General features: G+C 37.4%; 3 protein-coding genes across 4 annotated transcripts; 1 reads left to right on the top strand and 2 right to left on the bottom strand.

Moving 5' to 3' along the window:
* Nucleotides 1-7,506: 7,506 nt before the first annotated feature.
* On the bottom strand, nt 7,507-61,873 carry cemip2 (cell migration inducing hyaluronidase 2). Its single transcript, XM_041256324.1, has 24 exons — nt 61,668-61,873; nt 59,918-60,248; nt 57,778-57,918; nt 55,175-55,736; nt 50,335-50,504; nt 49,667-49,855; nt 46,761-46,930; nt 43,736-43,945; nt 42,839-43,044; nt 41,253-41,322; nt 40,571-40,699; nt 37,191-37,279; nt 31,978-32,109; nt 31,499-31,534; nt 30,943-31,098; nt 27,649-27,826; nt 25,571-25,786; nt 24,908-25,119; nt 23,859-24,041; nt 21,874-22,093; nt 17,720-17,821; nt 14,740-14,885; nt 9,780-9,886; nt 7,507-9,678 (listed from the first exon to the last, which is right to left on the bottom strand). The coding sequence occupies exons 2-24, from the start codon at nt 60,234-60,236 to the stop codon at nt 9,482-9,484; spliced, it is 4,140 nt and encodes a 1,379-aa protein (XP_041112258.1). The 5' UTR covers nt 60,237-60,248; nt 61,668-61,873; the 3' UTR covers nt 7,507-9,481.
* A 10,178-nt stretch (nt 61,874-72,051) lies between these two features.
* LOC121319124 (alpha/beta hydrolase domain-containing protein 17B) lies at nt 72,052-108,984 on the bottom strand. 2 transcript variants are annotated; one of them, XM_041256314.1, is made up of 5 exons: nt 108,591-108,984; nt 97,607-97,711; nt 96,833-97,307; nt 73,613-73,792; nt 72,052-72,782 (listed from the first exon to the last, which is right to left on the bottom strand). In XM_041256314.1, exons 3-5 carry the CDS (start codon nt 97,297-97,299, stop codon nt 72,563-72,565), a joined length of 867 nt encoding a protein of 288 aa, XP_041112248.1. In that variant the 5' UTR covers nt 97,300-97,307; nt 97,607-97,711; nt 108,591-108,984; the 3' UTR covers nt 72,052-72,562. The 2 variants fall into 2 exon arrangements, with proteins under 2 accessions (XP_041112248.1, XP_041112244.1); XM_041256310.1 differs by lacking the exon at nt 97,607-97,711 and having other exon boundaries at nt 108,591-108,975.
* A 280-nt stretch (nt 108,985-109,264) lies between these two features.
* On the top strand, nt 109,265-136,240 carry c1h9orf85 (chromosome 1 C9orf85 homolog). Its single transcript, XM_041256301.1, has 4 exons — nt 109,265-109,474; nt 124,872-124,978; nt 126,245-126,358; nt 135,794-136,240. Exons 1-4 carry the CDS (start codon nt 109,373-109,375, stop codon nt 136,017-136,019), a joined length of 549 nt encoding a protein of 182 aa, XP_041112235.1. The 5' UTR covers nt 109,265-109,372; the 3' UTR covers nt 136,020-136,240.
* Nucleotides 136,241-144,179: the final 7,939 nt, after the last annotated feature.

Genomic DNA, 144,179 nt, shown 5'->3' with positions numbered 1-144,179 from the left:
TAACCACATGTGCGCGAGTGCAACCTTTTTCACTACGTAACCTCCACTACAAACCATTGTATAGCTATTCAATGTGAAAAAGAAGACTAATGTTTAACTGCTGTTAAGTATTGTTTTTTTGTTGTTTGGGCCCTATATCCTGAGTAATTAGTTTCTTTTAATTACTGAATAGGTGGGTGCAGATGTAGTAACCCAGACTGAAATACAATTTTCTTTTCTTTTCCTTCTCAGTGCAGGTACAGCCTTACTGTTTAATTATTTTCTACAAATTAAATACACAAGATTCACGAAAACTAATACCGTATCTGAATTTAAAATGCTATGTATCATTAATGTTGCATAAATAGTTTTCGGTTTGTTTTCTTATATACTCTTTATGTATGTGTGACAATGTAAAGGCAGTACAAAACAAATGTAAAACTATATGTTGGTTTTAGTTAAGGTAGTTTTCTTTTGTCTTATTCTTTCCTGTCTTGTGAAGCCTTGGAGGAAGAATAAAAACAAAGGCAATACTGAAAATGCATGTCTTCGTGTCGTCATCTTTAAAAGAAAACAAAACACAACGCAGAGTACAACAATTAACAGGGCGAACAAATTAGCCCTGTTACACACACACACACACACACACACACACACACACACACACATATATATATATATATATATATATATATATATATATATGAGTTCAACACTAGGGGAGGGGTTGGCCTTGCCCAGATGGGCCGATCAGCTGTTTTCACAGCTTGGGGGGGAGGATGTGTGAGATCTCTCACGGGGGGTTAAATCCTTCCCTGCTAAAAACCTTGTGAATGCACTGCTGGGTGTGATGGGGTTTAATTGTGTAATTGTGTTATTGTGCTAGTAATTCCCCTGCACCTGGTGGTAGTTGTAAATTAGAGCCCAGGAATCAGCAGTATTTGAGAGGCAGCCAGTCCCCTGCTTCCAGGCTCCGCTGCTGAGAGAAGAGCCCGACTGTGTGAGTGGGCAGTCGTATTGCCATATCCCCAGGTTAAGACCTCTGTCCTATGCTGCAGCCGCGTGCTCCCCGGTCGGAGCTAGGTGTTTGTTTTGGGTATATATATATATATATATATATGTTTGCAGAAGTATATATATAATTTGGGCAGCTGCCAGACGTCGCTGGTGCTCCCCCAGTTCAGTTTTCACATTTTGTTGGCACCTGAGCATACTCCACAACGCTTTCAAATTAGATTTTACATGCAGAATCTACACAAACTACTCCACATTGATAAAGTTAAAAAATGCATATAGAATATAAATAAGTAAGATTTACAGAGAAAAACATATTCATCTCAGTTGCATAAGTATTCAACCCCTTTGCTTCTGCAGCCCTAAATCAGCTCAGGTGCAAATGATTTGTTTGAAAGGTCACAAAATTAGTGAAATGGTTTCAGCCTGTGTGTACTCAAAGTGGTTTAACTTGTAGATAATTTCCCTCAGGTATATAAAGATGTTCAAGCTGCAACTCACACAGTGATCCAACAAAGCAACCAGGCAGACCAAGGAGCTTTCGAAACAAGTCAGGGATAAAGTGGTAGAGAGGCACAGAGCAGGAGAAGGGTACAAAAACATTTCAAAGGCACTGATTATCCCTCTTAGCGCAGTGAAGTCCATCATTAAGAAGACACTTATGAAGACACTCATACCACCCAGACACTACCCAGATCAGGTCACCCTCCCAAACTGATCAGTGGGGCAAGCAGGAAACTGGGTTGGGATGTCACTCTGAAGCCAACAATGGCCTTGAGAGATTTGTGAAGTCCTGTGTCTGAGATGGGAGTCAGTGTTCACACATCAATAAAAGCTGGTCCCTACACAAAGCTGGCATGTATGGACGGGTGGCAAGAAAGAAGCCATTACTCAGAAAGCCTCATCTTAAAGCACATATGGAGTTTGCGGGGAAAAAAGCATGTAGATCATACTGCAACATGTGGAGAAAGGTTTTGTGGTCAGACCAGACAAAAATTGAACTTTTTGGTCTAAATTCCAAGCGTTACGTCTGGCACAAGCCTGTCAGGATAGAGGGGAGAATGGATGATGCAAAGTGCAGGCAAATCCTTGAGGAAAACCTGTTTGAGTGAGCCAAGACTGAAACTGTGGAGGAAATTCACATTTCAGCAGGACAATGACCCGAAGCACAAAGTCAAAGCCACACTGGAGGTTTGGTCGGCCAGGGTGTCCTCGGCTCACCGTGCACCAGTGACCCCTGTAGTCTGGCTGGGCGCCTGCGGGCTTGCGTGTAAGCTACCTAGAGCTGTGTTGTCCTCCGACGCTGCAGCTCATGGGTGGCTGCATGGTGAATCCGCAATGTGTGAAGAAGTGGTCTGCAGACAGCTCACGCTTCAGAGGACAAAGTGTGTTCATCTTCGCCCTCCCGAGTCAGGGAAATAACAAAATTAATTGACAACGACTAAACGACTAAAAAAAAAAAAAAAAAAAAAAAAAAGTCTACACCCCTTGAACTTTTTTCAGTTGGATAAGGTGGACACTTATCCAACCAAGCTATTTCAGTTTTTATTTATAATTAATTTTCTACAAATCTCTAGAATATTTTTTTCACTTGGACGTTGTTTTTTTTCACTGTAGACTTTCTATAGGCATTGTGTGTGTGTGTGTGTGTGTGTGTGTGTATATATATATATATATATATATATATATATATATATATATATACACACACACACTGAGTGTACAAAATATTAGGAAGACCTTCCTAATATTGAGTTGCACCTCCAATTCATTGTGGCATGGACTCTACAAGGTGTCAAAAGTGTTCCACAGGGATGCTGGCCCATGTTGACTCCAATGTTGTGTCAAGTTGGCTGGTAGTGGATCTCTACTCCGAATAGCTTGTTCCATCTCATCCCACAGATGCTCAATTGGATTGAGATCTGGTGACTGGGCAGGCCACTGCAGTAAGCTGAATTCACTGTCATGTTCGTGGAACCATTCCTGGACAATCCAATCCTTGTGACATGGGACATTATCCTGCTGTAAAAATCCATTAGCAGATGGATACACTGCTGCCATGAAGGGATGCACCTGATTGGCAATGACGTTCAGATATCCTGTGGCATTCAAATGTTGCTCCACTTTTATCAAGGAGCCCAATGTGTGCCATGAAAATACACCCCACATTATCACCACCAGCCTGCAATATTGACACGCGGCATGATGGATGCGTGTACTCATGTGGTTTTCTCCATACCCTAGTCCTCCCATCAGCATGAAACAGCAGGACCCGGGATTCATCAGACCAAGCAATGTTTTTCCAATCCTCCAGTGTCCAGGGTTTTCTTTCCTTATCCCACTGCAACTGCAGTTTCTTGTGTTTTGCTGAAAGAAGTGGAACTCTGTTAGGTCGTTGGCTACCATACCCCATGCGTGTCAAGGTACGATGAGTTGTGCATTCTTTTTTATGGGTCTTTCGGCACCAATGTTGTACTGGACTGTCAGTTGACTAACTGTAGCCCATCTGTTGCTCTGCACAATTCGTGTCAGCCTCCTTTGGCTTCTTGCATCAATGAACCATTTTTGAACACTGGCCTGCCATTGGCTGGATGTCCTTTGGGTGGTGGACCATCCTTGATACACATGGGAAACTGCTGAATGTGAAAAACCCAGCAGCGTTGCAGTTCCTGACACACTCAAACCGACGTGCCTGGCACCTACTACCATACCCCGTTCAAAAACACTTAAGCACTTGTCCATTTACCCTCTGAATGGCACACATACACAATCAATGTCTCAACTGTATCTCCCCTTCATCTACACTGATTAAAATGGATTTAACAGTTTACATCAATAAGGGATCATAGCTTTCACCCAGATTCACCTCGTCAGTCTATTTCATGGAAAGAGCAGGTGTTCCTAATGTTTTTTACGCTCGGTGTGTGTGTGTGTGCGTGTGTGTGTGTGTATATATATATATATATATATTCAATCCAGCGAGCCACTTGTGCATGGTCAGTACTTTCTGGGGATTGGGAAACATCAAGTGCAGGGCCTTCACGAGGGCATCCCGCAGTTCTCCAAAGGTGGCTGCGCAGTCATTGTCCCAGGCAAACCGGCCTCCCTTTTTGGTCAAACCATGCAGGGGCCTGGCGATCTGTGCAAAGTCCCTCAAAAAGCGACAATAATAAGACACCAGACCCAGGAAGCTCCACACATTTGTTACAGTCCCTTACAGGGTCTGTGGCAATGCTGTCTGCCCTGACGATGTGCCCGAGGAAGTGTGCTTCTCTTCCCAGCAGGTTGCACTTCCCTGGGTGGAGTTTCAGGCCCACTCCTTGGATATACTCAAACACAGTACGCAAGTTCTTCAGCGCCTCGGGGAAGGTAGTGGCATGTACCGGTAGGTCGTCCAGATACACAATGCAGTTGGACCACGGTAAGGTGTTTTTTCTTTGTACAATGTCCCTTTTCTAAAACATTTTGAAGAGTTTATTTAAGTTAAATGGGAGTTTTCACCTAAAAAAAAGGGCAGAAGTAAACCACAGTAATGATATTACTTTATGAAAATGTGTCTTTTGCCACTTTGTTTCTTGTGCAGAAACCAGAATACCAGGGATAAAATAAAATAAAAAGTCTACTTTTACATCATTTCTGCCTGAAAAATCTTTTTCTGGACTAGATCATGGCAATTAAGTTTACAGAGAAACACAACAGAGAAGCACACAGAACATAGTATTGTAAGATAAGTAATAAGTACAAAATATATGAATGAAACAGATATATGTCCTTATTCAAGGCTATTATTGTAGCATGGCCAGGTCATGTTGTAGATGAGCTGGAAAGTATGGGGATGATTTCAGAGAATACTATGGAGATTAAAATGGCCAAGTTCATTAGTAGTAGTAGTAGGGTCTGTTGCATGTTATGCCCTATTGTGCCCTGTTTGACTTGGTCCTTTTTGATTCATTTTTTTCCTAGCATTTTTTTTTTTTTTTTTTTTTTTTTTTTAATAACATCTTCCCTCATTTAGGATATCTTGAAACAAAACTCCCTCTCTACAGCAGTTACTGCAAAGTGTAATATTTCTTAATGGTTGTCATTTAAGGTTTAACTTAAGAGTTATATTACAGTACATGACTGAGTGATACATGCAGAGAATACAAGGCTTAGTGTTTTTAGCTTCCTTATTTATGGTGAATTGGTTATAATTGATCAGATATTTGTTAAGGCTTATTTTGTATTCGTATCGTGTACCAATATGTATAGATTTTTTAAGTATTTATTCACTGGCACTCAATTGCCTTAATTTTTTTAATGTTTTTACCCAGCTGTGCATGCATTTTTTTTTTTTGTTGAGAATTTCACCCCTGGTTTTATCTATGCCAATTCCAGTCTACAGGACAACAGGTGCTCTGTAATTTGATAACAAAAAATCTAAAAAAGAGAAAGCATTAGTCTTGCTGATTAAAGAGTAAAAGACATGTAATTTAGGCTACATTTGCCATAGTGTCTATTTTACTAAGAGCCAGCACCATCTGGTGCACAGCAGTGAATTTCCAGCAAAACAAAAAGTATTCTTGATTGCAAAGTGGCAGATCACTGTCAATGCAATTGCCTATGGTTTTAAGTATAAATTTCGATCTGAATATTCCACATTGCCACACATGAAATGAACTACAGTATTAGCAAAATAGTAACTGAGCAGTTATGAAACCAGAATATTTACACTGAGTGAATAGATGAATATGTTCATTTTAGAGCTGGATACAAAAATGTACGGTCTTCTCTGTAATATAAACCTTTCAGATTTTTGGTGCAGGAGAACTTGGAAATACTGAAACAGATTGTGCTTGATTATTCATTTCAGACAACAGATGGTGAAGGTAGCAGAAATACTACCTTATAATAATGACATGGTGAAAAGAGGTACATTGTTTAGACAACTGTTTAACCTGTTGATAAACATGTCCTCTTCCAAAAATGCAGGTAAAACATTTTAAAATGATGAGAAGCAATGTGTGACCCTGTGCTCTTGTTTTGCATGCACACACCAAATCCCAGGGAGGGGTTTCATGTTGTTACCATCACAAATAGTCAACATTTGAGCTGAATGACCTTTCATTTTTATACTTGTATGGCATGCAATACTCCTTACAAGGTTTTGGGTCTGGGAGTAATTTGAACACTGAGAGATTCAAATGTATTTTTCAGGGGGGTTAAATAAGTACTGTACAATGTTTAATGTTAATATGGTAGGCATTAAAAAAGAGCCTTCCATTTTAACTGCAATGTTACTTTGAACTACTGTACAACCATGTGTGTGTTCTAAGTGGTTCTTTATTGGCTGCAAATTATTAACTTTACTTATATTTAAACATTAAATTCTTAAACTCAGTGAACATGTTAAAATAAGGAAATGCATTAATAACTCATTTAATATTATAGGCTCCTTTTTCAGCAGTTGGATCTGTAGCTACACTGAAATGTTTACGCTTCACCCTGTGTAGCTCGCTGGCAGTTTTTTCATATTCTTATTGTGATTGGCTGCAAAGACAACAGGGCTAGCCAGAGATTGGATAACATTTGTTGGGTTGGTTTTTCTTGTGTAGTTTCCAAGTAACTGAAGACATTGTATTCTGGGAGTTTAGTGGAAGTTTTAAGGGAAGCAAACAAGCTGTGCACCAAAATTGTTATGCATATTTTTATATATTAGGAGGCAGTGTGGTCCAATGGTTAAAGTCCAGGGCTTGTAACCAGAAAGTCACCTGTTCAAATCCCACCTCTGCCACTCATTGACTCACTGTGACCCTGAGCAAGCCAGTTAACCTCCTTGTGCTCCATCCTGCGGTTGAGATGTTAAATCAATGTCCTATTGTAAGTGACTCTGCATATAATGCAGTTCACAGCCTACATCAGTAAAGCGCTTTGCAATGGTGGTCCACAATGAAAGGTGTTATATAAAAATAAAGCTATTATTATTAAATTGAGTTCGTATTTCAGATATTTTAATGTACGAAATGGCAGGTACACAGCTTATTTGGACCACTGCTTATATGTAGCACAACTTATTTGCAAGCTAACTCGAAACAATCTGCAGCAGAAGGAAGCTTTAACCACCAGGCATCTTCAAGGACTGGTAAAGTAGTAGGAGCCACCTTTAACAATGGTAAGTTTATTTGTATAATAATAAGCCCGACAGCCCCATCTTGTGGTAAAATGTGATTTTTATAGTCAGATTATCAATTAATACAACATTAAGAAAAATGACATTTGCTGAAGACAGTTAAGAGGTCTCCAGCAAATGTAATAATCTTGCAGTTTATGTTTTGATCCAAGTCGTTACTATAAAAGTATGGGACAGAAAGGACACATACCACCTACATCAAAGAGGCAGGCAAGGTTGTACTTATCCTTTAAATAGTCCTTTTGGCCTTTAGCTCAAAAGGAAAATATAGAACTATGAAAAACTAATTAAAATGCACAGAACCTCAGATTGTTAGCAAAAACAATGCCAGCAGCTGTTTAAAATGTTTTAAAAGGCAAATAGGTTTGCAATACTTTATTACTAAAATGTATATAACAGATAATGCACTAGTACTGGCACCAAATGTTCAACAATGCTCCCCTCAAATGCAAATTACAGTATTATCTTTACTTAGCCAGTTGATTTTATTCTTCAAAACCTTTCCCCACGAAACATGAAAACTGGATTTATTTTACATTGAAGTTAACAGTAAATAGTCAAATAAGTTGCACAAACCAGATGTGGGTGTGTACGTGTACGTCTTATTTGGCTAAAGAATAAGCTACAAATAAAAAACCCTTCTGCACGTAGACGTACTGAACAGTGAAGCACAACAGCTAGTAAGAGACTTTTCAGGCACAAAACAAACAAACAAGACAAATAGTAATTGTGTTCCTTATTTCTTTACAAGTTTGTAAAATCATTCTCTGTGCATTTTAGTCAATGTTTTATTTAGAATATAAAATGCACAGCAGAACTTTCACTGTTCTACGCTGAAATTTGTGGTTGACAATATTTTGTCTCTAAGAAAACAAACCTGGTGACAGAACATTGAAAAACTTACACCCCCACACTATAAAACATACTACCCTTCCTATATGTGCTGCTTTGAAAATCACCAAGCTCAATAAATTCAAATCCTATAGAACTGTACTGCAGAGTCTCCCTCAGTATTACACAGTGGTTAATAAAAAGCACATGGGTGTTCCTAATGGTAGACATGTTATGCTAGCATGTTACTGCAAATAACAGGATTAAAGATCAGAGACCTTTTATACATTCAGGGTATGAAAATATGCCCATTTAAAAACAAGGTGTAAAAGGCAACTACTACTGAAAAATATCTGTAAAAAAAGCCTATAGTTTCAGTCTTTTAAAAAGTGCAGGGAATGAATTTCACTCATGCAGTTTGAAATTAACCAAAGTAAAAGATATTAAAAACAAAACTGGTTTAACGTTTGATACAGTTATTCTTACATTTACTATATAAATCAAAGTCAGGATTTAGACTTACTGGAGTTAATAACAGCAAATGGTGTGTTATAGTTACTGTCATACAATGTTTAGTGTTATGAACTCCAGAGAGCCCTGCTCCCATTTTGAAAAGGCACAGACCACAGATTAACATTTTAACACGCACTTCATTATGTTGTTTCTTGGTTAACAAAAGAGTATAAACATGCTTTAAAAAATTACATTTTGGGTAATAAAATATCATCTAGAATTAACTTGCAATCAAGACTTTGGTAACAATTTCCGAATAGATATAAAAATATATGAACTGTCATTAAGAAACATATCTAGGACATCAATTAAATATGAAAGTTTAAGGTGCAATTTCACCTTTCAGTGGCTAACAAAATAAATAATTGCATTATGTTTTTTTACATTGAATTTTAATAAATGTCTCCCACAACCCTGTGCAGGATATTGCTTTACACCGAGCTGCAGCAAAAGTGAAATCTACCTTTCTTTCTAGAGAACAATGGTGTTTTTAATCTTGTTAAAACAACTTGGCATGAGTTTTTTGTAAAAGAGTACTAGATCAACTCTACTGTATAACTGTATTCTAATTCTAGGTAGACAAACCAAATCATGTTTCTGTCAATTGAAAGCTCATTAAAAAATGTGTTTCAGAATTTGCCTAAAGAGGAAAACACCCCTTAACTGTGTCAGGAGTCAGGATGTGTGGTTAAAATAATTTCTCCTTTAACTTATTTACATTTGATTGTATGAGGTTGTTAATTAGCGCACTGCACCAACCGTTGCCTGAATAGTTCAACTACTGTTTTATCTTTAACACAGACAAATGTTTATCAATTCCCATAGAAAGTGCATGACATGGCATTTGGAAGTTTGAGTTTACAATACAAAATACCCTGTAAAACGGTAAACATTTGGTAAACTTTTTCCTCTTCATAAAATGCCATAAATAAAAATAAGTTAGTTCACATTCATACTGTTGTTCACATTTCAAGGCTAGTGTTTGCTCAAAGCTTTCTTTAGAAGTTCCACATCCTTCCCCCGAGGCGTGTCAGCTTTGATGCAGCCATACTCTTCCAGTTGTAGGGGAATGTATTTCTCAAGCAGCCCCAGTTTTTTTCCTGCTGGAGCTGTAAACAGTTTAGCCCAGGAGGTGTTAACAGCTCCTCGAAATCCGAAGAATGCAAAGCTTTCTGAAGAGAAAAAAAAAAAACATAATGTGAAGCTTACTTGATGGAATTCAAATGCTTTGTATACAAATAAATCAATAAGTTCATACTCTGAAATTACAAACCTTTAATCTGAAGGTCAGCAACTTTGGCTATTCCCATAGACACCAAATACTGTGAAATGCTGCCAAAACCACTTTGTTTATTTCTTGTGCTAAGTAATACAATGGACCTAATGAATACAAAAAAAAACAAGACACTCTGAGTTAAAAGGATACATTAAAAGGCAAGCAAACAAAAACAAGAATGCATTTTTTTTTTTTGTGAAAAAATCTAAGTAGAATGTAAGTGTGAAAGATCAGTAGCATTGACATACCCAGAGGTTAGACAATGTGGCAGTGAAACGGTTAATGATATAAACAATGTGACAATAAAAAGATAATCACGAAATAAATTGTAATGATTATTCTATTGTCAACATTTGTAATTATTGCAGTTATTTATTTATTTATATTTATGATTTTGCCCACTCTGAGAACAACGCATCAACTGGACCGAATACAAAAAAAAACTAATAGGAACACCCGACAGTAGATGACGATAATTAACTAGGGTTGTGTTCAAAGGTTTGTTCACTAGCCAGGAATTCTAAGGTAGTTTTAAACCTTCAAAAGGTTCATCAGGTGGCATTCACACACTGTTTTTTTTTTTTTCCCCACAGCTGCCCATTTATTTGGGCAATTTCCATGTTAAAAATATTATGCAGGGAGGTCCCGAGTGGCACATCCAGTAAAGGCTCTCCGCGTGGAGTGCAGGATGAGTCCTATAGTCTAGATGTTGCTGGTTTGAGTCCAGGCTATTCCTTTGCTGACTGAGGAAGGTAGCTCCCAGGAGGCGGCTCTCAATTGGCCAAGCGCTGACCAGGGGAAGGGAGGGCTAGGTCGGCCAGGGTGTACTCGGCTCCCCGCACACCAGTGATCCGTGCAGTGACCTGAGAGAGACCCATAGGCGCCTGCAGGCTTGTCTTTAAGCTGCCCAGGGCCGATGTAGGCTGCCGTATACACACACACTTTCTTTTTTTAGAAAGTTCTGAACAACATTTTAAAAGAAAGCTTGAGGAGAGGCTCACCACAGCTAGTCTGTATTCAGATTTATTCATTTCCATATGCTCAGTTAATTGTAATGGAGTAAAACTCAAACTCTGATGTGACCAGCTCCATTTAGAAATGTGTTTCACCCAATAATAGTGGAGCTATTGGACTTGGGAATAGGAACTTAACATCCTTAAATCAACAATTATGAGAAACAAATCTGGAATTTTAATTCATGAAACACAAGACAGTAATAAACCTCCTAAATCAAAAGAAATATTTCTTATTATCGATCATTAAATGGAAACAAAAGCTTCAAGCAAATTGTTTTAAATTCACTGGATGTATCACAGCGCTAACATTCAAGCAGGCTATAAATTTGGTTAAAACCTGTGTCACATCACATTGAAGACATTTGATCTGTGTAACAATGAAATTGGAAATATCGACCCCCAGATTATCAGTAAAAACGTCGTTGAGCAATCCTAAGTGAAACAAGTGTTTTTCAGAACATACCAGGTACATCAAATAGCAAAAGGGTTAAACGTTTCACCAAGTTATTTATTGCTGCCCTCACGGTGGCGCTCCGCAGCCTCTGTGTACAGTACATATATTTAACTGGTTATTCACCTTGTACCACTGACTGACATGTTTATTTTTGTTTTTACTGACTACTAAAATTGGATGCTCTACTGCATTTGTGAAATTTCTGTCAAGTTGTTTTAACAAAACAGCACTTACCAAGCCGTTTAATATGTATTCTGGGAGCTGTAGTTCAAACGGAAGCACGTGTCTATGTCATTACATTGTTTACAGGGTCCGCCAGAACTACAGATCTCACAGTGGCCTGATGTCACTTACACACATTTTTGCTGATCTAACCAGCAAATGGCTTGTGTACAAGCACACTCCTTCAGGAGGCGGGGTTCCTTGCTGAGAGGATTTCACAAATTTCTGGATGCTAGCCTGTTATCTTTTTATTATTAATGACTCAGGAACCATTTCATATTTTTTCACCAAACCTTCGAAAGGCCCTACCTCAGCATGTGTAACTTACTCATTTCAGTGCCGAAATTCAGTACCATATAGCCTGTACATGAGAACAAAAAACACAAAGAAACCATGTGAAGTATATTGAATAAAAGGGAACTTTTTAAATAAGGACTTATCTTGATTAAAATGGCATTTTAGTTTGTATCTACAATAATTGATACCTATGTTTAGAAACTGTTCTGAGAGTTCTGTATTTAAAATACTGTTTTGTAAATAGGTAGCATATTAAATTTGCAAGAATTTTATTTTGTAGTTTTTTGCAAAATATCGTGCTGTATCACAATTATCGTGATAACATCCCACGGAATAATCGTCTGAGAAAATGTTCATATCATGACATCTCTACTTGACAGTAATATTAAAAGGACACATAAGGACCTTTTATTTTATTGTGTCACATGTTCCCATGTGTTGCTACAACTGTTTACGCAAGATGTGTGTATATATTTAATTTATTTTATAATATTTTTTTACATTTTGATGACTTTAACACTTAAATTGCATTTCCCGCCTCAAGATGGCTTCCCATGTATCTGCATGGACCTCTCAGAACTACATTTCCCATCATCCTCCTGCCCACATAAGTAATTGAGATGGATTTACCAAACGCATATTATCTGTGTGCTACACCTGTTTTCCTGGTGTATTTTTTAATACATCTTGGTCGGTATGCAGAAATAAATCCACTGGTTTTTGTTTTACTAACAGAACAAAAGATTAAAAAAAGATCCACTTAAAAAAATCACCCCTGTTAGTTAGAACTCAACACAGTAAATCTTTCAGTGTGTAATTTTCCATTTATTCACTGGAGAAAACAGTATATGCACAATATACCATCTGTGCCACCTGATTTAATGCTCAGTGTGATGGACACGATGCAACAAGGTTATAAAGATTTAGTTAAGGTTTTTCTTCTGTTTTGTATTATTTGGCAAAATTCGTTATTAAAAATAAGCACCGCTCAAAATGCATCAATTTTCAGTTTTGCATGTGCGTTTCACTAACACATATACAAACATTAACTTGTTTTGAAGTGAGGATCCCCACATTAGATTGTTTTATTAACTGTAATTATTATGTTTTACTGACATGAATTATTCATTTTGTAAATATAAATGTTAACCCAACTGAAATAACTACCGGTCCTCAATGTATTGGTCCTAAACAATAACAAAAACAATCTTGCAACACTATGTTTTTTTTGTTTTTGTTTTTCAGACCACCCCCATCACCCATCCCTTTTTTCACATTTAAGAGTCTCAGATTCCGAATTTGAAATAGACAGATAGAACAAAGCATTGCGCACCATGTCAAATCAAAAGAAATTCCAAAAGCTTTCAACAATTTACTAAAAATTAAAAATGGAAATTCAGATTTAAAAGGTATTCATACCCTCTGTAATTGCAAGCCTAAATGTGCTCAGGTGCAATAACATAGTACAAAAAAAATAGTACAAAAACCTCAACAAGTCACACAATTTGTTGATGGACTCCACCTGTGTAAGAAATTAGTGGATCACCTGCTTTAAATGAATCTGTGAGGATAAATACTGCTCTCTCTGTATGGTTCCACAGTATGGTAGAGACTTTCAAAAGAAAAAAATCAAAATGAAGACGAAAGAGCATTCTAAGCAAGTCAGGGATGTGACTGTAGAGAAGCACAAATCTGGGGAAGGGTACAAAACCATTTCAAAGGCATTGAACATCCCTTGGAGCTCAGTGCAGTCCATCGTACAGAAGTGGGAAAAATATGAAACCACCCTGCCTAGATCAGGCCGCCCCTCTAAAATTAGTTACCGGATAAGAAGGGCACTTCTTAGGGAAGCTACGAGGCCAACTGTGACTCTGAATGACTTACAGAAGTCAGAGGCTGAGATGGACGATGATGTTTATGTATCAACAATCTCCAAGGCATTCCACAAAAAGGGCATTTATGGGACAGTGGCACAGAAGAAGCCTTGGCTGAAAAAAAACATATCCTTACCCGCAAACAGTTCTCAAAACGTCACCTAGAAGATACTGCAGTTATGTGGCAGAACGTCTTTTTGTCTGATGAGACTAAAGTGGAATTTTTTGGCCTGAACGTTAAGCGGTATGTGTGGCGCAAATCAAAAACTGCACACCAGCCAGGTAACACCATCCCCACCGTAAAGTATAGCGGTGGTAGCATCATGTTATGTGGATGCTTTTCAGCAGCAGGGACTGGCAATATTGTCAGGATTGATGGGGGGATGAATGGCACACAATACAGAGAAATCCTGGATAAAAACCTGAGCCCCTCTGCCAAAAAACTCAAACTGCGAAAGCATTTGTCTTTCAACAGGACAATGATCCAAAGTACATTGCCAGAGCAACACTGGAGTGGCTTAAAATGGAGAAAATAAATGTCCTTGAGTGGCCCAGTCAGAGTCCTGACCTTAATCCCATCGAAAATCTGTGGCAAGATCTCAAAATTGCTGTCCATCACCGTTCCCCATCTAACTTGACACAGCTTGAGCAATTTTGCAAGGAGGAATGGGCAAATATTGCTCCATCACGTTGTGCAAAGTTAACAGAGACTTATCCGAAAAGACTACTGGCTGTAATAGCTGCCAGAGGTGGTTCAACCAAGTATTGACCCAGTTTAATTTTTATTATTTTATTGTTTACTATTTTCTTTCTTTTTGGGGGGGATTCTGAAAAAAAATGTGTGACTCGCGCAAATAAAAATTCCCAATCTAATGCATCAAAATCTCAGGCTGTGAGACACTTAAATGTGAAAAAAGGAATGGGGGCTGAATACTTTTTCAAGGCACTGTAACTATACATTGAATGTTGTTTTTTCAAGACCACCCGCACCTCTATGTATTATACACTTTCTAAACCTTATAGAACAGATCCTTAGTTCCTGCAATATGCTGTAACTTTGTGGCAGGTACAATAGTCCCAAATCTTTCCCTTACCTTTGGGGGATTCCAGTCTGCAAGTACTTTTCCATTTTAGCATCCAGCTGAAAGAACAATGTGTTTTTTGTGACTTTGCCAGTGCACGCATCAACAGTGACTAGGAAAAATCCTGACTCAGCAAAGGAGAACATTTCACCATTTACCTAGAGGAAACAAGAAATAAAAGTAAAAATGAATTGGAATTTTAGAAGAATTAATCTAAAGTGAAGGGACCTCATCCAGGCATGAATGAAATATTGGTTACACGGGCATGTATAAAACTGTAAATACATGATTACTTTGTGTTGGAAAAGTATGACATAACAATTAAAAGAATTGAGACCTAATATTTGAACTGACCATCAGGGTAAAGTGTTCTAGCCGCAGACAAAAGTACTGGCGGGATACACTTAATAAAATATCATTTAAGAAAACACAATGTTAAATACAAGCATTTAATGAACATTAGCCACTAATGAATATGCACAAAATACACAATTTCTGGTAGTTTAGCAAACAACATTTATATAAATAAAAAAGCAATTGAGCAATTTAAAATACAGATAAACCCGTTTTATAACCATCTCTCTTAATATCATACCGTTTATTATCACAATGTTTCAAAAACCACTCGCCATGCACCACAGGTTTAAGGAATTACCTCTCAATATCATCTCACAGACCCGCTTATTGCCACGTTTTGTGCAGCCTGTCAAATGCTGCGTGGGTGGCCCTTATTAAGTAACCACAGGATATAATTAATTTTTCAACGCAACTAACAACTAATAATCATTTAGGCCGATAAAACTGACGTTTTTTGCAGCTTGTCAAATGCTGCGTGGGCAGTCAAAGGGATACAGTGAAGTTAAAAAACTCCAACGTCACCAAAATGTTCTTCTTTAACAGTCTTATACAAATGCACACACAAAAAAAAAATCATCAAGTGCAACACCTAATTGATAGCTCTCATAAGTCGACAATTTTTAGATAGACACAAACTGTTTCGTTCCAGTTAATGATACAAAAGGCATTTGTCCTGTAGTAAATTATATGCATTTGTTTAAATGTAAAGAACGACTAAACGTACATTTTTAATTCACTGTTCATTTTCTTTCTTTTTTCTCGCACTCATAATGTGCTGTCACAAACAGGAAACGTGGTTTATATCATATATCAAATTACACCTGCACGCCAATCATGATATGAAGCAGGATCATCTGTATTTGTTCATGACAAAGTTATTAGCACCTTTATATTAAAATCTGCAAACATTTAATAGAACCAATTAAATATATTCATTGATTGAAAACCATTACACACTAATTAAGATGCATTGTAAATTATATAGCCAAAAAAAAATTATTATTTTCAACATCTGTTGAACAACAACATTTTGGCAACACAGCAGATGATTATCAAGACAAAGGAGTTGGATTCATGTCAGAGAAAAGCACCTGCAGCAATCTACAACAAAGGAAATGGTTACAGAACAGTATCACAAAAATATGAAATACCAAAAACACAGCACAGTACCACAGAACAAATTCATCTAAAATGCTTGAAAATTAGGGGTACAGCAGGGTGAAGAATCATCCGAGCAGCTAAAAAAAAAATCAAAGATTCACAGCCAAGGACTTAAAGAAAGATTTTGAAGCATCAGGCATAACTGTGCACAAAAGAACTGTACAAAGACACCTGAACACTGAAGAGCTGTGTGCATGTGGACCTCGCTGCAAGCCACTTTTAAAGAAAGTTCATACAACTAACTGTCTAAATTTTGCCAATTTCTTTAAACAGGAACCTGAAGCATTCTTTAACAAATCTGGCCCACAGTATGTTTGGAGAAAAAAGGGAAAGCCTTCAATGAAGAAAACCTTGTACCTACAATTAAACATGCATGATATGGGGGTGTTTTAGCAGTTCAGGTACTGGAGACATTTAACGACCCAAAGCATAAGGCTAACTCTTGAAGAAAATGAAGATAAAATAATTAGAATGGCCTTCGTAATCACAAGATCTCAATCCAATAGAAATGCTTTGGACTGATCTGAAAAAAAAAAAAAAAAAAAATGTAGCCAAGCACTGTGTATAAAATCTATCTGAGCTGAAGGAAATATGCAAGACAGAATGGGTCCACATTTAACCAGCAAGATGTAACATACTGGTTAATTATTATCATAGAGGTCTGAAAGCCGTAATAAAAGTAAAAATAAAGCAGGGTACCAATACTTTTGTCATGAATGAATAAATAAGTTTGTTTGATTTTGATAAATAGTAATTAGTAAAACTATAAGAATTTGTGTATTTAGCTTTTTATTTTATTAAAAAGTGGTTAAAGTTTATTAAATGCTTGTCCTTAATCTGTTACCTTAAATTCTGGTATAATAAATGTAGGGGGGGCAATACTTTTGTCTAAGACTGTATAAAGATATTCAGCTGGGGCTATTAAAGGTACTGGGAAAGGCTTTAAACACTAATCTAATACACTCATGAGTCAAATCTTTGGAGTTTCTTGGCTTTACAAAAACATTGGGCCTTATTCATAAAAAATAATTTTAAAAAAGTACTGCATATACCTGTATGGTGGGTTTACAGAATCAAATTATCCCTGGTCTTCAACTACATACCTTAAATAAGGTAACATGTAGCCCAATATTAGTGGGGATTGTGGTCTGTGAAAACAACTGTCAGGTTTTCCTCAGGACTGTGTTGTAATTTTCATTTAAATCAAGTTTGCAGTTCAGTAAACCATATTCAATTCTTATACAGAGTTTATAAGAATCTTCTCATTTTTCAAATAACTATTTAAACCCAAAACTGAGAACGTTTATACACACGCACACAAAAAAAAAAAACAGTATTGTGAAAAGGCCCCTCATAAATCAAACAGTTAAATAATTACCATGATTTAAACTTTGTGAATAAGCACCATAGTACATAGTATTTCACACATGTAATCTTCTATATCCCCAAAACAATGAAATACAATGCAACCTACTGTGATAAAGGATTTGTTATCTCCTTCTTGTAGCTCCTCCTTGCTCAGGGATTTGATCTGTGCTTGGAGGTAGGTTTTATGAGGATCACTTGTAAATACCATCTTTTAAAAAACAAAAACAAAAAATGCTAGTTAAACAAACTATAGTAATTACACAACAATGTACAGTAGAATGTGAATTATCCAATCTTTGATCAACCGTACATTGTAATCTACCCAACGCACATGTAATCACGTGAGGAATTATGCACACAGCTTCTGCTGCTAAAACAACTACAAGATTTAGCTGCCAAAAAAAGGACAAGCAGACTGAGGCAAATGAAAGTTACAGAATTATTCAGACCACCAAAGCCTTAGACGGAGCATTGTGTGCTTTAAATTGTTGCGGTAACTGTATTAATTTAAATTGCACGTTATTATAACATCTTAACAGCAAGTATCAAAGTACAGAAACATTTTACTGAACTTTTTTTGTAATGATTTCTAAAGTTTTGTAATGTGTCTAAATTGCACTGAATTATATTCTTTGATGATTTTCAAAGTTACGAAATGTAAAAGCACTTATTGTACTGATACCATTCTTAAATTGGTAATAAAAAATAACTGAACATTTGTGTGATTTGTAAATTGTATTGGTCCAGAAAAAACGAGTGGGTGGGGTTTGGGGGCGGACGACACATGATATACTATACAGGGCATTGTGGTGACTGAAGTTCTGCACTGGTGATGAGCTCATAAGAGATCAAAAGGAATAGAAAAAAACATGCATGATAAAAATAGTCAAAAAATAACCAAACCACCAAAGACAACATTTTTTAGATACTTTCAAAACAAGCCAAACTTGGATGGAAAAAAAGCAAATCTGGCAGCACTGATCAAGGGGGTAGCCTAAAAGTTGCATGCATTACCTAGTAAATGTTACTTTGAGTTCAATGTACAAATAAAATGTGAATTTGTATAATTTAAGAAAAATCGTTATTTTCGTGGACCGAAAATGTCATGGGTTTATATATTTTTTAAAAATTTTAAATGACTTATCTGAGCATTTTTCACCTACAAATGTGGCTGTTCATGGTGTGGTTTTGCACGGGACACTGCAGCTTTGGTTTAATGTTTGTTTTGTGAAAATATTTGAAATGACAAAACTGGACATACTGCAGCAGCTTTGAATTGTATTTTAGCATTCATTAAAGGTATGTTAACTGCACTTCTTGATTCCTTATCGCGACTGTGTGCTGTGCTCTACCTTTGAATTTTAAGCATGCCTAATAGAAAATGTAATCTACCTACCTAATGTTACAAATACCCCCTCTGCAATAATGCCTGTAATTTCGCCGTCTGAGTCAATGCCCCACCACTCACCTTTTTTATTTATTTATTTATTTTTTTACCATAGGCATGACAGCTAGGGCTGTGAGTTTTTACACATTTATTTGGGTTTTACAAATAAATTCCTTGATCTATTTGCTACACACCACGGTGCGTATTAGGCAGTTAATAGAAAGGAGTCCCAGAAACATCGACATGAAAAAAATGAAGAGCACACGAATCTGTGTTTCATCTTGTAAAAAATATTACATAGCACTACATAACTAGGGATGGGAATTTTAAACGTTTAAAACCTATAAACTCTAAAGAAGTGATTAAACATTTAAGAACATGCTAGACATTTAATCGGTCACTTGACAAATGTCACCAAACGCATTTTTTTTTTTTTTTATGCATTCATTTTAGTAATTTATCACCAGTAGTCCCTCGCGTATGAGACTGCTCTAGTGCCACAACAAGGGTGGATATTATAAAAAGGAAGGTTTTCTAATTGGTGCAACAGAAAGATTGACACTGCGGCGGGTTTTATTCTCGGTCGATCTGGCGCTTCATTGGTGCACTCTGTGTTCATGCCTGCAGTAGGCGTGGTATAGTATCAATTCCACGGAGGGGTAATAATGTTAATGACAAGCGTTTTTTTTTTACTTTGTTCTATATTTAAAATGGCATCTCTAAACAAAGGAAGCCACGTTTGGGAGTATTTTGAGGAATGCGAAAACCGTGGTATGTAAATAATTATACCAAACAAAACTGCCGTACCACAAAAACACAAGTTCAATGCTTCACAATTTGAAATGAAAACATTCTGAATTACTGTGGATGGAGCTACTGATGGCAATGAAAATCAAACACCCATAACGACATTTGTAATATATTTATCTGAACAGGGCGTGAAAAAGGGAGAAAGAATTGCAATTAACACAGACTCATGGACCCCATTCTCCTATCTTCCCATAGGCAGAAGGCTTTTTTTCACTTTGGCATTTAAAATGACTTGTGGCAATGTTAGGAGGTTTATGTACACTAGGGCAGTATGTAGAGGAGAGTGGCGTTGAAACTGTAATGCTCAAGTACTCGTCTCGAGCAACAACAGATCTCAAAAATCCCACCGCTACTATCAAAGACTGCAAACTTTTAAATCTCTGAGGCAGACTTTTCAATATCGGTCACAGTGCTCTTTAAAATTCCAAAATATTGTGCTATTTTATCCCTGGTAATTACCTTTTCCAGAAATGAAAGTATTTCCTACCCCCCCCCCCAATTGTTAGCACAACTCGCTTTCGTGTAGCTATTTTGTATTAGCGATGTAGTGGGTGATGTTCGTCTCTTTTTTAAACCATATAATTTTGGGCAAAGTTACTATAAAAAAGAGAAAAAAAAAACTACAAAAAAAAAAAAAAAAAACACTAAACAGGTTCTTGTTTTTTTGTTGTTAAATGAACCTTTTAAGAAACACACTATTCTAAAAACATTATACTATCAAAAATGCGTTCAATAATATGTTGGTATATAGTTATATATCCACTAGCCAACTTTAATTACAACCATAAACATTTCAATATATACTTTGACGTGTACGTTTTGTTTTTTGTTTTTTGTAGTTAAGCCTTTGCGATGTTAAACCGTCATTTGCTTATTCAGGATTTACTTGCTTAAAAAATACTGACCAGGGCTGTTAGTATCAGAATGTAATATAAAGAGTGTGTGTGTAGATATGGTTTAAACGCTGACAATGCAAAGCGTTTAAACGTTTATCAAAATTTACCAAAAGCACGTTCCTATACATAACCCATCTCAGCCTCCCCTCTGGGGTCTGGATTTTACATTACTGGAGCTACTGTGCCAAAAATACATTGAACAGACTATGCACACCTGTATGTAGTTTCATTCACACAGCAAATTCAAGTAGCTATGTTTCATGTATTTAAAAAAAAAAAAAAAAAATATTTAAAAGCCAACATTTCTTTGCTTTAAAAATATCCAAATAGTGACTATTTAATTCAATATAATACTGAGCATAGGGGTCCCTTTTTCCAGTAATGCACTCTGTACCTATATGTGTATCTGCAGTATAACTGTGCTTGACTGCCTGCTTGCTTTTAAAATTAAACACCATTCACTGAATTGAAAGTGTATTTAGGGTTTTAGTCTGTGCACTGTCTGGATATGTATGTACTACTGTACTACTTTTGAAAGTGTACCTATATTCTATACTATTACTGTTGACATTAATGCTGTACAAGTGTTCTTTAATTTAAAATGATCTAAAAAGAACAAAATACGAGTTCTAGATTCAGATTATTTACCGTGATAATATTAGGATATTGTCATTTTCTGTTCAGCTTGTATCGTGATGTGAAACATATTTTATCGCTGCAACCCAATTAAGCGTCCCATGATGACTGTATGAAGACGAACAATTAAGAACATAAGAAAGTTTAGAAAACGAGGAGGCCATTTGGCCCATCTTGCTCGTTTGGTTGTTAGTAGCTTATTGATCCCAGAATCTCATCAAGCAGCTTCTTGAAATTGCACAATGTTCCGTCAAAGAATGTCTAAACCAAGTTTCAACCACTATATCCCCATTAGGTTATATAGTGGTTAAAAACCTAAAACTAGTCCATTGTAGTGGATGCGTTAATTTAACAAGATTATGATCTCAAAAAAGCAGCTAACTGCCAGCATACATACAGGCAGAAACATGCTATAACATTTGTAGGATAGGACAGTGAAATGAGATAAAATCCCTGTCAAATGTGTGAAACAGACCTAGAGTTCAAACACAAGAACAGGGAATACTTGATTTGACTTTCGCTTGGGTTTACCTTAGCTGCTCCACAGTTACTGCACTGTGTGGTGATCCGTGGCGGCATTGCTATGATGGCCTTTGGTGGTTTTGAGTACTTTGGATAAGCTTTTGTCATGCAGTTGCTGATGTCTTTGGACTTAATTGTGGCAGTGATTTTCACCCGCTCACAACCCTGAGTAGAGCAGTAACTATGTCCATCTCTGCTGTGTTTTGCTTGAAGGAATATCAGCAACAGCCTAAAGAAGCAAACACACAATTCTTATTATAGCTTATTGAGTTTATTAATATTAATCTTCTCTGGCCCTCTAATAATTAAAATTGATGTTGGAATTTTCACTTTATACAGTAAATCATACATAGTCCTTTTTTGGTGCTGGGACAGAAAGGGTAATGGAGAATTGTAGTTAGCCCAAGTGTTTAATCATATTCTAACTGGATACAATTGTTTCTGCTTCACACTTATCCATGGCTGTGCTCTTATTGACTGTAACTGACAATGCTCCCTTATAAAAGTCTACCATACTAAAAGTACGGGTGCACCGATAATCAGTAGCCTATCAACACGGTACCAACATAAGGAAAAAATTTCTTCCTGCACAGAATTTGATAATTTAATGTTTGGTCAAGCTCGCAAGAACACAGGGACACTCATTTTCCCAGTGCTGCTTAACATGCAATCTACCTGAAGTAAACATGTCTCAAAAAAAAAGCAGTGTTTGGATTTTGTTTTTTTTGTTATTTTTTAAATATCTGAAGACAACCATAGGATAGCGAGTTGTGCGCAGCAGGGCAGTCATTAAATCCAACGATGAACTGTGAGGTAACATATTATTCTGACACTTAAAAATAAATATTGGCTGAATCTTAAATAATACTGATGGTTTAAGATATTATTATTATTATTATTATTATTATTATTATTATTATTATTATTATACAATGTACTTCAAAATTAACTTTTGTAATGTGTGCGAGTCTGCACTGGTTGTGGGTTTATGCGGTGGCATTTTGAAGCTGGACTTCATTACTATGACGTCTTGTTTAGTAACAAATTCAAGTTTGACTGAATTTTGTAACCGGATATTTTAATGACATCTTTTTGTTTTTGATTAAGTGAACAGTTTAAGTTGCTTTTTTACACTGTGTATGCTTCAAGAAAGAATTTAACTAACACTGTTGTAGTTGACATTGCATAGGCTACATTTCTTTTCTACTGTACAGTATAGGTAGAAGTTATAATATGCAATGTTTGACAGTAAGTGGCTACAAAAGTTAATGTCACCTTATGCATTTTCTACAGAAGTGTTTTTATTAGTACGAATGCAAAATGTTAATTTTTGTGCAACAATGTTGTAAAACAAATGTAGTATTATACTGTGTGCTTGACAATTTCTACGTTATTCTTTGTATTAATTTTCTGAAGTAAATGCAACAAGTAAAAAATACCTGTTCATTTTTGTCATAAACACATCAAGAAAGCAATATCTGTTCATTTTTAACATGTATAATTGTAACAGTTTAAATATAAGCCCTATGTCTTGTTCTAGTAGTTTACAATAGCTTACCTGCACTGTCTATTATTATCAGTATTGGCAGATATGGGTAGATAACCATCGGCTATCTGTATCACCCAACAAAATCTTTATCGGTGCACCCCTAACTAAAAGCATAGCAAAGTGCAATAAAGAAAAGTGAAAGCATGGTAAAGCACAGGTAAGCATTGTGAAGCCCAGAGCGAGGTACAGCCTGGAAAGCCTTAGAAAGCATGGAAAGCTATGGTAAACAATAGTAAATGCATAGTATAACTATAGGAAAACTGTAAAATGACCATGGTAAACATTTATAAGGGTTTTCATTCACAAACTCACCAAACTTCAGTATATCACCATAAACAGTAAATAAAACACATTCAACATGTCTGTATATTTCAATGCACTGCCTGGTAGTATAGTCCTCCAGAGATTCGGAAACACAGAAACTCTAACTTCACACTGAGCTCACCCTGTGCTGTTGTCAAAAAAGAACTTTCTCTCAGACGGCCTCTTCTGCAGTTCCTCCAGGGAGCTGGCAGGCCCATAGTCCTCCATGCTGTCAAAGTTAGCACTCTGTCTCTGGTAGATATCAGACATCACTTGAAAAGTGGTGTCAGGGGGATAGCAAAGCCCAACCTGAATCCAGTCACCCCTGCCAATAACAAAAGGGATTCAGAGCTAGACACAGTTTTTTTCTTAAATGTTTATATCAATACACTAAGGACTTGAACTTAAGTGCTTATTTTTTATGATGGCATATTTGTTACTCGTCATTAAACCTGTTAATGGTGCTATAAACTTCAGGCTTTACCATTTCATAATGTGCTATCAATGTAGTTAGTTTTGCATCAGCAGCATTAAATGCTGCCTGACTGAGCAGGCCAATGAGAACAATGTTGACTGCACGCAAGTTGGATGTCAATCATATGTTACCCACCTTTTCAGTACAGTAGGGGGGAAATACAGTTCCAAATTAGAAAGTGATCTAGTCCTTTAAGTCTTTCTGATTTACTAGTGACACTCTCAAATGCAGCAGAGTAGAAGTGACAAAAAGTCTGAAACTTGTAGCACAATTAACAGGTTTTAAGAATACGCTGCTCAAAAGGCAGGCAATATTATTTATTGTGCTATTTTGGGCAATAACCAAAAGTAAACAATGAATAGATCAAGCTCTAAATATAATGTAGATACCAGATATATACACAAACTTATTCCACTTCGTTTGGTGATCCATTACGCTGAATTCACTGTACTTGCTTAAACGTCAGGGCTGGAGGGGCGCAGCTAGTGTTAGTTTCAAGCCATGAAAATACAATTTAAAAAAGAAACACATATTTCAAGACCTTTGCTTCATCCATGGAGATTTTAGGCAGATTGCAGGACTCAGACTGTTTGAGGGAACTGTTTTATTGAAAATAAAATATCTGAATGTCTTGTAGGCTGCCTGTGAGTGCACAGAAAGAGAGAACCTCTACATATACTGACCACTAAATCTCTGTTATTGGAGTATGAACCTACTTATCAAAGTTAATCAGGTACAGAACAGTTTCTTTTGGCGCACTGCCATTCCAGTGAACTGTATAGCTCTTGCCAATCATCACCACTGGCTGGTACTGCTGGAAGGCGGCCCGCTGGTTGTTGATGCCCCTCAGAGTCATGGGACTGGATGGGTACTCATCTCTGACTATAGACATACTCAGATTCTGTGAACCCCAGGTCTGAATAAACACCTAAAATAATACAAATAATCATAGGCATATGAGAGATTGTACATCCAAATGGCTGAAATAATTTACCAATAATTTCATTAATATTCACTTGTCCAGCATTTTCAAAAAGTCTGTAATGTTTTAAAAACAACAACAATACAAGTTATTATGTTGTAGTTACACTGCACTGTATAAAGCTACTGCACAACTGAGGGTAAAGTGGCGTGTTTCCAGTGGATTGAGATTCCTCCTTCAATACACATGCTGGGGAAAAAACGTTCTGAAAGTAATGAAATTTGACAAGTAGCAACAGTAGTCCATGTGCAAATGGAAGGTTTGGTGCTCACTGTGACCACAACACCACCATCTTTGACAGATTGTCATACAATTCTAACCTTTCCCAGGCCTTGATGTGTTTATTACCTGTGCGAAAGCTGCCAGACCAAAAGCTGCAGTTTAAGGTCTATATTACCTGAGAATATCTCCCACTGCATATGGCCCCATTCCACTGAGTGACATTGATACAGTCTGGATGGCGAATCAAGAAATTATCCATTCGGCCCACATATGCATCCTTATACCCTGTCACAGAGCCATCGACGTCGTGGAATATCGAGTTTTTGTCGCCGTCCAGTTCATTTTCTTCAAACCAAGGGCCAGATATTCCAAAGAAAACTTTAAGAGTAACCTGTCAGGTGAAACAAAATCCTATTTATTTAAGCACAGCCTTAATGTTTATTTTGTGCCTGATCTTTATGATCTGTAATTGTTTGCTGACATTAGACCAGACCAAGACCAGTTGGTTGGTTACACTTCTAATAAAAGTAAAGCAAATTAGTAGAATAATTTTCTGGTATTTGAAATATACACAAAACCATATTTGACATCATAAACTAAATCCTGCATTACTTAGTTTAACCATATTTTTTGTACAGTAAAATAAGTTAATTATCCAAATGGACTGGGACCAATACTAGTTTGCATAATTAATTTGTATGGATAATTAAACAGGTATGAATAACTTACTGTACCTTTAATGATATACAGAATAGAATATAGTTATACAGAATAAAGTTACATACACAAGCACTAGCTACACAAGTACCCACTGATATATATAGCTAGTAACCTATTCTATCACATTATGAATAAAAATTACAAAGCTTTACATATCATTAAAATTAGTACAAGTCAATAAAACTTTAACGCCTACAGAGGAAATAGAAGATAAATCAAGAACGATATGTCAATTTAAAAGCATACAATGCTCAATATAAAGTTTGGGTGGTCTGAATAATTCTGTAACTTTGATTTGACTCAGCCTGCTGGTAATTTTTTTGGCAGCTAAAAATCTTTTAGCAGAAGAAGCTGTGTGCGTAATAACCACACGTACTTCATCACGTGATTACAGGTGTGTTCGGTTATTAGACAGTACGGCTGATCAAAGATCGGATAACTGACTCTCTACGAAATTCTAAACAGTTGCGCTTGTGTGTCCCTAAGTGGCATAAATTTTAAAAAGTAAAACAGCCAGCAGAGGGCAGTATAATGTAAATATATTTTCTAACCACAAAGTATTTCAGACTTTCAGCCCCTGGAGTTTTCAGAACATCCCATTCTAGCAAGCTTTACACTTAACCTATTTAGTCAATGGGAGAAGTACAACACCAGATGTGAAAAAAATGAAAGGAGTGGGCTGGAAAGCTTGGTCCCCCTTTCAGAGGGGCAGGAAAACACATTTGTTTTACCAATAAAATCTAAAAGCACTTCTCAGATGGTAGCCAAAAGTGCTGTGCTACTTGAACTTTTACTAATGGGTATGCAGTCATTTCTCAAAGTTCAAGATTTCTTCTTGAAATTAGAAAAAAAGGAGATGCAATGTTCCCAGTGAATGATTAGGTATGCTGCCTGTAAATACTGTATCTCAATGAAGAACAAAGGCCTCAGCTCTTAACTGGAAATTCAGATTTGATCCTTTCCCTCTTGGAAACTGCTGCAACAAGAGACAAGTCTCACAAGCTTTATTTCTTTAGAAACAAAGAGCAAAGACTGGTGCATATCATTAAGAAATCCATCAGTTAAAACTGACCTTGTTGGGTGCAACAGCATGATGTACTGTATGTTACAAAACTATTTCAATGCAATTTGTGTATTTGTTTTAACTGATTTTGTTGGATAAATGTGGATAAAGGCAGCCACCTGATCAGGATGCTCTTGAAAGATGATATACTGTACAGTTATGGAAACTTCTCACAGAAGTAAAGTCCTGGTCTGGAGAATGATGTGCTAGTTCAAAACTGAACTGGTTAAAACAGGTCTTTATAAAAAACTTTATACCCCAAGCAGATTTATATTTTTTAAAACAGTTACTAAAACTTGTGAAGTGTTTCTGTGGTTAAATGCTGTGCAGTCATTTGAATAATAATGACAAATCTAACAATACAACTAACCACTTCATATACAGTTATCTGTGTGGTAATAATAAGTGCCAGTGAAATGACACCCTTTCAGTTCTAAATCTAACCCACAAATAAAGGAGGTGCAACTTACACTTGTTTCAAACTTAACAGATGAAATGTTGTTCCTGGGTGTGAGTTGCCACGGGTTTTTCAGGAAGAAGCCTACAGCACTTGTGTAGCGGTCAGGCGTAGGCATAAAATGTTTAAAGGTGCTTTTAGTGAGGTGCACAGGCCCATCATAGATCTGAAATCCTCTGATAGGGAAGGTCCTGTCGAGGGGAACATAACAAAAATGGTTATACACACAAAAACAAACATATGCACACAACACAACAAACACACACACCACAACATAAACAGACTACAACATAAAAACCAGAGTTTGGACCTCGAGTCGAGTCATTGGGAAGTAAATACTTGAGTCACTAAACTGTTCTAGTCAAGTCGAGTCAACAAACAGCTCTAGTTGAGTCACCTATCTGACTCGAGTCACTTCGAGTCATTAGTTCTGACACTTCAAGATATCTTGATTTAATCAGATTAGTTTTACACGAGATTAGCAATCTATACATTTAAAGTTAAATACAAAATTAGAATACACAATAATGCCCCATAATACTTGCCCCACTTATGTTCACCATTAAAAGTCCACGGTTTCTGCTGTTTTTGTATTTCCATTTTAGTGAATTTGATTCCTTGATCTACTTATAAGCACACTTTGCCACTGTATAAAAACCTATTTCTCTGTGCTCAATTAGGTTGGATGTTTAGTAATACCACAATGATACCACAAAACACATATCTAAATATTGTCTCACTTCTCAGCACTGACACTCCCTTATAGTTTTGTTTCAGATACATAAACCAAATGAAAGGAAATTTGGTGGCATTTAATTTCATGCTGAGATAGTACTTCAAGGTTTTAACATATGAGACAAATAGAAAAATAAAGAAACTGAGGCAAAACTGTATATAATTCAGTTTTATATAATTCACAGGTAACAATATGTACTAAATATCTCTCCTCTTAATGTAAGCTGAGCTATGGAGTGTCTTTTTCCATTAAATGTCAAGTAGACATTTAAGTAACAGATGCTGTTTCACAAAAGCAGAAAACATAATAAAAAGGTGTTTGTTGGAGTCCTAATGGCACAACAAAACATAATACTGTACTGAAAAAAGTATAAAAACAAATGAATCTTTTAAACTTTCTCTCCGGTCATGTCTTATACTTTAATATACATAAAACTTGAAGTTAAAGATTTATGTATATGTATGTTAAAGTATAACTTTAACATTTCAAGTTAAAGTCTTTAACTAAGACTTTAAAATATGAACCTCTTGTTTCACAGACCCCGATTAGCACAGTGACCTTGGATTAACTAATACTAGTTTAGGTAAACTTGCATTAGCTTAACAAAAGTGTACTGTAAATAACTTTTTAGTCCAAATTGGATTTAAAGGGACATTTAAAAATAGCTACAAAGCACCAACTCCCTTAAGAGATATAGTGTCCATAAATAAATAGATAAAATACACACAACCATACATACATTAAATAAGAGAATAGTGAGCACCCAATACTTCCCAAATTACTTACTTTTCAAGCTTTCACTAGGCAAAATGTTACATGTTAGAAATGTTTTCCATACATTCATTACCTTTATTTGTGTGCTAACAAAACCAGAAAAATAACTCCTAAAATCAGTGCTTTTTCGGCTATGTTGTTTAATTTGCTCTGGCATTTTTTTTTTTTTTTTTTTTTTTTTTTAAATGTCCAATATCGACTACCCACTCATTTTGGAAAAATACCACTGTTGCATTGTGCAAGTTGTTAATTAATTCAGATTCTCATTTTAGCCGTTGAAAAAAAACTAAAAACCTACCAGTATAAATTAGTGATAGTTAGGGGTGCTATGTTTTGAATGCAGTTTAGTCATATTGTTGCTTTACAATGCTGGCAGGATGCATGCTTGTTTCTGTCCTGGTTGACTGTATAATTATTAAAAGTGAACTCCACCACCACAGGTACTTTTAGTGTACTCTCTATGTGCTGTTGTTTTGTTTTTTTCGTGTGTGCGACAAAACTCAAAAATCACTATTTTCCTCAGGATGTTTTGTGATCAGAAATCTGTCTTTGCCTCCCGCCTACAGATTTTGATTCCGAGGCTCCCTGCTGCTTATGACGTTATGATCACAGAATGTTGCTTTAAGCTAAAAAGGTGTTTTCTGCTTTCTTAGCAACGGTCTTAACAACAACGGCAGGAACCTGTATGTGCAAAATGGAAAAATGATGACGTGTGTTAGAGAGAGGCTGCGTATTGAAAATGAAATAAGTTTGTTATTGATTTTATCATAAAGACAATGACTCGAGTCATGGAGAATTTTTTGCATGACGAGTCAAGTCATGTCTTTTGAGAAGGGAGTCGAGTCACTTGATGGCAATGACTCGAGTCGGGTCACGAAATATTGCGAATTGATTCAGTCGAGTTATTGCCTTGAGTAATTACAACGCACACCACAACATAAAAACACTCACAGGACACACAACAACATAAACATACACACCACATAAACACACATAAGCCCAAAAGCCTCCAAAGAGTGTCAGCACTTCAACCCCCAATGCAGCAAAAAATTAAAAAAAATAACTCGTCCTATTGGTTTCAGTAGAACATGCTTTCCCCCAGGGCAATGCCACCCTCTTCTGAGTAACAGCAATGGCAGATCAAAGTTAATTGGAAACAGTGGATTGAATCCAGAAAATGTTGGCTGTTAGTTATTCAATTCATGTTTTAGTCTTTCTCCTATATGCATGTGTTGTTTGCTTAAGTGCAGCTTAAAAGCTTTCTGCTATAATCCTATTAGTTCTTCCCTTTATTGAATTTGGTTTTAACAATTGTCACAGTAGCTATCTTGTCCTGTAACAGTAACACAATATGTTCATCTCAAGAAAAGAAAAGCTATTAAACAATGGGAAATAGGAGCCTTGACTAAAACATTTTCTGGCACCTTACTGTGACAGGCAAAACATAAATGGTGCAATTAGCCCCACACCACTCAGGCCATTCCATAAAAATGTAACATTTGTTACACTGGATAACCCCATCATCACAATCAGTCTATCAGTGCCTCAAAGAGCCATTTTAATTACCAACCACGAGGAACCTAATAATTCCATTATAATAATATATATAGAAGTAATCTATACCATTTGCCTAATGCCTAACATAAGTTCAGCAGTTTGCTGCGTCTATGCTATGTAGCGGTTGAAAGAATAAGCAACAAAATTTAGACAAAACAGAATGACTGTTTTCCAGAGAAATAGTGTAAAAGATGCGACTGCATTAGGTTCTCCCTGTGCTGTGAAACACCTGCTGCTTACTTGTTCCTGGGAAGAGTCCTGGTTTTGTTCTCCCCGCCTCCTGCTCCCCAGTACTTGTTCTGCCCACCATTAGTTCCATAGTTCTTGCTTTCCCCAACGAACAGTGATTCAGACACTTCCTGGCTTGAGCCTACGTCTTTTGGGAAGCTTCCATCACTGCATTTAAAGCAAATAGGATAACTGTTAGTGAAATATTAAAAAAAACAAAAAAACACAATTTAACACTGACTTTTACTCTTCCAACAACAATGCAGACACCTGTGCAACAAAGGTGAACTAAGCAAAATGATTAACACTGCAACTTTAACAAATATTTTCTGCATTTTTTGACACCGACTTATTTCTAGATCTACAGGGTAGTGTTTCAGTTATAGTCTAAAACCCCAGTTTACATGTTTCTAACAGACTGTGGAGTCTAGTGCCTTTATACTATAAACCAGCTACTTCTAGAGGTGTGTACTCAGAAGCTTCAGTTCATTATTTGCACTTAAATGCAATTATTGTGTTAGATTATAGGCATTCCATAGTCCATTAAACACAGAACAGACAAATGTACCTTGCAAATGACAATCCAATTCCATTATCAGCAAACCTAAACAAAGAAAAGCCAGTTTTTTAAATGTATTATTATTATTATTATTATTATATATTATTATTATTATTATTATTATATTGCAGTACACAAATATTTGCATGCTTAAGATACACATCACAAAACAGAAATTACCATGTTAATAGAGGAATACTCCTTGAACATTCATGGAGTACTGCAGTCGTGAATGAAGACGGCCAATAGGAAAGAAAAATAAATGCAGCACTCCATGCAAGTTCATGGAACATTCTGTTTATAACAGGTATCATTTATAGAAGACATATTCTGGATAAATCTAAACAGCTGGATTCAGGGAATTACTTTCTTTATATCAGAACAGTGCAATTTGTCCAAACCTTTTGTCAAAACGTTACAAATGCACATACTGCTAGCTATAAACCTAGCGTTACAACACTGAACAGAAATAAAGGAAAGGGTCTTACCCAGAGTTCTTAATAAGAATGTCTCCTCCTCTAACCCAAGCACCCAGGTCATTGTTCTTGAAGGATATCAAGCTGTCAATGAGAGCAACAGCACGAGGTTTCTTTGGGTCAGCATCTACATGAGGACGGAACCTGGAATGAAAGAGTTCAGCCATAATTTATCAGTTTCTTAAAACGATCACTTTGACCCACATAGGTATCTATGTACATTTAAAAATGTAAAATGGACAGGTCTTCTATATATCCTGATTCTGAATATCCTAACCAATTTTCATCACAATTGGATGAGCAATTCACTAGTATGTAAAAAAAGTATAACGACTGTAGTCTGTGTAGGTTATGCAGTCACAATGGTGTATAATAAAGAGTATTAGGAGTTCTAAGAGTTGTACATTTTATTACATAAATTGGGCAATACCCTTTAACATTTTTGTTTTGCTTTCTAATCTATAAAACAGTGTTCTTCTGTTGTAGTTAACAGCCGGGACATGCCTGTTGGGCTGATACTCGGACACAGTATAAACAGGCAGGCAAATATATATTTTTTTTTACATAGCGCCTTTAAAGCTACTCAAAGCCTTTTAGAAACAAACAAAACAGAAAATAAAAAAAGTCATAAAAATGTCTTTCTATAAAAGTAGGTCTAGATTTAAAAGCATTAAGAGTAGCAGAATCCGGATCTCTCTAGGAATGGTTCTGGAGCAGAACAACAAAAAGCCCTGTCACCCATAGAATGTAGGTGACCACAGGGAACACATAACAATCCAAGATCAGTTGAGGAAAGCTGCAGCAAAGCTATGTAGATAATAATAATAATTTAAAAAAAAAGCTTTGAGTTAAGTCAGAATGCAGAGAACTATAGAAGAAAGTCACTGAAGAAAGGAATCATATCAGTAGAAAAAATATATATTTTACTGCAAAACACTAAGCCTTTAACCCTGGGTTTGTATTGGACTGGCTAAAGGCTAGATAAACAATAGAATGTCAACACTAATCCACCCTTTTCTTCTGCTACTGGAGCAGTTCAGCACTGGTATCAGATGGCTCTTGTCAGTCGCTTTCTTTATACACTGTAGCCTCTTGGTTCCCTGACACAGCATAGTCAACATTTTCTTAAGGGGTGCTCTTCCTGTTATACTGTGGCGGAAACTGAGGGGTCATTAACTGAAACCCCATGCTTTCCGTAATAGCCATCAAACCTGTATGATTTAATGTCCCTGAGGAAATGACATAGTACATTAAGGCAGACAGTAGACTACTGTACTAAAGATTTTATCTACAGTTTACAGGGTGAAGAAAACTTGTCAAATACAACAGATAAGAGTTCCAGTTGACACATACAAAATAAAATACATAGGAGAGACAGGAACAGCAATACTGTATATAAAATAAAACAGAATCACCAAAAGTAAAAGAAATAACGTAAATGAACCAATAATTCAACACTTTACAAAATGAACATAACATGAGTGACCTACAATTTATGGTTTTAAAAGAAATAAAATGAGATAATGTACATACAAAAGAATAAAGAAAAAAACATTTAATGGATAAAAAGACTCAATACCATGATGCCTGAAGGTTTATATAGAAATGAATAGATCATTACATCAATAACTACTGTATATAGTAAATCACTGTTAGTTAATCCTGTTTTTGCATTGTTTATGCCATTTTTTATAATCCATTACTGGATTCACTTGAAAGGGGGGAGTGCAATGATGTTTCATTTTTTTCAGAATTCACTTGTATAGTACTGTTGGTAGGTCAATAAAAGCATCTGTGTAGTTTTAACGTACAGGTTTTAACGCTAAGTGTATAATAAACAGCTCTGAAGTTGACACTTCTATGAAAAGTCTGGCTAATTTATGCGTGACATCACACCAGGATAAACTCGCCATCCTGCCCACTGCTTTCCTGCATTACCGCTCACCAAAACACAACGCACCCAGGGGAGAGATACCATGGAAACAAGGTGTGTAATATATGTTGCATATTATACTTCCAATGAGATTGATATATTATTATTTTTTTAATTAAAATTCTATTATGTGGTTAATTAATTATTCATATGTCCTCATTTGAGGACACTGCACAGCTAAGGTTATATAAATACTTACATTCTATGCATAAAACACGTACACGATCAGTATTTTAGTAACATGTATTTAATTACATAAACTATTTACATAAATGTCAGTGTGGCTGAGTAATTAAGAAACTGAACTACAGACCACAGGGTCAGGTTCTCTTTGTCTTTTCTGGCCAGTGAGTGCCAACTTCACAGTATCGCACTTCTCTCGCAACTGTCATGGCTGGTGCTCTTCTTTCTTGGGGGTGGTGTTATGTTTGCAGAGGGGCGACCTCTTGTTCGCGTCTCTGCATTGCCCATGTTGATCAGAGAATGCATTATTGAAGCCTTGAAGTGAAGCAGGTCAAGTGGTTTGGTTGAAGCTTTACACTTGTGGAAAGGCGCGCTCCAATAGGGCATAAAACACGACTTGGATTTCACTAAACACAGTATTTCCTAATAAAGAGGTCAGCCAGTGTACAGCATCTCAAGGTGATTTACAAAACGAGAAATATATGTTGTTGCCACATTTCCCTGACATTGTAACAATAATAACAATTAATAGCTTCCAGGCTTCATATATTTATACCCACTATCATGCAATGTTCGTAATTAAAACTGAAGACAAATAAAACTTAACACTCTCTATAACACTTACTAAGGTTGATCGAAAATACTCAACGTTTCTGTGTTGTATGGAAAGCTGTTTGATTTATGACACAATACCAGCATCTCAAGCTTGCATACAAAACAATGACAACTGAATAGCTAATACACGTCCTGGAAAGCAATGTGGCATGTTAAACACAAGGGGGCAGAAAACAGCTTTCTGAGATTGTTGAGTAAGCACTAAGAACAAGAACAACAGAAATGACGAAGAAAAACACGATTTTGTATCTGTCCTCAAATGAGGACATTGTGCACGAAAAGGGTTAAATAAGGATGCAGTAGCGTCTATTTATCCAGATGGTACCTGCAGGACAGCAGCATCTTCTACTTCTAGTAAAAAAAATAGCAAAATCACTGGGAGTCGAGCGGCTGCCAGGAAAAGAGATGCAGAGGGTAAAGGCATGTTGACAGGTATTCCTGTACTTGTTTTGCATGTTAAATTGTGGCTGATCTGTTGCCACGGAGATCCGTCGCACTCTGTGTCTATTGCTCGGCTTTTAAAAGCCTACAGTGAAGAAAGGAGAGACTGGCTATTTTGTACGGAGTTCCTGATCTGGAAGAACACACCTTTTTTTGGTTCTTTGTGTCTCGAAACAAAGACGGTAGCGTCTGTATTCTTTTTTGTTTGTGTTTATGTTTAAAGGGCGTCAGCCGACCGAGCGACTAAGCAGCAGCAAGGCATAGCCTACACAGACAGTGAAAGTTATCGGGTTGTGTGTGTGTGTGACACTGTGCAATTGACTGTACTATCATGTAAAGTCTGGTATTACCTTAAGTCAATCCTACCACTATTGAACATCTTATTATATAAAAAAATGTAACAATAACTAAAACTTTCAGAATACTTCACTTTGTAAAAACAAGTCTATGTCTTGTTTTTACTGCCTCCTTGTTGTTTTGTATACTTCTTGAGTCACTGATGTTCTGCTCAGTTGAATACCTGTGAGGGAGATAATTAGAGGTCCCTCACCTTTTTTGAGAGTGGCGTAGTCAAAACATACAATTTATAATTTAACCTCTTGTTTGATTAATAACTAAAATCCAGTAATGCCCTACAGCAGGGATGCATAGCTCAGCAATCAAGTGATATTTTTCAAAATAAATCAGGCACGAAAATACTGCCAAGAAACAAATTCCAATTAAAAAACCTGAAACTGACAAAAAACCTGTCATGTGCTACTCTACCATCAACTACAACAAACCACGGAAGAGAGTAAACAAGTGTAAAGCAAATGTAAACAAGCTTTTTTTTTTTTTTTTTTTTTTAAACATTGTGAAGCCGATATAAATGAAGCACAAGATCAACATTTCTGATCTGTTTAAGACGCTAAAACATCCGAACCAGTAATATTGCCTTCACTTCTGTCCTCCATCTACTGCATTTGTTTTCATCAGTGAATGTCCTGGTGTGACATCACGCACGCGCACTCTCCCGGGTCGAGGTCTCGAAGGCTTTTGAAGACGGTCTAACCACACATTTGCCTTTTTTTTCATAACGAAGTTGAATGAAACTTTCAGGACATTTATAGAAAGTTTAGCAGCACTCTATTTTTTTATGTCATTGCATCCCACCTTTAAGAATCTAAGTTGATTCATCTTGTAGCTAATCAAGATCAATTTTAAATAAATGCTTTTTTAACACAAAGTATTTCCCTGCTTCAAGAGGAATTTTGGAAATCTACAAGCTTTGTCATGAATTAGAAAACTCAAAACATAAGGTAAAATCCCACATTGAAAATCACATTGAAAAGGCACCACTAAGGAAGCAACAGAGGACTTGAGTTTCCAGTTAATTGAATTTCAAGATCTTTGCCTATTGGGTCATTCTTCAAGGAAATGGGAAGGATAGCAAATACATTTTAGATACCCTGTACTGCAAAATCCAGTGAACACAGCTGACCTGGGGACTGACACTAAACAGATGTGCAGCTCCACCAGGCCTGCTTACTCCAGCAGGTGCCACTACAAGGCAGTGGGGTTAAAAGGGCTATGTGATAGGGATGAGGATATAGACACAGAATATTGACTGAACAGTACCTTCATTCTCATTTTTCTTATGTGGACCTCATAAACAGCCATTGTAGAGCTGTCAACGTAAGTAAATTTAAGCTTTCTGAATAATATGAAAACACTAAATATACTTAACCATGCATTTTTTAAATAATGAATTATTTGGCAATATATAAACTCTGTCCCATTAGTGTCCTGATATCTGGTGAAGAGTACATCAGTCTTTCATTTGGACTTCATATGTTCTTATTCAATACATTTTGAAATTTTTCAAAGCTGTCACATTTCTGTGATTTTTATGATCAATTGTGTTTTAATTCAATAATCCAAAACAGTAAATACTGTATCTCTGGTTTCCAAAAAAAAAGTTCTGCCCATAGTGTGAATAAAAGTATTTCTTTTTTCACTTTGAGATGACTGTGTCAGGGTGTTGAGGCTTCTCAAAATTGCTCTGAGACCTTACCTGGCATTGTTATCCAAGCAGAGGTACTCCCTTGGGTCAGCAGCGCTTGCATTTGTGGTTTTAACTCCCTTGTCAATGAACAGACCAGCCTGAAATAAATAATGCACCTTATTAAAAAAAAAAAAAAAGAAATGACTTTTTAAACAAACAGTACACAAAGAGAGATGATGGGACCACTGGAATGGTAGGCTGTCTCTTTAAATTCTTCTTCCAATGCACTGCTGTGTTTTAGTCTCAGATTACACTTGAGCTCTGGCCATTAAAGAGAAAGTAATTTAGTCAATGACACAGCTGGTAGCAGATAATTAGTGGGTGAGGCTGTATCTTGCGATCCTCTTTGGTCTGCTTTTAACACACAGACCCAGGCTTAAACGCAATTTCACAATGCCTCTTCTGGAGGGGTTACTAGTGATATAGCTCATACAAAATCATGTATATTAAAATCTACAGTGTATTGTTCAGGGAAGATCCCTTCTGTGTAGCACTGGAGTGCAATAACGCTTTCCCTGACCTTAGGAACAGGTGCAACAGAATAAGGCATACAAACTTTTCACAGCAGCATTATAACAAACAGCCATCGGGAGCTACTTAGACATTATGAGTGTAGGCAGCTTTCTGGAGCCAACATTAGTGTTTATTGTAGGCTGACTTATTTGGCACATTATGATTTTGTCAGCTGCCTACAGACTTATAACATCAATGCAACAAAGTGTTGTGTCCAAATACAGCAGGGGTATCAGGACCATATCTTAATTTAACGTTTGATTCGTGGGCCACAAAATGCACATCTTTTACATACACATGCATTTTAATAAGTGATATGGAAAAGATATGTTTATATTCACAGTTAATACATCTGTTTTATATATGACCTATTCATTTAAAACACATGTTATCTATCTTACCTATTTGCTGCACTGTGCAGTCACATTTACTGAAGAAACCTGGCACCTTTTTCGTGAAAGTTTGTCAATATCGGGATTCATGTTTCGTGCTGAAACGATCTTTAGCACAGAGTGTAGATACTTGTAATTTAGGCAAGATCTTTGAGCAGATTTATTAATCTTCATCAGTGAAAATAGCTGTTCGCAGAAGGACGTACTGCCAAACATTGACATGACGCGTGCAGGCTGAATGCGGAGCTGTGGGAATGTGGCTGGAAGGAAAGGGTAAAACTGCTCAGCAGAGACAGAATCAAACTTAGCCTTCAGTGCACTATCGCACTGCAACTCAATTCCATCTGGATGTCTTCTGGTGCAGTTTCCACATCTACACCTAATTGGTTTGAAAAAGCTGGAACTGGAACTGCTGCTTGTGAAAATCTGAAAAGTGGCGCTCAAATTCCAAACACAACATGTTTAGTTTTGCAGAAAAAAACTGAAAAAGTAAAATCCACCATAGAATCACATACAGCTTGGCATTTTAGGAAATGGGAAAGGTTTCCTTGCTGCATGTGTTTTTCCAACAAAAGTAACTTTAGCTGAAACGTCTTAACACCATCATACATTTCAGTTATGACTTGTATACAACCTTGTAGTTTCACATTTCAATTGTTGAGCTGTTTGGTTACATCACAGAGAAATCCCAAATCACAAAACCACTTTGCATCTGAAAGCGGTCTTTCAAAGAACCTTGTAAGTACTGCACCACGGCTAAGCCAGTGAACTTCGGTGTGGTGCGGCAAATCACCATATTGAGCATTAAGCTCGTCAAGCAACTTTTGGAATTGCCAGCGATTCAAACCTTTCGCCCTGATGAAATTTATCATTTTCCCAACCGTAACCATTATGTGATCGATTTTCAGCACCTTCACACACAGCACTTGCTGGTGTAGAATACAGTGGCACTTTTTAAGTGTCGCCAGACAATTCAACTCCTGTAGTTTTTTTGCGCACCAAAATAACAAGCACATTTTTTTCACCATAAATGGTAGGCACTCTGTCTGTTGTCAATCCAGCTGATTTCTCCCACTGTAATTTCATGCTGTGCACACACATCAAGTTGCTGAAAGATATTGTTTGCTGCAGTAGTGCTGTGCACAGCTGCAACATCCAAAAGCTCTTCAGAAACAGCATCAACACCCCAGATAAAGAGAGATAACTGAGCAGCACCAGTAATATCTGTGCTCTCGTCAACAGCAAGATAAAAGGCTACCAAATCGCTTGCTTTTTCAGTGGGTTGATCTTGAAGATTGGTAGCCAGGTCATCACCGGCATTTCTTGAAAAGACTGACATTGGAAAACATACACTCTCTCACGACAGACAATTTCTGTGACTTCAAGCATGCAGTCTTTTACAAAAGACTAATATGTTCCTGTTTTGTTGTTAAACTAACCTTTAAGAAACACACTAGTCTAAAAAAAACATTATATTATCTGAAAATGTGTTCAATACTGTATTTATATAGTATAAAGTTATATCTTCACTAGCAACTTTACTTACAACAATACAGACATTTCAATATATACTTTGATGTGTAGGTGTGTTTTTTTTTTTTGTTTGTTTGTTTTTTTACTTTGTAGTTAAGTCTTTGCGATGTTAAAACGTTATTTGCTTATTTAGGGTTTATTTGCTTAGAAAATACTAACCAGGGCTGTCAATATCAGAATGTTATATGAAGAGTGTGTGTTTGTGTGTGTGTGTGTATGAAGATTGGTTTAAACACTGACATTACAAACAGTTTAAACGTTCATAAAAATTACCAAAAGCACATCCCTACTATACTAAGTCCATGCTTAGGACAGACAAAACAATAGAAAGAGGGGGAAAAAAAAAGTTTAAAAAACGTAACCAGAGCAAAAACAAACAAAAAGCACAACAACACTAAAGACTACATTAAGGCCTTACCCAAGCGAACACAGGAGACTGTGTTAGATACCAAAATGACTACATTACAATAGTCCCTGGGTAAGAGATTGAGTTTGTTTCTTCTGACCAAAGCAACAGGAAGACCGGGAGTTCGCTTTGTGTGTGGAGTTCATCATACGAGGCAAGAAATAACACTGGGGTAGGAGCTACAACAAACGGCACCTTAGCCAACAATGCAATCCAGATGGCTGATATTTTGATGTATAACAGGAGGTACCAAGCAGCCTCAGTATAGACAGCTGAAAAGTGTTGATTTTAAGTGGATCAGCCATTCCTCTTTGTTGAATCCAAAACCATAACCATCACTCTGTCACAGACAGCAGATTAAACAATAAGTTTAAATATTTTCATTTTTTATCCTTGTATTCAAACGTCACTACATTTTTGTGCAGTAGAGCTGGATTACAAGAGATGATGTTATAAAAGAAACTATTTCCTCATTAATTAAAAAAAAAAAACCTTAATGTCACTTCGGAAAACTGCATTCATTATAATTCAGAGAATGGGTTTACCTTGAAGTTGGAATGCACTCTGTTATTGTAGAATATCCCTAGGGGGGTGAGTTCTGCCTTTGTTTCAGGGGCCAGTCCATGAGTGTCCCCTGTAGACATGCTGTGAAAAAGGTACCATATTCCAGTATCCTGGTGGTTTAAACAGACGTCATTGTAAGCATTTATCGCATTACATTTCCATGTATGATCACACTGGCTTACATAAACCACAACATGCTCTAAAGTAACACTAACATACTTTACAATTGTAACAAATTATAATTAACTAATTAAAAAAATAACCAAAGAAATCTCAGTTGGGTGCCTGAATTCTGTGATTAAAATAAACCACACGCTACACCAGCATCTCTGAATATACTTAAAAACCTTACAACATTATCCTGTACATTTGAAAATGAGGTCTTATCCTGGACACAATAATGTTTGTACAGTGTAATGCAGTGAAACTTTATAATTATTCTGCTTTTACAGAACTAAAACAAACCGCTCACAAACCTGCATACTTGGTACACAAGGGCACAACATGACCACTGTTTAAAAATCCTATTGAAACCCAAAAGATAGTCACCGAAACAAAAAGTCCTACTGTGCTCTCTAAATATTTGAAAGGCATGAACAAGTAACTTAATTCTATATAATCTAGGATTACAAAATTAAGGAAAATCTTTTCAGTATTTTTCACCTGTGAGCCTGCAGCAGCATTGCTGATTAAGTTATTGTTGGGATGGGAAATCCAGAACGTAGAGACTGCTCTGAAACAAACAGCAAAGAGTGAATGAGTGTGTAACAAACACAGGGCAATACCCTTATCCTCCTGTGTAAACCACACAATGCTTATTGTACATTTTTCCACAGTACATTTTTTAATCATAAAACTATATAGAACCAAAAATAACATTTCCTACATTTCCCAGGAGTAGCATACAAGTAGCATTTTAGATATTAAATGAGACTATTTAAAATGGCTTCTAAAAATGTTAGCGTACATACGAGTCCCTCCATGTATCCAAATTGTAGGGAATATGCAGGGCTGAATTATTTTCTTCAGAACTGTACTGTATGTTTCTATTACAATATATTATTCATTCATGCTTGGTAAAATGCATGACATTTTGATCACTAGTGCCATTTTGGACACATGAAAATACAGTAAGGCTAACCTCTAAAATTCCAATTAACCTAAGCCCTTTTCACACCGACGCTTCTACCAGGGTTGATCCAGGTCAGCAGGCGTGGGTCGACACGCTTTGACCTCGATCGAGTGAGACAAACTGCATGATGGGAGTTCATAAGCGGATGAAGCAACAAGCAGACACACCTGCATGAAGGATTCACTTCCATGAGGAACATTTCTGTTTAACCATATTTCTGTTGATTGAGATACATTGTGAATCAGACTGCAGTGGGGATGAACAATCATTTGCTCTAACTAACATTTGGGCCGACAATTCAACCCACAGGAACATGGGTGGACGTGTCTGTAACAGACTGTTTCCGGGGCACCGATACTCGTGTACTTGCTTCTGTCACCCGGGTCGACCCTGCTTCTACAGCAGTGTGAAATCGTGTAGCCGACCCGCATGACACCAGATCGCGACCCAGGCAGAGTATGCCAGTGTGAAAGGGACTCTAAATGTGTTATTTATTAAACTTAAAAAAAAAAAAAAAAAAAAAAAACAACACTTGGGTCACCACAATGTGAAGCCACACAACTTTATTATACAGAAATCCAGCAGAAGCCTTTTAATTAGTCAATTAAAAATCTGTTAGATACTAAGAAAAATAAATAAATAAATAAACAATTATCACCAGAGCCATGTCACATTATAAGCAATATTGGATCCAACAAGCATGTGTTTTGAACAGTCTGCAAAGAGCCTTATCTAAGCTATATATGGAACTCTAAGGTGGGGCCTTTTGTATGTTGCTCATGTTGATTTGGCTGATGGAACTGAACAATGTTTATGAATAACAATAATTAACAGATTTGTGTTAATACCTTATGTCCTGTGTCTGCAACAGCTAACAGGTTATTAGACGATGGGGATATAGGATGTTTAGAGTAGAGATAATACACTGTACATGTTTTCAAGAGCACACACGTACGTTTCTATTTTGAACTGCAAAAAGTGCTTATGAAAGAAATCTCTTTCATTTTCATACGTTTATCATCATCATTCAAAAAACAACCAAATTAACTTTTAACAGGTGGTTAATGCTGCATGACCCCACCCAGCCCCCAACATGTAAAATGTTTTTCACACTTACTTGCAGTCAGTTGCCGGCACTGGGATGTAGTTTCCATGAACTTTGTTCCTGATGGAAGTGCACATAGTGTCATTCCTGTCTGTGGGCAAGAGTGTGCCGGGTTTGGTGACAAGTCCAAGGTTATGGTACAGAGTGTTCCTTTGTTCAGTCCCATCCTCCAGGAAAAAACAATGTCCCAGTGTGTCATAGCCAACAGAGTCCTTTATCTGTGACAGCACAATGAAGTCATTTAATGACCAGTAGTGGCAGGGAAACCATCTACATTTGCATTACTGCATTCCAAGACATCAGTTATGTGCCATATTTACTTACTAAAGGCCACACAGTATTTGTTTTACACTGCAACTGCACTTTTCTTGCTAGTGCAATACCTACATTTTAAATGAATACCTTCAAGTTAAACCAAAAGAAAGGGTTAACTGAAGTTTTTTGATGGCATTTCAAGAGAGATTCAAAACAACAACCAAAGAAAGTATGGCTTAGAAAGACATATCTTAACATTTGAAAGAAAGCGGGATCACATTAGGCCTATTCATTCACATGGAAAGTCAACATCTGTCCTAAAAGGTATGAGTAATAAAATGTGTAACTAAGGAGCTGAATCTGCCTATTTTATTGATGTGGTAGAGAATCTCAGCAAATATACATGTGATTAGGATTTTACAACTGTGTGGTTAACACATTTCAATACCATAAAAAATATCTTAAACAGTTGGGCCACAGATGTTATTTAAGGTTACAAAATGTAATGTTTATCTAACGGTGCTGAGACGACAAAGACAGTGGGACAACTTCCTGTGTGGACTTTCTCTAAAATATACCCCAAGTTAAATATTAATTGTATCACTGGCCATTCCCCCTTATATTAGCTTTCTTTAGTTGAACACAATAGCTCACCAGAAGGCCATTAGTCGCGTGGACAGCGACACAGCGGGAGAACGAGTGATGGATTGCCAGTCCCTCCAGGTATGTTGGGGACTTGTAACCGCCCCTCTCATCCACATCTCCACAGAGGTGAAAGTGAACAGGGTAACTCCCCTTCACCTGCTGACCCATGTTCTTCAACTCAATATGGGACAGGTGTACTGATGTGAAGTTCCCCAAAATCTGTAAGACACAGTCAGTGGTGGTGTTCATTAGTTTTTACTCTCAATTTTTTTTAAGACAGCAGGATATTGATTTGGGTACCGGTATCTTAGTCATTCCTGGAGCCGCCATTAATTTGTTTAGTAAAACATATTTTAAAAAGCACAAGCACAAGCACAAAGCCACACATTACAGACACGTATAGCTATCACATTCAAAACTGCCTCTTCAGTGCCATACTTTAATTAATTTGATTACTTGTGATCAAAACAAACTTACCCGACAGAAAACAATTCAGGCTAAATCAATATGATATACCACAAACCTTATTCACTGATGTACTATAATACCCTAATGGTATACAACGGACACATAAAATTGCATAATTGGTTACTAAATCAGTAAAAATTTGAGTAAAAATGAGAGGAAATTTTTGTGAATTTTCCTTTAACTGTGATACATTGCACTGTTCTCATAGTAAAAATAGCTTTCTGGATGTCTCTGAATGTTTGTCACTGAATTTATTGTTTCTTTCAGTATTTCTAAATACCAGCAAGATCTCTGAAACTGTTGTTAAATTTAATTATAGAGTCCACCGAATGTTAAAAAACCTGCCAGTGACCTGGCCCTTTAAATCTTTTTACTCAGACACTGCGAGAGTACCGTGCTGGAGATAAACCACTGGAAAGAGGAGAATCAGACCTTTAAAATGAGGTCCTACTCGTGTATTTCCGGTATTGGACCGGAGTCAGTAGACCTCCGTGAATGCAAGTGCTTTGCAATGTTGCTGCTGGGCTGTAAGACAGACCTCACTCGGTGCAGTAAACAAACATTTTCACACAAAATCTTTACATCGAAGGCACAAGGACCTATTTGCCGATACATATAGATTTGCTTTTGGCGTTAGTGGATCAGATGCACGAGACAAGAGCTGTTAGATTTAGGTTGCCATGGTTGCCACCTTGCTGGCCATTCAAGCCACAGTGAATAGCGTAATCTTGCGTCACATGATCAGGGTCCGTGGGACGATTAATTTGAATGAGTTTTTTTTTTTCCTTTGCACATTTTTCAATTTATTTATTTTTTTTTTGTTTGTTTGCTTTTGGTCCCTTTTGTATATATGACCATAATTCCTTTATTTATTATCCAATGTTTTAAAGTTTCATTGTACACCGTCAGATTTTAGCTGGCCATGCTAAAATACATTTTACAAACAGTAAATAATGTTTTTTCCTAAAAAGCACCTGTCTTTTTCTGTGGTATTTGTTATCTGTATTGAAGAGGGTGAGTCTCAGATATATATATATATATATATATATATTTAAAATGAAAGCCTAGTGTGTGCACATTCGTTTCACGTATGACAAGCACCTGTAACCTTTATAGTTAAAGAGTTATAGCCACAAATCTGACAACAGTATAAAATAGGCAAAAATAGCTCAGACCCTAAAACTGTCCATCTCAAATCTGGTACGTATTTGTGCAAACAGACTTTTTGAACCACTATGTATGGCACTGGCCACTTCCTGTTATTTTCGTCAACACTACAGAATTTTTCCAGTTAATGAGTTTTTGCAGGCATGTGTAAATGTTTAAAAGCATTTCACAGAGTTTGCTATCCCTGGCATGAGACACCAAACAGTATTTACATCAAAGGTAATGTTACAGTTACACCAGCATCTGCCATTCTTTTAAATGAAGCTGGAAAACTTATTTCTCCCTTACATCTGGGGTTAATCACTTTAAAAACAACTGGCAACTTACAAAAAGTATTTTATAAATGTAACACCAATATACTCAATCATTAGGTCCTATTCATAAAACTTTAAGGTATGTTAAGGATTTTTTTTTTTTTGCTCACGTTTCAAATTTTTCAAAAATCAGCAACTTGACTGTATGACCATGCGGCTGTGTCTTTACCAGATGAGTCCCTCAGGGGCATTTTGGATGGATTCTATCGAGCTTGAATTTCACAAAGCCTTTTCAACTGTGTTAGTGAAGGCTAGGAGTTTATTCTCTTTTTTTAGAGAGCAATTTAACCTAAGATAATTGTTATAAACTCCCTTTAAAAAACAGTCCATACACTTGACCAAGGTTCATATCCTCAATCTCAGCATGAGAAGCAAAGACAGTTCATTATTACTTAACTAACAACACATAATAAAAGTTAAATCGATTCCAGCTTTCAAGACATTTACAAGTCACTTGTAATGGAACAACCAATGAACTGTGCATCTCCTTTGTGAAAATGCTCTTGTAAGAGCTATTGAAATATAATGATAAATAAATGAATCATGTGAGCATGGTTTTGTTTATAAGAAATATCCCCAGTGTAGGTTGACCACTTCCTGACAACAAACTGCAAAAGTGAATTTCTATATACAGTTGTAAGCTTCAAAAATATACCAATGGTAGGAAATCAATACTAGTCCCTGAGACCACAGCAATGTAAAACAGATCCTTATTAAAATGTTAACTAACAGCTGACATTACCATCAAAGAGGGGTATGTTTATTATTGGCTACACTGGTGAAGGACCTAAATGTCAATACATAAGAGATATATTTGATCTTTGCGTTAAATAATGAAATACTATGAAAAAGAAAGCCCAATTTTATGCAAATATCCTCAATGACTCATTGGTTGAGTAACCCATCTTCTCTCGAAAACCGATTTAGCAAAAATACTTTCCCCTTTACAAATAAAAACTGTAATAGAGATACAGCAGTAATAAGGTCAGTCATTATCAGTTGTTTTACTGGAAAAAACAAAATGTGTCAAATTACAAAAATTGTAAAAAATAAATAAATAAAAATTAAAAAAAAAACACACAAACCTTCATGTGACCCCCAAATGTATCGTAATTGAAGAACTGGCACCAGTTGTTTCCATAGCACGAATTTTCCATCTCCCCATGGATGAGAATGTTCCTTGTCAGAACGCCAACTTCCGCTCTCATATCAATCCCATCAATGATCTCACCTACATGAGTGAACTGTGGCTTCCCTGATTAACACAAATCAAAACAGTCGATTACTTATCAGACACTGAACTCTGGTATCTTATTTAAGCTGTTCGTGTGTGTGTGTGTCAGTGCATTAGACCTGGCACGGCAATGCAACCAAATTACTGAAAAGGTTGTTTAGAAAAAGCGCACACAAGACTTCAAAACTCAGGTATTCTGCACACAAAATTACCACTGATGTTTTGACAACTGTGCTTGCCCTGCCTTACAATAAAATAATTACCTCACTGTATAACAGCACTGGTAGCTGCACTGTGTTTTTCTGCATACAAAATTCATTTTTTTTTTTAGCAATCTAAGGTCATGCAGGTTATAGACTGGTTAATGGTTACAACTACTACTAGGCATTGCCAACAGTGTGTTCAAGAACTCTTAAAATAATTTCAGTATCTAGAGGATGAATCCAACTCCCAGTCCTATTTAATGCTGTGTTTGAAATATAACACCACCCAGATGTACAGTTCTGTGCAAAAGTTTTAGGCAGGTGTGAAGAAATGCTGTAAAGTAAGAATGTTTTCAAAGATAGACATGTTAATAGATTATACTTATCAATTAACAAAATGCAAAGTGAGTGAACAGAAGAAAAATCTACATCAAATCAATATTTAGTGTGACCACCCTTTGCCTTCAAAACAGCATCAGTTTTTCTAGGTACACTTGCACACAGTTTTTGATGGAACTCAGCGGGTAGGCTGGCCCAAACATCTTGGAGAACTAACCACAGTTCTTCTGTGGATTTAGGCAGCCTCAGTTGCTTCTCTCTCTTCATGTAATCCCAGACTCCTTGTTCTTCTTTACACTGAAGATAGTTCTTAATGACTTTTGCTGTATGATTGGGGTCGTTGTCATGCTCTAGAATAAATTTGGTGCCAATCAGATGCCTCCATGATGGATAAGCATCTGCCTGTACTTCTCAGCATTGAGGAGACCATTAATTCTGACAAAATCCCCAACTCCATTTGCAGAAATGCAGCCCCAAACTTGCAAGGAACCTCCACCATGCTTCACTGTTGCCTGCAGACACTCATTCGTGTACCGCTCTCCAGCCCTTCGGCCAACAAACTGCCTTCTGCTACAGCCAAATATTACAAATTTTGACTCATCAGTCCAGAGGACCTGCTGCCATTTTTCTGCACCCCACTTCCTGTGTTTTCATGCATAGTTTTTTTTCACTTGGCCTTGTTTTCCTTTTTGCCCGCAAGTCTTCCATGAAGGCCACTTCTGACCAGACTTCTCCGGACAGTAGATGGGTGTACCAGGGTCACACTGGTTTCTGTCAATTCTGAGCTTATGGCATTACTAGACATCTTCCGATTGCAAAGTGAAGTAAGCATGATGTGTCTTTCACCTGCTGCAGTAAGTTTCCTTGGCCAACCACTGCGTCTACGGTCCTCAACGTTGCCCATTTCTTTGTGCTTCTTCAAAAGAGCTTGGACAGCATATCTGGAAACCCCTGTCTGCCTTGAAATTTCTGCCTGCGAGAAACCTTGCTGATGCAGTATAAATACCTTGTGTCTTGTTGCTGTGCTCAGTCTTGCCATGGAGTATGACTTTTGACAGTAAACTGTCTTCAGCAACCTCACCTTGTTAGCTGAGTTTGGCTGTTCCTCACCCAGTTATATTCCTTCTACACAGCTGTTTCTGTTTCAGTTAATTATTGTGTTTCAACCTACATATTGAATTGATGATCATTACAACCTGTTTGGTATAATTGTTTAATCATACACCTGACTATATGCCTACAAAATCCCTGATTTTGTGCAAGTGTACCTAGAAGATATGATGCTGTATTAAAGGCAAAGGGTGGTCACACCAAATATTGATTTGATGTAGATTTTTCTTCTGTTCACTCACTTTGCATTTAGTTAATTGATAAATATAAACTATTAACATGTCTATTTTTGAAAGCATTCTTACTTTACAGCATTTTTTCATACCTGCCTAAAACTTTTGCACAGTACCGTACATCATTAAATAACTCAGCCTCTGTGCTCTTATCCTAAGTAAAGCCTTGTTTTTGCAAATGGCAGTGATTTTGTGTCAAGGAGAATGGGCTGTGGCTGGCCTGATAAAGTTTCTGTATAAAGTGTTGGTGACTGACAACAGATAAGCTGCTGTGTTTAGACTAGCAAGCGTGAAAAAAAAGATAAACTTGGCGGCACATCAAATTAGCGTGGCCTTTTGTTTTGACAACCTAATGTGAAAAAAATACTGCACACATTGTATGTTCTTGACTATTTCCTATTCAACAAAGTTGTGATGTAAATGGAGCTAATTGAGTAAGATCCAGCTTCCTTCCTGCTACTAGTCTTAGTTTTTTTTTTTTTTTTATGTGGCAGAATGTTTTTTATCTATGAATTCTGGGTGTTTAAGAGATAATGACCAAACATTGTTTCCATTCACTTATTTTGATGACAATGTAAAAGTTCACTTCCTGTGTCACTGGCTATAGGTCCTGTAATGCAGGAAGTGAATGAGAACAGTATCAAACACGTAGCCCTGTTGCAAGATAAGAGGGCTTGAAAGTATGGAAAACAGGATTATTCAAGGTAGTCCAAGATTAGTGCTATTCGGGGTCTGTGAAACCAGCCGTTAGTTTGTGAGCTTCTAAAACACATTGATTTAGTATAGTATGGTCTCGATGCATATCTAAAGGACAACTATTCTGTGAGCAACTACAGTACTACATTATAAAACTTAGTAGGCTGCCTGTGTACCTTGTATTTTGACCTGGTACTTGTTGCACTCTGGACAAGGTAGAAGAGAGAACTCTTCGGCTTGGTACATTGAGAAGTCTGTGCTGGCAATGACAACCCGGTCACCGGGACTCCAGCTCCGAACATCATCTTTCATGTGCAACATCACTCCGTCCACAACCTCCACCTGGAAACCTGAGATCGGGAAACCTGTGGGAGGAGGGTATGTCATTACTGATAAACTGAATGAATTTGAGGTCACACTTTAGCCATTTTCAATGCATGGTTTGCATCTTCTAAAAGTTATTAACTGAACATGTCATATTGATACCATCTTTAACTTAATTCCACTGACACCTCTTACTAACATCAGTACAATAAATATACGGCGCAAAGAGACCCATGACAAAGCACGACTTTAAGGGTTGTTTAGTTGATTAAAATATACAGTTCACCCCCAGCAGGAGACATTCTTAATCTCTTAATTCGAGCTGGAATGAAAGTTATTCTCAGGAATGCAGACAGAGTTCTGATAGCCTGTTAATTAGTTAAAAAAGCAGAGGCACACACTAATGCAATAACTGATCCACCCTCACTTTTCTCAGCAATTGTCCCTGTGGAGCAACAAAGAGTGCAGAAGGGAATAAAAAAAACCTGTACATAATGAAGAATTTGAATTAGTTTCAAACCTTCTCTCCACTCGCTGTAAGCGCTCACAGAGAATCTCACTCCGTCGACAGTGATGAATTCCCTACGAGCAACAGCCTGTCCTCCGGTGTCGTGGTTCTCATGCTCTCGAACATCTTCACTACAGGAGGCGTTGCCACCGCCAATAACACCAACCAGGGCCCATGCCTGTCTGCAGAGAGGACAGTATAAGTGGATTAGGTATCCGAAATCTCCAATCAAGACCAGTCAAAGGAGAAGCAGCATCACACACAAAGTAATTTTTAAGGCACTTGATCTATTATCATCACAAATATCTGGTTATAATCTATTAAAACATACATGTTAATGGGTGTTCTGTTTTTTAACCATACATCCCTAGCGTGCTTTCTTATAAATATCACAGAGCTAACCACAGAAAACTCTTCCATGTTTTTAAAATGCATTTAAGACATGAGATTCAAAGGCTGTTGCTTGGTAAAATAAAACCAAAACCAGGAATAAAGTTTAAGACTCAAGATGACAATACCTCTGGCAAACAAGAATGTGGTGAATCAACAATTTTTCCCAAAAGTAAAATATCCTTCCAACTATGTTTTTACTTTAAAAGGAAACTGTATCATCACAGGAGGAAAGAACAGTAAGTAATATTATTAAATGTATCATCATTTTGTAATGCTTTTAGAAGCATACAGAGGCTGCTTAAACCATCCAACCAAGACAGCCAAACCAAGTACATGAACAATGAACTTAGAATCAAATGGGAAAAGTGAGTACAGGCATAAATTTATCATCCTGTTGTGCCTGTGACCATTACTCATCTATACAGGTCAATTATTATGGAACATCCTATATTAACTTGAGATGCAACAATGAATTGCTTAATCAATTAATCATCATCCACTGATCGACTAGTTGTCCTTATGCCCTATTTGGAACCAACTATTTGGTTTACCATAATAAATGCATTGCCAAGTGTAATAATGCATAGTGAAAGCATGGTAAAGTATAGGTAAGCATTGTAAGGAACAGGAAGGTACGGTACAGCATCTTGATATACATGGCAAAACAGAGTAAACTATGGTAAATGCATAATATAACCATAAGAAAAGCATGGTAAAACTGTAGAAATACCATGCAAACATACTGCAGTAAACTTGTATAAGGGGCATTACCTTTCTAGCTGTGAATCTGCATGTTTCAACTACAGTAACTGATCTCCACACCTCTCACTTGCTAACAGTTCCAATGTTCATTAACTTGCAGATAGTAAAAAGGGAACAAGATATATGACCGAGCTTTTACAGCTGGGGAGACCAGTATGAATTATTTGAGGTAAACCACTAGCCCACATGCAATTCGAAATTACTATACATTCATTCAAGTCATTTATGATTATGGCAGGCTAAAAAAATTAGACCTACGAATACAATAAAGACACAGAGAGAAAGCGAAGGCCGATGATAAATCTACCTTAACAAGACAGTTCTCTAGCCATTTAACTTTTTGTTTAACCCAAGAGCTTTCATTGTTTCCTCCAGTGCTTTGACTAATTGCTTTTGACCAAACTCACAGGTCAAGTACCTCCCTCTATCTTTTTTTGCTTGCTCCACTGAGGCCTTCCTGTTCACCCTGCTCTGAAGTAGACAACATGTTTATTTGTTACGAGACCAAACCCTGTCTTTCTTTACAAGTAGTCCTGGAACAGACTTCCTCCCATCAGTCATCAGCTAAGAATTACTACAGAAAAAATAGCTTCAAAGTGCTTTTCAAACCTATTTGTTCAGTGTTGACCTGTTGTTGCCAGTGACCAAAAAATATTTAGGCTTGTAAAACACATGTTATGATTTTAAAAAGAAAATTCCCCCAGTGTTATTGACTTAAGTTCCAACTTTCAATCTGTCGGACAAGCTGGTGTTGTAGTTGGCTGAAAAAAATATTATTTCCTAAAAGGCCTTTCCAGTATTCTTTTGGTACTGCAATTCATGATGATTCACAATTTAAAAAAAAAAAAAAAAAAAAAAAAGTGTATAATGTATAGCAAGATTTGATAAGCGGTCTATTAAACATTGTGTGCAACTATTCAGCAACAGGAAAAGCAGGAGGATACTGACAAGGGGTCTAATAGTGGATGCTTGTGCAGCTGGCCGGCCCCTTAACACAGCTGCTGAACTGACAATCAAGACAGTCTTGAAGGTGTTCCTGGAAGTGAGAAAACCACCACTGAAAAGCACAAGTCTGCATCCACGCAGGTCATGGTCAGTCTGGGTCCTATATGTAATGACTGCAGTATATTGCAGTAAGTCGTTTGTAGAAAGCAGACATTTTTTTAAACTGTCAGATTAAGAATTGTTTATTACTCATAAAACTATTACCACACTTTTAAGATACATGTGGTTAAAATGCTAGCGATAAAGATACATATTTAGCCTTGTTTAACTCTTGGTTAAAAATCTTGTGAAAGTTTACTTCCTGTGCAGAACATTGGGACCACACCTAACCACATTCTTATGAGCAGCACAGAAAGAATTTTTGAAGTTCTCGATACTATACTATTACTTTTCTTAAGAAATAAATCATTCACTTATGCTAGGAACAGGTGAATGGCGGTCAATGGAAGGTAGTACTTATCGGGAGAAGGTGAATAAAAAGTGGGGCTGGCCTATTTGGAATTCAGACATTTTAGCTTTACTCACAATTCAAGCTCATGGCCCTTTCCACACTGATAAGCAATGGCTTATTTTCAATACATATGCAGAGTAATGAGAACACTGGCTTAGTTAATCATTCCCTGAGCAACCCAGCATTACCTCACTTTACATTAAGCAATCTACCATTGCAGCAATAGGAAGCACTACAGTAGATTACTGTATTGTATTCCTGTTCTCTTTCACTGTATTCATAACAAAATAAATATACTTTCTTAGCTATAAAAGCAAAGGACACAAGTTTTGGGTATCCAAATTAGGGGTGGGAATTTTAAACATTTAAATTCTAAAGAAGTGGCAAAACTTTTAATAAAATGCTAGACATATAACCAGTCACGTGACAAATGTCAACACACATTTTTTATGCATTGATTGTAGTAATTTATCATCATCAGTTCGTAAAAAGGAAGGGTTTTGGCAATTGCCTCCAAGTAGCTTTTCTAATTGGTGCAACAGAAAAATTGACACTGGGGCGGGTTTTATTCTCAGTCGATCTGGCGCTTCATTGGTGCACTGTGTGGGTTTATGCCTGTAGTAGGCGTGGTATGGTATCAATTCCACGGAGGGGTAATAGCATTAATGACAAGCGTTTTTTTCAGAATTTGTTCTATATTTAAAATGGCATCTCTAAACAAAGGAAGCCACGTTTGGATGTATTTTGAGGAACTGGACGAGAAAACCTTGGCAAGTAAATAATTATGCCAAACAAAATTGCCGTACCACAAAAACACAAGTTCAATGCTTCACCATTTGAAATAAAAACATTCAGAATTACTGTGGCAGGAGCTACTGATGCCAATAAAAAGCAAACATCCATAACAACATTTGCTATATATTTATCTGAACAGGGCATGATCATGTTATCCTCTATGAGGACAGTGTGTGTGAATCATGAATGCAGCAGTTTTGAAATCGATGTAAGATTATCCCAATACTGTGCCGACCCATAAAACAATAAGAGTGAGGCTGGGCAAACAAAAGAAAATCGTGCTGCAGCTGTTCATACAAAACTTTCAAAAGGGAGAAAAAGTTGCAATTACCACAGACTCACTGACCCTATTCTCCAATCTTCCCACAGGTGGAAAGATTTTTTCACTTGAAATTGTTCTGTAAGCTTTTCGACCGAATGGCTGTTTATGTTTAGTACAGTTTTTTTGTATGTTGGAACTACTGCATTAAAGTAAAGGACCCCTGAGACACACTTCAAACAGGCCAGGCACCTCTTTTTACAATTTAATGTAAAGTTGCGTGGATAGGTGAATTTGAATACTTTACATTACTTAGTAATACTTACTTGACCATATACAATTAACTGCACAATAAGGCAAACATTAATTATTCAATATATTACTTGACTGTGTGTTAATTTGGGATTTAAAATAGGAGGTTTATGTACACTAGGGCAGTATGTAGAGGAGAGTGGCGTTGTAACTGTAATGCTCAAGTACTCGTCCCAAGCAACAACAGATCTCAAAAATCCCACCGCTACTATCAAAGACCGCAAACTTTTAAATCTCTGAGGCAGACTTTTTAATATCAGTACAGTGCTCTTTAAAATTCCAAAATATTGTGCTATTTTATCCCTGGTAATTACCTTTTCCAGAAGTGAAAGTATTTCCTACTTTTTTTTTTTTAATTGTAAGCACAACTTGCTTTTGCTTTTGCTTTCACGCGGTAAAGTGGGTGATGCTTGTCTCTTTTACAACCATATAATTTTGGGAAAAGTTACTTATAACAAAAACATTCAGAACATATCATTCAAAATGCTTTGGGAATCTTGAAAGCACAGTGCTAGAATGACAAAGTAACAGATTAAATAATAAACAAAGTAATAGAATATCAAATTAAAATGAACTAATTGTTTTTAAATTATTTATGGAGATAATAACCAAAGCTTTAAAAAAATCATTTTCTGACCACCCCTATAAAAATTACATTTTTACAAGCGAATTGCAGGTCTGTTTGTTTTCTAGAGATTTATTTTCTTTTCATTCAATGAAATGAGTTTCTGTTCTACCAGTCGTGTTTTCCTCCGAGTGCTGACTGTATAGGAGGTTGAGTAAATAGCTCAGACTTTGCATTTTGGCGTATCTAGGTTGCTGTATAACAATCACTACTGAAACGCCAGGGGGGAAAAAAAAAAAAAAACTATTACCTGTACTTTAAATTGTAGACAAAGGTGCTTCCCAGAAGATCTGCAATGATTCTCTTGGTTTCATCTAGTAGACTTTTCACCGCTGAATCGCCAACAGCTAACGAAACTATGCGACCTGGGTGCAGAGATTTCAAAAACTCATGAAGCCTTCGACTGTCGTTTTTAGACTCATGAGTATCAAACCTGTCCACAACTAAAACCTCTGCCGTGTCCTGGTCTAGGACTCGGAGATTGATACCACGGCTAAAATTCCTTTCAAAGGAATATCCTCCGGTGGCCAAACCCGAGGACGACAGAGTTCTAGAAAGAAACGTCCATGACAACTTCTCCGTTCCGTGCAGCTCCAGGGAGCCCCCTGCTTTGACACCAATGAACTTCCTTCCAAATCCCGGAACTTCTTCACCTTCATCCTCTCTACCGAACAAGGTGATTGTGGCTTTGGATCTGTAGCGGCATTTTGCTGCTCCAATGTGAAGCACACCACCATCCTCTATCAGGACATAACGAGTTCTTAAGGTGATATTTTTGAAGCCCTCTGTATCATCAGCAAAGACCAGTACACCTAAAAATATAATAAAAAAAATGTACAAAATACTGATAGTATGTTAAGTTTGTCACACAATTAGATTAAAAAGTGATGATTCTTTTAAAGATTGTTTATTATTTTATTTGAGTAAATATGAATACAAATCACTAAGCATGGCTGTATGTTTTACAAACAGAGAAATAAAATGGATAATTATATAAATTATGATCATTTTAACAGGTAAAAACAAAGTAATTCTAGCTCAAATTCTGAGGAGGTGTTTCCTCAGTTTGTGGTTGATGGTACCATCAAAAGAAGAGCAGAGTAACTCAGGGGTTCCCAAACTGTTGGTGACACAGTCCCAAGTGGGCTGCTGGAGCAAGGATGGATGGATGGATGGATGGATGGATGGATGGATGGATAAAATAAAGAAAAGCAACAATAAAATACTAATGATGAAAAAACTAAGATTACAATGAAAAAAGAAAATTAGATTGTTTATTACAGTGTTACTGGTTTAAAAAAAAAAAAAAACTTTAAGTGTCAATAGTGGCCATTGCACCTAATGCAGCTGAACAGTGGGGCCTCAGATTAAAAGGTTTGCGAGCCCCTGGAGTAACTCGTATCCCACATGGTGCGGAAGTGTCTGAAGATGATAAATATATCAATCTGATGATCTTTTACCTTATTTGTGACTTAGACCAGTGGTTCTCAAACGTTTTTTTTTTTTTTTTTTTTTTTCGCTGACTACCTGGATTTATAGGACCACACAATAAACAGCAAATAGCTGACTGAAAAACAAGCACGTAAATTTTTTTTAAAAAAAATCACTAGAATACTAAGAATAACCATAGACTTACCTTTTTTGTTTCAATGCGATGGGTGGGCCTGTTTCTGTGAGCAAAGTTATTTTAAAATTTGAGTTTTAAACAACGGTCCTAGTTTACTTTTCATTAACAAACTTACCAAGGGGGGGGGGGGGGGGGGGGGGTATTTTTAAAAACTGACAACTACAGCAGAAATGTAATTATGTGAATTTAGTTACAATACACCCACCAGCACAGTCAGAGTTACAAATCTCTAGCTGTAATCTTTATTTATAAAACAAAATGTTTGGATGCTGCATGCTGATTGGCTGTTGAGGATTTTTTACCCTGCAGTTAAATAGTACAATGCACAGCAAAACTTAGTTTTGCTGAAGCACAGTTTGGTTTATATAATTATCAACACACAACATATTAAACTTGCAGTAAGTTTGTTGTGAAATATATTTTAAAGTTTAAAAAAAAATAAGTGCTTCCTTTTCTGTATCTTTTCATTATCAACAAAAATACATGACTTGTATTTTTAAATGTTTGGTCACTAGCATTGCGGGTTATGTCAGATGTGTTTACGGAGAGACTGAGACCAACATGGAGGTTTCATTTATTTAAATTAATTACAATAAATGGAAACATTGACAACCTCCAGTTTAATGTTTACAACAAACAGAACCTTGTTTGAGTGACTATTTTTCTCCAAAGCAGAAGTATATATAATACAATTATTTGTTTTTTGAAAAATAAAAAAACTTTATTGTATCTGTTTAATAAGCGGGATAACACTCAAAGGCTTGTGCGTTGTGTTGCATTAACGTACAGCTTTGTTGGGTGAAGTTATGAAGATTAGCTTCGTGCCTCCAACCCAACTACAGCGGCATGTTAATACAACACATCACACGTCCTGTCGTGTGTTATCCCTTACTTTACAAGCACCTGTGTTGAGTTCACATGAGCACAATACACGAAAACTCCTTAGTAAGGAATACATTTTAGACACTCCGAAACTATATATGACGGAGAGTTCAGACCTTTTTTTAAGGTCTAATATTTTGGGTTTGCAATGGGATCTATAACTTATGCTGCCGCTTCCCTTACTTAATTATGTAACCTTTCCATGGACCATCTGAAGGGAGCCGGCAGATCACCAGTGGTCTACGAACCACAGATTAAGAACCATTGACTTAGACAAATAGTTATTATTTTAAAGCATATTCCAAAGGCTATCCAAAAAAAAATTGAATTGATGCAAGTCATACCTCCTTTCTGAATGATTATAGAGTGCACAGTGGCAGAAGAGTCCAGACGAAACAAGTCCCCTTTCCTGATAATTACTGTCTTCTGTGGATCATGTCCCGGATTCCAGCTGCTTAGAGCAGGGTTGTGGTCTGGGCAGTTTTCTGAAATTATTAAGATGATCAACATTTAAATATTTCTTAAACCACAAACCCCAGTGGCAATGGAGCTCCTCATCTGCAGGAAACTATGATAAGTATTTTAAAATTGGAGGAACAAATAAGCCAGAGACCACTCTTTCCAAATTGAAGCCAGCTCTTGGAATTATTAAGAACAGCTGAAGACACTGACCTACAACTTCAAGGCAAATTAAAATAAAATAAAAAAATAAAATAAAAAAACAACAGTAACTGGTGTTTTTGAGAAGGCATGTTAATGGTACTATTTACTTTGTTTAATTTTCATTATACACCTGCTTGGAAAAATCCTACTCTCCGATTGGTTAGCTGCGTTCCATCAGCCATACATTAATCCCACAAAACTTTCATCACCTTAGATTCAAATTTCTCCACCACTTACCATGTCAGACCCAGAATATCATGCCCAGAATCAAATTATAAATGTCAGAGCCAGTCAAATTATAATCTTTTTAATGGACATATACTAAAGAATGATATAAAGATGAATTTCCTGTACCGGACAAGAAAAACGGCACAGTGAAATAACGTCAACAGAACCGAATCAACTCAACTGAAACTGAAACTAAATTAAAAACACAATAAAGGCTTCTAAATGGACATTGAATACTTTCTAAGGACAAGTTGACAGTCTCCTCAGGGAATTTTATGTTGGTGCAGCGATGAATAAAAATGGAGTGTAATACAGCATTATATACGGTATGAATTACTTTTTGAATGGCTCCATCATACAGCAGAAAATTTGGTGAAAGATGCAAAATTTAACATGGTGTTAGCGGTAATTAAAAAACGATGGCAAGTAACACAAATAAATACATAAATAAATAAATAAATAATCCTGCAAGGCACAAAGCGCATTCTCACACAGACGCTGTTGCGTTCACCTTCTGGCAGGACAGCAGTCAATAGAGTTAATTCAGAGCATGAGACTGCACAACATCTGGCAATTTTGAAGTGAACTTATATTTAAAAAATCATTGATCTATAATTAAGTTTTATCAGGCTTATTTATGTAATTTACTAAGTTTAAATATGTATGTCCATTAATGAAATAGTAAATAATGTTAATATAATTGATACACAGAAATAATTTACTTAATACATATTTTAATCAATATTTTATTTATGAATAAACTGTTGTTCATTTGTTAAAATAAAACACTTAAACAAATGTTTACTGTTCACTAGAACTATTTCCTTGTACCTAGTGATATTTACTGTTATTGGAAAGACTGATTTTAATTTGCTGTGTTTATTTAAACAGTAAATAAATCTAATTATTTTATAAACATTTTATAATAGCATTAAGGCTTTGTGTCGGGCCTTAATGCTTCATTGTAATACTGCATTAGGTAAGATTTTTCCCATGTAAGGGTCAAAGCAGTAAAAGTAACTTCACTGTCAACAGTTAGGATAAGTGATGGCCTTTTTAATTTCAGTCATTTCTAAGGCTTTAAATCAATTTATACCAAATAAAACGTAACAACCAAGTATTTTGTTTTCTCTCAAAAATGTTCTTGGAAGTCCTGTGTTGTAATTGCTACAATTGGGCCAACGGTTCAGTCCAGAGATGCTTGGATGGAAGCATTCACAACAAGTTGCTTCCGGGGCATTTATACCAGCACTGTGTTTTTGCTTCTGTCAACCAGGTCGACGCTGCTTCTTCAAACTGAAGCATTTGAGCAGATTATGGTTGAGAACAACTGATTTAGGATAGAATTACTTGCTGTAGCCACTAGACCACATAAGACCACATAAAAAAATGCTGTCAAGTCTGTGAAAAAACAAAACAAAAGGAACAGTATATTTTTTGAAAGCTACCCCTAAAAAATAAAATAAGAATTAAAACTTAATATCGTAAAGGGTCCCATGATTAAACATCGTCAGTAACAGTGTTTGATCCATACACTCAACTTAAAAGTAAACAAAATGTGCATAGCAAACTCTGCACTGAATATATACCTACCATCTATAACTTCTCTTGTTGTCAGGCTAAGCATAAGAATGAGTACTATGAAGAAAGCAAGAAGAGAAACTGCGAAGCATACTAAAGTGTTTTTTCTTCTCCTTCTTTGAGTGGCTGCCTGTTCTCCCACTGCAAATGAATAACTGGTGTGGCCTTGTTGAGGGTCCGAGGAAGGCTTCTGAGAAGGCTTGGTCTTTGGCGGGGGTGGTGATCGGACTGGAGCGATTCTTCCCGGCACATAACCAGGTGACCTGTGGCTGTTCCCACTGGGGGGTGGGAGAAACACAGGGGATCGTCTGGAGACATCAGTTACTTGCATGTTATCAGCTGCCTACAAACAAAATAACACTGCTTTTAGTCAACAGACCAGAGAATCTGTAGCCTTTATTAGAAGCAAACAGAGTAAAATCACAATGCAACAAACTGCTGTGGTGTTCATGCAACAGGTTTTAGAAGCTAAACGAAATACTGAACTTCAGGGATGGAAATCAGTCTCCTACTGCACAGCAGTTTGACCCATTTAAAGTTTGAATATGTGCTCAATTAGCCCCAGTGTACAGGTAACAAGCTCAGATGAGTTTTATTAAACATAGTAAAACCAGGAATGGATCGAACTGCTATGCCATGGGAGCCTTATTTCCATCCCTGAACTTGTCTCTTCAGTGCAGTTTGCTCCTTATTTAGTTTTCAATTTCTAAACTAAGATCTGTTTTTAAGCTACACGTTTAGATTTTTTTTTTTTTTTTTTTTTTTTTTTTTGTATGGCTGGCTCAACAAGTCAGAGGTAGAAACCCAAAACATACTTTGTTTCATTCATACTTTACTTAAATTAAAAAAAAGATATTTGCACACCAGTACTTCCTGCTCTGTTCAGTACATCTTTTAGAATCCCACGAAGCACAACTTATTTACTGTGACTGACAGCAGCTGCACATGCAGACAAAGCAAAACAAGCGCAGCGCAAATAACCCAATGGCTGGCTTGCTTGCTTGCTAGAGCCTCAGAGCCGCTTGTATGGATCTGACTGTCTTTAGGCGTTTTTCAACTTTTACCACGAACCACAGTTATTCAACACTAGATCTTTTAACACTACTCAACTATTTTAGCAAGTATCTTTAGTTAAACTTATACGTACAGTACAGTGAGGTACAGTAATTAGAACACACTTATCTCTTTGCTTTACCGTAAAAAGTGTCGCGCAAGTTTTGCAATTTAAAGAGTTTATGCATGCTACAAATGTTAAAACAGCTTATTTTACTTAACCTTCAGAAACGACGACTGTTGTTGTTGGTAGAACTAACAACAGCTAAAGTGTTAATTTTACGAGGCTGGGTGGAAACTGAGAGCCCGCACTCTGTTGTTTTCATTTACAGATTTGCTTGTGGAGAGAAGTACAGCTAGATTACATTTACACCAAGCCAGCGTAAAAACTCTAATGGCGTGGTCTGATGCTTTTTCTTATCTCAGAAATTAGTTTAATTAGCCACCCCAACCCCTCTTTTTTAAATATATAGTATGCATACATATAATATATTAGTATTGTGTATTAATTAATGTTGTATTCCTGTTAATGTTTTACTTTGTTTTAGAGCTCCCACTATTCGTTTGTTTTGTATTGTTTTATTTTCTGGAAAACAAATACAAAACAATTGTTTAAAAAAAAACCCAGCTTATTATACTATAATCCGTAAATAAAGTTAATTTATGTTGAAGTTGTTAAGTAATTATCTAGAGAATTGCGTTGTCTTACCGTTTTTTGTTACTTTTGTGCTTCACTTGCCATCAGCTCTCGGTTTTATCGAGTCGATTTTTTAAGATCTTTAGTACTTACGTCCACCTCTTCACGCTAAAATATCTTTCTCACTTTTTGGCGTTTTACAGTTTTTACATGATGTGTTTCCTTTAAAAGTAAACTCCGGCAGACCCCTTCCTATAAACAGATGGAAAAGGAAGTGAGACACAAGATTAAGGAGTGGTCTCAAACAGCATAGTCAGAACACAAGGTGTGCTGCGTTGTCTTTTCACACCACCTGCTGACAGAAAAGTGTATTGACCAGTTATTGGAAATGTGTGGTCCAGCGCAATTGTTATTGCACTGGTATGCAATATTTATTTGAATGCGGCATTCTTTAAGTAGAACCCCCTTAACGTTACTTTTAATATCCTAAGTGTAGTTTCTCTTCAGATGGTAGCTCCATCATCGTCTATAAGGCCCTGTCCATAGAGCAAAAAATTGAGTTCAAAACCGATTTACCTGAACCCTTGCCCAACAGTGTTGAGAGTCCAGATTGCCCAGCTGTTCTTTAATATATATATATATATATATATATATATATATATATATATATATATATATATATATATATATATATAAATAAAAAACTCTGGATGACTGTATCCCAGAACCCCCTGTAATGTATACACGATCTTCTTTCTTTCCCCCATCCCCCCGTAAATGTTGCTATTTTCATTGAACAAGGGAGCAGAACTCAGGAGCTAAGAGAAAGTGCCAAAGTAATCAAAAGGCAATAATTTGGGGGGGAGGGAAAATGCCCACGCCATAGTATAAATTAGATGGACATTTGCACAAAGGGACAATCTGGGGCGGATGGTGTTAATTTAATTAAAAGTCGAAATAAAGACCTTAAATTGCTAATAATATGATGTGATGAAAGGTAATTTTAAAAATGTTTGGACACATTTTAAATGTTGTGTTTTCAAGCTACGGCGTCTCATGTAACCAGGGGAATTATGATACTACTGCAAATCACAAAGCGATGTCGCAAGATACTGTGTAACCCACCTCGAACAGGGTTCAAATCCAGATTACAGGAAAACCAGGTTGTCTAGCCGACAACCGAGTTCGAGATTACGTCCTCAGTAGGTTTCAAACTCGATTAGAACCGTGTTTATTGTGGATGCAAATCGAGTTAAGCACTTTGAAACAGTTTTTGAACCCTTAACTCGTTTATAAAACGGTAATGTGGACGGGGCCTGGAGGTTTAACATGGGGAATGGCATAAAACGTAGAGTGAACAGTACAGTGCAAAATAATGATATATATATATATATAGATATAGATATAGATAGATAGATAGATAGATAAATAAATAAACAGAAAATAACAGCCCTATCATATTTATATATAGATATGATATAGGGCCCTGATATAGATATAGATAGAGAGATATAGATATAGATATAGTAGCATACACAGGGGAAGGCAGCAGCAGGGTGGTAGGTGACGTAATCACATACGAAGACATAAACCCCATACACGCTCCTTGCAGAGGAGCCTGCTTTTTCGTACAGCGGTATCGGTGCTATGCTTTAGTGCGAGAGGTCCCGGGTTCGCGCCCACCCTCCGCCTGTGTGTGGATTGCCTCGCCCTGTGTGTATATTAACGCCTATAGTAGCAATGTCCAGAAACACTAGTTTTATACAGTATATAATAGCATACTACAGTTTCTTTCAACAATAGGCTCCTTGAGTATGTTTAATGGGTTTCCATTCCTCCACACTCTTCCAAAACAATGTTTGTTCTGATAGCTAGAACTAGCCAGGTACCATCAGGTCATTAAATTAATCAATTTGATTGGTCCAGAGGCTATCTCAGTAAAGTGAATTCAGAAAAGGGAAAAATAAGGAATCTTCAGTTAAAAAAAAGCTCAACAGCATAAAGGTAAGGCACAACTAAATCAGTAACAATTACTCAGCTGTATACAACTGTATTTACAGTACCAATCAGTGTGGTTACAGTATAATTTTATTTTACTGCTGTATTCTGCATACTGAAATATTTTCTTTTCTGTGGTACACATGTAGTGAGAGCAGCTGTTGTGCTCAGCAGTGCTGCGCAGGACCAAGAGGCTGCTTCGAGAATTCCCCCCACAGCAACCTGATGCTGTTTTGGTGACAGCTTTTGTATCACCATTAAGAGGGCTGTTTATGAACAAGCAGACTTCACTCAGTCTCATGTGAGTACTGACTGAGTGGTTTTGCCAGTAGCTTGCACAGATGTGAATCTCTTACATTGCTACCCACGGTAATTGCAAACTGAGTGGACCCATACCGTACTAATACTGAGGTCGCCAGACTGCTGCGTTCCCAGCCCATACCGTCCGTACCAAACCGGGACCGAGGTTACCGCAACAGTGTAGTGCCAAATAAACCACCCCGGTACCATACCCTAATGTTGGTACCGTACTGTAACAACCCAGTGCTACAGTCATCGAACAGGTACCGAACCTATAAGCTGTTAGATCATTCTAACAAGTAGGCTTCCCTCAGTCTTGTGTGGTCATTGTCTGAGTGGCTTAGCCAGTAGCGTGCACAGATGGGCATCCTTGTACAGTGCTACCTGTGGTAACTGTGGACTGGTAGACCGGTACCGAGGTCACCGAGCTGCTCCATTCCTGGTACAGTGCTGAACCGGGGCCGTACCGGTACCGTACTGTACAGATTTTATGCTAAAGTCACTGAAACGGTACTGAACCGACACGGTACCATCCCGGTTCCGACCTGCTACTGACCAGGGCATACATTCCCGGTCCTGTACCAAGCCGGTCTTATTCAAGTCTTGAACTTCCTTTCCCAAAGCTTTTCTGACAGAGAAAAAAAGACCTGGATGATGCAGAGTGGCTCTATGATCGCGCTTTTCTTACTGACCTTACTGCCCATCTGAACAATCTGAATGTCCGTCTTCAGGGAAAGGAAGAACTTGGTTTCTGACCTCGCCAAACAAATCACAACATTTGAAACTAAACTGAAGCTATTCCATATGCAAATACAGTGAGGTGAACTCTCTCACTTTCCTACCTGCAAGCAGATGTTTTCTGATCATAACTGTGTCTCAGTGCCCTATTCTGAAGTCGTGGAGAAGCTTCAGCATTCATTTCAGCAGTGATTCTCACACTTTGGGAGGGATAAAGACAAACTGAAATTGTTTGCTGACCCATTTTCAGCTGATCCACAATCTGTGGAATCAAGTATTCAACTTGAACTTATCGCCCTGCAATGCTGTGACTCACTTCGCAGCAAATACCGTGAAGGGAATCTCCTCAATTTCTACATTTGCCTGGATTTTGAAAATTTCTCAAAATGCGACAGAGGACCATGAAGTTTGCTAGTCAGTTTGGAAGCACGTTCTTTTGTGAGCGTGTCTTTTCAATACTCCATAAATGGAAACAGCGCAATCGGAATTCTGGCAATAATCTAGATGTTATGTGTCTGGGAACATCAAAAATAAAGCCTGACATTCCTAAACTGGTATCCCAGAAGCAGTGCAACATTTCCCATTAACAGAGCATCCAACTGGTAAGTATGCCTTGTTTTGTTTAGTCAAGCTATTTATACATGCTGCCAAACACCTAGAAACACCCACATATTCTCTGAAATTAAACAGTCATTCCAGAATGTTGTGTTACATAAAAATACCATGTTTTTGTAGAAAGCTTAAAATAAATTAACACATTAACAAACATTTATATTTTGGTCTCCTGTGTTATACAACAAAACTATATTTCACTGGTTATGAATACAGAAAAAATTATTACTGTATTAGTGGCCCTCAGAATAAGGCACACCCACCCCTATGTTTATTTTGTATTTTATATTATTATTTTTATGACTTGTTATCATTTGTTTATTATGATTTAAATTCCCCATCCAACTAAACGCATGCATAATGTGGCCATCTCCCCAATTTAGTAATTACCAATTTGGAGATGGCCTTGTATATAAAAGCACATGAGCTGCTCATGGGGAGGTGTGACAGAGAGCGAAGGTATTTGATCTGTAAATCTCCCTCCCCACCAGAGAAGGCCCTGGGTAAGGTTGGTAGTATGTTTCTTCCTCGACGGTCAGACTCGCCAGTAGCTGGAAACCGAAAATCGCCCATCTTGGGGGAAGCACGTACTGTAACTTCAGGTGCCCAAAACAACTACATTGCGTTCGGCTACGGGTCAGCTAATGATGGGATAAACCCTGGCTTCGGGCTGATTGCAGGGAGGAGTTTGGTGGTACAAAGGGGACGCAGTTAGGAGAGTACGATCCGTTATGCTGAAATGTAATCTGAAGCTGGAGCTTGTTTGTTATTGTTTTGTTGTTGTGTACTGTAGTTTCAGAAAATTGAGGAGCAAGGGAGCTGCAGCCAATGAGCCAACATCATCACCCAGAGCACTACTCAGCACTGCACAGCCACGAATAACGGAGCACAGCACCAGCCGGGTTAAGGGACACTGGGCACTTTTCCGTGCACGTCGGGATTACAAGTGTGTGTGTGTTTGTCTTTTATTTTCAGGACTGTAACCTGCCGTATACCCCCCAATACCATAGTTGGTAGCGGGGTGGATTTATTGTTTAAATTGAATAAATGCAGATTGTTTTGGGGATATATTTCAGGACGTTAATTTGATTTCACTGCACCACTCTTGATTTCTCTGAGCACACGAGAACCTCCTCTCACTGCAGGCAGTACATCTGCCTGGGGTGATAAACTGGGCGGCGGACTTCTCAAGGAGGGTTCCAAAGCCACAGAGTGGAGGCTCACCCTGAGGTTCGGGAGAGCAGAGATAGATCTTTTTGCCTCCCAGGAATCAACCTACTGCCCCCTCTGTCTCGCCATAATAGGAGATGGGGATCCGCTGGCAGTAGATGCCTTGGCACACCAGTGGCCAAGGCAACAGCTATATGCCTTCCCACCGCTCGCCTTGATCCCGCTGTGTCTGGACAAAATCAGACTGGACCGGGCCAAGGTGCTCCTAGTAGCCCCTTATTGGTCCAGGAGACTGGTTTTAAACCCTGATGCAGCTCCTGAGCGGCCAGCTGTAGAGACTGTCGACGTGCTGTGACCTACTCAGTCAAGCATGGGGGACCTTATGGCATACCGACCTATCAAGCCTGTAGCTCTAGGTCTGGCCCCTGAATGACTGCATTTGAGCCATCTGGGTCAGTCCAATAGGGTTAGTGGACACCTTACAAAATGCTAGAAGAGCATCCACACATTCCCAGTACTGGTACAAGTGGAGTGAGCGTCCTGAGACGTGGTGTCTGTCTTGTGGGTTTGACCCCACAACTTGTCCCATGGCTGCAATAATGCAATTTTTGCAGGGAAATCCCCCTCTACATTAAAGGTCCATCTGGCAGCCATTCGGTTTGCCATGTCATAAACCGTGAGCTCAGTGCTCTGGAGGTTAGACGTGGTGCTCAATGCACTCTTGAAGCCTCCATTTGAGCCCATGCAGTCAGCTGTGCTGAAATATTTATCGCCCCAAGCGACTGTTTGTTTGCTGTCACCTTGGCAAAGCAGGTGAGATGCAGGCATTCTCCATAGCGAAAGTCTGCTTAAGTACCAATCTAAAGACAATCTTGGTATTCCATGTCAACCAGTCTGGAATTTGAGGCTTCCTTCCACCTTTCCCAGTGCAGGCCCTGGCATACTATGTTGACATGGCAAAAAGTTGGAGGCAGTCTGAATAACGTCTGTCAAGGACATTTGCAATGCAGCGGTGTGGGTTAATCCCCATAACTCTATTAGGTTCTACAAACTTAGGTCTTGGATCCTCAAAACCCTGGTTTTGAAATTAAGGTGTTAAGGGCAGCTTCTCAGTCAACCCTTACAACACAGGCATAAAAGCAAGTTTCTCCTTCGGTTTTTTAGCCCTAGCTACTTGTTACTGGGGTTCTGAATGGTAAAGCACATGGCAACCTCGGTTTAGCCTTGCAGCATTCCGGTCATTCTGTAACATTGCCCTTGTGACGGCTTGGGAATACTGACCCATTTGGTAATACTTACATTTCATACTTGAAAGGGAATATTAGGTTATTATCATAACCTGATTCCCTGAAATAGAAATGTAACTTTCAAGGTCGCTGCGTCCATGGTTGCAGCAGGCTTGAAGGAAAAATACCAAGATCTGTGCATGCAGTCCTTTATACCCTCTGGGGAGGGCGTGACTCCGTCACAGGCTTGGCTGAGCAGCTTTGTTATATCTTATTCAGGATTTGGGTCTTATAGAGGTTAATACCTATTCAGTAATGGTTACATTCCTATTTGAGGGAACCAGGGTTATAATAATAACCTACTGTTTTTCCCTATTTGGATTAGACAAAATGTTTTTTCCCCTATCAATGCAAATTGAATTCCCTCTGCAACCCATGTAGTCTATAGGAATTCATACACTAACATTCAAAAAAACTGTTTAAAACATGAAATAGCTCACTATTGGATGCCAGCCAGCTTCAGTCTGTACAATGTTTACCTTTTGGCTTTTGGAATACTTTTTCCATGAAGCAGTAATGAAAAATGTTATGAACAAAAACAAACAAACAAACAAAATAAACTGTATACTGATCTATTGGTATTTTATTTGACTGAGCCAAAAAACAAACTGGCAGTTGTCTTCTCATACTGTGGATTTCCGATAAACAGGAAAACAGTCCTGGCTGAACATTGTCATTGCCTACAGGATGTCATCCTCTTTCCTGCAATATAAATCACTAACTTCCAACTTGTAAAAAAACATTCTCCAGAGCTGACAGTGCATATGGAATTAATGACCTGTTTTTTACTGAAAAATCTGACCTTTAGTGATGATGTGAGCTGGGAACTGTAATTGTAGCTTGTTGTATGGAAAAAAAGAAAAAAAAAATCAGTGAAAAGTATGAAATGTATTTTAAACATGGATCATTATCTAATAATTCTAATATTTACCTATTCTCCATCTAAACATTTTGTTAAATTTATAAACTGCTATTATAATACTATATATCATATTGAAAAGTTGCTGAAAGTTGTATTTAATTTTTAATTCATTATTACTACATACATGGTATATGCTGAGACAGTGAACAAGATCATTTTAAATTGCTACATACTGTACTATCATTTTTTTTTTTTTTTTAAGTAACTTCTATCTGACCTCAATTAATGTACTCCATGTGTACTACAAACACCTGTAGAAGGTAATATATTATCAAACTTTAAAGCATTCTCATTTGTCTTTCTTAATCATAAAAAGCTAGTGAAGTGTTGTAGAGTTGTTAATACACTATATGGGGAAGTAAAACTTTTATCTTATAACCAATTAGGTGTTTTTGATGTGATGGGTCTAATTAATAGTGGGAAGCAGCTTGGTGAAGCATTGACAAGTATGTTTGAACATGGCAAATGACTCATGACCTGAATGACCAAACAGGCAGTTTTGTCCCTTGTACCTTGTCACGATTTTAAATGATGGAATAAATACTTATGAGTTAAGTGTGTCTATTTCCCTGCCTTTTGATTATTCAGCCCTTAATCCTTCCACCAATGAAATCAACTCTTTTTTTTCTGGGTCCCCCCCCAGTGGCCATAGTGACTGTAAGATTTAGGTGACAACTCTGTTGCTTGTTTTGACTGCTTCTTTTAGCAAAGATGAATCAGGCAAACTAAGACTAGAATGACAAAAACAGACACTGTTTCTTAACAAAGGAGTTGTAAGACCAACTACCCATGCAGGTGTGGCAGATTTAAAAGTTAAGGAAATCTGATCTGCCTTATACTTGGGTCACGCACCATTTATATTGTATTACAAATGCATATTTTAAGACTAGTAAGCTGCAAAAATACTTTTACCATGGTAACCCTAATGTATGGACATGGAGGACAAATGTTAAGCAAGGGATGCGCAACCTGACACATTCAGCCTCCTTAGGGTCATCCTGCAGCCCCCTTGTTTTAATTTAAAAGAAAAAGTACACAAATAATATCGAGAGATAAGTGAGATGCTAAAATTATTGAAAAACAACTGACAAGTATTGTCTAAAATAATAAAGCCCTGCATTTACCCTATTAGAGGTTTAACAGCAGAAGTGGTTGGGGAGCAGTGCAATGGGAGAAATATTTAAAGGTTTCCTTTGTGTGTTTTGTACTACAATATTCTGGAGTTTTAAACTTTCTACTAAAGCAGTCCCAGTTTGTTTACATTCACATCTAAATGTAGTTTTTACTTGCTCAAGCACCCCCCACCATTGAAACCAGCTTATGTACAGCTCAAAAGCAACATTAAAAATACTTAAATTCAATGATAAATGACACATTTCTTGAGACATTTAATAAAAAAAGATAGTCGAAACACTTGCAATTGAAGTGTCTTTTAGTATTTCTAAATTAAGCACTATTGCATTTAATATATATGAATCACATTTCTTTAACAAATTGTGTTTTTGTATTTTAATGACATTGTACTTCTAATATTGTACCTTCTTAGCATGGGCTTATATGGTAATAACATTTCCTAAATATGTCAAATCATTTTTGTAAAGAACTGTATTTTTTTTTTAATGAATGTGGTTATATTGCAGGATAGCCACCAGGGGGCCACAGAAAGCATGCATGTTTTACATTTTGTGTGGTTCTGTAGTTGTGCCAGAGGAAAGGCATCACACACTTATTCATAAAAAGTGAAGGAAAGAGGGCAGTCATGCTCCCTGATGGCCAGGAGCTGCAGTACCTTAAGAAAGATGAAACACAAAGTCCCCAGGCCTCAAACCACCAAGTACTGCTCTTATTAAAGATTAAATTTAAACAAAATCTTTGAAAACTACAATATCCCCAGGAATAATAAAAAAGTGATGGATTTGTATATACATTTGTTTGGAGGGGTGCATACCATTGCACTTTGGGACTTCTTTTTGTTATATGAAGAGAGGAGAAAATTATTGTGTGTGTGTGTGTGTGTGTGTGTGTGTGTGTGTGTTTATATATATATATATAAATATATTATATATATATATATAATATATATAGATCTATCTATCATATAGCTGTATATACGATAATATCTCTGCTTCTATATCTAGCTCTCTCTCCTCTCTCTCCTCTCAGCTGTATGGCAATACCGGACATCAGTCCTGTAGTCCTTCATAGTATCGTGTTCACAATGACTGTCGTACCTGACACATTTCTTCAGTTGTATACATTTCAAATATATATATATATATATCTATATATATATAAAATATAATATATATATATATAATATAATATATATATATCATAGTAATTCGATATTCATCTCCCACCCACCCTCCCACACCTCATTGGCGGGGTGTTTGTTGAATGTTGATTTCGTGTAAAAAAAAAAAAAAAAGTTTAACATATTTATTAGTGTTTTATAAGCAAAGCTCCTTTTGTAATGAAAGGTAGCTTACACAAAAAATAAAACTAACTACATTGGGCAAAATAAATATTAACATTTTGTTACCCACCCTGTTTTAAAGAAACTTGATTTAGAAATATGTGAGCAAAACATACAAGGAAGAAATAAAAATGTAAAGTAGAAATACTACATTATTTACAAGTTGAAAAAGCTGAGAGAATGCATTTTCTCCATTACGCTCTACAAAGTAAACAGCATATTATAGCAGTTCATTTACAGATACAGGACTGCATGGGTTCATCCACACCTAGTACAAACAGTACAAACGATTACAACTGTTTTAAAGCATCATCTTCACTTATATTTCCTAACTAAAAATACATTTAAAAAAAGTCTAATATAGGAGTGGCAAACAAGCTAGGTTACTAACCAAGCTGTATGTTGTTATGCCTTCAGATTCATTCAACATTTAAGAGTAATCTGAGAAAGAAAAGTAAACTTTAAGCTGACTGAATTATTATTATTATTATTACACCGTGTAACCATTTTTTTTGTTGTTGTTCCTGGGTAGTAAGTGTTATTTCCTAATTGCTTATGCCCCAAAAAGTATAGAAAATGGCTATTATTCCCCAAAAACTTTGCTTTTGTGACCAGGACAGTGATATTTTGAAATATCACTATTTCCAATGAGAAAACGGACGCTTTTGTGTCTTTTCGTTCACATAAAGTCAGAAAAAAAACATATGAATCCAAATTAACATGTATTTATACTAAAGTAATACAAAAATGACTACAAAAGATTTAGAAAAGATTTTTTGAAATTTATGATTATACTGTATTTACAATATTTTGAAACATCACTGTCCTGGTCACAAAAGCAAAGTCTGTGGGGAATAATAGCCATTTTCTATACTTTTGAGGCATAAGCAATTAGGAAATAACACTTACTACCCAGGAACAAAAATTGTGTTACATAGTGTTATTATTATTATTACATAGTAAAACAATATCTTTGAAAAAACAGACAAACATACATTTCAGCTTACTTGTGATTTTTAAAAAATGTTTCCGTACAAATATGCTTCTGACATGCTGAACATTTGGCAACACTTCCTCAGCAATTTTCTAAATTTATATTATTATATTTGTGTACAGTACTTTTTAAATATTACATATATTTTCAGTTAAGAATTAAAAAAATGAAATAAAAATCCTTACCTTTCTTTGAACCAAGTACAGAAATTAGTTAACTAGTTAGACTGACTGCATTATAGTATTCCAGCATTTTTTTTTTTTTTTTTTTTTTTTTTAAATAAACCTTCATTATTAATATCTACAAATCATAACCTGCACATTTCTTAAAAGGCAGCAAACTTGTTTTGCAAACAAAACCCTCAGGTTTACATCTTATTTACCACATTGATATGACAAGAAACAACAATGAAACAAAACAAATTCACAGTTACATTTTAAAGTTTTTTTTTTTTTTTTTTTTTTTTTTTTTTTACAAATTCACCAGCTCATGTGCAACAAACTGTTTTAATCTTTCAAGGTACTGTCCATAAAGCTCCACGTCATTATGGCCAGCTCCTTCCACCCATAATGGCTCCACTGGTCTTTGACAGCGGTCATATAGTGCTAGTCCGTGTGAAAAATCTATGACTTCATCTTCTGTTCCGTGGATAATCAACACTGGAGAGGTAATCTTAGAAATTTTGTCAATGCTGCAAAAAACAAAAGACAAAAAGACATTACATCATTGTGAGACTTCAGGATACTGCCCATGCATTTTAGAATAATGATCAATAAATAAATTAGGGCTAGTATTTTTTTTTTTTTACGATACTATTTGCAGAAGCAGTCATTATTAATGCACTTGTACTTTGTATAGCCATTTAACACTGCTGTAATAAGCTCCTTTTTGAGTGGATACACTCACTGTTTAAAATGCAAATACGTGTTGCTGCTTGTGAAGGACAAGGCTTTTATTAAACCCACGGCAATGAACAAAATGGCAGCAGCAGAAAAAATGGATCTGTCCAAATCTCGAGCAATGTCTGATAGCAATTCCAACAACTGCACATTACAGTATGCCTCTATATATAGTTATTAAGTGCCTTGTATTGATTGCCTTACAACAGCCAATTAGTTCAGATTTAGAAGAAAAGTGCAACTTAAAAAGCAATTTCTTTATTATCATTAGTATTATTAGGCACGGTCAACTACAATCAAAGAGGGAAAGTCTACAACAGGTATAAATGAAGTAGTCAACAACTTGGATGGAGGTTTAACTGGTTTAATTAAAAAATAAGAACATGGTTGGAACAAAGACCTTCTCAGGAAGAGACAATTACTTGGTATTTCCTCACATTATCAAAAGAAAAACCTGGGGTAAGCATGCTTTCTGTAACAGCAAGCATGACTCAACTGGCACAATATCCTGTGGTAGCTACCAGCAACCGAACCAGAAAACAGTTTTTGTCCATGTACAGTACAGGCAATTCAGCTGAAGGCAGAGACTGCCTAAAAATAATTACAATAGGAACATACTTACTTTGGAAACGCATCAAAACAATACGTCTTCCTTGTATCTGGAAAAGCTACCCGCATTCCAGAGGTCAGGGGAGAATGCAGAATGACAGCTGCACTCTCATACTGTGCAGCGAGGTCCACAGATGGTACTGTTCCTATACTCTGGCCATATATGATCACATTTTCAGGGCGGATACCGTACCTATACAATGAAGAAAAAAAAAAATAATGGGTCTCTTCAATTGATCTAAACATTCATTGGCAGATATACAGCAAACTCCACCAGTGTTTGGTTGTTTAAATTAGGACCATTTCTTATGAAGATAAAGGAAAATCATTTTTTTTTTTTTTTGTCCTCATTTTACAGTGCATCAGTTGAGATGCCAAGACTCACACACACACACACACACTATATATATATATATATATATATATATATATATATATATATATATATATATATATATATATATATATATATAAAAAAAAATCAATCATCTACTAGACCAGTAATGATTTTCTCTTCCCAGAACAGCTTACGGGTAGAAAAGCACACATACACCTAATAGGATGTAACCTACCGGTATGAGAATTTTATTCCATAGATGTTAAATAGTTATCTTTAATATATCTATGTCAGTTTACAACAGGAAAAAAATCCAAACATACATTATTTTTCCCTAGCACACTAACCAATACTACACCAGCTGTTTTCTACAGATCACAAAACCTGACTGATACACTTCCATTGGCTCTATGTATGTTCCTACCCTAAAATAATTCATTTAATGTCTAGTTGAGACATATTAATGACCAACAAGCAAACAGTAAGCAAAACGAGATTGATTTTTTTTTTATGATCTGCTGAATTTCATAACAAATACTAATTCACATTAAATAAATAAGTAAATAAATAAATAAAATCCCACTGTAACTGGATTACACACCAGCATAGATCAAGGTCAAATCAGTGTTTATACAATGATGTCCACTAATAGTTTTGTTTTTCATGGGTAAGTATTCTGTGAGGCATTTACACAGGGAAACGTGTTAAAACACCAAACAATGAAGAAGGGTCCACTTCATCGAATGCTGCAAATGTTAAAAAAAAACAAAAGAAAACAAACTTTAAATACATAAAAGCTGTTTCTCCACCAACCAAGGAAGGAATTCACAATTGATTTGTACAGAATATTGCTTTTTGCAGAACACCAAGCCCATTTGTGCCAACACATCAGAAATTTATTTTACTGCGGCATCAAATTGAGTTATTTGCATATCAATCAGTATTGTTAATTTCTATAGGCAAAACCTAATAATTAGGTTTTGGGTCTTTTAAGAGGTAAATACCCATACATTTTTTTTGTTGTGCTACAGAGCATGTTAAACATTTGACCACCTTATTCATCCCTACTGCTTTCCATTCTGTTTTTTGAATCCTTACAGATCATAAATGTACTGTTTTAATGTTTTGCAAAGCTCTGCATATTCTTTCAATGTTAACTGAAGGTAAAGTAAATTATTTTTAAAACGTAACCAGAGAAAGGTTAATGTCCACAAAGTAAATGCAGATTGATAATAAAATATATTGCAGAATGCATGATAGAAAGTATTTTTTTTTTATTATGGACGGTATTGCAAGTTAAACACACTTTAAACCTTTCTGTTACTTATTATGAAATATTTCAGAGGATTCGGTGCATACTGATGTGCATACTTTTACTTTACCTTAAAAGACTGAGCTGATGTTGCATTGCTTGTATTGAAAAGAATCATTGTCAATTAAAAATGTTTTTGAAATTTAGTTTTTCTTTCTACCCTTTGCTGGTGTAATGGGTAATATTGTGACTTCTGCTGTAGTGTACGTAGCTACAGTATATGCCAAAGGATTCCTCTTGGCTGCAGCATTGTTCGACTCTGCAGCTTTTCCAGCCACCATCCCTTTGGGCCTCACAAAGAGGAGGTAGAGGGAAATTAAGAAAGAAGCAGTAGCTTTGAGTTCTTTGTTAGCACTGGCTGTTGTGCTGCTTCACTTTGAGCCACAGCCCCGGTGATCAACAGCAATTGAAGACTGCACTTGAAGCTGCACAGGAACCCACAAAATGCTAGATACTGATACAAATTCTGGAAAGAAGGGTCTTTGAAAAGTGATAAGTTTATGATGTTGATTTAATCAAATTCTGTGTAATCACAGTAAGAAAGATGTATATTTAATTTTCAGATTTATATTTTATATGCAAAAAATCACATTGCCTAAATCTTTCATGCCAGTAATAAAATGTGAATTATCTACAGTAACCCTGCTTTTCAGTGTTCTGAGAACTTGCATGTAACATTTACTTTTTCTGGTGCTGTACTAAAATGCACAGAAAAGACTGTTTCCAGGCTATAGGGTGCATCCTGCACTCCACGCTGCTCAAATGGAGGCTTCATGAGTTCATTAAGCACCACGTTTAGCCTCCAGCAAGGAACAATGTCCTTCGTAAGCGGCCGAAGCTGCCGAGCCCCTTTCAAAAATTGCCCCGCTAGGAAGTGGTCGAACCCACGAGGCAGACACCACATCTGAAAAACATACCACTTGCAGCCATACTGGGAATGCATGGACAGTGCTCTGGCATTCTGCAGGGTGTCTAGCCCTATTAGAAAGCCCCAGATGGCTCAAACGAAGCCGTTCAGGGGCCAGCCCCAGAGCTGCAGGCTCAATAGGCTGGGGTGCCAAAAGGTCCCCTGTGCCTGACAGAGCAGGTCATGGTGTCTGGACAATCTCCACGGCTAGCTGCTCAGGAGTTGCATCAAGGTTGAAAACCAGAGCCTCCTGGGCCAATACTAACACCTTGGCCCAGTCCTGCCTGATTTTCTCCAGACACAGCGGGAGCATAGAAAGGTGTATAACTATCACCAGCAGGTCCCCGCTTCCTATTATGGAGAACCAGAGGGGTTGATTCCTGGGAGGCAAAGAGATCTATCTCTGCTCTCCCGAACCTCTCCCAAATGAGGCTCACCACCTCGGAAGTCCGCCGCTTAGTATGTCAGCCCAGGCAGATGACTTCCTGCAGGGAGAAGAGATTCTCATGTGCCCAGAGCAAAAGCTTGTGGGCCAAGTGATGTAGACTGGGCCGCCTTGGTGGTTGACGTAAGCAACCACTGTTGTGTTGTTCGTATGGACAAGCACGTGTCTCCCTCGGCCCACCTGCAAATAAAAGCTGCAAGGCCAGGTAAACTGCCTGCAGCTCTAAAACACTGATGTGGAGTGGGGGTTCTGCCAAGGGGGGTTCCACACACCTTGCGCACCCCTGCCAATCCACACAGTGTCCCAGCTCAAGCTGGATGTGTCGTTGGTATCGACTTCCCTTCTGGTGACATTGCTCAGCACTACGCCGAGGCGTAGATGGGCCAGCTGTTAACATCAAGAGAGTGCCTTCAGACAGTGATGAGACACTATCAGCAGGCAGTCCATGGTTCAATGTGGGTTGATAAACCATGCTGCTGAAACAGGCCTGCAGACAGCGCATGTGCAGGAGATCCATAGGAAGGGTCTGGGAAGCTGCTGCCATCAAGCCCAAAAGTTTCTGGAACGCCATTACCATGAGCACTCTGTTGAGCTGAAAGAGCTCCAAAACAGGTGGCTATTCTCTTCACACTCCAAGATAGGAGGCTGTCAGAGAAGGCGTGAGGCTGTAAGGCCTAACTGTTGAAGGTGGCCAGTGATCAGTTCCTTGTAGGCTTCTGCCAGTGCTGGAGACTTAGCACAAACAAGCTAGTCGTCCAGATAATTGAGAACTCTAATGACTCTAAGTCTCAATGGGGCCAGGATAGCTTCCTTCACTTCGAAAAGGCATGGGGAGCGAGGCCAAATAGCAGTACATGGAACTCATACGCGGTTACTTGAAAAGCAAACCGCAGGTACCTCCTGTGCCCTGGTCTGATGGGGATATGGAAATATGCGTCCTTGAGGTCCACCGTGGTGAACCAGTCACCTGGCCTGATTGACTGCAACAGCTGTTTTTGAACCGCTGTCGACTCAGATACAGGTTGACCTGTCTGTTTTTGCTGTGCCCCCTTCAGAGATTTTTCTTTTTTGCTGAGTCCCCCCCCCCCCAGTAAACAGTACAATATATTTAGAAAAATATGATTTTCATCTTCAATTTTCAAAATAACATCTTGTAATGTCACATGTAAAATGAAAGCAGGCTCCACACAGGCAGTAGCTTTGTGCTTGAATTCTGCGGTTTATTAACACAGGACAAATAAACAATTATGGACCACGCCAAAGCAAAACAAAATAATTAAAATCTCTCTCGTGCTAAATTCCAGTCTACTACTCACTGAGACAACCTCTGTCACTCGCACAACTGAACTCAGAAACGCACTCCTATTTATCTCTTTGCATTAAACTGCGCCCTTCACCCACCTTCACCAATCCTGGGCATGCCATTCAGACCTCAATCTCCTGCCAGTATTCTGGGGGTAAAAAAGCATGTCCAGGATTGGTGAACCCGGACAGACTGGCAACCAACATTTTCATGGCATCAGAGATGTTGGCTTTTTTTTCTGAGCTGGCATGGCCCAGAGATGTTAAATTACTTCGTACAGCACAGACATACAGCTAGCTTATGTAATTTCCTTCACCAAATTTGGTCTTATTTCCCTAGCATGATGCACGGTGTGAGACAAAGCACATTTAAAGTTAACATTTGTGTTTCTTCTTCACGTTACCAATGTCAGCAGAAACCCAGATAACTTACATTTAAGAACAATGCTATGAGTTTTGCTCCATTCTCATAGGCAGCATAGCACTATACCCATGCATCACAAGGTTGAATGATAAGGCTGGTGATTGCAAACTGGTGATGTGCACAAACTATTTACAGCTTAATTTTAAGAGTTTATTAACCCTGTGTGGATGCAAAGCTAACATTATGCACAGGAAAATCACACAATGTTTACAGTTTCAATGCTTTCTCACTTCCTTCATCATTTAAATGGGAAGCATAAGTAACGGGTTGTATAACTGAAAGGAACAAAGGCTGATGAAACAATAAGAGCTTGTACCATTTAACTGGAACAATATGTACACTGCCCCACGCAAGGTGCGTGTGAAAGAAAAAGCCTACGTGTTCCAATAGTGTGTTATTATGCATTGTGTGACACTTAAAGTTCTAGCATGTCACTTTTAACAAAAGACAGTGGTTTTAGAACCAGTTTTAATTAGTTTGATTATCGTTTGCAGGGATCTCCCCAGGAATTCTGTACAACCGTGCGGTAGAACATTTTAGTTGGGAGCACTTTTAATAGAAAAATAAACTTGCCTTACCTTAAACATATAATACGCTAAAGAATATGAACAATGTGTTGTTTGTCTTTGACTGCATCAGGTCGTGCTTGTTTATGTTCTACATTTTCTTTTTATTGCTGTTTTTTATTATGGTAAGTTACCGTGCATACTTAGGCACTCTGCGATTTGACTGGGGAAAGATAACGTAGGGTTAGTGGAGTTCACAAAAAAACCTTTTCACTTCCTTTTCAGCTTAACTACTGAGCTTATTGCTTCATTTAAACGGCTTTCTTTGTAAGTCTTTTTGTTTATTGCTGTTCTACATTTTTTGAATGCAACTGTTCAGTTTAACCATTTTTTTTTTTTTTTTTTTTTTTTTTTTTTTTTTTAACACATCAGTAATTGCATACTTTTGGTCACCATCATAACTGTTGCAAGAAACCGCAGTGTAATAACCCAGCAACGCTGCACTTAAGCAATATTTCTCATAAGCACCTGGGAACATATTGTTACAATATCACAACAAAATAAATACACTTTTTTTTTTGGTGCATATGTATAGCTATTATGTACTATATATTACCTTACAGTACAATAATACAACAAAAAATGGACTGAATGAGAATACCCGAAAATAATCTTAATATTTTTTTTAATAAAGTAGCCAGCGCAAATATAGTATTAGGAAGGTAGATTGTGACGATCGACCGGCTTATTTTGAGCCTCTGCATTCATTGTCACTATTTTTGCTTTGAAAATAATTGGTTTGTCATTTAATGTTTTAGCCTCTCAAAGTGCTTAAGACAGTAAACCCGCCCCTTCAATTCTCTGATTGGTTAAATGTTGTGTCAAGACGTAACACAGCTGTCATGTGGTTCCAAGATTTTTTTTTTTTTTTTTTTTTTTTTTTTACCCAGAAATGTGCAACTGATCTAGTCTACTAGAAGCAAAATCAATAGCACTGTAGCATCTGCAAGACAGGCGGATCGGGTTTTTTCAGCCAGGCGGTGACAGCCACTTTGCCTGGTTTGTACATGGGCTTAAAACAGCTTATTAAGCGGTCACTCCAACATGGGTGTATTCGGGCCACGTGCCAAAGCTAAAGCGTTAAAGGGTCAGGCAACCAAGAGTTTTAAAATCCTTACAATATTGTAGCATTGCGCGTGCTGCAAGTTCTACCAGGATACAGTGCAGCTGGGACAGCGGCAATGGTGCAACATTTAAATAAGCGACTAATCTTTAATAAAATGTTATTAGAGATATGTTTAAGATGGATACACTATTACAGTCACTAGTCAGAACTGTATTAACATCAATACAAGTCACTTATTCTCTTTCTTCATTTCTTCATTGTTCATCTAAATGCTGTGGGACGAATAAATGCTAAATAAACCTTTTGTTTTTGTGAATCAATCTTTTTTATTTATGCCCAAAACTTTTATACTTTTCCTGCACAGGATAACATGAAAGGGTACAGTAAGACAGTCACAATGCTGAAGTTTAGACACCACGCACAGTAGGATAATGATTACTCTATAAAAGACCTTTATTGGCTGCGTTGTTTTTTTTTTTATTATTATAATATATATAAAAAAAATTTTTTTTTTTTCGTAAGGAGTTTTAAAATCCTACTTGTTCACAATAATAATAATAATAATAAATAATAATAATAATAATAATAATAAAGCTTAATGAATAATCCATATTTGTATTCATTATAATTTTTTGTACTACTGTATATTTTTGGTAGAGTGCTAAAAAAACTGTAGACCAAGCTGACAATATTGTCTTTGTTACTGTAGTCTCTTGGTTGACTTTGCCTCCGTATCCTGGCAACAAATCAATATTTGAGTATTATTTTTTTGGAACCGTTCCAAGTCAAATTAAAATGATGGTAGTGAAGGCGGCTTTCACTCACAAAGACTGGTATTTTCTGACAAGACAAACAACAAATTGTTTGTCTTGTATATCACATTTTTATTTTTGAACACTTTCCATAGAACAACATGGCATCTTTATAGTTTGCTTTTGCATTTACTTATTTTTAACATGACAGCCCACAGTCAGCATTCAATTACACCGATCCTCATAAAACAGTAATTTATCAGTTAACTAAGTTAAAAAAACAAAATGTTGGTAAGGAGTTCAGTTAAAACTAAACCAGATGAGAAAGACAAGCACTGATCTAGAAAGACACGTGGAAAATTTGTTTTTTGCAGATCTGCATTTTTTTAGACTATTCTTTAAAGGGATTTTTCAAGTGATACGTGCTGTCCAAAAAGCTAACCAAAAAAATACTTAAACTTAAAATGCTCCATCCACCTGGGGATATTTAGACCAGTATTTGAGGTGTTGACTTTCCCCACTTGCTGCATTACTGATACTGTAAACCTGTTAAACTTATTTGAAATTGGCAGGTAAAAAAACAAAAAAACAAACAACTGTGAAACATAATCCTATTCAGTAGTATTACCAAAACTCTTCTGTTTACTGTACTACTCAAATGGTAAATGTACAACCAGATATGTAAAATCACCCCTAAATGTACAATCTTGCTTCCTCCTAAATGTAAAAATTATACATTTGTCCCTAAATGTAAAATATCTCCCCCCTAAATGTAAAACCATTCAAAACTATGAACAACTTTCAACTTAAACACTAGTTGCCATTAGGGGGAGGTTATTACATATAGGGATAGATGTTTTACACATAGCAGCACTTTTTATACAACCTAAATATGTAAAATCACCCTTAGTGTAAAAAACCTACTAAAATGCAGTTATACTTGGTCAGTCACACTTGATAAGCCCATTAAATCCTCCAAAACACACAACTGATGCTGTACCAACCAGGACTGAGATTCTGCTTCCTCCTCCACTGCAGCCATGTCCTGCACCACACTGGGTGTTTTAATACACGCCCTGCACCACACTGGGTGTTTTAATACACGCCCTGCACCACACTGGGGGTTTTAATGCACGCACATGCTGCATTTACACTGCCACCTCAGACCTAAGCCGACAGGTCCAACTGATGGCGGAGATTCATATCATTTTTCACGTAGTGTTTACACTGCGGTTGTGCCCTGAGCCGGCTTAGGTCCGAATGCGCGTGCATACCATCTAAATTACAACGTGTTCGGCGACGTCATAACAACCACTGAATGGATGACTAATTTGATGACCAGGGCTTCTCAAACTCGGTCCTGGGAACCCCCTGTTTTCAGTCCAACCCAGCTCTCAATTACTTAACTATATCCTTAATTGAACTGATAATTTGCTTAATTAGACCTTTTTACTTGGTTTTCAGCTCTTGAAGTATTTTTGCAGTTTATTACTCTAACAATAAAGGCCCTTTTGTCTTCAAAAGAACTCTATTCTGTTTCTTCACCAATATTATCTCACCTTGTATATACAGTACCAGTCAAAAGTTTGAGTACACTTGCTGGAAATTAGGTTTTTTTCATAACTGCCAATGTTTTACTTTGTATACGTTTCTGTAAATACTTGAAAAAGAAAACACATATTACAATATACAAAACATAAGGAGTATCAAAGCAATGTTCAAGAAAATTGAAAATGGTCTCTAAATCTTGGATTCCTCAAAATAGCCACCCCCTTGACTTAATAACAGCCTCTCAAACACAACGCATTTGGTTAACAAGTTTCAGCAGGAAATCACCAGACATGTAGGGCACTTGTGGGCCAGGTCATTAGATTGAGTTGTCCTTCACTTTCCTTCTTAGCCAGATAGTTCTTGCACAACTTTGAGGGGTGTTTCGGGTCATTGTCTTTCTGAATAATGAAGGAGTGCCCAACTAGCTGTAATCCTGATGGAATGGCATGCCTCTGAAGTATGCTATGATAGCCATGCTGGTTGAGCTTGCCATGGACTTGGTAAAGATCACCAACTCTCTCACCAGCAAAGCAACCCCAGATCATGACACTGCCTCCTCCATGCATGAAAGTGGGAACCACACATGCAGAACTCATGCGCTCACCCTCTCTGCGTCTTACAAATACTTGACGGTTGGAAACATATTTCAAATTTTGACTCATAGTTCCATAAGACCGACTTCCACTCCTCAAACGTCCAGTTTCTGTGTTTTTTGGCCCAGGCAAGTCTCTTCCTCTTATTCTGCACTCTTAACAATGGTTTCTTTGCAGTAATTCTTCCAGTTAGGCCAGCTTCACGCAATCTCCTCTGAACAGCTGATGCTGAAACACCTGTACTTCTAGTAGCATTTAGCTGAGCTTGTATTTCAGGGGCAGTTAATCGCCGGTTCCGCAGACTTGTGACTCGAATGAACTTGTTCTCTGATTCCGAGGTCACCCTTGGCCTGCCTGACCTTGTTCGGTCCTCATGTGCCAGTTTCTTCAAATCGTTTGATTGTCTTGGCCACAGCAGTTACAGACACTCGCAAAGTTCTTGTGATTTGTCTTAAAGATTGACCTTCATTTCTTAAAGTAATTACAGACTGTCTTTTCTCTTTCCTTAACTGAGCGTATTTTGCCATTTTCTGCTCCCTTACATTCAGGAATGACAAACTTGTGCCTATGCTACCTGTATTTATAGTAATCATGGACCCTCATCTGTTAACCATAATTGGTGACAAAAGGTTAATTAGGTAACATGCTAGTTAACTCAGAGAACATCTAACAAAGACACTTTTATACTTAGGCCAGTGTTCTAACACAGTGTTATACACATTTTGGACTTTTAACTGACTTGGGCTTCAGACTGAAATCCCCTTGCTTTGGGTGACCATTTCACTGAAATTGACAAGATTTACATTTTCATTTAAAAAATTACATTTTTGAATGCAATTCACTTATGATTATCATATAAGTACACGTATCATATAATGAAATATTAAGTGTTTATAGACAAGTTTATACAGTTAAAAGCATAGATAATCATGAAAAACCTGGTTTCAAGCAGGTGTACTTTTGACTGGTACTATATACATAATTGTATGATGCATAAGTCCTTTATTTTTAGTTAAAATAGGTTAAGCAGCTACAGGAATACCGAAGAAAACAACATTTACTGTATACAATTGCAGTTAACAAATGTAATTTTTCCCAAATTAGCCTTGTTATAAATACTACTACTGCAAATGAAAAAATAACAAGAAGAAGAAGTACACTCTCTAAACTGTTTGTAATTATTCCAAACATTTTGTTCCTTTTTTAAAAAACGAAATGACAGGGACCACAAATTATTAAAACAATCTTTATTTAAAAAGCAATTGTGTTAACAGATCAACTATAATCAAAAAGTGCAGAGGTTTTTGCACAGATCTTTCTCCAGACCTGCTGCTATTTCTCGGAATATGTATTTATTTTGTGTTTCCTCTTAGAGTGCACTCTGGGTTTGAGTCTCGACCCACAGCGCTATGACAGATCTTTTTCTTGCTCTCCCCAGTTCATGCCGCGGTTGTGAGAAAAAAAAAAAAAAAAAAAAAAAAAAAAAACACATTTTTGTAATTTTTTTTTTTTTTTTTTTTTAAATTAACACGATTCCATGTTTAAGATAATCATTTATACAATCCAAATATTTACTTAAATAACATTAAAAACAAACAAAAAAAAAGACAGTGTGTTAAAGCGTATTTGAAACTAAACCAGTAACTAAGTTGTTTACAATAAAATAACTGGACAGTTTTTGTATAAAATTATTTGATAGCAATTTTTAAAAAGAATTCTCTCTGATTTACTCAAATATTACACTTTTGTTTCTTTGATGTCCACAGGCGTCTGCACCTGTTTAACAAAGCAAAAAAACATTATCGTCAAAAGTTTACATAGCCCTATGTGTGGATATTTGGGGTATGTGCACTTTTGACGACAACTTAACAATAAAACAAAGATATTTACAAATATTCCTCAATATAAACAGTTAATAAATTCAAATATTCAAGACGCTTGTGTATCAAGTTGTTCTCTTTTTGTGACGCTGCAACGGCATTGCAGCTTCTTCCTGTTTAGATTCCATGGGGGAGGAGCCAAGCAGCACTCACATTGTGTGCGAGCCGTCCTAAAGGTCAGGTGAGTTTACACTGCCTTTCGGACTGACCTAAGCTGGCGCTGAGCCACGTCTTTAGTTGGCCATTTCAGGACAGCTGAGAGTTGGTTGTGAGAAACACCTGAGACGACCCAAAGCCATCCTAAAAATGGCCAGTGTAAACACACCATTAAACTCAAAAGAACCCCACTGTTCCTTTTTGCTACCAAGTAATCTATTTACTGATACCAAGAGATCCACTATTCTGTTTTCTATTACTGGCTTCTACATTCTGTTTAATTAATAAAACACACTACTAATTTATCATTAACAATAATTACATCAACATTGAACTCTAATCTACATCATAGCATTGCAGCTTCTTCCTGTTTAGATTCCATGGGGGAGGAGCCAAGCAGCACTCACATTGTGTGCGAGCCGTCCTAAAGGTCAGGTGAGTTTACACTGCCTTTCGGACTGACCTAAGCTGGCGCTGAGCCACGTCTTTAGTTGGCCATTTCAGGACAGCTGAGAGTTGGTTGTGAGAAACACCTGAGACGACCCAAAGCCATCCTAAAAATGGCCAGTGTAAACACACCATTAAACTCAAAAGAACCCCACTGTTCCTTTTTGCTACCAAGTAATCTATTTACTGATACCAAGAGATCCACTATTCTGTTTTCTATTACTGGCTTCTACATTCTGTTTAATTAATAAAACACACTACTAATTTATCATTAACAATAATTACATCAACATTGAACTCTAATCTACATCATAACTGCATACATTAAAAGAAAAAAATGCATATTTTCACATGATAAATGTTTTTATTATAATACTGGCACACCAAATAAAATAAATAAATATTTTTTGGGAAAAAAAAAAAAAAAAAAAAAAAAAATCAAGTAAAAAAGCAAGTTTTAATGTTAGCCTAACAAAGTTTATATACCTTCAAGGTAAAACTTCAACTGCTACATCTAAAACACCTCTGCCATATATAACATATTACCCCTATATGTAAAAAAACCCTCACCATATATGTAAAACGTTACTCCTATATGTAAAAAAATAAAAAAAATAAAAAATAAAAAAAAAAGAATTACTCCTACATGTAAAAAGTGTTTTTTTTTTTTTGGTACAGCAGTTAGTGTTTAAGTTGAGAGATGTTTATAGTTTTTAATGGTTTCACTTTTAGGGGCAGATGATTTTTCATTTAGGGGTGTTTTACATTTAATGGGAGTTTTACATTTAGGGGTCTTTTTTTACATTTTGGGGTCATTTTTTTTTTTATATTAAGGGTTTTTTAAATTTAGGGGGAGTTTCACATTTAGGGGTGTTTTACACATTGGGGTTTGTGATCTGGATAGCTCCAAGGGCGACATCAGACCAGGGAAATAAAACCAAAACAAGGAATGGCAGGGCTAACTGAGACACTACGGGGCTCAGTGCTTTTATTAAATGAAACAAAAGATTTAAACAAAACACCACAAAAAGGCAAGTTCGCCAAAACAACCAACCAAACAATAAACAGTAACAAGTAATATGCCGATTGCGAAACCAGCCTACATAGCAATTGTTGTCTTTAAATTACCTCCTAACTCCACACCCGTTCTCCACTCTCGAACACCCTTCCCCATGCTGCCAAACTGCAGATCTTTTATATTTGTGACTGAGGGACTAACTAGCTATCAATTATTATATTATCCCTCGGTCACATTCTGCACAGATTTATTGAGTCTGTGTGACTGTCAGCAGTTAAATAATCAGTAGCTGACAGCCACGCAGTCTCACGAGGTAATTAAAATACAAAACAATAATAAATAATGGTGGCAACTTTTTATCTGTGCCACAAATAATAATAATATAGGCTTTTCACCCTCATATATTTTACATAAATCATAATAACAGCACACAAATATACACAGGGGCTGGAGACTCCACCACAGGGTTGTACAAGGGCGTTACCATTGAGCTGCTCTAAACAAACATTCAGCGAGAGCTTTTGCATGAACAGACATTTTTGAGGTTGTTGGTTAGAACATGCCATTAATTGGAAACCCATTAAATTTGTTCCAATTTAAAATATCATTTAAATGACATTATTTATGTTAACTAGAAAGTGAACCCAGTGAAATCTACGTATCATTTCAAATCAGAGTCCCTCAATAATGTAAAAAGGGTCAATTGTCGACTGTCACCTAGCTGAATGATTTGGCTGAACACAAATAACTGACTTTATTACAATTCAGGATCTTAAGAAAAAGACTGCAATACTCGTACTACTGTATACTATACATACAAGCACACAGAGTGTACTTGGAGACTTAACGACTGTACAGACCACATCAGATGTAAGAGGAGATACTATTTAAATGTACACAAAATAAACAAAAAGTTCATTATATTGGAATAGAACTGTTAATTAAGAACATGAAAGATGTATTTAAATGGTACACCTTTTATAATTCTATTAAACTTACTTCTGTTTCATGTTGCTATTTTGCTCCTGAATTCAAAATAATGCGTGTTGCTACAGTAAAACAAAAGCATGAAGGCCACAATACCTATGACTCACTCACTATAGAATGGCACTCCCTATTTTCAACAAAGGTTACATCCTGTAGAAATACCACCCCATTGGCAAACACGCACACTACTCATCCGCCCCCAAGAAAATTCCAAACTAACTGCACATATCTACCATAGCTAAAGTAGAACACCTTCTTTATTTAAGCAATATAGCATTTATGAGAGGGCACTACCACCTGGGAGACCACGTTGGGACTCTGCAGTACTCGATTCTATTTAGAACTGGGATAGGGAACATAATTAATGTTAATACTTTGAGGAATAATCATAAACAAACAGAAAATAGAAATATCCTTTTCTATTACAATGACCCACACAATACAGTTTTTGTGGTGTTGTTGCAGTTCTTTATTCAAAACACAGCCTTTTACTAACCTATATCCTAATGCAAGAAAACTGCTCACAAACAAGGTGAGTATTAAAAGTGTTATAAAGCAGTGTCTCATGGTATACTAATGCCCACAATATATGGTGATACCAAAATCCTATGATACTTAATATCAGGGTAAAAGAAAAATATCCAAGTACTGTGTTTTTTTTTTTTTTTTTTTTTTTTTTTTTGCTTTTAAAACAAAACTCTGTAATTGTGTACTTTAAAATATGAACTTACTCATTTCTGCCTAGTAGAAGTGATCAACTAGCCTGTGCGTTCTGGGAAAATGCAATGAGGAAACACCACCAATTTACTGAAACATCTTTCAGATTGCTACCCCGATCTTTACCAAAGTTTACTTTTCTCTTTTACTGTATGGTCTTTAAAGGCACTGTCCACACTGTGTCTTTAATCCGTATTAGTTGCCTTTAAACCGGCCTAAAAGTGCTAAATATGGTTAGCATCTACACTACACAGAGTTTAATACCGTACTCCAGACCACCTCAGGGGTAGTCTCTAGTTCAGTTCTAAATAAGATCGCATCTGGTAGTGCGGTTTGGCAGAAGTGTGGACGCTGTAATACCAAACTACATTTTTTGTGTATCCTCCAGTATCCAAAAATGCTTTTTGGCAAGTGGACATTACAAATACAATAAATTAGAACAGGTGACTGAAGGAGTTGAGAACAATGCTGCTGTACAGTATACAATTTCATAGACTTGTTGTAAAGTGGTGGATCGTGGAGCGACGGGATCAGATACCGAAATCAAGGCAAATTGACATCTGGAGCGATGAAATAGGTCAAGGAGAACTTCAGGAGTTAAATGAAACATGATAAAATGTATCTTGTGTTTTTAAGAAACAAAGCCACAACGTTCATGCTAAGAAGCGCTGTGTATTCTGTGGGCTCGGGCTCCATATTTGCCAGGGTATAAACATAAAATACAGTGCATGGTGGGATAATGTCATATTAAATCCCACAGTCCATTGCGCTATTAGGAACTGTAACCAAACTATTTTAATTGAGAGGAACAGTAGTTCCTTGTGCCAAGTTACTGGACAGTGGACAAAAAGGAATGTTCATTTCTGAGAATTAGCTATGCTGAAGAATAGCCTATATATTTGGCTAAAGTAAACCATAAATAATACATTAATAAATATTGAAAGAAATAAAAATACATAAATCATACTTGTTTTTTTTTTTTTTTTTTTTTTTTGATCTATCCTGATATTCATTTTTCACAATCAGATACAAATAAATGCTGCCATTTAATACTGTATGAACCCGGTCTTATAATGTCACAGAAACCCTGATTTTCCTGTAACTCACTGAAACCCATATATATATATATATATATATATATATATATATATATATATATATATATATATATATATATATATATATATATATATATATATATATATACACACACACACACACACACACACACACACACACACACACACACACACACACACACACATACAGCGGTTTGCAGAAGTATTCACCCCCCTACAAAGTTTTCACATGCCACCTGAGCCTAATCCACAACACTTTACATGTAGAATCTACACAAACTACTCCACAATGATAAAGTTAAAATCTCAGTTGCATAAGTATTCAACCCCATTAGCTACTACAGCCCTAAATCAGTTCAGGTGCAAATGATTTGTAATGATTTGTTAGTGAAATGGTTTCAGCCTGTGTGTACTCAAAGTGGTTTAACTTGTAGATAATTTCTCTCAGGTATATAAAGACTTTCAAGCTGCAACTCACACAGTGAGCCAACAAAGCAACCAGGCAGACCAAGGAGCTTTCGAAACAAGTCAGGGATAAAGTGGTAGAGAAGCACAGAGCAGAAGAAAGGTACAAGAACATTTCAAAGGCACCAATTATCCCTTTCAGCACAGTCAAGTCTATCATTAAGAAGTGGAAGACGCATCATACCACCCAGACACTACCTAGATCAGGTCTCCCTCCCAAACTGAGCAGCCGGACAAGCAGGAAACTGGGTTGGGATGTCACTCTGAAGCTAACAATGACCTTGAGAGATATGCAAAGTTCTGTGTCTAAGATGGGAGTAAAGAAGCCATTACTCAAAAAGTTTTCTTAAACCACATATGGAGTTTGCGAAAAAGCATGAGGATGATACTGCAGACATGTGGAAAAAGGTTTTGTTGACAGACTAGACAAAAACTGAACTTTTCGGTCTAAATTCCAAGCGTTACGTCTGGCGCAAGTTCAACACTGCATATCACCCAGTCAACACCGTCCCAAGCTTATCAAGATAGAGGGGAGAATGCATGGTGCAAAGTACAGGCGAATTCTTGAGGAAAACCTGTTTGAGTCAGCCAAGACTCTGAAACTGGGGAGGAAATTCATATAAAAAATAAAAATAGAAATAACCACAGGCGGCACTTGTAATCCAGTTTAGGAAGGGTTTTATTTATAATCCTGTTTCGGTGACCAAACGATAAACCTCCGGCAATACACACCTGTGTGTAAAGCAAGGAGGGAAAACACAACTGGTTCTGCACAACCAAATAATACATTCTTTTATCCGCCCTGCAATAATACAAAACACGGTCACCAGTCCGGGTGTGTGCTGTAGTGCTCGTGGTGGGTGATAATATTTACAAACAGTGAGTGCAAGTGTAGTGATGATCCGGTTTGGTACTGGCCCCAAGCAACAGCTCCGGATTCGTGTTAGCTGTCTGGTGGTTTAACAAACAGTTAACACTCATGAATACTTTCAGTTTCACGAAGGGACAATCTCCTGGTCCTTCCAGTTCCCTGTATCTCAACCAAACGAAGGAAAAGATTAGCGTTTCTCTGGACCCTTTTATGCTATACTGCTTGACCCCTTGGTAAACGATTTCAGCTTCTGCTACTTCTTTACCTTCCAGTTCAATACCTCCAAATAAGTACTAATAAATATAGCATATCTGTAATCAAATCAGCAGTATTCCAACTATGAGTATTCCGAAAAAAAGATTTTTGGATTATTACGCCACAGGATTACATACATTATACAATTTACAAAGTATAATTGTATAATTTACTGTACGTACATTATATATTTGGATTTATTTATTACCCATTTATAAATAAATGTGTTCTACTACATAGTTCCTTGTGACAGAAATACAATGAGTTCTGGTGATAAATCTCCCTCCGTATATGGAGATCCTTACCCACACCCACCTCTAGCATCCCCTCATATGTTCAAAATACAGATCTCAGGAGAAGATGACCTGCTCAGAAGCAAAAGACGAATATTAAGCAACTCCCTATTGGTGTTCACATCAGCAATAAACACTTTTCTCCATCGACAGTAAAAAGTCCACAGGGTTAGAGTCACAAGTTTTGGCCCTTGATGTGGTCAGATAAAGGGAACATGGTTGCTGATTACTCATTCAATTAGATCAGTTTTAAAACTAGCTTCTGAACCCTCTGTGGCTGCTGACAAGGCAGCAGAGCAGATATTATATTTCACTCACAAGGACAGCTTGTAAATAAATAAAAATCAATTGATTGCCACTACAGTGCATAGAATTCCCAAGCCCCCTGCCAACAGGACGGATCGCTGACTTTAGATAGCAACAGTCAATTCTGTTTAAAATGCACAGCTGCCAACCTTGTGGAATATAAAAGCAGGAAGGCGCCTAAAATCTTTACTGGAACGGCACACAGCAACTGTGCAGTACTTCATGACGGATGTGCACAATACCACTTTGTGTGTATATGGTGTCTGGGTCTAGTCCAACAATTTTAAGTGCTTTTACATAAATTGCAGTGAATATTGCATCCTGCACACATTTTACTTGAGAATATGTTATGCACATATTGCTTACACAGTGCTTATAGAAAGTCTACACCCCCTTTCACATTTTGTTGCCTTACAGCCTGGAATTAAAATGCATTAAAATAGTTTTTTTTTTTTTTTTTTTTTTTTTTTTTTTTTCATTTATCTACACATCCTACCCCACAACTTCCAAGTGAAAAAAATATTCTAGAAATTTACAGAAAATTAATTAGAAATAAAAATTGAAATGGCTTGGTTGGATAAGTGTCCACCCCCTTTGTAATAATCCTAAATTAGCTCAGGTGTAACCAAATCGCCTTCAAAAATCACACACCAAGTTAAGTGGCCTCCACCTGTGTTACATTGCACTGATTCACATGATTTCAGGATAAATTCAGCAGTTCCTGTAGGGTCCCTCTGCTGGATAGTGCATTTCAAAGCAAAGTCTCAACCATGAGCACCAAGGCGCTTTCAAAAGAAAAAGTTGTCAAAAGGCACAGATCAGGGGATGGGTATAAAAATAAAAAAAAATATGCAAGGCCCTGAATATCCCTTGGAGCACGGTCAAGATGGTTATTAAGAAGTGAAAGGTGTATGGCACCACCAAGACCCTGCTTAGATCCTCCAAACTGGATGACAAAACAAGGCGGCCAATGCCAACTTTGCAAGACAACAATATCCCAAACACTCTACAAATCTGGCCTATATGGTATGGTGGCAAGAAGGAAGCCATTACTCAAGAAAGCACATCTTGAATCATGTTTTAAGTAAGCAAAAACACAGGTGATTCTGTAGCCATGTGGGTGGCCTGAAAAAACTAAAATGGAACTTTTTGGCCTAAATCCATAGCGTTATGTTTGGTGCAAACCCAACACCCAAAGAACATCATCCCTACTGCGAAGCATGGTGGTGGCAGCATCATGTTATGGGGATGTTTCTCATCGGCAGGGACTGGGGCACTTGTCAGGATAGAAGGGAAAATGAATGGGAGGAAAGTACACAGAAGTCCTTGAGGAAAACCTGCTGCCCATGGCCAATATGATATCAAAAGCCCCAGCAGTGCAGGCGTATCTTTTGGTCAGTAGCTTATTGTGAAAGGTGGGGGTGGCTTACATTGACAAAAAAATGAGTCATAAACAAACACAGCAGGTAGAGGCAACTGGAAACTGCACTACTTACTTTTTAATTTTAACATGTATTCCTTGTTTTTATGTAAAAAAAAAAGCCTTTCCCCTTAATGCCCATTAGTGTAGTAAAATTGCATTGATGTACTGTACTGTGGTGGGGTGCCCCGGCCCTGTGTGTATTTTGTGTTTTATGTTCTATGTGGCGTGTATATATTGGTGCATGGGGTATAAATTGGGCTGTGTATCAGACTGATTTAAAATTTTATATATATATATATATATATATATATATATATATATATATATATATATATATATATATATATATAATATATATATTGCACAATCACGTCACATGCAGATAAAATGTGTATCAGTGTGTGGGCACAGGGACTGTACAAATTAGTTCACATGCTGGGATTCAAGTGAATGATTAATTAATGATTGAATCCTGGCACAGCTGTATATATAGATGTACAAATCACTCACTCAGGGTTGGTGTGTTCGGTGAGGTCAGAACAAGCGTCAGGAGGATAATTAAATAAGAGAAAAACAACTGCTACGCCTGCTAGTTTTAGACTAGCACAATACTTGTTTTGTTCTATGTCTGTTTGTTTTGGCCCCTGTGCCGTTTTGTTCTGTTCAAGTGTTTTGCATTTGTCTAAACCTTTTATTTTGCAATAAACCGGTGCAACAGCACATTCATTCACTCACCTTTCTGTGTCCTTTCCTGGCCACAGAAACCACCAGGCAGCCTGTTCACATGTACATTTTGGAATTCCTGCCTCTAATATAACACGTATATTCAACAAGTGCAGTCTTCATTGCATGACTGACATTCCCATTAAGCCAATTACAGCTCACAGAGGTAGTAAAACAGCCAATCAAATAGCACACAGAATCGGTTTCCTCAAACACACAGCACACATAATTTTGATCAGGATAGTGAAGCGAAGGCTTGTTTAAACTGTTTATTTTACTTTGTGGCCAAAAAGTTGTTGGAGATGTCACAGAAGCGAAAGGTGGAGGCGGAACACTTAAGATTCCAAAATCGTTAGGAGACGAATAATTATGGCAGCAAGGCAATATGTCTGATTTGCAGTGCAATGGCTGCAGTTATGAAAGATTATATCACACAAAGTCACTACGACATGCTGCACAAAGCAACGTACTTTGAGTTTACTGGAAATTAAAGAAGCTAAGGAATCAACTAAATGTTTTTCTGAAAAGTGCTCTGGATGCCATGAACAACACAACCGCAGGAAAGGATGTGTTTTGTTGTTTTTTTGTTTTGTTTTGTTTTTTACTTCAAGAAGCCATGGAAAAAGTGCAGAATTACTTTGGAAGAAACTAACTGGAATTACAACAGATGGGGCACCATATATGACTGGGCAAAAGAGTGGACTGGCTAACAGAGTGCTGGAAAAAATTAAAAGAAAGAAATGCAGAAGTTCAAGTTTTCTTACACTGCATTCTGCATCAACAGGTATTGTTTGGAAAAGTTGCAGAATTAGAACATGTAATGAGCATTGTTATCAAGTGTGCAGAAAAGAAGTGCCGGGACAGAAGTCATAAAAAGGTGCATTTCATAGTGGTACTGTTTACTATTTAGCATTTTCACATCTTATCAAGATCTCTTTTCTCATTGCTGTCAAAAATGTTATATTTTGGAATATAAGTGAAATATTGAGACTTCACATTATATATGCAACATCTTTTTTTTTTCATTTTTTGTTGTTTAAGATTACCAATGAAATAAAATACTCTATTTCCCATTATATTACATTTCTGATATTGAGTTTTTTGTCAGTGTTCTAGAAAAGTTGCTTCTAGTTATATCTACCTGTACTATAAAATACATTAAGCAGTATGTTGATTAAGTGATTGAAACCGTGGCTGCATACTTATTGATGACTAGGAATCGTGCAGTGGGAGTAATGTGTTTTGAGTATATTGGCCTACATGCAATTTATATAGACACACACACATATACATATATATGTATTTTTTACAGTGCGGCCCACCAAGTGAACAGTCTTACATTAAATGGCCCTTGCTGTCAGATTTTGCAGTTCAAACTTATTTTCATAACCACGTAAATCAGCAACATGTATTTATTTCACGTTAGTGAACCAAACAAACAAATCTGATGAATTGATTCACTAAACTGAATGAATCAAACAAACTGAGTCAGTAAAAAGAATCAAACTGCACATCACTAGTTTTCAGGCCTGAAAAATAGCATGCCTATTGGTGGTTAAAGCCTGGTTTCCATACGCACTAATACATGATCACTTTAATGTGTGCACTAAAGTTAATATCCTTCAGTAAATGCCATGTGAATACAGATCACCTCATTATTCTGAGCTGGATGCTCATTTAAATACATTATCATGCACTACCATACAAATCACATATTCATTCTGATTACCATAGTATGACACAATAACATTAGCGTGCACCATAATTTGCCCACTATTTCATGCGATAATTAATAAAATTGCAATAGATACGGAAATCATTAACGTGCACAGTAATTGCAATTATCGTGCACCATAAACTTCAGCGCCCTTTCGTAAATGAGGCCCAAACCGATCCATTTACGTGCAGCACAAAGGGTTAAACTATTCTATTGTATTAAGTACTTTGCAGCACTGTGCATTTACAGGAAGTGAAGGGTGTTGTAATTGTGGCCATGATCAGTTAAAATTAGGGATTACCCAGCTCACAATGCTTTCACTCAGTTGCTCAGTTATAAACTGGACTGAACTCTACATAAATTTAGTTTACTTATTATTTTGTGAAAAAAATTTAATATTGGTCTTATAAATTGTTGAATGAAGTACGTCTGTACTGTAAATAATATCTTCCATGGCTTTTAATACATCAACCTAAAAACTAACTTGAAAAAAAAAAAAATGTAAATAAAAAAAATAAAAATAAAAAAAACTGTGAAAGTCTCGTGCAAAGTAAAAACAGGCCTGTCATCGTCTGGTAAGGCCTGCCTTGTGTTGTTGAATGTCCTGAGCCGGAGGCCAGGGTATTAAATATAACAAAAAATGTTAAAGCCCTCTATGGAGGGTTCTATTGCCATTAGCAAACGGGTACGTTAAAAAACAAACAAACAATTATAGTTCTTCTGTTAGTTTTTTTCCTGGTTTTATGCAACAGTAGTTTTTGTTAGTTACTGTACATGAAGGTGTTCTTCAATTCAGGAACCTTGTACAGAAAAGCGAACATGACTTGTGTGAACTGTTTGTAAAACACATTAAAGAATAAAAGTACACCTGACTTTTACATTTTTTTTATTACTATTTCAGTGCATATTCTTGTATTTGTTTAATAGATCAAAATGTGTCAAAGTTTTAGTAATTAAGTATATCGATTATTATTATTATTATTATGTAAAATTATTATTCTATATTATTATTTCCCAGCAGATGTCTTTATCCAAGGCGACTTACAGAGACTACAGTGAACTATCATGAGATGCAGTCACTTACAACGTTTTTTTTTTTTTTTTTTTTTAATATCTCTCATATATTCATCATATATTCATATATATATATATATATATATATATATATATATATATATATATATATATATATATATATATATAGATATAGAGAGAGAGAGAGAGAGAGAGAGAGAGAGAGAGAGAGAGAGAGAGAGAGAGAGAGAGAGAGAGAGAGAGTACAATAGAAAATTATATTTTGAAGTCACAGAAGACTGGGGTACTTCTGCTTTTCAGCAGTTAAGTGTGTAAGTTATTGTGTATAAACTACTGAAAATGTGTTTGGTTATACCACACAGTAATTTCCCATGAAAAAGTAAAAGATTACTAAAAATATATACTGGATATATACCAATGAAGCACATGACCAAATGGCACTGCCAGGAAACAATTGCAGTAATAGGAAATGCAACTCTATAGGACTGAAATGGGGGGGGGGGGGGGGGGGGGGATGTGGGGACTGGAAAAGTCAATTACTAAATTCCTTCTGAGCAATGAACATAGGGTCAGGTTACTATCAGACAGACTGAAACGTCTCCTTACCGTGTCCGGAGTGCCTGCCAGGCAGCATCAACGTCTGCATAGAGGTTTTTCTCTGATGGCTTCCCAGAACTTGCTCCATACCCAGAATAATCGTAGGAGAAGATATTGCAGTTTATTCGAGAGCCCAATCCAATGTAAAAGCTGCTCATCTGGCCCAAGTCCACAGCATTCCCGTGAGAGAAGAGCAGGGTAAACTTGGCATTTGGGGAACAGCGAACAAACATACAGGCTACTCTGTTTCCTCGACTGGTCCTGGTCATGAAGCACTCAATGGCATCCTTTTCCCTGGCCGAGTACTGCCAGTCTGCTCGTTCCGAGAGGTGCAGAGTCCACCGGCTGCCGCTCTCATCACATATCAGGGTGTATGTGGGGTTGGGGGGTAGGAAAGCAAGTTTTGAGGCAATCTTGCTAGGACACGGAGGGCAGCAAAACAGGCAACACAGCTCACTAAAGGAAAGGTTATTCATTTTGTGTTCTGCAATACAAAAAATAAGAAAAAGTCAATCTTCTATAAAAACCTCTAGTAATATTAAATGACATTATCAGACAGCCCCATAAGCTGTGTTGCTGAAGCTTATAAAAGCCCCAATTAATGTACACAATACAGCAAAGGCAGTAACTACGTGTGCATGTGTCATTCAGCATTATCAAACAGCTGTACATTACAGAAATTAAGCACTCTCTCTCACCCTTTTTAAATGTCCCACAGAACTACATGCACAAGTGAGTTTAGCAAAGTCCCACATCATGACCATAGAAAAGTACAATACTGGCCTGAATGTTTGTTGGTAGAATAAGGCTGTGTCCGTTTTGAGCAGGAGTGTTCAATCCTGGTCCTGGAGGGTCGGTGTCCCTCCTGGTTTTTGATCCAACTGTACCCTAAATTAATTAATTGGATCAACTAAGCTTCTGGGCTGGGTATCGGCAGTGTCTTAACGACACGATATGTATTACGATATGAGGGTCACGATACGCATCACAAAACATAAAAATCACACAATTGTCTGATTTGCTTGTGCAAGTTTTTGTAATAACACTGGTAAAGCACTTTTGGTCAAATGAGCTTCATGACATGTTTTGCTTTTGTTTCCTGTTGATTCTTTAAAATACATTTCTTTAAAAGAAAGAAAAAAATACAAAATCAGGACTCTAGACACAGTTGTTGCCTTAGGAGCCAATGGAGCAAGTTGGTTGCTATCATATTCAACCCCTTAAACTACAACAACCTGTTAAGGCACTAAAGTCATACTAACAGCAACTTATTGTCTGTACTCACTCGTTTGTTGCCTCTCTGCTGAATGGTTAATCTATGCAGCTAATGACTGCAATGAACTCTGCATGTTCATATTTTTCCAAGTGCTGTGTTGTAAATTTGTGACAGCCCCTCTAACTGTGTCCAGTTATAATAAGATGGGAAACAGCATGGTGCAGTGCAGCTGCAGCTCCAGTGCTCAGTGTTAGTGAAGTCCTGACTTGACAGCATGTAACACAGAGAGCTGTTATGATTACAGCTCTTATGATTACATGTTGACTGTTTAATTTTCAGTACAAACATGTTTAAATTGCAGCGAGTTGGTTCTGCTATTTACGATATTAAATACAAAATGTTAACACAACGCGCGAACATATTTGGTCACCGTCACAACTGCTGCATGAAACTTGGGTTAGTGCATTCTGCTGGTGTTGAAACAGCACCTATCTGTGCTTACAAGCAACTGTATTTGATTAAATTGTTATTATTATTAGTGTATTTGTTACCATCCTTCTCGCATTTCAGTTTATTAAAATGTGCGTTTCCCCTTACAGACCGACGTCATTGTGCATTCATAAATATTGACACATGGCTTCAAAGGGAAAGGCAGTTCTTTGTAAGTAAGCTAAATTAATTGAATATTTCATTATTTGTTTAGTTTATTTCTTTCCACGCTATCTACCTTTAATGGAGCTATAATTAGCAAGTTTAAACCATGGCCATGTTTCGTAATTGAATTATATTTACTGACGACTGAGAAATTAGCTCAAAACTACTTTTCTAGCTATACAATCCTTAAAGGAAATCGATCACTTTACTGTGTAAAGGATGTAGTCACTACACTACACACTGTTAGTTTCAAAAACACATTCTGTCTGGAGATACGCCTCTTTAAATCTTGCAAATAACACTGCAGAATTAGGAAAGAAACAATTGACAGGATTAAATTATGCCTTTACATTAAAAGGGGTGTTATTTAAATAACAATCAGGTAATACATAGTTGTGAACCTGTTTTAGAGCAATGAGTCAGTCAACACACCTTTATCAGTGTTACATATTTTATCCTGGTTATTATTATAATGCCAGTAAAATGCTAAACGTAATATGTGGAGTACTGTATGATTACTCTCACATGACATTGTGGACTGAGAGGTGGTTTGCTTGCTAAACCTCAGTATGAACAGCAGCTGGACTCTGTTCTTTTGCACACAGGAAACAAACTATACAAACTGACCCACATTTCACGGTTTAGTTCATATTCTGTGGAAACAAGTACAGCAAAAAACAAACCAAAAAATGTTTCCGGGGGGAACTATACTGGGGTTACCACACATCTTGGGAAAATTGTTCTGAGGGTGATTTTTTCAGCCTTTTTTTTTTGTTTTGTTTTTTATCCCAGTTGGAAACAGTAAAAATTGTTAGGCTAACCATCCCAGTTTTGCAATTGTATTTTATTTATTTATTTTTAAATAGCTGAGTAATGTATTAGGTTGTGTGAAATAAAATTTTTTTGTTTAAATCATTCTGATTATGTGTATACCATGTTTAAATGGTAATAGCTAATCTATTTTTGTACATTTAACATGTTTTAACTAGATGACAATATAAAGAAAATACTGCGTTATGATCTGCAATAAAATGTACCTGATGTTTAATTTTTAAATTATTATTGTGTTATTTTATATACTGTTATTTTTATTAACAGCTTAAGAGTTGCTACGGCGTCAGGGAATTGAGGAAAAAAAAAAAAAAAAGCCCCAGTTTTTCACTGTGGAAGTCTGGTAATCATAAACTACATGAAAGTGAAACGCTGACAGAAAATTTGATTAGGCACCAAAATCTAAGCCGAACTGTACAAAACTCACATAAATCATAAAATAGTCTTTTCTCAATTTAACCGCATACTCGTGTAAACTGCATTCTCCAAAATATAGGCATTCAAGAAATGTGTTCATTAAATTAGCTCCCCCAGTGCTTTTTTTTTCTACAGTAATATGTAAGAATCTACAACATGACGCATCAACAGCAGCCATCTTTCAATATACGTTGCAGGATATTGTAAACATCTGGTTCACACAGAGGGAACTTGCAAACCGCATTGTGAACACAAGCGAACTCAGTCTTGGGAAAAAAAATAAAATAAATGAAAACAAAAACACCCAAAAAACGAACTTTAGCTGGCATCCAAACAAACTCCCCCTTTGCTTGCAGACAAGTGTGAACAGCAAGCACATTGACACAATGTTTAAAACAAAACAAACCACATCGAGACCGTCTGAAACTAGTGCTGGGAGGAACACAGGATTTTCATTTTTGGATAGTCACTCAACTTAAATATTCGTTCAGATATTCATTCATTTTTCAAACAGTAATAAAAGTCATTATATTACTCTGAACACAGCCAGAGACAGCACAACAGCAGGGGCAGGGAGCTGTTATTTTAAAGCAGGGCCTTACAATATGTAACATGTTAAAATAGAAAAAACACCCCAGGAGTAAAGAATAAATTGTTCAGGACTTACTTTACCCCAGTGAATTACCTACAAAACAGTACATTGCTGTTTCTTCACAGTAAACAGTGGCCATAGACATGTTTTCATAAACTAATAACAGCACAGGGTTCACTTGTGCCTTTCTGTAGTTGAACAAGCAAACAAAAACGGAAACTTAAAACTTTAAAACACTTCAAACAAACGTAAAAATGGTGTTGTAAAATGAAGGTGAAAAAAACTCACAGTTTTGCTTCTCGTTTATTACATTCCGCATAACAAAGTCGCAACAATATATATAGGGCAGCTGGCTCTTTGAGCTATATATATATATTGTTTAACAAAATTTAATCTAAATTTTTGACTCAAAGTAGTCACCTTTTGCAGATATAACAGCCGAACACACTCGTGGCATTCTTTCTACAATGGAAATCAAATATTGTTTGGAAAGTTCTTCTCAACACTGTTGCAGAAGTTCCCACAAATGTGTTGTACTTGTAGGTTGCTTTGCTTTCACCCTTCTGTCCAGTTCATCCTAAACCAGCTCGATGGGTTTAAGTCTGGAGACTGTGCTGGCCATTCCATGATTTGAAGCTTACCGTCTTGTTCTTTTCTTCTAAGGTAGTTCAGACATAGCCTGGAGATATGTTTTGGGTCATTATCTTGCTGTAGGATGAACCCCTGACCAACTAGGTGTATACCAGAGGGTATTGCACAGCGCTGCAAAATGCTGTGGTAGCTGTTTTGGTTCAGGGTACCACTCACTCTGTGCAAGTCACCAACTCTGGATCCAGCAAAAGAGCCCCAGACCATCACGCTTCCTCCTCCATGTTTGACAATTGGTTCACACACCAAGGAACCATCCTTTCGCCTACTCAACGGCGTACAAAAACCTGCGTGATGAACCGAAGATTTCAAATTTTGATTCATTGGTCCATAAGACCTTCTTCCAGTCTTCAGTAGTCCACTGACAGTGCTTCATGGCCCAGGCAAGCCTCTTTTTCTTATTTTGTCATCTTAGCAATTGCTTTCTTACTGCCACTCAACCTGTCAAAGCTGCAGCTCGAATTCTCCTCTTCACAGTTGAAATTGAGACTTGCTTACTTCGACCAGTGTAATGCTGTGCTTGAAGCTGTTGTCCTGTGAGCCGCCTATCATGCAATCTGTTGACTCTTAGAAACTTGTCTTCTGATTCTGTTGTGGCTTTGGGTCTGCCAGACTTCTTCCTGTCAGAGTTTCCTCCAGTTTCCAAGTGCCTTTTGATGGTGTAGGAAACTGTACTCACTGACACCTTGGCTTTCTTTGCAATTTCTCTAAAGGAAAGACCTACACTTTTAAGGGTTATAATGGTCTGTCTGTCTTCCTTTGTTAATTACCTTTTTCTCGCCATTACGATAGCAATATACTACTTCCTGCAGTACAATACTGTCCAAATAATGCTTAAGAGGGTGTAGTAACAGTCAGTAACAATGATTTTATACAGACAGAGGGTTTGTAAGTAAATCAACAAAAGTTGGGACACCTGTAGGAATTGTTAGCATCAATTTTCAAGGCTTAATTTACTTCCATTGCTACAGAACAGCTGTAAGTTTTAAACCCATTACTTGTTCCCTGAAAAAGGCCTTTTTGTATAACTCTGAAATGTACATTATTTTTCAGTTTTTGGTAACCTAAACTTTTTTTTTTAACCTCTGGCAGTTTACCGCTTACCTTTGTACCATTTCAGGTTATTCAAGTGAACCATGGATTGCCCCGCTGACCTAAGCCCTTCCTACACAGGCGGTGCTCGACCAATTGTGGTCCGCCCCCTAGGAACCCCCGGTCACGAACGGCAATGACATAGGCTAGATTCGAACCTTCGATCTCCATCCTGCACCCCACACGGAGCGCCTTTACTGTCGTTCAAATATAGTCCAATGCGCCTCCAGTTGCCTACGTTCACCTAAAGCCCAGAGGGAACCAGAGGTGCCCGGCTAGACCAGACACGCACGGGGTGTTTCAGCTGTGTTTTTTGTTGTCGTCGTTGTTATTATTCGCTGTTGTATCGGGGAAACAGAGACAAAGAAAGTATGTAGTACATTCAATAGCAAACCAGCAACCAAACAAACAAACAACTTCAACTTCCTCTGCCCTGCTGCTTAGTCAGTAGGATTTTTTGTGTATTATTATTATATTATTAATAATAATAATAATAATATAATAATAATAATAATAATAATAATAATAATAAACAACGACTCATTTATGTGGTAGTTGCCTTGTCTACTATACAAGGAAAGTCTACAAAAATGATCCTCTGAAAAAAAATTATGGTTTAATGTTTTGTTTACTCAACACAGGCAGTTACTGTAGATCTAAGTAACGATGTGACACTATATGGCAAAGTGACACAATTTAGTATCTACTGTGCCCAGTTCTTTCACAGCCAAATAGTGACTCCATTCGTTACTCTATCTGTAGGTAGAAAACACCTTAAGTATTAAGTTTAAGCATAACACATAAGGATATATTTCCCCTTAACTAGGGTATTGACTTCAGTGTGGAGCTCCTGAGCGAGTGAGGTAGGTAGGTATGTATATGTAAGTGAGACAACATTTTCTGGAATCCACACATTTATTTAATCAAAACCTTGTCACAAACAAAGTGGGCTGTAACGTTGTGGCAATGCAATGTAACAACGTAAAATTGTTAGCTAAGTTTTACATTTTAGTGACATACTATATTCTAAATTGTAAATTGTAAAACTATTTTTGCAGTGGAACAGAAATAGGCCACTCATTTAAAAAATGGACCTATCTGTAATGGAAAAAGTATCCTAATGTTAAGTGTTGTTAGTGTTGTATTGTTATTTCATTTATAATTCACACTGTGCATGGCGCGGTTGATTTTTTGACTATAATGTAAGAGCAGGAAGGAGGAACATAGCGTGTCAATATAGATATTGTTTGGACGTAACACCAAAGTGTTTAGAGAGAAGGAGCTATCTTGAAGCAAGAAATGCAAAAAGTTGATTTCAAACTTCAGGACAGATTTTGTGATGTTAATAAACCTTGTCAGTCGTGGGAGGTCTGCTGTGCACCTGATATTTTTTTCATCTTTGTTCAACATCAGCAAGTCACGTATGTTGCAAGTCGAAATGTTGCAGCTTGGAAATGAACATGACAACCTGTGTGACTTGAATGACAAAACCAGCTCTGAAACGAACGGTGGTGTTAAACGTCAGGCAATGCAGCTTTATTGTCTTCTCCAAATTATGTTCTATGAACTTCATAATGGCTCAAAGAAAACTCCACTACAGAGGAGGACCGCTCACAGCATTTACGACAAGTGCAAAAGCAGAGTTGATTACATCTATGAACCGAATCGGCGTATCCACCAGCTATGCAGATTTGCGGAGATGCTGAAATTTGCTGTCTGCTGTACAGACATGTGAAACCAATAGTACACCAATTCCAAGTCACTTCAACAGCACAGGATTCACCATTGGTGCTCTTGATAACTTTGAGGATGGCTCGTCATTGTTTGGCATGGCTGGCACACGACAGTGATGGTGCTATTTCAAGATTGTTCGGGTGACGCTCCACCCAGGAAACCAAATGTTTCAGTCACAAAATTGAAAAAGCGGAGATGCAAGCAAACATCTGAGCTGCCTTGCCAATGTGTGGGCCATCATCGTAAGACAGTCAATGAGCCAAGCCTGCCTGAAAAATTCAAAGCAGCCGAAGATGTCGGGCTGCAACCATTTGATGGTTGCAGCTGACACAGAATTTTTCATCACTCTAATGAGATGCAGACTGCCATGAGGAGATAAAGGTCAACAGCTTCCGTGGGGAGGGTTCCACGCCTTGCTCTATCACAGCCCCGTCCCACTCAAGCAAGTAGGATTCCTCCCAGTGATTCCACCCCCAGTCACTAATTATGATACACTAATTAGGCTCAAACAAAAGTTTGTGGGGTTGTGCGAGTACTGGAGTGTCTGCTTGCATCTCGTGGGTTTCGTGAAAAATCCGATGTCATCTGACAGTGAAGGAAATTGGGAGTTGCACATGCAAACAGTCGAGTCACTGATCAGTGTTCCTCCATCAGCTACCTGCAGTACGGCTCCTGGTACCTGGAAAGAATCAAAAAGCTTGAAGTGGACAACCCATTCCTCTACCTGACGTTCATCCAGAACCACTTGTCATACGAGAGAAGGACAGCAAGTTCAACCCTGTTGCTCCAGACGTGGAGCAGACAATCCAAAGGTCCCAGAAAAGCTCAAAAGGCATCACTGGCCAAACAAGGAGGAGTGACTATATTGCCGAATGGCAGCTTGTCCACCATGAAGTCCTCGTACTTAGTACTGTCTTCCGTGAGCTGACAAACGCAAAGGTAATGGATCACAGGGAGACACCAGTGTCACAAGAAGTCTCCGGTTCATGAAGAAGGAAAATCCCTCTGAGGTTACCGAGCACATCCGTCTTCACAACACAGTGTGTTGATGAAAGCGTCAAAGTACGTCTACTCAATGTCTTTAACCACGGATCAGAAGCCTACAAACAACTTCACAAAGAAAGATTCATTTTGAAAGCAAAAAAACTCTCAGATACGATATCCAAGGTAAACCTCCCAGGCCTCACTGACTCAAAAAGACCTGCGACTGAGTCTTTAAGACTAATAAAGTCTTGGAACATAATGCAAATGATGCAGTCAAACATAATTCCCTACATTTTATATAAGGAAACTATTATTAGCTTGTTATTGTGTGGCAGACATAGCAACAGAAACTACAGGCAGTGGACAAAAAAAATGGAAACACCAATGTAAAATCACTTAATAGGGCGTTGGGCCACCACATGCGGCCAGTATGGCCAGTATGTGCCGTGGCATTCTACCAGCCTCTGGAATTCTGCAGGAGGGATGCAGCACCATTCTTCCACGAGAAAGTCAATCAACTCACGCCTGGTGGTGGAAAACGCTGTCTCAGACATCGTTTCAGAATATCCCACAAATGCTCGATTGGGTTCAGAGCTGGTGACTGAGAAGGCCATGACATATGGATAACATCAGTGGCATGCTCCTCAAACCATTGGACGACCACATGTGCTCTGCGGATGGGGGGCATTGTCATCCTGGAAGACACCCCCCTCCGGCAGAAAAGAAATGCTGCAACATGGGGTGAAAATGATCACTCCATTAAGTAGAGATTAGCATTGACCTTGCCTTCTAAGGGAATGAGTACACCCAAACCATGCCAGGAAAATGCACCCCACAACATTACAGAACCATCAGAACCCTTCACTGTTGGAACCAAGCACTCAGGGCTGTAGAGTTCTTTAGGTTGGCACCACATATGCATGCGTCCATTTGTCGAGAACATGGTGAAGGATGATTCATCTGACAATATCACATGTCTCCACGGCCTGGTAGTCCATTGCCTGTGCTCTTTGCACCACTGGACTCGCAAATGTGCACTGCCAGGTGTGATGAGCGGTTTGTGCACTGCAACCCGACTATGGTATCCCGCTCTGTGTTTTTGATGAAACTGGCTGGTTGTGCTCTAGGTTGAAATTTGCAGTCAAATTATCTGCAGTTGCTCACCTGTTTTGCGTTGCACTTGAATTAATGTACGGATATCACAATCCTGAAGTATGCGCTTCCGCCCATTGTTGCCCTTTGCTAATGATGTCTTTCACTTGCCGTTCCACGCCGACATCACCTTAGACACTATTCCTCGTGAAACATCAGCAAGTTGAGCTGTCTTGGTCACTGAAGCTCCTGCCAAACGCACCCCAACAATCACCCCTCTTTCAAAGTCACTGAGGTCTCCTCTTGCAGCCATGCTAGCCAAAATTATAGGCAACCAGGCCTGTCCAGCATTTTTACACATGACCCTAAGTATGCTGGGATGTTATCTGCTTAATTAAAGCATGAGACACCTGTATGGAAGCCCTTGCTTTCAATATATTTGGTGTCCCTCATTTACCCATGTGTTTCCATTTTTTTGTCCACTACCTGTAGGTTGTTAGCAAACTTTGGCAGTATCTGGTTATATATGGTAAAAAAAAAAAAAACATGTTGTTAGTGGCCCCTCAGAAGTGATGTCGGATTTCTTTTCTGAACCTTACTACATTACAATTGTATCTGTCTACATTTTTTTTAAATGGTGTGTAGTGTTAAAAATGAAATGTTTATCTACTCAAATGTGGGCTGCCAAAATTTGTAGTGGGCTAGCATAGTTTACCTTTTGGTAGCCCATCAGTCTACCACACACTGTAGTGATTTGTCCACCCCTGACATTTACGGTTACTTGTCTCAGCACTATTTTAAACCGACCAAGTGTGAATGCTGCCTAAATGTTTCACATTTCAAATTTTAATCAATTTTGTGAAAAAAAAAAAAAAATATGTTATATATATATATATAGTTGTAGTACTGTAACACTCAACACTTCTAGACCTAAACCACAATCAATAAATAAAAAAATAAATGACAATGCAATAAAAGGAAGAATGGCAGTGAATGTATAAAAACTAGTTGTTTGATTACCAAATGTGTTCATTTATTCAAATAAAAGCACACAGTCGCAACACCCCCTACTTACAAAAATGTAATACGCAGCACTTTATCGCTTAGTGAATGGCAATAATGCAAATGCTATAAATCTGATACATTTTCTTCTTAATGAATAAGTCAACTTTTTGTGATGAATGAGTATGTATTTAATGCCTTTAAATTCTAGTGCACTGTAAAGTTCATGTGCAATGACAGAGGGCCAAAATGCTTCAGCTTTGTATTGTAACCAGGCCTAATATAAGGGGGCCCTGGGCACCATTACTCAGGTCCATGCGGTGATGAGTAATGATTGATCACACATTTATATTTTGTTACTACCAAGGGCTATAATGTAAGGTAGCACTACTTATTTGTTTAAATACAAAACCCATACACTGCATTCTTTCAAAATCAGTGCAATTTCCAAATACGCTGATGTATGTGTGGTAATTTATCTTGGTCGCATGGCCACAAAAGGCCCAGTGTGTGCGTGTGTGTAATTATATATAACACACATACACACACAAAAATATGCTGGCGTTTTCTCATGGAAACTTAAACAAATGCAGCAAATGCAAAAGTGTTGACAGAAACGCTGCTTTTGAGCAACACTGCCACTGCAATGATTTATCTCCATTAAAACAATTTACCTCTGACTGTAAAATACAAATCGAGTGTTCGGGTCACACGTCTCCACGACAGTAATCTAATATGCAGTGCTAAAGAATGGTATATTTAAGTGACGACATTTCAATTTTTGTGTCCACAATGCGTCAATAATTTATGGTAACCTAGTCATACAAAATTTTTAAAGCTTGTATTTCATTTTCAAAAGGTACCGGTATTGCACTCTATATATACCTCCATAGGACTCAGAAATCGTCCAAGACCATCAGCTATAAAGAGACACTAGGTAAGACTGAAACCCCAAAACCGCAATCTAGTCATATGTGACTGTGTGATTGCACAACAACAATAATATAAATAATGCGCGTGTATATTTTTTCTCTTTCTTTCCTTTTTCTGCTCACATTCAGCTCTTCCTAGTCTATCATGTTTTTCTTTATCGCCCGCTTACTGCATGGGGTAATTCATATTGTACAGTTGCTCCCCCATTTAAAAAAAAAAAAAAAAATTTAAAATATTGTCTCATGATGGGAGAATGAAAGGTGAAGAAAAGTTATTGTATGGGTGAATCAGCAGGGTAGATGAGAATCTGCTGTTTCTTGTCATACTTACACACATTAGGTTATTTACTCTACTTGATTTATTTTTTGTTTGTATGTGTGTATTGTATCTTTTCTGCTGTGTTTTTTTGTTCAAATAATACAAAAAAAGAAAAAAAGAAAATGAGGGTAGCCAATTGTCTTAATTATTTTCAGTTACTGTACTGAGAATAATGTGAATACCATATATCGTATTCCCCTTGCTTTGCTAATAGAGCAATAAAGTAATATAAGAGTAAAGAAAGTTGTACGAACCTGGAAGTCCAGCAGCAGTTGAAGTGGTGCAAATAACAATAATCACAATAACACACGATGTCTGGAGCCACCCCCGGCGTTCTCAAACCACACTGTTCTTTCGCTCGATCTGAGAAAAACCTTAACTCGGCTCTGTCCCGCTATATTAAATAATCGCGTGAACATGTGCGGCAGTTGTGCTGAGTCTTGGCTAAAAAAAAAAATCGAAAAGTGACAAACAGCCTTTAATCCTGGTAACCTAAACCCCGACCCCTTCAGTCAAACCCGTTCTATCCCTTGAACCTGCAGCAGACAATAACCTTTTGTACCGTATTCTTATTATACTACCTTATGTATGCAGTGGGCGACAGGAGGCGAGGGTATGGAGCAGATTGAAAGTGATTTCAACCAATAGAAAGGAAAAGGGAAAAAAGCTCCAATGAAAATGAATACCAACAGAAAGGAAGCAGGGTTGACAACTGCAGAAAGATGTCGTCTTTGAGACATTTCTAGAGTGACACAGAAAGTATCAAATAGGAAATTACTATGTAGGAGTATAGACCAATCGCTTTCAAGTAAGGCGAATCTTTTTAATGCAGTGACGTAATGCTCAAAACTCGGATCAATTTAACCGTTGACAAACAATTATACTGAGGGAACCAATGAAAAACTATGGTGTTACTAGGTGAAATAATTAGCACGACAGGGTTTTCTTCCGGGTTGCCTGGCAAACTTGCATGTGGTTGTAGCGTCTACGCTGATTTAAGCGCATTTCATAAAGTAGTTATTTTTCTTCAGTAAATATGAGTTCTCAGAGAGGTAACGTGTCTCGCTCACGACCTCAAAAGCATCAAAACGCTACGGTGTTTAGAAATAACAAATACGGTGCAACTGTACAATTAAAGGTGAGTGCTGATTCTACTCCGTTAACTTGCTGTAAAGTGATAGTAGTCGTAGTACAGCAATATTAAATTAGAATAACGGATATGATACAGACTACGAGATACTACTGTAGAAATGTGCTGTGTAGTTGTCTGTTAATAGTAAGATGTTTGGTAACTTGTTTAGTTATTCTATAGATAAACAAATGAACGTTGACATATGTTACACTTTCAGTGCATGTTGAATTTCACTTGTCATAATTTTAGCCATTTTCGGGATTTATGTAAATCGTTGGGATTTTTTTGCGCGTTTGTTTTTGATATACTGTATGAAATTAGTGTTTTCAGTTACTTTCCAAAATGCTTGAGCTTTCTTTGTGTGTGTCAGAAAATATGTATGGTAGTAACTCGACAGTATGTGCACATTTAAGTTGTGCGTTGTTTCTGTACTTACAACGAAATCCCTATGATCTCGGGCACATTATTCTGTTTTTTTTTTTGTATGTAGGCATTTCTGTACATTTCGTCACATATGTTTTAAATCCTCTGTATTGTAAGTGTAATATGTCTTTAAATCCCAACAACAAGCATCCACTCCTCATTTGTAGTCTCGTTTTAAATCTCCCAAGCGGAGTCTCCAATAGAAATGTAGGAATGTGCTGTCTCTCAGTGGTTGGGGCGGGTTCAAAGTATTCACAACGAATCAGTGACAGATACAAGTCAGAAAGGCGGGATATTGCCCAGCAGCACAGGGAAATATGCGCTGCTTTAGGGTGACGTCACATCTATGTCGCTGGTATGTGGCGCTAAACAAGCAGGCGAGTCAATGGCAAAAGGCATCCTGTAAATTAAAAGGTCATTTTTATATAGAGTAAACGGCACGATATAATGTTGTGTTGCAGACTGCAACCATCATTCAGAAACTTTCAAGACACCAAGTGTACCATCATACACGAATGATTGTTAATCCTGATTTGAAAGCTTTCTCCATTTATAATTCGTTTTTTTAGTCTATGCAGAAAACAGTGAGCACCATATTGTTTAGAACTGCGTAGCAACAATATCCAAGAAAGTGTTTGTGACGAAAGCACAAGAGCCATATCATTATTTTTTTTAATGGGAAAAGTCAACGTGAATTGATTAACCATTTCCAGTTTTGCTGGTGTTTATTGGTAATCCACCGATTTATTTTTTTTTTTGGGGGGGGGGGGGGGGGAATTTTGTTTTAAAAAAAAAAAAAAAAAAATAGCTACTACTTTGCGATGTTATAATTGTTTCCAGGTAACCTGACAAAGTTCTGTGTTGCTGCTCTGGCAGCCCAAACACTGCATTTAACTTTAAATGATTAAACCAGCATTTCATTTCAAAAGCAAGGAGTGTTAACAGTACTTCAGAGTCGTTTTAAATCAACACCACAGACAGAACACAATAGGGCAATGATGTGCCAATGATGGCAAACAGTCCAGGACCTGAGGCAGCAGCAGCCCCAAACCATCACACTCCCATCACCATGCTTGATGGTTGGGATGAGGTTCTTCTGTTCGAACGCAGTGTTTGGTTTTCATTGAGGCCAAAAAGTTCTACCTTTGACTCGTCTGTCCAGAGAACATTGCCCCAGAAGTCTCGTGGATCATCTATTTGCTCTTTTTGGTAAAAAAGAAGGACAGCAATATTCATTTTAGAGAGTTGTGGTTTCCTCCTGGCTATCCTTCCATGAACACCATTCTTATTCAGTCTTTTTCTGATAGTTGAGTCATGAACTCACATTAGCCAAGGCAAGAGTGGCCTGCAGATCCTTGGATGTTACTCTGGGGTTCTTTTTGACTTCCTTGTTGATTTTCCGGTTTGTTCTTGGAGAGATTTTGGTAGGGCGACCGCTCCTGGGTAGAGTGACTGGTCTTGAACTTTCTCCATTTGTATACTATCTGTCAGACAGTGGATTGGTGGAGCCCCAAATCCTTAGAAATGGTTTTGTAACCCTTTCTAGACTGATGCGTATCAATAACTTTTTCTAAGGTCCTCAGAGATTTCTTTTGATCGTGGCATGACGTGTTTCCACACACCTGCATGGTGAAGGCCAAACTTAAATTTCTGATCTTTATATAGGGTGGGGACTCCCAAACTCACCCCTGAAGATCTACCTAATTATTTAAATACCTGATTTTAATTATCCCCTTAATTGAGCTGATAAAACTTGGGGTTCACTTACTTTCTCACATACCCTGAATCTTAATTACTTATTGTTTGTCTAATTCATTCATCATTTTGTTTCAAAAGACATAGAATTGGTTAATATAAACCCTACTAGATATTTAAGAAATGTCTGGTTTTGATTCAAGAAGGCTATCATGGTAAAACTATGGAATTTCCATAATTATCATTGGGGTTAACAAACTTTGTCTTGGCACTGTATATATATATTGAAGTGTGTCCTGAATTGTTATAATAATGCAATGCAAAATTAAAACTTAAATCCAAGTGCATTGAATGAAGTGGCTGAACTAACACCCTGATGTCACTTCAGTTTAAAGGTGTGTTTGGGTGAGCTTTAAATCAGTGAAAATCATGGGCATTTTAACAGAGGTTGCGTTAACATAAAATTTTGCAAAATAAATCCATTGGACGGAAAAATATTTTGTCTTGCATTCACGGGACACACAGAATGGGAAAGGGACGCAAACATGAATAGTCGCTGTATTCTATTACACCGCAGCAAAATTATTGTAAAATACTTGCTAGTTATAAATAAATAAATAAATAAATAATAAATAACAGCATTGATTAAGGTACACACTAATCCTGTAGGTGGCAGCAATGAGCCTTCTAATTGGCTTGCACAGCAATATTAACAGGGTTGTCTCCAGTGCTGTTGAGTGTAACGGGTCATTACGTTGTTACCTGGAAAAACGGCGCTGTATTCAGGCCGTTACGCTGTGCTTTCAGTTTGCGTAACAGCCAAAAAATAATAATAATCCTGTGAAACGTTGTTGATATTTTCTTTGTGTCAGAAATTGGTTTACTTTAAAATACTTGTTTCAGCTGTCAATACTCTTAATGGGTTGGTTGTGCCAGCATGTTCACTGGTGCGTGTAATGTGTGCGACACGGAGACAAGATTGAACTTTATTAGCACATTCCCCCCTGTTGACGGGTGAGACGCTGATATACAGCTCTATAACAACCAACATTTACCATAACTACGTTCTCTCTAAGACTTCCATTTAGTTACCTAATGTGGCTAAAGTAACAGCACTTTTTAGCCGCACTGGAAAAACTTTAGCCTCTACCAGTACTATAAGTAAGTTATAAACATATTGTTTCAGCAAGGCAAAAAGACGTGTATTTTATTTGACAACACGTAGATACAAATGCCAGACACTACCATTTACAATACACATAAATATTATATTTAAATTGCACTATAACCCATTTAATAAATGCCAAACTTAGTCCCACGTGAAAAAACGTCATTACAAATTCCCTAAATTGATTAGGTTTGCAGAGATATTCATGTAGATAGCAGATGGTGCTATTAAGCGCATGTTAATATTAATGTCTCCCTGACCAACCGCAGCTCTGTTACACAGATTGTACTAATGAGATTAATACTGTTAGTAGGATTGTACAGCCACTACTCTTTAAAACAAACAAGCAAAAAAAGTTTTTTAACCGTGTTTTCACCTGTGACTACTGACAGAAATATTGCACCTATTCTGACATTAAAACTCAATAAATCATAGTGACGAATCCTTCTATTTTATTAAATTATTCCTCTTTCGAATCCACTTTGTTAGTATTTCCAAAATATATTTCAACACATATTAAAGAGATAGCAAACAATGGGACGGGGGCAGGAGGGGGGGCTTATCTGTGATCCTGAAGTTGCGTGTTTCTGGCTTGCCATATGTGAATATGTGCTTTTGGGACCAGAGGGTATGTTTGCAACCGTGACTGCTTCACCTCCCTGTGACTAGTATCATGGTCATGTTTTAGTTCTCTGATATTCCCTGGGCTACATCTTTTGGAACATGATTCTGGTATTTGCTTTCCGTTTGGATGCCATGTGTTTGTTTTTTTTTTTTTTTTTTTTTTTTTTTAACATGCAGCGCCGTCCGCTGAATGTTTCCAATTCAAGGCTCTGTCCTCCCGCCAAACAACGTTTGTGGAGTAGTAGTGATTAAAAAAAAAATGTTTAGAAAACCTAGTATTTATGCTGTTTTTGAGAGAATAAAAACAGCACTAATCATAGACATAATCATAGGCCATTCTTAATGTTTTGAAAGGTAAAAACAGGTTTCTCAGTCGGACAGAAACGGTAACACTGGCAAAAGTCTCGTTTGCCCTCCGTGGAATGGCATCTATGTGTTGCTAGGGAGTACGTCACCCTATGACGGAGACTCTACATCTTCCTCCTGACAGCTGTAGATATAGAATATTATATATTATGACAACTACTTCCACAAAGCGTAAGCATGTGATAGCTTGTCCTGCCTCGTCTGCAGGGGGTTGCGAGCCCCTAGCCCCTAGCCCCCCACTCCTCCCACCACCACGCTGTGAGAACCCTGATTTAAGGATATTTACTTTTAAGCCCTGTCCACACTACGTAACCGATCTCGAGAACCTTACTCAAAATGTTTTAATTAGTCCAGCTCAAAGTGTCCACACTGAAGTACCATTTCATGTTTAGTTAGGCTTAAAGCGCACGCACACTATTACTATTAAAATAGCTTGGTTAATTAAAGGTAAATGCGAACATACACAAGTAGGGCTCGAAGTTTGAGTTTTATTTTTAATTAGAGAACGTCTCTTTAAACAAAAGTAGCTGATTTTGTTTCATAATTAAACTAACTCGCATTTCATTTTTGCAGTCGCCTAATTTAACGTTGTGCTTTTATTTTCCCCACTAGTTTATCAGGGATGTCCTGACAGAGTGTTTTTAAACATAATACTGAGCACTGTCTGCCCCTCCCCACTCCAGCTCGTGTTATCCAGCGGCAGACCTTTTTCTTCCTTCATTAGCCATCTTGACAGCAAAGCATTGTATAGCGTAAACTGTGTTGAAAGAAATGTCTCAGGACCCTTCTGCTCTTCGGGTTTTTTTTTTTTTGTTAAATGCCCGGAGACCAAAAAAAAAAGTTGAATGCAAACTTTGCATGCGACTGCTGATGTATCATGGAGGCACAACTAATCTCCTAAATTGATGTTATTTATTATTATTTGAGGTATGACACAGGCCCCGTTTTTGGGATGGAGCTGCATAAGTCTCGCATTTTGATTGGTCCGGGTCTGTCACATAAATTTGTCGTCACATGAGTGGTAAAGGTTACAGGCATTTTTAACATTGCAATCAGAGAAAGAGAGCGAGAAATCTGCTTTCCACAACCTTTCAATTAAAATAGAATGTGGTATTTTGCTGTACTAATATAACAAACTATGGGTTATTACTTTATATGAGTTATCATGTTATGGATGAATGTAAGAATCGTTTTTTTCTGTAGTAGTGTACTTTTTTCTTTATATAGCATATATCTATAATCGTTTGTGCGATGTATTTTAATATCAAATATATACACTATTCCAGTTTTGTTACAGGATACATTAGTTTCTCTAATGTAATCACAGTTTTAAATATAGACTGCCCCGTTTTCATTTACGTCACAAATTCTGAAAAATATTTTCGGGGTGTTCAGCCTCATTCATGTCTATGGCAGGGTTAAAAAACACATTTTCATGCATATCTCTTGAACCCGAGCATGTAGAACCACCATTGAAAGTGAAAGACTCAGGAGCACCCCAAACCACCTCCGAAAATGGCGCAGTGGTTCACCCAAAAACTCGAGTCGTGACGAAAAAAAAATTGCCGCGGAATCCTGGCACCTAGAACCGTGAAAACGGTGACTCCTTGTGCAGGGGCCACATGGGGCCCTGCTGAAAAAAAAAAAAAATCAAGTTCCTAACCTCCACAGAACCCAAGATACACCCCATCAAAAATGTCCAAAAACAACCCTTCGGAGTAATATCTCAGTGACCCCGGGGCCTATAACCCGGGTTGAATTTCCTAGGGTCATATCTGGGGCCCCTCTTTCACAGGGAGCCATCTGTTTTGAAATGCTACATTTTCAGCATGATGGCATATCAAGGTTGGATTTCCAATAGCTTTTGAGCTCCAGGTGCAAAAAGTCTGAACTGAGGTCTTTTCCAGCTGGGGACACATTGCTTGGAGGGATCGACAGGGGCCCCCAAGGTGGACCCCGGTAACGATTTTCAAGTCTCGGTGACCCCCGAAACCCGACATATAGCACCCTGAAAAATGTCTATGGGAAATCCCATTATAAAACACCTTTGGGGCAACGCCCGTCATCTGGCGGCGGAGTGGCGTACGAACCCATGTGATTTTCTTTAGTTGAGAGTCATGTGCACATGAATAGAGTGCTCCCTAGTTCCCTCTCCCAGGGGTTGTGGAGATATGAGGTATGATGAGACCACCCCCTATGGCAAATCCCATTATAAAAAAACCATCAGGGTAAGGCTCGGCAAATGGCGTTTGTTGGTCGTCCGAACTCGAAGGAACCCAATTTCTTTAGTTAAATCTGTTGTGCATCTAAAGAGAGTACTACCGAGTTTGTTGGCCCAGGATTTGTGGACTTGTGGGATGACAGTAGGACCAAAGAACTTGTCTTTTTAATTCCGTGTATCCAAATACTTGTCATTAAAAGTTTTAAGAATTTAAGGCTACAGTTTGTTATTCTGTCCCAAACCAGCAGTTTGTCACCCAGACTGTTCTGACATTAAATTATTTATTAAATAAACGGGGGGGGGGGGGGGGGGGGGTGTGATGTGGTTCATTTTAAATAAGATCTTCTAGACAGATGACAAACTGTTTGAGAGAGAAAAGTACCACTACAGAAAAAAAAAAATAATAATAATTCTTACATTCGTGCATAATAATTCACAAAGTAATAAGCCATAGTTTGTTATATTAGTACAGCAAAATACCACATTATATTTTAATTGAAAGGTTGTGGAAATAACGTTATCTGCAAACCAAAGCGGCCCAGAATTTGGGACATTAGGCAAAGCGGCCCAGAATTTGGGACGTAAATGAAAACTAGCAGTCTATATTTAAAATTGTGATTACATTTGAGATAAGCTAATGTACCCTGCAACAAAACTGTAGTAGTGTATATATTTGATATTAAAATACATCGCGCAAACGATTATAGATATGCTATTTGAAAGAAAAAAGTACACCACTACAGAAAAAAAAAAATTCTTACATTCGTGCATAACATAACTCCTATAAAGTAATAAGCCATAGTTTGTTATATTAGTACAGCAAAATACCACATTACATTTTAATTGAAAGGTTGTGAAAAGCAGATCTCTAGCTCTTTCTCTCTGATCAAAGTGTTAAAAATGCCTGCGAGCTTTTCCACTCGTGTGACGACATACTTATGAGACAGACGTGGACCAATCAAAATGCGAGAATGTTATGCGGTTCCATCCCAAAAACCGGGCCTGTGTCATACCTCTATTATTTAGTTTAGAAGTAGTGAAATATGATTGTGACTGTAACCTGTTTGGAAAGGTGACTGTTAAATAATGCTTTCTTTTGCCTAAGTTCACTGCAGTTGGTGTTGCTGCAGTGCAAACAAGCAGCATAAATTATGTGTATATGAATGTGTGCAGTATTTTTATTTAAATTATAAAAATGTGATTACTGTTCTCTAATTTGTTTTTAAACTACATGTGATTGTTTTATTTCATTTTATATGGATTACCTGTAAAGTAGGATTTTTATCAAGTAAACAAGTATGGTGACGTCACCAGTAAATTATGCTAATTATTACCATCAAAGGTTTCAGCCTTCCTTCAGGTAATGTGTTCTGAACCTTTGAAGCTCAAAATGTACCCTTTGTTGCAGCCCTACTTGCTTGTAGTACACAATTGTTTTTAGCACATTGTCACTAACTTTGTCAATTTAACTAGCGGCACTGCATAGTGTTAGACATTTTACTTGAGGAGCATTAACATGAACAGAAAATGTAAGGTCAGCAGACGAAAGAAAACATTTGAATCCCCATTAAAATAACGACATGATTTTTTTGGTATTGCCATCTGTTTATATAGTCTCATAACAATGTGCTGTGGTGCTGTTTTGTGATTGCACAAATCTTTTGCTTGTGCATAAGACGTGTGATTTCTTTGCAATCTCATCAAGCTTACTATGTCACGTCCATAACGCAAATTTGCACCTTTAAGAAAGGGTCTACATTTGTATTCCATAATGTCTATTTAAAAAAAATTAGCTTTGCAGAGAAAGATTGAAAAAATATAATGTAGCATACAACTTTTATAAAAACATTACCAAGAAAATGTTACCAATGTGTGTGGCAAAGTGCCCGCCTGTATATAGTATATGTGCGGCGTTAATATTTATTGTATTATGATTTATTGTTTGGCAGCATGGATGGGGTTAAAAGCCCCATAATAAAAGACCTTGTGCAGAATGTGACCATCTCAGAGTTAATTCATTGATTAATTGTTACTAATCAGGAGATGGTCACTGTATAAGTAGCCTGCAGTTTTCTGCACTTGTTGTGGAGAGAGTGAGAGAAGGCCTCTGAAAATGAAAGACACTAAGAAATCAAGGATCAGTGAAAGCTACTGCCCAGCCTGACTTGTATTGCTTAGTGTTTGTGATTTTGTTTTGTTTGACTATTTGTTGTTACTCTGTGTGTTTTTTATTTTTGTTCAAACCTTTTTGTTTTGAGTGTAAGTAAACTGCGCCGCAGCGCATTTTGCCCTGCAGCACTTGCCTCTGTTTGTTCCTACATCTAGCCTGATGTCACCACTCAGCCATTCCTGTGACAATTTTGTTTTAATAACACCATTATTTTGAATTGCTGTAAAATATGTTCCTTTATCCCAAGAAAATGTAATATTAGTAACTTGATATTACATACCCATGGAGTCAAAATGTGAAATTCTGTGTTTACAAATGTAACAAACATTTATTCAGCCATTGATACCGAAAATGTATGGAAGTCAGACTTATGAAAATGTTGCCTTTTTCTTCTTTAACAGTAACTTTAAATGGCTGTAAAGTAAAAAGGCACAGACTGAACAAAAATAATACATCCTGCATAATATACAACCTTTAGCAAAAATAGAGGAAGATATGTTTTTGATAAATGCAACTTTTTTTTTTTTTTTTCTCTATGGCCATGGTCACTTTATCATGGGGTTGCCCATTTTATAAGACTGAACTTTGGAAGCAGCATTATAATGTCCCTGCCTGCATGCAGTAAATTAGCGTTTGTGCCTCCATGTGAAGGCTTTCTTGGTAGCAATGAATGCATTCCTCTACACATCTCTCCTGTAACTTAGCAACAGGTAATTTCTAAAACAACTGTATAACACATGATTATAGGTAAACTGCCAAACAGCCTGATTCACACCTTTAGAGAAGAAATGCTGTTTCATTAACAGTTCAAGAAACCAAAAAAGTTCAATGGTGTTTTGAAATGAGTGCCAGTTTGTTTCAGAGAGATGTTTTCTTGTACACTTTGAATAAGCACAGTACATGGATTTACATAACTGTTTACTGCTTGTGGTTTTAATAAAATTATTTAGAAGTCTGAATGTAACAATATCTGGCACAACCATTTATTCTCTGCCTCAGGAGTCCTCTTTCTGTCCCTGTATTTTTTTTTTTTTTTTTAATTATTTTACATTAATTCAAACATTCATATTTGAAAAATAAAGTACAAGAAGTAACTGCGATAAATATAACTGCAATACTTGTAGTTCAATTTGTAGAAGTTAACTATTAATTTATCTTCAGCAAAGGCAAACATTTACAGTATCTATTGCTGGTTTCACAGACCCCAATTATCTATAATCTTTGGGGGGAGGGGTGGGATCACAACTTTTTTTTTTTTGATTGGTAGGTTTGTTTAGGTGTTTCTCATATTATGCAGAAATTACAAATTGTCGCTTCTTAAATGTGTGTGATCTATTTAAAATCAATATTTTAATGTCAGGTTCTTCAAACCAGATATATTGTGTTCCCCCCCACCCCCCACAAACTTATCTGTTGAATACTCTAAAGCAGTGGTACTCAACTCTGGTCCTTGAGATCCAATCAACTCCACGTTTTTATTCAAAGCAGGTTCTAATGTAGTTAATTGAAGCTACTAATGGGCAATTAACTAATTTAGGATTTGGTTGTAATAACGACTAGTACTGGAATGGATCTCAAGGGCCAGAGTTGAGTACCCTCACTTAAACTTTACTACCTAAGCACCCAAAACCTATGGATCACTGCCTTCTTGGGACCCATCATGATTTCCATTACAGAGTAAATGTTGAACTTCATGCTGATTTGAACTCTGCTGTCACCATGATAAGCACCAACTAAGAAGTTGCTTTACAGTAAACTAATGTGATCCATCTGCATTTCCATCCATTTGCGTTTCTTTCCATCTGTTGATGTTGATCTCCTGCCTGGTGTTGATGGCTGAAGTGTAATGCTGGGTCCAGGGATCAGCATATTTTACCTCCCCAGCGCATCAGCACACACAACGGCTGTGATGCTGGCTCCGGGGATCAACCACAGTGCGGTCTCCCCAGCGCATCAGCATGACAACCGTCTGGATTGAGCTAAGTAGGGTACATCTCTGGGGTCTTCAGCTGGGCATCTTCAGTCCTCTGTTTCGTCGACTAGCCCACGACTAGGGCTTAACGGTGATTCTGGTGTCCCAGCATCACCCCCTCCGTCCCCAACTCAATTCAGCCTGGCTTACTTACCTGTACATTAGCATTGCTTTCTTTCTGTTGTGCTTGAGATCTCCATCCAAAATCTTTCTGTCTTAACCACAGCCAGTTGATGCTTCTTTCTGCTGCTGCTTCAGTTGAGTTCTTCACTGCTACTCAACTCTTGGCCACTGAAACCAACATCTTTGAGAAACTGGGCTGTAGAGTGTGTCACAAATCCTCAACAACCCACTGGGTAAACTCGGACTCTCCATCCTTGCTGTTCCATTTCAGCAGCTAGCATACCAAAGTTTCTTCTTCTCATATGCCTCATATTGTCTTGTGTGTAATGCTTTAATGGAACTGGTGGCAACTTATTGGTCCGGTTACACTTGTCTTCCAATGCTAAGGCCAAACATCGCAGCTCTTGGTCAAGTAAACCATCCTTGGCTAAGACCCACCTTGCATCCTGTCAAAATATGCCTTAAAGTTGCTGGTAATGAACACAAAGGACATGAGGGATCCTCACCCACCCAGAGGTTTAGGTTATGTGGTGATCTGATGAGGAAACTGATCCTGCTCTGTTCCATTGTCCATAGGTCTTGCCAGTCGATCTTGTGTTGTTCCACACTCCCGTTTATCCATTCTCCTGCTTTGCCTGGGAAACGGCCTTTACACATCTGATCCTCTCCCCCTGCTTTTGCACCTTATTGACTACCAGCTTCCTTTGTTGAGCTGAGGTTGCCTTGTGCCATGTAGGAGGAGCTGAACTGAGACCAAGACCCCCTCTTCCATGCTGAACTGTAATATCACTGATTTGAAGGGAAGCCTTAGCATCTTCCAGAGCTTTCTTTGCTGCCCATTTTCTTCCAGTTTTTAACACAGGTGCTGCCTCCCTTATGCATTTGTCACATGAATCTACTAATGTCATTTCCGGTCGGACTTTGGCGCACTTAAACTCTTCGGTTAGAGCAGAGACTGGTAGCTGCAGTATTCCTTTACCATAAAGTCCCACTCTGCTGAGGCAGCATGGAACTCCCAACCATTTTCTGATGTATGAACTGATTAAACCTTCCAGCTTCTCAACTGTTGTCAAAGAAACCTTGTACAGTCAGTGGCCACAGCAGTCTTGGCAGTAGACCAGACTGAAAGCACCAGATTTTCAGTTTGCTCGGTAAAGCACTGCTGTCTATGCTCTTCAACCCTTCCACTGCTTGTTGTCTAACTTCTCCCACATAAACTGTGTCCTTTAGATCCCCGTCGTACCATCTCCCTAGACTTTTCACTGGCTTCTCGGACACTGTTGGTATTGTCTCACCATTAATGTAGAACCTTTTATCTACTACTTTACCTTTTTTTAATTATAGAGATGCTCCTGGATTTAGTGGGCTTGAATTGCATTTGTGCCCATTCAATGTTATTAGTTAATTTGCCCAATAACCTATTAGTGCAGACTACTGTTGTGGTCATTGTTGTCATGTCATCCATGTATGCATCTCATATTTGATAATGCAAATAAAACTTTTTTTAAAATGTACTACTGAAAAAATAAAATAAAATAAAATAATTTCAACCCCAGGTAGTGAAACCTATTAAGGGGCATTTACTGGGAGCAGTGAGGTTTTTGGGAAATTTGCTACCAGCATGTCAGTTCTTGGTTCAGATCATGCTCCAACTTCAGCCGGTTCCTGTACTTGTTCTTCAGGTATGACAACGTTGATCCAGATTCACACAGGTAGGTGGTTCCAAACAACCAAGTTTAAAAAGTTTTCCTGCTGCTGATGGGAAATCCAGAATTCTGTGATTTTGTCTTTTGCTTCAAAAAGCACTTTGCTGCTTCCATTCGCTTGCATTGATATTCATGCTTTCATCTCAGCCACAGTTAAACCCAAGTCCGAGGGTGTAGTAGTCAGCAAGGGGAACCTTACCCACTAATATGGTAATAATTATAAAATATCTCCTGCAGGCATGTCATGCGCTCCAGTATGTCATGTTGTTAATTTTCTGTAAGGAAATTCCTATTCCTTTCAAGAAAGGCAGAAAGTATAGGGAACATGCCATATTCTCCAAGTACCAGTCTAGAATGCCACAATTTTAGGTGTGCCATAAACCCTTGAATGAAGTCTTGGAGAATCAGAATGTTGGACTCCCTGCCTTGAAGATCCAAGTTCAAGTAATTCAGTTTTCTGAATGTTCACTAAATATGCCACATTGACAACCTGCTGGTATCAAGAAAGAGGGCAGAAAAGTCATAATTCTTTCTCCCACAATCTATCCAGTACCCTCCCCCTGGACAACTATCTGACCTCTGGATCGAACAGCAAATGTCCATGGGCAGCCCCTGTCGTCTTACAAAGAGCACTGAACAACGTGGATTGTGTTGGATGTCACACGTTTATTATTTTGACAACTCTTCCCAGATTTAATTGCATTGACTTGGATGCCAGGGCCTCTCTGTGCAAAGTACAATGTGTCACTGTATCATCAGGTACAAGTTTTGTAACATGCAATAAAACCTGATTTATAACTCCTCTTACCCTTAGCACCATTTGTACAGATCGCTACACAATCGCCCTGTTTCAACTGCAAGTCCTTCAATCTTGAAAATGTCCTTCTCTAAGTGGTCACAAAAAAGAAATTCCTCTTGAATATCTCCATCACTCACAAACCTAACAAACACCATTAGCTGAAGCAGTCCAGACACATCTGTTGATTCATCCAACTGCAGAGGAATTTTTTTGTAGTCTCAGATTTGCGCTACAAAAGCTTTCTGAATATTGAAAGACATGTCCGGAATCCTTTTTGCAATCGTATCATGAGAAATGGATCAAATCCACTTTCTTGGCTACTTCTTCACCTAAAAGACTTTCTCTCCTGTAGTGTGGGGTTTCTTCTTTGTGTCCACAGGCTAACTTGGAAAGATGCTTCTAAGACAACCCAATTTCCTTGGAATGCCTGAAACAGATTAAGTAATATAGCACAATAAATGTATACCAGTCCAGCTCCTGCCATTGCATCTTGGCATTATTCCTTAACAGGAGTAGAACGTTACTGCTTTTAAAAGGAACACATACTGTGATGAGAGAAAGAAAATCAATACAGTACTGACTGCAAGTGTTTGTTTTTTTTGTGGGGGGGGGAGCTGGAACGTATTGATTTTATTTTTTATTTTTTTTCATTATTACAATAGTTAACTTATTCTCTTATTGTGTTGTAGGGATTCAATTAAATTGACTTTTTATCCCCAAAGTTGTAGTAAAATTAAATGATTGAGCACACGGTGCATTTTGCGAGTACTCAAATATTGTTTGCAAGATAATTTACAAAACAATGTAACTCTATCTATTCATTGTATTTTTTTAAAATTTCTGAAATTAATCTTGTTTAATAATAAACAAAAAGAAAGCTGTTCCCCCCCCATTTCATTTCCATTGATTTATGAGATGCAAGGGTTCAGTGTAAAAACACAAGGCGCCACAACATGTAATGTCAATCAATACAAATTTAGTCAATTTGAATGTACTTTTCCACTGTCGAAACACTTTTTTTTTTTTTTAAATGTTGACTTAGTTTATTTGGCTTAAGGCTTTCATTTGGTAAAACCTCCCCAGAAAGCCCGCATTGTGGCCACTCCAGTATTCCGAAAAGCTTTTACAAATTCAAAATTTAAAAAAATATCTGTATTTTCGTTTATCGTAATAATTACCTGCTTTCAAGTTCTTGGATCACTGTATAATGGTAGTAGTCGTAAGAAGACGTCCTCGGGTTGGTGCAGACGCGGAAAAATGCTGACAGTGAAATAAGTGAGAGAGGTGGCATTCATATTCCCGCTCTGTGACTCCTTAAAGGTGCTCGCGACCCTCTTTTGAGCCGAGACCCATAGTTTAAGAACTTGAATTTTACTTGAATGAGTGCCATAGTTTACTTAATAATTGTTGCAGCTCAAACCCTGTGGCATTTGTACCCTGATGATGGCTACTTTCAAGACAATAATGCTGCCGTCTGCCAATGCCACAATTGTGTCTGATTGATTTGAGGAGCATGACAGTGTTTTTCATAGCCACCACAATCCCTGGATCTCAATGCAATTGAGATTGTTCAGGATACATTTGAACAACTCATTTGCCATCACAATCCTCTCCACCAATTGCCAGCAATATTAATGGCTGAATGGCTGTGATCAGAGCAAACTGACCTAAGCCGATATCAGGTGAAAATGTGCTTGTGCTTCGTGGTATTAAGTCCCTTTAGTTGTAGTTCAGTCTTGATCCAATGTCTTACAGCAGTCAGACCATGTGAACTGCAGTGTAGCAGAGGAACCAGGATGTAGCCGTTTATGTGTAACACATTGGAAATATTTGTATATCCTGCATGTAAAACAAACGTGGAAAAAAAAATACAAGATTACAGTAAGTTGAATTAAAAAAAAAAAAAAAAAAAAAAACTGTATAGCACCAAACATGCCTTATACTTTCCTCTGAATCCTATTGCTCAAGTGTGAAAGTAAATGATGCTGAATTATAAACCAAAAGTGAATACCATCCTCTGAACAAAATGTGTACAGGGAAACCTACTTTAGCAATTTTTTTTTTTCATTGTTAATTTTGTAACATGTTATATCTTTAATGTGATACACGTTTTAATATTTTGTTACTATTTTATAGAAAGCAAATGCTAAGGTCCATGAAGGTGTTTGTCAGCGCTGCAAAGATGTATTGGAGTGGAAAATAAAATTTAATAAATACAAAGCACTTGATCAGTCAAAAAAATGGTAAGTTAATGAATATTCCGAATTATTTTCATATTCTGTAGTTTTTTAGTTTTGTGTTTTTTTTTTTTTTTTTTTTTTTTTTTTTTTGTTAAATCCAGTATTTGCATTTGGGCCATGAGGATGTTGGATGCAAATTGTTATCATTTTAAGAAACTCATTGATTAGAGTGAAAATGTAGTTGTGTATCTCGTCATCCCTGGATTGGATGTACCAGCTGTAAAGTTTAAGATTTTTGGTGTGTGTTTTATTTTTAACACCCAGCATCAAACACTACCTTAAACTTCCCAAAGCCGGTCTGCATTTTGATTAAATAGCAGGCTTTTCCAGTCTGCTTTTTTTATAAAGGTGTTGCCATCAAACAATTGACTGCAACTGTAGACTCCAGATTCTGTACGGAACAAATCAATACTCTTGAATAATTAATAATGATTGATCTTCTTGTCTCAAAGGCAGCTTTCATTGAAATTATGGAGCCCTAAACCATGTCTGTGCAACTAAATGACATCACCGGATTGTGGTGTGATTGTTGGTTACTAAGATAATGGGCATGTAACCTGCATTCTGTGCAGTTACCAACACACTGCTAGGCAAGGACATTTTGTTCAACTGTTCTTGATGGTCTACGCAATTATGAGCCTACTCTTTACTATAAATAACTTATTATTTTTTTTAAAATCTATTCTAAAATTGAAACAGGCTGGAGAACCATTTAAGCAACAATAAGGTTAACATTAGGTCAGTCTTATTTTAACTTTGCCTGTTTCCATGGTAATTGATATTCCTTTGAACTCGGATATATAAATTTTAAGTAATGTCTATAATACATTTACTGTGAATGAGAATTTCTGCAGTTTCACACCTAATTCAACTAAATTGAAATTAACTGGGCTGGAATTTAATCAATTACCACCTGGGTATATCTGCTCTAGATATCAGATAAGGTGTTACTGTATTGGGTTTATAATGGCCTTTCACTTGCAAAAACAATTACAGAAATATTTAGACTCACATTTTGTTGAAGAGAAATGTTATACAGTATTTAAGTCGAATAGTGTCATCCATTTTCTGGGCTTTAAATTTTCCAAATGCAGAAATTTGTAATAAATGTACACACTCACTCTAAACTAGAATACTTAACTAAATGGGCAATAATCAATTTTAGTTCCAACAGGAGTGTTTTAAGTAAATTTTAAAATTGAAGTGCAACATTTTGATCTTCAGCATTCCTTGAACTGAGACTTCTCTAATATCTTTATTTCATTACAGTGTTAAATGCCTCCAGAAGACTGTGAGAGATGCCTATTACATTATGTGTAAAGCATGTGCTCTCAAACTGGATCTCTGTGCTAAATGTGGAAAAAAAGAAGAAATTGTGATTCCGTAAGTTTGTTTTGTTTTTCACACTTCGTGCTAGTAAAGAATGACATGTTAAAAGACAGCATTGTTTATCTGAAAATGTAGATATCTGTGCCCATGCTTACAGGATTAGATCTGGTTGAAAACTGGGTAATTAAATAATTACATGAAACCCTACAGTAATTGTACTGTCTGTAAACAATATAATTTATTAAAGTATACTGTTAATAATAAATAGTAAACAGATGTGAATGAATCAATTAATCGGTCCTTGGAAATTCTGGCCTATGATTGGTTAAAACCTCATCATAGGCGCAAAAATAGATTGAACTATTGCCCAAACAGCCCTCCACCACCGGGCAATAGTCTCCCTTTGACATCTGATTGGTTCACATCACTGTCAGTCCTGCCCCTTTTCAAAGGAACATACCACCCGTCCTGTGCACTCCTCCCAACAAGAGAAAATGGCTGAATGTGAAGAAACTGCTGTAGAGCGATTCTGTGACTTAACAGAATGAATTACGAAACATACTACAAAAGAAAGATGTTCCAAATACTAAAATGGTGATTTAAAATGTCACTGTTTTCTGACTTTCTGAAATTCAACTCGATGATGTAAACAAATATAACGGCAGGGATCTAAACTGTATTATGCAGTACTCAGCAAGCCAGATGGAGAGCTGTACGCCAAAAAACTTTGGTAACTATGCTCTATACAGAACTATACCATGTTCTTTAATTTACTATTGCTGTATAAGCTATATTTAAACACACTATATAGTCATATTTACTATCCAACCTTGCCCCACTTATTTTCTTGACTGATTCATGTATTAAGTATGTACTGCACAATCAGCTCATAGTGGAAAATTAAATACCCCTCGGAAGGCCAATAATTTTCCACGATAGCCTTCCTCTCCAGTTCATATATACAGTGCCTATAGAAAGACTATACCCCCTTTCAAAATATTAACATTTTGTTGCCTTATAGCCTGGAATTTTAAAATGCATTAAAATATATATATTTTTTTTCCATTTATCTACACATCCTACCCCACAACTTCAAAGTGAAAAAAATTTCAGGCTAAATTCAGCAGTTCCTGTAGGTTCCCTCTGCTGGGTAGTGCATTTCAAAGCAAAGACTCAACCAAGGTGCTTTCAAAAGAACTCCGGGACAAAGTTGTTGAAAGATCTGGGGATGCGTAAAAAAAAAATATCAAAGTCCTTAAATACCCCTTGGAGCAAGGCCAAGACAATTAAGAAGTGGAAGGTGTATGGCACCACCAAGACCCTGCCTAGATCAGGCCGTCCCTCCAAACTGGATGACCAAGCAAGAAGGAGACTGATCAGAAAGACTACCAAGAGGCCAATGGCAACTTTGCAAGAGCTACAGGTTTTATGGCTAAGACTGGTCAAAGTGTGTATGTGACAACAATATCCCAAGCACTCCACAAATCTGGCCTGTCTGATAGGATGGCAAGAAGGAAGCCATTACTCAATAAAGCACTCCTTGAATCCCATTTTGATGTATGGAGAAAGAAAGAAAAAAAACCAAAAAACTGGAGATTCTGTAGTCATGTGGCAAAAAGTTTTGTGGTCTGACAAAACTAAAATGGAACTTTTTGCCCTAAATGCAAAGCGTCGTTTGGCACAAACCCAACACAGGGCATCCCTACTGTGAAACATGGTGGTGGAAGCATGTTATGGAGATGTGTCTCATCGGCAGGGACTGGGGCACTTGTCAGGATACAAGGGAAAATGAATGGAGCAAAGTACAGAGAAGTCCTTGAGGAAAACCTGCTGCCCTCTGCAAGAAAGCTGAAACTGGAACGGAAGTTCACTTTTCAGCATGACAACCAAAGCTACACTGGAGTGGCTAAGGAACAAAAAGGTAAATGTCCTTGAGTGGCCCAGTCAGAGCCCCAACCCAATCGAAAATTTATGGCATGACTTGAATATTGCTGTCCATCGACACTCCCGAAGAAATTTTGACGGAGCTTGAACAGCTTTGTAAAGAAGAATGGTCAAATATTGCCAAATCTAGGCATGCAAAGTTGGTAGCAACCTAGTTGTAATTGCTGCCAACGGTGCTTCCACCAAGTATTAATCAGGGGTGGAGTCTTATCCAATTATGATATTTCAGTTTTGTATTTAATATCTTTTTTCTCAAAAACTTTTCCCCTTAATACTGTGGAATGTGGTGTGTAGATAAGTGGGGGAAAAAAAAGCCTAATTTAAATGCATGAAACTCTGAGGCACTGACGCAACAAAATCTGGAAAAAGTTCAAGGGGGTGTACTTTCTGTATGCTCTGCATGATAGCCTACTAAACCAGCCATCGAAAACAAACCTCTATCTCCGAATCATTTTCAAATGTTGTGTCCTATGAACCAGACAGTAAACAATGGAAACAAATTACAGAGGCAGTAACATATCGCGTTGCGAAAGATATGGTTATTGTCTACACTGTAGAAAAAGAGGACTTGAAAGTTCTTGAAAACGATCGACAAGAAATACACTAACCTGTGGTCAAGCCGGACGACTCATTACATACATTAGCCTAACTGTACACTACATTGATTGATTCTGATTGGAATTTATGCAGCAAGTGCTTGCAAACAATGTACTTTCACGAAGACCACACTGGTGAAGCAATCGCAGCAGATCTGCATTATTACAATTGGTGGATCAAACGTCATCAAAGCTGCAGAACTAAATGCGTGGATTAGATTTCAGTGTTTTGGACAAAGGCTTCACCTTGCTATCGGTAAGTCTTTTATTTATATCAACAGTGTACCTGCCTTGGTGTTATTTAGTCAATTTACTTTTAATATTGAATATTAAACTATTTTTATACCCAACGTTTTTGTTTTATATTAGTAAATATACCTTTTGTATCAATGGCAATGTGATAGTCTTTCTCAGTCTGTTTGTGGCCTTAATGTGTGAAAACCCATAGAAAGGAAAGCATGATATGTTTTGTAAACTATTGAAACATACACAGTTTGGAGAGTTTGGGATCGTATTATATAAAAGCAGCTTTTAAAAGTGCTTCTGCTTTGACAGTCTGGTTCTGCATCAGGCTATTAGACATTTATTAGGTTAAAAATAACTATACAGCAAAAAGGTACAGTTTTGCATAAATTTGCAAAATTAAAAAAAAATATATAGTAATTTGGATAATGACTTTTAACTATTACAGTCCTTTACAAAGTCCTTTTGGCATGAGTAAAAATTAAATGCAGGAAGGAATTGTATGTCTATTATTATTTTACATAAATGGATATCAAAATGGCAATTTTAAAAACTGTTATGTAGTACTGTACTAGCTGGTTGTTATCATTCTCTTGTATACAGCAACATGCTTTCTGGTGACTAATTCAAACTTGGCAAGATTACAGCGTTTATATTTTTATATAAATTATTCCTTACATTGTGTTTTTTTTTTAAATTTTTTATGGAAAACAGAATTCAAGGGGATAAGCGCATTGACTGTGCCATTGATGTGTGCAAGAGGTGAGCGCTTTCTCTTACAGCTGGAAGAAAAGAAAAGCGCTGAATTTAGCACAAGCTGAGCTCAGTCTACATCAGCACCAGATGATAACGCAAACACCTGCTCGCTGGGGATCACGGCTGCAAGTGATTCAAAGGGTGCTGGAACAGGAAAAGGCAATCACATAAGTCCTAACTGCTGACAGAAAAAACTGGTACATTGTGCTTGATTCATTGATTAAGTCTTTGGGAACATTGGTGGATTTCACAGATGTTCTGTCAGGTGAAAACTACGTCAGTCTCCTACCTCAAACCTGTTTTGTATCTGCTTAACAACAAGATTTTGACCATAGAGGAAGATGAGACTGAACTCGTAGTCAATCGAAGAGAAGATTTTGAGTTACTGGAATGAAGTATTCCGACTCACACGCCCAAGATCTGCTTGATGTCTCGTCTTTTATCGACCCTAGATTCAATGTGCAGTACATCAGTGAGGACAGGGTTGCATCAATCATAGCAGGCGTGGTTTTGGAGGTTGAATCTCTGCTAAAGCAGGAAAAGAGCTTCACTGGCACAGCTAGTAACACTGAAACCGAATCTCGGAGTAGGAGAAGCAGCAAATAAAGGGGCACCGGCTAAAAAACTTAAGACCTTGGGCAGCTTTTTTAAGTCCAGCATATCAGGAGCTACTAATGTGTGTAGTTCTTGAAAAAGACAAAATATTACTTGAAGTAAATCATTACATGCATACTGCTTTGGCTGACAGTGAATCTGATCAATTGATCTGGTGGAAAGCTCAACACATTAACTTACCTAGACTCAGCGAACTTGCACAGAATTATTTGTGCATACCAACAACAAGTTCTCCATCTGAGAGAGTTTTCAGTACCTGTGGTAACATTGTTACTTACAAACGTACAAACCTAAAACCTGACGTACTTGACAGACTTCTGTTTTTGGCAAAAACTAAATTGTAGCGGGGGGAGCATAACTACAGCTGGGGGAGTGAGACGACTACCTCCTTTTTTTTGTATAGTTTTTGTTGTCAGGGCGGGAGTTCTTAACATGCAAATCTCCATGGTAAGTCTGACTCAGGACTTGATAATTGAAGGTACAATAATTATTTAATTACCTGAGTCAGATATAATTGGGGAGGGAGCTTTTGTGGATGAAGGGAGTTGCAAAACGCAGTACACAATAAAATTGCACAAGAGAAGTGCTTAACAATCCCAATCCTCACGTGTCATGAGTTCTTGTTGTCCTCTGCACCAACCACCCTGTTACAATAGTATGTACAAGAAATAAACAAAATTAACCTTGATCTTTTTTTTTTTTTCATTAGAGTTGTTGTCGTTTTGGTGAAATTAGTCAGCTTTCATATTTTGTTGTGTACTACTCATTTAATCAAACCTAGTAGTGTAAGACGTTGCTTGTATCGTTCATGACGTTTTTCAAATCAAGTAAGCTTGTTTTTGTGCATAAAAAACAATAGAGTTGCAGCCAGTGTCATCTTACTTAAAGGCAGTCAAGTTGAAATCGTAAAATAATTTAAAAGTAGGCTACAAATGTGGTAGCGGACTGTCTCTTTAGCGCGTACGCAAGAACTTGCAGAGTTGATCCAACTGTGTTGAGAATTTCAAAAGAAAGCATTTTATGAGATTTTTAAGTACAGGTACTGGGAATATGACTGCACGCCCAGAGGTTCCATTCGGTAATAAAAATACTGTTAACTAAAAGGCTCAAAACTATAAATTATGCGCGTCCCTTGTTAATAGCTGGCAGTGTGTTTTTCATGCAACAGTTTTTGTAGATTCGGTATTCAGCCGAATCCCAAAAACTTGGATTCGGTGCATCCCTAGTTAGTATTGGTATTTTTTTAATCAACTAAATATGTTTATAAACTAGAAACCTTAACCTTTGTGGTAAAATGAAGAGGCTTACGAACACAAAACATTATTTTACAATGTATTGTTACCTGTTAAGTCTAATTGTCCGTACCTTTTTGACTTGCTGAAAAAAGATTTAATTGATAACTGTGTAAAAGTGTGATGCAACATGTTTGCTACCACTTTACCACATGATACAAACCTTCTCTCCTATGTATGTGGATGAGTGCAGTGGTCATGTGAGTAGTCCAGACCCAATGAGAAGCTATCGTTGCCTATGGTTGCCAAGGAATAAAACATCAATAGAAAATGTAAACATGTTTACTGGCACCAGAATTTAATGCTGCTGGTGTTATATAAGGTGAGCATTTTGCGCACACCTAACAAACACACTAAATCTCACAGCAGTCCGGTTGAGCACGGGGCCCCCAGAAGGGTGGAGGACCTAGGCCAGTGGTTCTCAACTTTTTCTGATTACTGTACCCTTTTCTTTTGTCTGGTTTATCTTGAGTACCCCTAAATTACCACATACACAAAACAACTTGCTAATGTGAACAGATGCACAAGCAAGTACAGCAACATATTAATACTAACATTGTTTTTCATATAGTCCCTGATCTATGTTTGAAAAATAGTCAATATGCTTACAGTTCAGTGCGAAACTTGACCCTGTCTTTTGCTGATGAGCTTTGCCATCCTGGAGTGCAATGAGGCAGTAGCAGTTAAGCTTTTTTTTTTCAAAATTTAGTCTGTTCCTGTGTTTTGTTTTGATTTGGGACATTGCAGAAAATGACACTTCACACAAGTAAGTTGATCCAGATGGTAGCAGTTAATCCAAAGCATGCTTTCCCAGGTCAGGGTATTCTTTCTGGCCACGGTCTGAGGACAGCTCCAAAAGTTTTTCCTGCAGGCTGGCAGATAAGGGGTTTTGGACCCAGTCCATTTAGGCAGATTTTTTCTCAATGTCAGGAAAGTGTGACTGAACTCACAAGTCACTTGGGCCAAGTGTCCTACTACAATTGGTTTAATTTTTGCTCTCTCGATTTCCCCGTCGCAGAGAAGCACCAGGCTGAGGAAAACAGCTAAAATCCCCCCCTCAACATTTTGTCTTCCAGAATTCAATTTTCTTGATCAAACCACACATTTTGTTATACAGATTCAGGATGTTGGTGCCTTGCAAGGACAGGTTCAGGTCATTCAACTTGCTAAATGCATCGGCAAGATAGGCGAGTCGCGCTAACCACTCAGTGTTTTCAAACACAGAGGCAAGAGAGAATAAATGTTCTGATAGGAAGGTGTTCACTTCAGCTCGCAATTCAAACAGCCTTTGCAATACCTTCCCTCTGGAAAGCCAGCGCACCTTTGTATGGAGCAACATCACAACTTGATGAAATTTGATTATTTTTATGGTGTCATTTAACACTTTGTGAAGCTCAGTACTCATCTTTTAGAAGCCAGCACTTCTCTGTGTATAACGCAGTGCAACCACTGCACAGAAGGATTTTCTTTCCTAACCAAGCTATGACTCCGTTCACTCTCCCTGTCATTTCTGCGGCTCCATCAGAGCAGACATATTTCAACGAATCCCAATTTGGACTGTGTTCAGAGAAAAGATCATTAATCGGGTTAAAAATGTCCTCTCCGGTCACTTTTGCTTTTAAATTTGTATTGTCTTGTATTGCTTCCCCACTAACATCTATAGATTCATCAAGTTGGAGGGCAAATTTAGTTTTCTACAGCTTGTGAGACAATGTCCTCGGCCTTGTCGTCGATCCTACAACAAATGGTGTCATTTGACAAGGGTACTTTCTTGAGTGTCTGATGCTTTTTTATCAAGCATGTTTTCTGCTAGGGCCACAGCAGCTGGAAAAATTAATTCTTCTGCAATTGTGTATGCCGCCTTTGATTTTACTACAAGCAGCAAGACCGCATATGACGCCTCAAGTGCTTTGGCTGAGGTAACTGAAGCTTTGTGCATTGTAAACTGGCAAGTCTTGAACTCCAGAAAGTTTTCTTTAAAAATAAATAAATAAATAAATAAATAAACTGCTGGCTAACCGACATGTGCAGGGTGTTTTGTGTTCAGATGTCGTTGTAAATGCACTGGCTGCAGTTTGACAAAATTTCTCCACAGAAGAAACATAACGGATGAGGTGGAACGGCAATTGTGGAGGTAAATCCAAATCTGATGTAATCCTCACGAAACTGATGGTGTTTTGTTTCCTTTTTGGGGGTTTTCCAAATCCGATGTATTGGTTTCACTGCTACTGCTCCCAGCACTGCGTTTTAAAAATGTATCCATCCTAATTAGCTTCAAGTATGCAAAAGCACAATTGGAAACACGTACATGTGATAAACTAGTTACCGTGGTTACAAATGCAACTACGTAAACGGTAAGGTATGTTACCCTAAAATACCGTATATACAGATCAACTTAACAGAAGCGGCAAATGTTTTGTGAAAGTTTTTAGTTTTTGATACTCAATATTTTATATGCTGAACTTGACAAATATGTAAATTAGCTATAGTACCCCTCTAGTAGACGATCACATACCCCAGGTTGAGAACCATTGCCCTAGGCGACTGCCTCACTCACTTTGCCTTAGTGTTGGCCCAGGGTATATGGAGATATACAAAAGTGGCCACTGCAATAATCTAAAACTTGAAACATATATACATGCAAGATTATTTTGATCCAACACAAAAGTGCAATAACATGGTACGTTGCACGAACAGCTAGTAGTCCTCATATTTTATTTACAAAGTTTGTACAATCAATGGAAAAACATACTTCTGTAGAGTTACGTATTCGTTCTGTTAATAAATAAATGTTTTAAAGAAACTCCATTCCATTTAACAGCTTCTCCTCTTCGCTTTATCTGCAGTGCTTGATTTAGAGTTGGGCCGGAACCGGCAGGTGTCCGCTGGTGAATCGCAAAGCAGATCGAGTTTGGGTCGGAATGTGAACTTTTTTGCAGTTTGCAGTTTGGGTGCAGTTCAAAAAATGTAACTTTTGGGTCAGGTTCGGGTCTGAATTTGAATCGCCAAATGTCCTTTCAGCGTACTCGTCTGTAACCCTTTCCCAAACAATGTATTAAAAGGTAAATGTACTGATATTTCCTGCACTAAAGCAGGAGGCGATTTAAGGAGTCAGCTGACTAAGCGGTGTTCTCTGTTTGTATTGCAGCTTGTTTGATACGTCGCAAGATTCTTTTGTAACGTCTGCTTGGTGATATTAAAAATGTATGTGGACGAGGTTAAACAAAAAATAGCGCAGGTTTATATCACGCGGTGGATAATACTGCGAGAGGGTCAATCACAAGTGCGGAATTCTTTTTAAATCATAGTGAATGAAAAAAATGAATGTGGGATTCTTTGCTTGTAAAACCTGTCATTGTTTTTGAGTACAAAACTGGTACATCATCCCTACGAAAGCACAGGTGTAGCTCCCTTTCAACTGGTGGCAAGAAAAGAGTAGACAGGTATTTTATAGTAAAGTAGAGATAGTTAATGTTAAAATATATCCAGACCACTAGAGAAAGCTAATGTTAAAATATATCCAGACCACTGGAGAAAGCTACCACGCTGTACAGCCTATTGTATAAACTCGGTCTGTGGAGGATGGCAGAGATATGTGCGTGTGAATGTGAGTGAGCCAGTCGACACAAGCCATAGGTAAAGGACAAACGGCTGTGGGTTTGGGCTGAGTTGCAGGTCTTATGAAAGCGTGTTGGATCGTGGGTAAGAAGATGGTGCTGCAGCGAGTTGCGGGTTTAGTTCTGGGTCGGAAGCAGGTTGTAAAAATCGGCCACGTGCAGGACTCTGCCTTGACTGATTGATTTGATTGTTTCTTTGTCAAGAAGCCAGGTGACATAAGGAAGTACAGCACACAGTGGAAAATTTAATTTGTTTTGCTTTTTTTTCTTTAGTATAATAATGGGAGATTAAAATAAAGGGAACATAGATATTTCATATGAATAAATCCAATATACTAACCTTAAATCTTAATATTCAGCTTTAAGATTTATTTATGTATGTATGTATCTATCTCAACATTTAAAATGTTCTTTCCTCTTTCTTAGTCTGAACACTGAACCAAAGGTAGGAGAGGAATGTTCTGAGGAATCTGGTCACAAAGGGAGCCACAGAAAAAGAAAAGATGATTGTGAAGAGGACTTTGATTTCGACAGTGAGCCTGATGATTCTGACAGTGATTTGGAAGAGCAGGAAGAACGACTATCAGAAACAGGGAATGGAGATCTCCCTGACATCTCTTCAGTTAAAATACTGAACCCTACAAAGCAGTAACAGAGATGATGAGAGTACTGTGCTTTTTTACAGTATACACTTTATGTAACTAAAATGCAAAGTGAGTGGAATGTTATCCAGAAAATGAATGTCTGTATTGCACACATTTGAAGGAGGAAGTACACATCAGCTCAATCCATTCAATAGGTAAAGTTCTGTAAAGTATGTACTGTATAGAACATTGCTGAAACTATTGCAAATAAATGTTTAGACTTATGATATAAAACTATTATAAATCTTTTATTTTTTTAAAATTATTTTAGTATGTTGCACCCCTTAAAGTCAAACCTCAGTGACTGCAAATGCTGTAATTGTCTTATCCATCTGGGGAGATGTGTATACATCAAGTACATAGAGTTCTAAGAGTTCAACTTTTCATGGAAAGGAACATCCAGCCAAATACGTAGTCTCACCACAAATTATATATAGAAAGGTTGGTGCTGTAAGAACAATTCCATAATTTAGAATTTATCTAAGTTGATTAGTTCTCTTATAAAAATATTTAATTGACATGTTACAAGATTAAGGAATTACTATGAACACGCTGGACACAAGGAATGTTTACTTAATAGTAGTATTTTATTATGTACATAAATATTAAACGTAAATCTCTTAGTCTCTATGAACAGAAACACAAGTCCAAGCTTTCATACTGTGCTAAGCAGCTGGCAGGCCAGTGAAATCTGATATGGCTTGCGCATTCAAACACACACACTTGCAGCACTCAGGCTATGAAGTATCTAGTAGCTTGCTAATATACACCCACACACACAACCTAAACTGAAATGGTGCAGACACCTTAGAATATATCCCATTTAAGATTACTAATGGTATATAGATTAAGGATTTTTTTTCATCAATTCAACTATGAGGTAGATTGCTTAGTTATTTCATTGAATTTCATTAAATGTTCTTCCATACACAAGGTGTGCAAACTAAATAATTAAATTATATGTGAACGAAACCTAGAACCATGCGGTATGCAATTAGAGAAGGTAGAACAGCAATTAAAGAAAGTGGTGTTGGTAGCATTCTCTCTCCTGCTGATTACAGTGAATGAGGCGCTCTGATTGTGTGTGTACCTAAATCAGATGGTAATATAAGAATCTGCTTGGATTACAAAGTCACAATAAATCCATGACTTGAGGCTGATCAGTACCCGATTCCAAGAACACAGGACTTATTTACTAAATTGTCTGGCTTGGTTTATCGCAAGCATACCAGCAGGTGGAGCTAGAGGAAAGCTCAAAACACTATCTCACCATCAACACACACACAAGGGCTTATTTAGGTGTAATAGGTTTACCTTATGGAGTAGCTAGCACACCTGCCAGGTAACCCTAACCTTAACCCTACTGAAGAGCACTTAAAAAATCTCAAAGCAGTTCTAACTAGGCTACAGAAGTACAAGCTAAAAGTCAGAAAAGACAAATGTCTTTTTTTCAGGATAGTGTGTCTTACTTAGGACATGTAATTGACTCTGCAGGTATTCATCCTATGAAGGAGAAAACAGAAGATTGAACAGGTAAGAAGCAACAGTGATACTGTGCCAGTGTCACCTACTGTGGGCATTAGAGTGAGAAATCACATTCGGAATGGCCGTGCTCCTCAGAGATTGAATTTGTTAATTGTTGTTTTTTTTTGGGGGGGGGGGGGGGGGTTTGTGTGTGTATGCTTTGTGAAAGAAAAAAAAAATTAAGTCTCCAAGGTGTTTTTGAGAGTTAAGGGGAGGAGCTATAGTTTATAAAGGGTTAAAGCTGAAAGCTATTTCTTTGAAAAAGTACCTTGTTAATTGCCCTGCTATATGCGGGGGTGGTGGTGGTCAAAGCAGTAAAAACTGCTATTTTATTTAGCTCCTTTTTCTCAATGGCTTTCACGTTTTTTTTCTTACCGTGTTTTCTCTTGCTCTCTCACATGCCATACTCCCAAATCAACTCTCCTCAATTGGCGCGCAGCATTCCTTTTCATGGACATTGACTCTGCCCACTCATCACCCATTGGCCCGTCAGTATCCCCTTGCATTCATACAAACAAACTGACAGGCAGGCAGGCTACTCGAGGAAAGAGAGAGAATGATTAGCTGGCAAAACACATTCACAACAGTTTGGAATGAAACACAACAGCACACAATCATCACACTAATACAGCAATTTCCCAACTCTATCCCTAGTCCATTATTAAGTCAAATTTTTTTGCCGGATGCTTGCTTTGCAGGTGCCACGCCGTTAGATTGCCCCTTGCAGTCTGGATCATAACACAAGGGGGGATGACCTGTGAGGTGACTTTGTTCGCAAAGTCTGTCATTGGAGTAAATGTACGGCGTTAATAAATTAAAATGGAATAAAGTTACTTAAAAGGCTTTAAACTGAGACAGACAGCTTTTCTCATGTATACAGTGTATACATTCACAATCTGAAAAGTGAAAATAAGACTTTATCTCAGATATGTTAGCAAAATAGGAAAGGAGACAGAGATTTATCGGGCCAGTGTTTCAAGCCATACTTAATATTACCTGGTAGTAATTTAGTTTCAGACAATCTTAAAGATCTCTTGAAGTAGCTTTCTTTTCCATTAAACATTGACCTTGGTATTGTCAATATATTATGTTATAAAACGGGTAATTTAAATACTCTATCCTGATTGGTCAAAACCAGTCACATGGGGGTGTTGATATTACAGTATATCACCATGGTTCGGCACATCTTTTCAAATGGGCAAATCACTGATAGATATCTATACGCCAGTAGAATTTTGAGGGGGAAAAAATGGCAGACATTGGAATTTGTAGCAATAAACATGCCTGACAAGATTTAGATGTTGACTTTTTGGGAAACCGAAGTGAACATGAGATATATGACAACAGTTATACAACATTAAAGTAGTGAAAAAAGGTAAAAGTAAGTATTCAGATCAATTCGAAACTCACCATTCTGAACTCTCTGCTTCTCTCTGAACTACAGTGTTTCCCTATTCCATTCTGAAAATAAATAGTTTAAAAGTCTCATGTGGATACCTCCTCTGTCACTTCCTCGGATAACAAAGGATGATTTATATAAAAAAAAACAAAAAAAAAAAAAAAAACAGTACTGTCATCTGATACTATTGTAGGTCTTGTGAGAAAGGGTCTAGGTCTCTTTTGTGCTGTGTCATGTTGAAAATGGCCAGTAATATTTTACTTTAAATGTAATGAACAAACCAAGAAGTATAACAAATCAAACTAGAAGTTGCAAGCAACTTTAAGGCTTCCAGTGTTTACAGCAGAATAAGATATCATACGAACATTTTGTTAATTGGAAAACGTCAAATTATAGTGTGTGGTTTTTTGTAGGATAACAATTAGTAATTTATAAATGTTGATTTAGTATTAATTGTGATTAGTTGTAATAGAGTGCATTTCACACGCTGTAGAACTTTCAGCTGTATATTTTAAATACCCCAGTTGTCAAATTTCTGTACACTAATATTATGAAAAAATGGCAATATAAAAAATTCAATTTTACACCTTAAAAAATAAAGTGGGTACACTATATATTTTTTATTACCATTATATGATTTACTATTAGATGTATTATTAGTATTAAGCAGTATATGTTGCAGGGTAAGGCAATAGGGATAGGTCGGCATTTTTGGTAACCCTGTCTGTATCACAGATCACACAGCTGCGCAGGCTCGGCAGGTGATGCAACCGACCGAAGGAGGAGTACAGAATACAGTAGACCAGGGACAACAGAACATCCATTTAACCACTAAAGGCCACCCAAATCTTTTTTTAAAAAGCTGAACGTTCAAAGATATTTTTTTTGAAACTTCGTTTTCAGAATGGGACAGGGAAACGCTGTAGTTTCTTGTTAAGTTCAGAGAGCGATCAGAATAGGGAGTTTTGAATTCATTTGAACACTTGCTTTTTTTCACTACTTGACTACGTCAATGATGTTCAATTCAGACTCATTCAAAATCTCACCTACACTTCGGTTTCCCAAAAGTTCACATTTACATAAACCTGGTTAGTTATTTTTATTGTGATAAAATGGCTGTCATTTTTTTCTTAAAATTCTAGTGGCGTATGGATATCTGTCAGTGATATTCCCCTTTTTGAAAGGAAGTGCTGACCCATGGTGATATGCTGTAATACCAACATCCCATGTGACCTCTTTTGACCAATCAGTTTAAAATACCCATATTATAAAGCTGCAGAAGTTTCACAACATTTATTGTTGGAACATAATGATTATGCCATATGTTAGAACACATGTGACGCAATTAAAAAACTAAATATAATGAGCCTAATTATGAAGGAGTTGTGGGTTGTGTTAGGAGACAAACCAGACAGGAAAAGCAGTAAAGGCATCTGCTGAAACAGCAACAAAAACAAAACATTAGTAGAGCTAGCTTACAGATAGGCCTACTGCTAGAAGAAGTACAAATTAATAAGGAGAGTTTATTTTTTTAATTAACAGTTGTGTAATGTTTTCCTCAAAGGTGATTAACAGGATTGAACAATGCAAATAAAATAAATGCTGCTAGTGGACTATAAGATGATATCAAACAGACAGAGGCCATCTCACCCTACACACTCTCAGCAGGAGAGGATCACTATAATTTCTTGTACCATAAAGGACCTTCCATTAGTTAATATAAAAGATTGTAAACAGCAAAGGAATCTTGAATTGTAAACACTGTCTAACCAGTCAAGTTTCGCTTTGATGCCAAAATTCCTAATGCTGCCTCGCTCATGCTGCTTCTTAGTAAAATATAAGAGTTACATAGCCAAGGGCCTTGAATGGGAGCACAGCCAAGCAGCAAACCAACTATGAATGTCTAATATTGCTTTACTCAGGCAAGCAGAGCTGAGGGGTACCCTACAGTAAGTTATTAAATCTGGTCACAGCTTTGCATTAAATTGTCTCACTTTTAAACTTAACATTTTCCCTGTAATAAATACTTAATTCATGAGATATTTAACTACCGCTTGGTAAGATGAATGAATGTTCAACACACTCACAAGAGGCATCATTGCTGTTCAAGTATAGTGTATCAAACAATATTTATAACACTTAATATACTGGGAAATAATTCTGCGCTGGCAATGGCATGTGAAATAAACCGTGATTGGTCGAGCAAGGTTCCAGCTATTCGTATATTGGATGGATACGGACAGTTTGAGGCTTGTCACATATTCTAAATCACTGCACTGCCTCACAGAATTTAAAGTATCGGACAGTAGCCATCTTGCTTTTACAGTTACAGATGTACAGCTGTAACTATGAAACTGAGAGACCAATTACCTGCAAAAAATCCCAAAATAGTAAGTAAACATGCCGATTTGGATGAAGAACAATTAAATGAACTGGAAGATAGCAAAAAACAAAAATAAATCACTCTTTCCTCAGTCACGCCGACTTTGTCACTTAAAATAATATATTTTTAGAGGTTTGTAAACGCTATAGAAAAACACAGAGACATTATCCACTCCTCTCAGACACATACTTTGAAAAATTACTGAAATCTGAGACATTGTTGCATTTATTTTTATTCCTCCGTGCAGTCTCAGTGTCGTCTTAACCCTTTTCAATCTTAATCTTTTCAATGGCAATGTCCACAAAATCCAAAATATAGATACTAGTTTTGCTAGTACAGTACTTTCTTTTGCATGTTCCAATTAAATTAATTTACTCGGCTTAACTTAGTGTGTAGTTCAAAGTTATAAATGGGACTACTTTATTGGCGTAAGAATATAAAAAAAAACCAAAAAAAAAACCATGATTTATGCCTTTTTCTTCTTCAAATCTATTTGACCTGGATTATAAATGCAGTAAGGCCCTTCAGGGCGTCCGTATTCGTTGAATATACAGACTTCTCGATGGTATTGCATACAAATAGCCTTAGCAATATAGCCCTGCAATATGGTATTGGGAAATCAACTGCCACCGATATTAGGAAACGCCAGGAAAAAATAAAACGGTTTGCAAAAGAAGCCAAAGACAGTGGAGCAGTTAAAAGCAGGTGGATTGTATGCAAATCTGCTGCTACTGATTTTTATAAGGCGATGCATCTATGGTTTACACAGGACTGATCAATTGGCACTCCAATACATGGTGTGACGGTTATGGAAAAGGCAGAGTTACTCTTCAGAGAGATGTATCCAGTGATGGAAGAGGACCATTTTAAAGAAAGCCCAGGGTGGTTCTGTCAGTTCAAAAATTGGCATAGAATCATCAGTTGAGTATGCAAGGAGCATCCCAGTCAGCTGACTCTAATGCCTCGGTGAGTTTAAAAACTCTTTGAAATAATTTATTGAACAGCACGCATTTTCCTGAGACCAAGTGTTTAACTGCGACAAGACAGGCTTGTACTGGCACCTGCTTCCAAGTAAGACTGGCAGATAGTTAGGAAAAACAGGCAAAGAATTTCAAATCCAGCAAAGATCGAGTCACGTTAATGGCTACTGCTAACATGAGCAGAGATTTACATCTCCCTTTGGTGTTCATACACAAGAGTGCAAAACCTTGTTGCTTTGCAAACATTAGAATGACAGCTCTATCTGCCCATTACTACAGCCAGTGCAATGCATGGATGAATAAAGGTATTTTCTCCAACTGGTTTTTTAGCAGTTAGTTCCACTTGTAAAAAACTACCTTTGGTCTAAATGTTTACCTGTGAGCTGTGCTACTGATGGATAATGCACCATCCCTCCCTGCCATTGAAAATGTAGTGATGGAAGACAGAAGCATTCAGTGTTTGTTTTGCCACCAAACGTCACATGCCTCATCCAGCCAATGGACCAAGGCATTCAACACCAATAAGAACTCCAGTTTGGATAGATATTTTGGTACTGTTTTGGTACGGTTCCACAACTATACCGGTATAAAAATATTAGTGTGAACAGGGCATTAGAGCTTTGTCAGTCACTCTTAAGCGATATCCGAAAGCTGGCCGAAGATATCTTTTTGTAGGGGGTATAGTTGTTTGTTTTTTTATTCAATTGGAATATTACTCAGTCCTGTACAATTAGAATTATTAAAAAAAAAAAAAAAAAAAAAAAAAAAAAAAAAAAACTTGCTTACTATCTATGAGAAGATTTAGTTTCGGTTTATCTTACAGATGAATTACAAACAAGCAGATAAATTACAGTGAAAACCTAATAATAATAACCAAGTAGGATATCTTTTAGTTTTAACAGAAATCAAACTGATATTCAGAGGTAATATTTTTCATTAAGAAAAACAACTGCATCACACCCAACTACCGTTCTGTCTCCTCTTCTTGTCCTGCCCCATAGCAACCAATACACACTGCTGATTTGCTGGTATAGTACTCCCTTGACCTCTCAACTCCCACCTAATAGGCTTTCATTAACTGTCAGTAAATGTACTGTATTCAAGCCCCAAAAACACAAGTATAGTACTGCAGATCATAATCTCTCACGTTGCCTCTTCTAAAATCCATTAAGTAATGTAATAAAATATTGCAGCCTTTGTAAAGCATAGTATTATTAATAAAGGCAGCCCTAGTATAATCTCCGCCCTTGTTTAAAGGCCGTAGTCATTTTGATCAATATAAAATAAATGATGCAGCTCCAAACTGAAGTATATATATATATAGTATAACACACACCACACACACAGAGAGGAGGAGAGAGAGAGAGAGAGAGAGAGAGAGAGAGAGAGAGAGAGAGAGAGAGAGTGTATGTATTTGTGTAGTCACTAAAAATAAATCACTAACATAGCAGGACGTCCTTCACCACCCTTGTTGCACCTGCACAGTGTGATTTCCAAGGTCTCTTAATAGGAAGTTAAGCCACAGTTTTTAATGGGATCTGGGGAGCTGGATTCACCGCCCTAACTCTCTGTGCTGTGGTCGTTACCTAGGAAACGATAATTGGCACTCATTTCTACCAGTAGACAAGATGACTACAGTTGAACAGTTACTCGTGAAACCATTCTTGGGACTGACTTTTGAAGATGAACTTCAGGTGAAAAGATTAGGACCTCATCAGCCTGATTTAATCCTGGAACTCTAAAGAGGATAAAAACGTTTTTAAGAGACACATGAACCAGGATCAAATCAACGCACTGGCAATGCTGTCAAAAGAGAAACAGCTGCGAGATATAGGACTTCAACAAGAGAACGATGAGTTGCGGATGTAACCCCGGTTCCCTG

The sequence above is a fragment of the Polyodon spathula genome, chromosome 1 (genome assembly GCF_017654505.1).
Source record: "Polyodon spathula isolate WHYD16114869_AA chromosome 1, ASM1765450v1, whole genome shotgun sequence".
In the NCBI taxonomy this organism is placed as follows: Eukaryota; Metazoa; Chordata; class Actinopteri; order Acipenseriformes; family Polyodontidae; genus Polyodon; species Polyodon spathula.
Note: the sequence above shows the minus strand (reverse complement) of the source record. Positions and strands in the feature narration are given on the sequence as shown.

Bases quoted from the DNA above. Each gene is read 5' to 3' on its own strand.
- cemip2 (XM_041256324.1), bottom strand. From the start codon at position 60,236: ATGCAAGTAACTGATGTCTCCAGACGATCCCCTGTGTTTCTCCCACCC. The intron at 57,919-59,917 runs GTAGGTATATAT...TAATAATTTCAG, and splicing joins AACAAGAGAAGTTATAGATG to AAAACTGCCCAGACCACAAC. The intron at 37,280-40,570 runs GTAAACCCATTC...TATTTATTTCAG, and splicing joins GAGTGCATTCCAACTTCAAG to GCTGGTCTGTTCATTGACAA.
- LOC121319124 (XM_041256314.1), bottom strand. From the start codon at position 97,299: ATGAATAACCTTTCCTTTAGTGAGCTGTGTTGCCTGTTTTGCTGCCCT. The intron at 73,793-96,832 runs GTAAGGAGACGT...TTCATTGTATAG, and splicing joins TGGCAGGCACTCCGGACACG to GTACGGTATCCGCCCTGAAA. The intron at 72,783-73,612 runs GTAAGTATGTTC...TGTTTTTTGCAG, and splicing joins TGTTTTGATGCGTTTCCAAA to CATTGACAAAATTTCTAAGA.
- c1h9orf85 (XM_041256301.1), top strand. From the start codon at position 109,373: ATGAGTTCTCAGAGAGGTAACGTGTCTCGCTCACGACCTCAAAAGCAT. The intron at 109,475-124,871 runs GTGAGTGCTGAT...ACTATTTTATAG, and splicing joins GTGCAACTGTACAATTAAAG to AAAGCAAATGCTAAGGTCCA. The intron at 124,979-126,244 runs GTAAGTTAATGA...ATTTCATTACAG, and splicing joins CTTGATCAGTCAAAAAAATG to TGTTAAATGCCTCCAGAAGA.